This window comes from Mugil cephalus, chromosome 15, assembly GCF_022458985.1.
Source record: "Mugil cephalus isolate CIBA_MC_2020 chromosome 15, CIBA_Mcephalus_1.1, whole genome shotgun sequence".
Taxonomy (NCBI): Eukaryota; Metazoa; Chordata; class Actinopteri; order Mugiliformes; family Mugilidae; genus Mugil; species Mugil cephalus.
Window position 1 is genome coordinate 12,919,467 of NC_061784.1, and position 126,760 is coordinate 13,046,226.

The 126,760-nt window shown below is 40.5% G+C and overlaps 16 protein-coding genes and 1 pseudogene across 16 annotated transcripts; 6 read left to right on the top strand and 11 right to left on the bottom strand.

Annotated features, from left to right (window-relative positions):
• Window positions 1-2,365: 2,365 nt before the first annotated feature.
• On the top strand, window positions 2,366-5,552 carry LOC125021614 (olfactory receptor 2AT4-like). Its single transcript, XM_047607736.1, has 2 exons — window positions 2,366-3,332; window positions 5,317-5,552. The coding sequence occupies exons 1-2, from the start codon at window positions 2,366-2,368 to the stop codon at window positions 5,550-5,552; spliced, it is 1,203 nt and encodes a 400-aa protein (XP_047463692.1).
• Window positions 5,553-6,882: 1,330 nt separating this feature from the next.
• Window positions 6,883-7,845, top strand: LOC125021615 (olfactory receptor 5B2-like). The gene has a single exon (XM_047607737.1). It carries the CDS (start codon window positions 6,883-6,885, stop codon window positions 7,843-7,845), a length of 963 nt encoding a protein of 320 aa, XP_047463693.1.
• Window positions 7,846-13,125: 5,280 nt separating this feature from the next.
• On the top strand, window positions 13,126-14,100 carry LOC125021617 (olfactory receptor 2AT4-like). Its single transcript, XM_047607738.1, has one exon. The coding sequence runs from the start codon at window positions 13,126-13,128 to the stop codon at window positions 14,098-14,100; it is 975 nt and encodes a 324-aa protein (XP_047463694.1).
• A 5,290-nt stretch (window positions 14,101-19,390) lies between these two features.
• On the top strand, window positions 19,391-20,903 carry LOC125021330 (olfactory receptor 2AT4-like). Its single transcript, XM_047607347.1, has one exon. The coding sequence runs from the start codon at window positions 19,598-19,600 to the stop codon at window positions 20,615-20,617; it is 1,020 nt and encodes a 339-aa protein (XP_047463303.1). The 5' UTR covers window positions 19,391-19,597; the 3' UTR covers window positions 20,618-20,903.
• A 3,850-nt stretch (window positions 20,904-24,753) lies between these two features.
• On the top strand, window positions 24,754-25,773 carry LOC125021618 (olfactory receptor 2AT4-like). The gene has a single exon (XM_047607739.1). The coding sequence runs from the start codon at window positions 24,754-24,756 to the stop codon at window positions 25,771-25,773; it is 1,020 nt and encodes a 339-aa protein (XP_047463695.1).
• A 3,897-nt stretch (window positions 25,774-29,670) lies between these two features.
• LOC125021619 (olfactory receptor 1-like) lies at window positions 29,671-32,794 on the bottom strand. The gene is made up of 2 exons (XM_047607740.1): window positions 32,675-32,794; window positions 29,671-30,666 (listed from the first exon to the last, which is right to left on the bottom strand). The coding sequence occupies exons 1-2, from the start codon at window positions 32,792-32,794 to the stop codon at window positions 29,671-29,673; spliced, it is 1,116 nt and encodes a 371-aa protein (XP_047463696.1).
• A 1,253-nt stretch (window positions 32,795-34,047) lies between these two features.
• Window positions 34,048-35,315, bottom strand: LOC125021663 (olfactory receptor 1-like). Its single transcript, XM_047607787.1, has one exon. It carries the CDS (start codon window positions 35,172-35,174, stop codon window positions 34,197-34,199), a length of 978 nt encoding a protein of 325 aa, XP_047463743.1. The 5' UTR covers window positions 35,175-35,315; the 3' UTR covers window positions 34,048-34,196.
• A 2,431-nt stretch (window positions 35,316-37,746) lies between these two features.
• LOC125021665 (olfactory receptor 51F2-like) lies at window positions 37,747-38,937 on the bottom strand. Its single transcript, XM_047607789.1, has 2 exons — window positions 38,421-38,937; window positions 37,747-38,377 (listed from the first exon to the last, which is right to left on the bottom strand). The coding sequence occupies exons 1-2, from the start codon at window positions 38,842-38,844 to the stop codon at window positions 37,857-37,859; spliced, it is 945 nt and encodes a 314-aa protein (XP_047463745.1). The 5' UTR covers window positions 38,845-38,937; the 3' UTR covers window positions 37,747-37,856.
• A 2,598-nt stretch (window positions 38,938-41,535) lies between these two features.
• or80a8 (odorant receptor, family 80, subfamily A, member 8) lies at window positions 41,536-42,507 on the bottom strand. The gene has a single exon (XM_047607742.1). The coding sequence runs from the start codon at window positions 42,505-42,507 to the stop codon at window positions 41,536-41,538; it is 972 nt and encodes a 323-aa protein (XP_047463698.1).
• A 5,233-nt stretch (window positions 42,508-47,740) lies between these two features.
• LOC125021621 (olfactory receptor 6B2-like) lies at window positions 47,741-48,803 on the bottom strand. The gene has a single exon (XM_047607743.1). The coding sequence runs from the start codon at window positions 48,710-48,712 to the stop codon at window positions 47,741-47,743; it is 972 nt and encodes a 323-aa protein (XP_047463699.1). The 5' UTR covers window positions 48,713-48,803.
• A 1,037-nt stretch (window positions 48,804-49,840) lies between these two features.
• On the bottom strand, window positions 49,841-51,619 carry LOC125021664 (olfactory receptor 6B2-like). The gene has a single exon (XM_047607788.1). The coding sequence runs from the start codon at window positions 51,481-51,483 to the stop codon at window positions 50,512-50,514; it is 972 nt and encodes a 323-aa protein (XP_047463744.1). The 5' UTR covers window positions 51,484-51,619; the 3' UTR covers window positions 49,841-50,511.
• A 2,136-nt stretch (window positions 51,620-53,755) lies between these two features.
• LOC125021622 (olfactory receptor 6C4-like) lies at window positions 53,756-54,727 on the bottom strand. Its single transcript, XM_047607744.1, has one exon. It carries the CDS (start codon window positions 54,725-54,727, stop codon window positions 53,756-53,758), a length of 972 nt encoding a protein of 323 aa, XP_047463700.1.
• A 1,472-nt stretch (window positions 54,728-56,199) lies between these two features.
• LOC125021623 lies at window positions 56,200-57,170 on the bottom strand (annotated as a pseudogene).
• A 3,263-nt stretch (window positions 57,171-60,433) lies between these two features.
• LOC125021624 (olfactory receptor 1-like) lies at window positions 60,434-61,405 on the bottom strand. Its single transcript, XM_047607745.1, has one exon. The coding sequence runs from the start codon at window positions 61,403-61,405 to the stop codon at window positions 60,434-60,436; it is 972 nt and encodes a 323-aa protein (XP_047463701.1).
• A 2,245-nt stretch (window positions 61,406-63,650) lies between these two features.
• LOC125021661 (olfactory receptor 2AT4-like) lies at window positions 63,651-65,142 on the bottom strand. Its single transcript, XM_047607786.1, has one exon. It carries the CDS (start codon window positions 64,887-64,889, stop codon window positions 63,906-63,908), a length of 984 nt encoding a protein of 327 aa, XP_047463742.1. The 5' UTR covers window positions 64,890-65,142; the 3' UTR covers window positions 63,651-63,905.
• Window positions 65,143-73,504: 8,362 nt separating this feature from the next.
• or30bu1 (odorant receptor, family 30, subfamily BU, member 1) lies at window positions 73,505-75,396 on the top strand. Its single transcript, XM_047607785.1, has 5 exons — window positions 73,505-73,598; window positions 73,667-73,890; window positions 74,288-74,465; window positions 74,563-74,866; window positions 74,952-75,396. The coding sequence occupies exons 2-5, from the start codon at window positions 73,668-73,670 to the stop codon at window positions 75,237-75,239; spliced, it is 993 nt and encodes a 330-aa protein (XP_047463741.1). The 5' UTR covers window positions 73,505-73,598; window position 73,667; the 3' UTR covers window positions 75,240-75,396.
• Window positions 75,397-78,742: 3,346 nt separating this feature from the next.
• Window positions 78,743-109,865, bottom strand: ubl3a (ubiquitin-like 3a). Its single transcript, XM_047606302.1, has 5 exons — window positions 109,106-109,865; window positions 85,622-85,730; window positions 83,066-83,152; window positions 81,823-81,900; window positions 78,743-80,580 (listed from the first exon to the last, which is right to left on the bottom strand). Exons 1-5 carry the CDS (start codon window positions 109,130-109,132, stop codon window positions 80,528-80,530), a joined length of 354 nt encoding a protein of 117 aa, XP_047462258.1. The 5' UTR covers window positions 109,133-109,865; the 3' UTR covers window positions 78,743-80,527.
• Window positions 109,866-126,760: the final 16,895 nt, after the last annotated feature.

The window sequence follows — 126,760 nt, forward strand, 5'->3', positions numbered from 1 at the left end:
ATCCAACAAGCTTATCTAGCCCTATGACGCATTGTGGTCACTGCAGTGGACAGCTATTTAAAAGACATTTTTTCCTAAATTGGTTTCATTGTAAGTACATTTTCTCTTAGTCCATCACGTCATCCAGACAGCCAAGGTTGTTGACCACTGATGGTATATCCTCTAAATCCCTCCATTCCAAAAGAATTCTGGAGGTAAAAATTTCAGATAAATAGTATATTGCATTAAAACATGTTTATGACATCATGCATCACCAAGTATATTTTCAACACAGTTCATGTAATTGCTTCACCTTTTCTTGCAACTGTTGAATTTTAATCAGTGTATATTTACTATATTTATTGACTAGTCATCTAAAAACATACACTTTGAACAGATTAACTGTAGTTTTTGTGAGTAACAATTATTAATTTGCCATATTTTGTAGTCCGCAAGCTCAGCAAAGAACAGGGAAATTCCCTCCGACTCCAAGGGCTGGTATTGATGTAGGCATGATCAAGTCCTCAATCCACTGCAGAGGCAATCGGGGAAGGGAATCAGGGACAGCCAATATCGCCAAGCCACAGCCAAGGTCATTCACTTTGTCAAGGAAGGACAAAGGCCAGAAGAAACGCAGACAAGCCGTGCTGGTGGTTTGCTCTCCATGACTGGGTGATGTCAGTTGACCTACAGAGGCAACTGAAGATTTCACCACAAATCACTCAGTCCACACTGAGACCTAACATTATCTTGGTCTCCGAGGCCACAAGACAACGTTCTTGCTTGAGCAAATTGTGCCCTGGGAGGAGAGGATGGAGGAGACTCAAAAGAGAAAGAGGGAGAAATACCAGGAGCTGGTGGAGCAGTGTCAGAAGAATGGGTGGAGGACCAGGTGTATGGTGTATGGCCTACGGTATACTGGGCACAAGAGGTGCCAGCTGAAGAAGAGCCATAAGCAACAACACTGAGGCAGCTGAAACACCCTGTGTCCATGATGTGTCCAAGGTTGCACATCAGAAGATGTTTCTGTAACTGATATACTCTGGGAGCACCAGTGACAACCTGGAGTATTCTGGGTGACAACCACGAAGAGTGTGGTGACAGCTTGAGAGACAGAGGACAGCTGGAGAAACAGCAACATCGGGTGGAGACGGTTGGTCTTCCGAGAGGAAGACCCCAAAGCAATCTCCAAAGATACCCTCAGGGACCCAAGAACGATGACACAGAACATCAGAACAATGACTATGACAGTACAGTGCATCTGCGGCAAGAGCTGTAAGAACGAAAAGGGCTTAAGAATCCGTCAAGGCAAGATGCAATGCTTGAAAGCAGTAGCGATGACAGCACATCACACAGATGTGGTAAGACGCAGGATGAGCCAGGCCCGGATGCAAACCACAGTGCCCAGAGCCTCCTAGTGTCGTCAACACTCACCATCTGTGCTTCTTCAGCCCAACCCAGGATCCAGTGGTCCCAATCCACAAAGAGAGCTGAGTGGCAACAGTTCGATGAGTTCAATGTAAACCAGAACCTGGAAATTACAGCGAAGGGAGACATGGACCATTGACTGATAACGATGACCTCCTCAAAGTGAACGTCACAGCAGAGTGATTTGTAACTGAGATACCCAAGCCCACTTCATCGGCATGTACACCAAGCCACAGAGTACAGAAAATCCAAAAGCTCAGGGAAGAACTCCAGCAGCTAAAGAGGGAGTACAAGGCAGCAGGGGAAGTGGAGAGAGCTGACCTAGAAGACCTGAGAGCAATCCTGAGGAAGCAACTCTTGACCCTTCGTGGGGCAGAGTACCACAATCGTGGCGATTAATATGTGTGGAGATTGAGGTTTGCTGCTCTCTCCATGTCTGAAAGGCACAACAATGCTTAATATAAATACTGAAACTATCTTTGCAGTTTCACGATCACTGAAGGCCACCAATATTTGAAAAACTCAAAAGTTTATCAAGTCTGAGGTTTGTGAAACCACATCTGACTCAACTGTCTCTCCTACTGCATGTTGCTTTGTTTTTGTTGGATTGCATAAGATTCTAAAGAATAATTACATGTTTGTTTTGAAGACAAGAGAAGTTTATTCAGACTCTCTGTGGATCTAATAAGGCGTAAGGTTTATCTCATGAGATCAACAAGTAACGTATATCATCCAGTGAACACAGGCCAGCCCTGCAGCCGTCAGGTTGCTGATTTTTGGATGTATCGTCAAACAGAGCTGCTTCGGTGTGACCCACTCATTTTCAACACATGCATTCATGTTTGAAATGTATGTGCTGAACTGACATGAACAATGCATCTGTATTTTACAGCTTGTGTGGAGAACAATATTATATGATTATTTTTGTTCTTTGGACGGAGGACTGTGGAGATCAACTATGTCTTTTTTCAGGACTCTTTTAAATGACTCTGTCCTCATTCGTCCTCCAGGCTTCTATATCATCGGATTTGAGACTTTTCCTTTCATCAGCGTCTACTTCATATTTCTAGCTTTTGTTTATGTGATCACAGTGCTGTCCAACAGTTTGGTGATCTACATAATTGTCGTCAATCATTGTTTGCACACTTCTAAATTTATTGCAGTTGTCAACCTCGCAGTGATTGACCTAGTGCTTACTACATGCCTTATTCCCAGCATGATAAATGTATTTCTCATTAAGGATAACTTCATTCCATTTAGACTGTGTTTTGTACAAATGTTTGTGTACTACACGTTTGTATCGTTGGAGTCATATGCACTGGCTATACTTGCCTATGATCGGTTGGTTGCAATACATTTCCCTTTGCGACAAAACTCAATCAACACAGTGCAGAGCATGTGTTGTATTGTCGGTGTGACCTGGTGGTTTGCATTTGCAGTGACTGCATTTTCAACAGGGATAATGGCACGATTGTCTTTCTGCGGGTCTGTGAGAGTGTTCAGTTATTTCTGTGACTACGCACCTGTGTTTAGACTCGCCTGTAATGATTACACAATGCAATGGTGGGCGGCGTCTGTGCTTACTATCTTGATTCTTGTAGTACCCTTTACTTTCATCCTTCTATCTTATGTCAGCATCCTGGTGGCCGTGTTCAGGATGAAAAATTTGGACAGTCGAGTGAAAGCTTTGGCCACTTGTGTTGAGCATCTGATTCTTGTTGCTGTGTTTTACTTTCCCCTCATCATCATTTTTACTATTGGCTTTTATCTGCGACTCATTGATCCAGACCGGCGTGTCCTGAGCCTGTCGTTGGCCTCTTGCCTCCCACCCTGCATCAACCCTATTGTCTATTCTTTAAAAACCAAAGAGATTAAAATCAGAATGCAGGCATTGTTTAGAAAAAATAATGTTGGTGTAGACCAAAGTAAGAGCAAACTTTGGACAGCTTTTAAAACGAAGGGAACGATGAGTCCCTAAAGGTTTCTGTCACAGCCATTTGTGTACTTTAACAAACAGCTACATGAAGGCAGTATGAATGTACTGTATACCAGCACTTATTCCCTACTTTTAATTTTTTTCATTTTAGCACCTGAGACCGAGATTAATTAAGGTTTGGTTTAGACAGTAAAAGGTTTGTTTGCTAAAGTCATTACCCACCACCTGTTGGTGGCTGTACCAGATACTGGACACATTGGACTGATGATATTTTGTTTATGTTTTCTGTTGTTGTTTTTTGTTTGTTTGTTTGTTTGTTTTTTTCAACTTTCAATGAGCAATTTCTTATATAGCACCTCATAAAAGTCTCACAGAAAACATTTATCTTCTTTAAGCTGGGCTAACCTTATGCAAAAATAATGTACAGTTTTTTCTCTCTCTGTCATGTGTCCCCATAGTTTGTCTTTTTCTTCTGTGTTTTGGATGAACTGTGAGTAGTTTTTGTTTAAAACGTTGTTATCCATGTAATCAAAAGAATCACATAAATACATACACTTCCTTTAGTTATCTCTCATGGGGAAATTCTTTCTTTGCATTTGACCCACTCATTCATTCACACAGTATACTCAAAAAAATAACTTGCTCGCGGAACGCAATAAAATTATGGAAATAATTTCCACCTAAATAAAATGCTTTAATTTGGCAAGAAACTATTTAGTTGAGTGACCTAAACATAAATATGTTGGATCAACATGATGTACTTGCATTATTGTTACTTAATTACTGGGATTATGTCCAACTAGATTTGTTAGGGTAAATGTAACATACTAACATAATTTTGTTGTTAGTTACTTAATATAATAGAGTATTTGCCACTGTGTCCTCATTGTGCCTTTTCCTGACTTCTAAAAGCAAGGTCTCTGCTTTTGCAGAATCTGCAAATTCACCATTCATTTTAGTCTTTAAATGAAATTGTATTGGATTGTGTGTGATAGAGGACCAACAACATAGAACAAGTTAACACATACTACACATTTTGTGCTTGATAGCTGAATGGTTATGGTTGAATATCATTAACTGTTTAAGAGAAAGCATGTGCACCAGCTTAGAAGATATGGGGAACTGAACATTTGGATAATGAAAAATAAGTTTATAGCTGTACATTTTGACACTTTGGTGTATGAAACTAAATGTGTACAACTCAACTTAAAATGATTTAGTACAAAACATTAGGTTGGAGTGTAGCAAATCATAATGTAATAACATCTCACAATGTAATAAAATCATGAGCGCATAACGTAATAACGGCTTTGCGCATAATGTATTAATGTAATAACTTATCACATCATGAGTTACTGGTGCCGCTCATGATGTAATAACAGCTCATAATGTATTAATGGCTAATATTGTGAGAAAAGTGTCGCATTATCATAATGCATCAGTTTTATACAGTGCTTTATCAAAGACACTCAAAGTCGCTTTACATTGGATTCTTTATTCATTCTCTCACCCTGGTCCATGAAGGTTATGAACAGAACCAGTGTCAAAGGGCAGCCCTGGTGGAGATCAACTCTCACCGGAACAGGTCTGACTTACAGCTAGCTACGAACAAAACTTTCATACAGGGACTGAATGGCCCTTAGCAAGGGGCCATCCACCCCATACTCCTTGAACTCCCTCAGGATGCATCTGGGGCCACAGTCATAAGCCTTCTCCAAAACTATAAAACACATGTGAACCAGTTGGGCAAACCCCCCCCAGCACCCTAACGACGATAAAGAGCTGGTTCATGGTTCAATGTCTGGGACAAAATATGTATTGTTCTCGATCCGAGGTTCAAAGGGTATAAAGCCATTCCTTCCACTGCCTGACAATTTCCCCAGTTAATGGCAGCAGCTCCCTGTCCCCACAGAAAACTGTGGGGACGGTTTGCCAGAATCTTTTCAGTGCCCACCAATAGTCTCCTTCCAAAGCCTCACCAAACTCCTCCCACACCAAAGTTTTTGCCTTAGCGACTGCCCTGGCTACGGTAAACATGCCTTCTGGAGACCCACAGACCAACCATGCCCTGCAGGCCTCCTTCTTCAGCCTGACAGTTTCCCACTGCAACCAGCAACCTTACGGTCACAACTCAGCCACCTCGACAATGGCAGAGCAGAACGTGGTAAATTTGGACTCAATTCCCCCACCGCCCTTGGAACGTGGTTGAAACTCTGTCAGAGGTGGGAGTTCCACCAGGCGTTCCCAGCAGACCCTCACTATTCATTTGGGCCTACCAGGTCTGCCATCTAATTCAACTCACCATCAGTTAGTGATCCTCTCTTCTTCCGAGTGTCCAGCACATATGGTCCCAAGTCAGATGATATGATTATAAAGTGTGACTCGCAAAGAAGTCCAATAACTGAACACCACTTGGGTTCAGATCAGACCTCCGTTCTTCCCTCCAGGTCAAGCAGTCATTGCCCGCGTGAGCGTTTAAGTCCCCCAGCAGGACAATGGAGTCCCAAGTCAGGGAGCAGTCCAACATCTGTACTGGGGACAGCTTCCATAACCCAGGATCAGACCACCAAGAACCCCTTTGGTGCAAAACCAGGAATTTGTTGGTAAAAACAAAGTTAGTTATACTCTTGAGATGTCACAAAAGTCTTCCAAACAAAGCTCTGTTATTGATCAAATCATTTACACGTGCACAGACAGCTTCTGAATAGAAAAAATGTCGACTCCAAATAATTTTCAACGCATTGCTTCGACGCCCACTTCATGCACCGCATATAGTGCATTCCCACTTATTGCGCCACTGGACCTGGTCTCCAAATTTACTAGATCCCAAACTGATTGATTATCTGTGGGATGATCCACAGAGACCTCTCCCCTCAAGCCATAGGACCCAAAGACCCCCTCGGACAACATTATGTTGGGGCCTGAGATTTTTGATGTAGCTTACTGCACTGCCTTCTTTCACTCATCAACTACAGGTGTTTTAATACACTGGTTAATCTCACAAAAAAAAAACAAGTTTTCAAACTAATGAAATAACAACTATGTCTACAAAGAGTATGAGGCTGGACTCAAGGAAGGATAATTAGATGTTTGTTTTGTGTGAAAAATAAGTTGGAAAACAGCACTATACTCTCCATGGAGGGAAAGAAATCCTGCAACAGGCTACAGCTCATTACTGTATTAATCTTAGATGTTCTTCTTAATTAGAAGATTGCATATTTATCTCTGGAGATTGGGGAAGAAAGTATATGTTCTACTGTGCACGGGTTCGATGTGCAGACAGTCCATGGCTGCTGTTAAGGTCAGCGAACAACTGACATCATCAGGGAGGCAAACGTTTGCTGTATTCTTTGGTATGTTTTAGTATGTTACCCATGACTCTGAATATGTTTTCAGTGACTTCAATGCTTTAAATGTGTGTGGTTGTGTGAAGTAAGTGATAGTAAAATGCAGCGTGATAACCAAGTGTATGTGTTGTTTTCCTCTTTTTCAGACTAAAGGCATTGTACACTCCACCGAAGAGCCTGTGGAGATCGACTATGTCTACTCTCAAGACTGTTGCAAACAGCTCTGTCCTCATTCACCCTCCTGGCTTCTATATTATCGGATTTGAGACTTTTTCAAACGTCAGCGTCTACATGATATTCCTGGCGTTTGTCTATGTGGTTACGCTTGTGTTCAACAGTTTACTGATGTACATAATTGCGCGTAACCAGTGCTTGCACACTCCGAAATATCTGGCCATTGTCAACCTGGCAGTAGTTGACATCCTCTTAAACACAAGCATCATTCCCAGCATGATTAAGACCTTTCTCTTTAAGGACAACTTCATCTCTTTCAACTTGTGCCTGGTTCAGATGTATTCCTACTACACTCTTGCGGCCATGGAGTCGTATTCGCTCGCTATCCTTGCCTATGACCGCTTGATTGTGATATGTTTACCTCTGCATCAGAACTTATTCAACACATTGACAATAATGTCTAGTATTGTTGGAATCACGTGGGTTTACAGTGCAGGAAGAATGGCATACAACGTAGCAATGATAGCGGAGCTGTCCTATTGTAATTCTGTGAGGGTGATGAGTTATTTCTGTGACTATGCACCTGTGTTTAGACTCGCCTGTGATGACAACTCTGCGCAGTGGGCCATAGCTTCAACTTCTAGTTTGGTGAACCTCTTACTCCCCTTTACTTTCATCCTTCTGTCTTACAGCACCATTCTGGTGACTGTGTTCAGGATGAAATCAGTGACCAACAGGGTGAAAGCTCTTGGAACTTGCGTTGAGCACGTTGTTCTTGTTGGTATATTTTACATTCCTTTATTAAGTATCTTCCTCTATGGGCTTTATTTTGGAGCCATGGATCCAGACGTGCGTGTGCTGAGCCTGTCGCTGGCATCTTGCCTCCCACCTTGCATCAATCCTATTTTGTATTCTCTAAAAACCAAAGAGATTAAAACAAGAGTTGTGGCACTAGTCCGTAGGATGAAAACAAGCCCTTGATATCTTTATTTTCCATTGAAAAGTATCTCAGGAAACTGTTAAGATTGTGTGTTTGTGTGTGTAACTGAAACATAAATTTCTTAAAATAGTCACATTGTGGGCCTTAATGCCAGGTCTCAGGCAGATAAAGGTTACGGTTATGGTAAGCCTCCACAAAAATGAATGAAATGATGTAATGTTATTGCAAATCATGGTAACACATCTGGTTATATTATACTCTTCTCAGACTGTGAAGGATAAAAAGCAAACAATGATTTGTCTCATTAATCCACATTTTAAAATGGTAGTCTGGAGACACTCTGATAGCTGCAGATAAACACTGAATCTTCACGCCACACCCGTTTAGCCCACACTATAATTGTTTTTGTCGCTAATAGGCGCAACTGAGATTAATTAGACTGAAGTTTGTACAGTAAAAGGTTTGTTGACTGAAATACAGTTGTGGTAGCAGCACAAATTGGGCTCATTGGAATCATTTTGTCTTGACTCATTATGGCTTATAATAACTTTTCAGATTCTCTTAAGCTATTACTATGCACCAGTGTTTAAAGTAGCAATGCAGTCGTACACGGCCCTTTTCACTTACTTTCATCCTCTTTGTAGTTTCCTTTACTTCGATGTATTATCCTTGTGTCATTAACTGAAACGTGATGTCTGCAAAAATCTTGTTCTTTATTCATTGAAAAGCAAAGAGACAGAAATGATAACTATTGCACTGATAAAAGTAAGAGAGAAATTATATATTTGAAATAGTCATTTTTGTTTTGTCTAACATGGTTGGAAGTTAGGTTTTTTATTAATTGTGTCCTGGCATGATTTATGTGTGAAATAGCTGGTCTGCATAATAAACAATATAGGCTAACTATACAATCACCTATTTCTTTCTTCTGGTTTATTCACCAGGAGTCCAATTCTGAGTGAAACATATACAATATACAGGCCATTGGTGTTATCTCAGATTTTATAGCCTATATTTGTTTGAGAGAGAAATCCAGCAAGCCTCTCTAGCACACACACACGCACACACACATATGACTAATATTATCTTATTTTAGAAAATTTATTTCAGATAAGTAGTATATTACGATAAACCATATTCATGACGTCACGCATCACCATTTCTTGTGGATGTATGTGTTATGTATATGTACTATATTTATTGGCTATTCATCTAAAAATATACACTTTTGAACAGATTAGCTGTTTGTCTGAGTAACAATCCCTGTGAAACTGTGAAAATGTATTAAAATATTTTGTTAAACATAAAAACAAATAAGTGGATTTATATTGACTGCTTAGGTGCATGCAGCTCACTGGAATGGACGTGTCTGTAATTCTCTGGGGGGAAAAAAAACTCTCAAACTCTAAAGAACAAAACCTTGATTCAGGCTTTCGTAATTCATGCATCAAAATGCCTCAGTCTTCATTGGGGAGTGCGTATTGAATATTTATCAATATATTCTATACTGTATACCTAATTAAACCGTAAACAAAATCATTCTTAACTCGTGGTAGTGAATTATTAGCGTTGTCATTACATTCTTTAATAGGTAGCGGAACTAACGTCTGCATCGACGGAACTGTTTTACGGTGACACGCTCGTCCTTCGCTCAAATGTGTCCGCCGCCTGTAGTCTGTGCGGTCGGTTACGAAAAGGCACGTAGGTTGTGAAGACTGAGTTTCAGTGCCTCGACGGAGATAATTCACAAACCAAACACAACAAGCAGGTAAGATGAAAAATGATGATAAATGAGAGAATAAAGTCAAACGCTCTGTTAATATTGTCTCAGTCTGGATCAAGATAAACGGGACTAAGATTAGATAACGTGTAAAAACAAAAGCACCATAGTATATTGTAAAGTTAGTTCAGCTAAAAGACCATGGTAGGACAGTGACACTTATAAACATTAACGTTGCTGTACTAATAAAACAGAGATACACGTGAATGAGCCTTGGAAGGTCTGCCAGGTGTACACAAAGTGGAGTTAAAACTGCCAGATGTTAAATATCTCACTGTGAAAGATCCACTCATTGAAAGTGCAACATTTATATATTTTCACGTTCAGTTTTCATTATTATTGATCTGGAAGTATGTAGGCACTTATATTAGAGAAAAGGCCATGGTGGAACTCATTTGCTCACATTTCATCATAATATTTAATAAGATTGTTTGTTGTATTAGTATATGTTAGTATATATCAATTAACTACATACAGTTATATGAGTACCAGAATGGAAATACTCTTCAGCAGTGGTGATTTTGCCTTGGAAATTCTGGTGAGGCCATGCCGGAAAATTTTATAATACAATCCAGAAATATCACAATCAATACCCTCACAATAAAAACACAGTAGCAAGTGAGAGAGGGGACCACAGCTCCTGACAACAAAGAGGTGACGACAAAATTGCACCTGACAAATGTAGCTGAATAATGCCATCACACAAACAATCTGACGATATTGACATATCAGTAGCACCACCAAACAGCAGTGTTCAAGATCTCACTAGATCAAATACTCAAGATGGAAACTATAATGTGACGACAATAAAAACTCAACGCACCACTCATGGCGTAAACGGCACACACCCAATACACAGCAATCAATACACAAATTCACCACACATATAAACCACAGCCAAACAGCCATTTCAGCTCCACAGCTACCCATTACGCAAATTACATTATAATTCAAACAATATGTAAGCTACATTATCAATTCTGTTTAGATTAAAAACAAACTACTTACCAAGCGCCTTTTTGATGAGCTCCTGGTTAAGTTTTCTCTTAAACTACTCCTGGTTGAATTACCTAATATTGTCTTTTTCTTCTTGAGAAATGATTAAATCCTCTGATCGATGTGGTCCCAAACCTTTTTTCTCCAGCTTCTGCTAAAGTGGTAAAGTCAATGAGTCATGAGTCAATCAGTCAATGAGAATCCTCTGGGGACCTGTACTTCAGGCCCCACTGCCCAAACTGAAGTGTGCACTGTACATGCGTATGCCATCTCAACTCCCCACCAAGCGGAAACAGAGACGCTGCATCAGGCACAACGAACTATACACACACAACCTCACTATAAAAATTGTCTACAGAGGAACTTGCGTTCATCAAATGTGGACATTTCATTGGGGACAAAGTTGATTACAAAACCACATTTTTGAAACAAGAAAATGTATAAAAGCTGATAATCCTTGTCTGCACAGCAGCACCCTCTAGAGGGGCCGTGCAATGCAAAGACGCCACTGCTCTTCAGATATGTCACTGCTGACTTATAACAACAACTATATTATCACTTGATCATTAATTTCAGCCTGTGTTTCTCTCAGCAGACTGATTCATAGCAGTGTATTGAAACAAGATGGCATCCCCTTCACCCCATGATCGCAGCCGGAAGGACGATGAGGACGACCCCGTTGACCAGATGATAAACCGCACGGGTTGTGCTGAGCTACACTATGCTGTGCAGGAGTGCATGGCTGAGCACCAGGACTGGCGAGCGTGCCAGAGACAGGTCCAGACTTTCAAAGACTGCATGATGAATTTCCAAAACGCTCGGAAAGAACAGCTCAGGAAGCAGCAGCTATCATCCAAAGAGTCTGCGCCCAGCTGAAATCACAAAACCACCCACACGCAGTGAGATGTGTTCAGGACTGGACTGGCACTCTCAACTTGAAAAGACTATGTCTTAATTTTAGCAGTTGTAATGATAATGAGGTGTGAGCCACAACATTAAATCCTGATGTGAACTTTCAAGTGTTTGGTTAAGGAGTGATTGGGTTGTTGTGTCAGCTGCAAACTTTAAGTAAAGAAAAACACTGGAGGTAATTTATTAAAGAACGTGTTATTATGTGATTTGTCCATCAGAAATAACTGGGAAGTTTCACATTCAACAATAAAATGCTGCAGCTGATTTGTATGTTGGTCTCTACTGTATTCTTTTCAAAACAACCAGAAAGGACTTTTTTTTTCTCTTTTGTATCTTATACATCTTTGACCAAAACAGGAAACATATCTCAGGAATATTAGTTTGTTTCTGGTTTTATGAAGGGTACATGTTGTCTGGGAAACATACAAATAACTTATTAGTTATAACAATGTTTCTGTCTTTCACTATTAAAATGAGAAAGGTGGTGCAAAAGCTGAAAGCACTACTATGAACATACAGCACATACACTGATGCTGCAAAGAGCATTTCCTTCAAAGCATTTTTAGAAACAAAAAAACAAAACAAAGACATATGAAGACATTTCACCAGTCATCCAAGTAGCTTCTTTGGTTCTCAATGATTGATGATACAACCGTAGGCTATAAATGAAATATGACAATTATAAGATTATAAGACTTAAAAAGCTAAACAATACTTAACTCAGTAGACTCCCGACATTAAAGTGGAGTCTTTGCAGCAAATCACAGGTCTGAAGAGAGTTTAACTTTTAAATGTTAAAAAAGAGACATAATAAGCCAGTCTGATGTCTGTATCTGGCCAGCTCTGATAATGACTAGAAACCGGGCCTATTAGAATCACAATGAATTAACCTTTATGAAGGACAATGGTGTTTGCTCACATTGTTCAAACATCACATTGATCAATTCCTACTCTCTCTGCTCTAACAACACGGCCCATTACAAACACAGAAAGTTTTCATCGACCTGACATTACACTGTGTTGTTGTGTGCGTTAGCCGAGTGCTTGTGTGGAGAATGAGGTTTGATACTCTCTCCATGTCTGAAAGGCACAACAATACTTAATATAAATACTAAATAAACAGATATCTTTGCAGTTCCACAATCACTGACCACTAATCTTGGGAAGGCCCCCAATATTTGAAAATCTCCAAAGTTTACCGCTCAACTGTGTCTCCTACTGCATATTGCTTTGTTTTTGTTGGATTTCACAAGACTCAAAAGAATAATTTCATGTTTGTTTTGAAGACAAGAGAAGTTTATTCAGAGTAAAGTTTAATCAGACTCTCTGTGGATCTAATAAAGAGTCTCCACCAATTGGAAGGTTTATCTCATGAGATCGATAAGTACCATATATCATCCAGTGAACACAGGCCAGCCCTGCAGCTGCCAGGTTCTTGATTTTTGGATGCGTCATCAAACAGAGCTGCTTCGGTGTGACCCACTCATTTTCAAAGCACGCATTTTAATTTTATGCGCTGAACTGACATGAATATTGCACCTGCACTGTACAACTTCTGTGGGGAACAATATGATATGATTATTTTTGTTCTTTGGACGGAGGACTCCTCCAACACAGACTGTGGAGATCAACTATGTCTTTTTTCAGGACTCTTTTAAATGACTCTGTCCTCATTCATCCTCCAGGCTTCTATATCATCGGATTTGAGACTTTTCCTTTCATCAGCGTCTACTTCATATTTCTAGCTTTTGTTTATGTGATCACAGTGCTGTCCAACAGTTTGGTGATCTACATAATTGTCGTCAATCATTGTTTGCACACTTCTAAATTTATTGCAGTTGTCAACCTCGCAGTGATTGACCTAGTGCTTACTACATGCCTTATTCCCAGCATGATAAATGTATTTCTCATTAAGGATAACTTCATTCCATTTAAATTGTGTTTTCTACAAATGTTTGTGTACTACACATTTGCATCGTTGGAGTCATATGCACTGGCTATACTTGCCTATGATCGGTTGATTGCAATACATTTCCCTTTGCGTCAAAACTCAATCAACACAAAGTGGAGGATGTGTTGTATTGTCGGTGTGACCTGGTGGTTTGCATTTGCAGTGACTGCGTTTTCAACAGGGATAATGGCACGATTGTCTTTCTGCAGGTCTGTGAGAGTTTTCAGTTATTTCTGTGACTATGCACCTGTGTTTAGACTCGCCTGTAATGATTACACAATGCAATGGTGGGTGTCGTCTTTGTCTGCTATTCTGCTTCTTGTACTGCCCTTTACTTTCATCCTTCTATCTTATGTCAGCATCCTGGTGGCCGTGTTCAGGATGAAAAATTTGGACAGTCGAGTGAAAGCTTTGGCCACTTGTGTTGAGCATCTGATTCTTGTTGCTGTATTTTACATTCCCCTCCTCATCATTTTTACTATTGGCTTTTATCTGCGGCTCATTGATCCAGACCGGCGTGTCCTGAGCCTGTCGTTGGCCTCTTGCCTCCCACCCTGCATCAACCCTATTGTCTATTCTTTAAAAACCAAAGAGATTAAAGTCAGAGCGCAGGCACTGATTAGAAAAAATAATGTTGGTCAACAAAATCTCAAGTAATTCTCGGAGTATGTATATGTATAGAGCCTGAAATATGTGTTACCAGTTTACTTTAACCATTAGAGTGCCAGAGTCGAGGCAGCTAAGAACTGTCTGTAATCTGCGCAATATCTGGGGAATAACTGAATGTGGGTGAATCTTAGGTTGTGACTGTGTGACTGTGCAATTAAGAGATCCTCATTTACGAGATATAACCATGGACTCACTTTTCTGATTCTGGTCTTGGATGGTTTCTATTAGATTCATTTTCCATGATGGACTGCCGTGCTGAGCGTTCGAGTGCTTTGTGTTTGTTGTGACTTTTAAATATACATATATGCTGTGAATTTTAAATATACATTCAGAAATGCAAATAACTTATACTTCACAATTCCAGCTAACTGTTTATCCTGTGAAATTCAACACCTTCAACTTCTTCAAATATGCCAAACATATTCAACACTGTGCCAAGAGTCACAGGAGTTGAGAACTGTCAAGAGTGTGGCTAATGTTTTTTTCTCTTAATGCCTCTGGAAAATCTGAATGCTTTGAATAAACAGACACCTTCACTCTCATTTGTTTTCCATCTCACTTTTACCCTTTATTGGTCGAGGGTGCACATGGGTAAAGGATGGTTTGTTAAATTCAAGGTCATTAACAAAAATTCTCTGGTGAGTTCACAACAAATTAGGTCCTTAAGAACCATTTTTGTTTTGGTTTTCCGTGTCATGTTTAATGCTAAATACATCTTCAGGGAACATTTAGCAACAGACAAGTCTTTGTTTTGCACTAATTACTTGCACTGCATACTTGGTAAAGTAACAGGTCAAAACAAATTTGTAAAAGTCATGAATGTGTTGGAAAAGAACGCGGGTATTCTTCTACATAATAGAGTGAATGTGTGAATATGTGAATTTCTCATTGAGATGAATGAAGTATCTATTCCAAAAAAGCGTTGAATAAGGTCAGCTGGACTTGTAGAATTTCTTGAAGACGTTTCGCCACTCATCCGAGTAGCTTCTTCAGTTCTGATAAACTAGTGGGAAATTGAGGTTTAAATAGGAAAAACTCTGTGGGTAAAACCCACCAGAAACTTGCTTGACCAGAAACTGGGGTCACTAATTACCATAATGGCTGATACTTACCTGTCCTTGAATGGGGGGAACTGTGTGCCTAGGCTAACTTACCCTATGAATAGAGCTCTAACGAGGCTATTGTCCATGGGAACCTGGAGGCTCAATGTGTGAATGTTGTTGAAACTTCTTGGGGACAGAAGTCAAAACTGAATTATAAATAGTTGGTAAATTAAATCTCAGTCCACCTCCTCTGTTTAGAGAGGGTTTGAGAACAACAAACTGACCAACACAGAAGCCGAACAACTCAGACTGGAAATAACATCAGCCCTCGCCAGTGCAAAAACACCACCATCGAACATCACCCCCCAGGAAAGGAAGGCGCTAGTATCAGCTGACCTTATTCAACGCTTTTTTGTATTACCATGACCTGGATGACTGAGAACCTTCACAGACAATAAAGTATCTATCTATCTATCTATCTATCTATCTATCTATCTCTCTATCTATCTATCTATCTCTCTATCTCTCTCTCTCTCTCTCTCTCTCTCTCTCTCTCTCTCTCTCTCTCTCTCTCTCTCTCTCTCTCTCTCTCGAGATGTACGTAAATATCAGTACTTTTGGGTATCCAATATTACATTAATTCAAGGAAAATAGGTTAATTCCTTTTCTCAGATTGTACAAGTCGGGTAATAATGTTGGGTGTAACGGGGATTAAGATGGTAATGAAAATATAGTTCCAACTGTTCTAATCCGTCTATATTCAGATTTTATGCACATGGTGGTGTGTTTTCCTAAAATTAGATGTTTAAAAAATGGCAATACTTCACCCAGCATTTAATATCTCACTTTATCTTATTATACTGCACTGTAAACTCTATATTGTGATGCTTTGCATATGACCAAATTATAGACCAACTAAATAGGCAATCTTTTTACACAACATTCCAGCCTTTTTGTAGAAAAACGCCTGTTTAGGACATACCCAAAGTAAATTGAATGCTATTCATGAACAGGTTGGAGCTCAAACACTGTTTTGGTCTCTTTTGAAAGCCAAGACTCTGAAGTTTCTATCACAAAAGTTAGAATCACTCTAAGTGGTATTGTTCTTGAGGAGTCAAAGTTGGCACACAGTTAAAAATAAGAAGTGGTTTTGGTTCGCCTGATCTCATCTTATCTGGATAACACAAGATTATCATAGCATAAACTCCTACCCACTTCCAGTTCAAATTGCATATAAAAGTGACCAAAACTGAGTTTCTTTTACCATTTTTTCTAAGGGTATAACCAGGCTGTGCCATTTGGACACTTTGATTATAAAGGCCATAACCTGTCAACGCTTCAATGTACAGTCGTAATCTTGGACTCCACTGAAATGTGACACTCAGAGGAATCATATTTTATAACCATATTCACTATTAGAGTAACGGATACAGAGTTAGTGAAGTAAAATCACATTTTTTGCATTGTTTCTCACTTGAAAATTACACACAAACATCCAGCTTCAATACGCACTGGTCTATAGGCGAGGAATCCAAAATTTTCTGGGCAAGTAGCATGTCACTGTTTCGCGCAGGTCATTGGCTAGACAAAAGGCCAATCATCCACCAGTTTGCTGCAGGACAGGACAAAGTAGCTCTGAAATGGTTCAATGAAGTGTCAGTCAGATCAATCAATCAAAGGTCAGAGTTCAGCAGCCATTTTAACATTAAACACTGGCTAAATTTCCATGTATTTTTTTATAAAACAGCTCTTTGTGGATTTTTATTGAATTAAGAGTAGTATTGGGACTGAAAATACGACTGAAATAGACAGTTTGGACCGTTTTCAATTCAAAAGGGGTGTTTTGACCCGGATAATATTGATTGTTGGATTGTTGGTTTTTATTGCTTTGAACAAAATGTGTTGGTTGTGTTGACTGTGTTGGTTGAATCCTATAATGGCTTATATCAATGAAATGAATGAGCAGCATTTACTCAAACACAACTTGTGTTATGAGCTCCAATTTGTCCAAAAAACTACTGTCGTCCCATATACTATCCAGCGACCCAATCTCAAATGTATCATGAAATATTTGTGGAAAAATCTTTTTTGTGTTTCAAAAAGTGTAGCCACATTATACATACACAAACAAATACAAATTATATTTATTTTGTTTATTGTTAACAAGAAAAACTAAACTAAATTCTTGAGAGTTTCAATATATCAATTCTCAACATTGTCATTATCAAAGTCAACAAATAATAGAGAATGTGTTCAAAATTGAACAAACAATGAATAAACCATCACAATGGTGATCCTGTCCCATTCTTCTAGAATTACTACTTTTAATTCTTCTAAATTCTTTGGATTGCACTTTGAAACAGACCTTTTGATAATCCACCACAGATTTTCAAGATGGCTCAAGTCCACGGACTGAGCTAGCCACTCTAAGATCTGGATACTGTGCTCCTGCAGCCAAGTTCTACTGGCCCTAGATGTGTGGCAAAGGGCATTATCTTGTTGAAACATCGAGTTTCGATCTCGATGGAACAGTGCACGTGCAGAAGGGGGCAAGTGGGTTCCGGGAATGGCACAATATTTGGCAGAGTTCAATGTGCCATCACAGACAGTAAGATGACCAACAACAGCAGCACTTATGCATCTCCAAACCATGAAACTGCCTCCACCATTTTTGACAGTAGAGACCAGAGAATCTTCTTATTCCTGACTGTCCAGTACTTGTGTGCTTGGGCCCAACAATGTCAGGCCAACCTCTGTCTCTTATTGATCAGGGGCTTCTTGGCAGCCTTGTAGGCCCTTGAGTCATGATCTAAAAGTCGACAGCATACAGTGTGGGTGGAACACTGGATACCAGTTTGGTTTGACCACTGCTGTTGGAGCTACTATGATGTCATCATGCACATGCGGATCAAGATGAGGTAATTTCTTGCTGAAGAAACCCTTGGATGCCCAGATCTTGGTTTGTCTTCCAAGCTGTTGGTTTGGTTTCGTCTGTATTTCTGCAGAGTGGATCCAACTGCTGAAGGACTGCATCTGCACTTACTGGCCATCTAATGGCAGCTGTACCCTTTCTGGCTGAGGATCTATATCTTAAAGCATGTTTCCTGCATGAGGTTCCTTGTTTTAGCCACTTTTATCTCGGAAGAACTTCCAAATGTACTACTTTAAATCGACACGAAGCACAGCAAGAGAAAAATGTGTGTTTAAACAAAAAGCACAGCCTTCATTAGTGGTCATTGGTACCAAAATGATTCAAAATTCTCCTGCGTGTCGTTCCCCCCTCTCTGCATCCCCATTTCCTGTCTTTCTATACTCTCACTTTCAATAAAAGGCTTAAAAGCCCCCAAATATATATGTATATATATATATATATATATATAAAATAAATATAAATATATTAAAAAAAAATCAAATAACCGACAGGAACATGACCTCGTCCTCCACACTAGGTAGCGATATTTGTCTGTTAATACGGTCCCCTTTCCATCGTTCATGCGGCAGACCAGCATTTCAACTACAACCAGATGGATAATATTACAGCTTTTTTAATCAATAATTAATCAATAATGCAATGTACATGCTACTTATGGACATTCTATTTACGGACTACTTATGGATTAAGGCAATAATTATTTTTTTCAGATGCATGTAAACCTACTGTGTTACTGTACTAAAAGACCATCTGTGAATCATCCCACAGTCTGCAAACAAGTGAGTTTGGATTCCACCTCAGCTGTTTTTAATGTATTTTGATTTGTTCCTAAACTGTTTTTTGTGTGTCTGTGTCAAGCTGCATCCTGCTGGGGATGGCTGCTGCAATCAAGGGGTGTCATTGCCATGGGGTGGTGGTGCCTAGTCTGGTCTAGGAGGGTGGTAAAAGTCTAAGTAACATCCACACGAATATCAGGTCAAAACGTTTCCCAGCCGAACATTGTATCTCCTGTCAGTGGTCATAATGTTGTGGGAGACTGGTGTACAGTGTTGGATAAAAACTCAAAACTCAACTAAAAAATTAGCTAACTCTCACAGCAACAATATATCATGACCTTTTTCTTATTAGGATAAGATGAGATGATCAGAGTGGGGACAGGTTACAATCTTGCTCTCTACAGACCAAATTAAAAGGCTTTTACTTGAAAGTAGCAGAAGAACGTATCACCTCTGGAGATCCATGAAGCATACATATATACCGTCGTCTGTCAGATGTGTAGTCATTCTGTTGGTGGAGACAACATCATACACAGCAGAAGCAGGTAATGAGATTAGCTTGAATGATGCTCGTTTGAACTTGGAGAGAATATATTTTGAACACTGTCTGGTTTGAATGTAATGGTTATAATGGCATGAATGTGATTGTGTAATATGATGTGATTTCCTTCTGTGTCAGACTACAGATCTATTATGCAGAGGTCATCCCCAAACACAGACTGTGGAGACCAACTATGTCTTTTCTCAGGACTGTTTTAAATGACTCTGTCCTCATTCGTCCTCCAGGCTTCTATATCATTGGATTTGAGACTTTTCCTTTCATAAGTGTCTATTTCATATTTCTAGCCTTTGTTTATGTAGTTACAGTGTTGTTTAACGGTTTGGTGATCTACATAATTGTTTTTAATCACCGTTTGCACACTCCTAAATTTTTTGCTGTTCTCAACCTTGCAGTGATTGATGTAATACTAAATACTTGTACTATTCCCAGCATGATCAAGGTATTTCTCATGAAGGACAGCTTTATTCCATTTAACCTATGTTTGGTACAAATGTTTGTCTATTATGCTTTTGGGACTTTGGAGTCATATGCACTGGCTATACTTGCCTATGACCGGTTGATTGCAATATGTTTCCCTTTGCGTCAAAACTCAATCAACACAGTGCAGAGTATGTGTTGTATTGTTGGAGTGTCATGGGGGTTTGGTCTGGGAATAATTGCTTTTTCAGTAGGTATAATGACTCAATTGTCTTTCTGCGGGTCTGTGAGAGTGTTCAGTTATTTCTGTGACTACGCACCTGTGTTTAGACTTGCCTGTAACGATTACACAATGCATTGGTGGGCGGCGTCTTTGCTTACTTTCTTGCTTCTTGTACTGCCCTTTACTTTCATCCTTCTATCTTACGTCAGCATCCTGGTGACAGTGTTCAGGATGAAATCTTTGGACAGTCGAGTGAAAGCTTTGGCCACTTGTGTTGAGCATCTGATTCTTGTTGCTGTGTTTTACATTCCCCTCATCATCATTTTTACCATTGGCTTTTATCTGCAGCTCATTGATCCAGACCAGCGTGTCCTGAGCCTGTCGTTGGCCTCTTGCCTCCCACCCTGCATCAACCCTATTGTCTATTCTTTAAAAACCAAAGAGATTAAAATCAGAGTGCAGGCACTGATTAGAAAAAATAATGTTGGTGTAGACCAAAGTAAGAACAAACCTTGGAGAGTTTTTAAAAGGAAGGGAAACATGAGTCCATAAAGGTTTCTGTCACAGCCATTGGTGTACTTTAAGAAACAGCTACACAAAGCCACTATGAATGTATTGTATACCAGCACTTTTTCCCTACTTTTAATTGTTTTCATTTTAGTAACTGAGACTGAGATTTGGTTTACACAGTAAAAGGCTTGTTTGTTAAAGTCATTATCCACCACTCCCTGGTACCAGATATTGGACACATTGTACTGATGAGATTTTGTTTCTGTTTTTTGTCTTTGTCCACTTTGAATAAGAAAACACAGATCTTCTTTAAGCAAGGTCAACATTATGCAATATTAATGTACATTTTCTCTCTCTCTCTCTCTCTCTCTTTCATGTGACCCAATAGTCTCTCTTTTTCTTCTGTGTTTTGTGTGAATTGTGAGTAATGCTTGTTTAACATGGTTTTAAACATTGTTATCCATGTAATCATTAGAATAACATGCATAAATAAAATTAATTTAGTTGCACTGTACTCCACTGCGTGCACTCACATGCATTGCATCTCAGCCATGGACACAACTTGTGATCCTTCAGGTCCAAAGCTGCTTCTCTACCCACTGTCTCACAGCTCCCCAAGAAGTCACTGAGGTCAAGACTGGGATAGAACTGGGTTATGTTTTATGTAGTACTGCTGACTCTGACCTGGCAAGGCTGGTAAAAGCTCTTAAGTGTCAAACTCAATGGTCAAATGCTAAATTTGAAGTCCATGCCGACTGAGGTGGATTGTTTGTGTGCAGGGCAGGTGGATGTTGTAGACAGGACTCAGACAGTAAATACATGACTACAAGTGACCAAACTATAGAGAATAATATGCTGCTATGTACACTCATTTGCAATGTCTGTAACCGTACACTGTGTGTGTGCTCATTTTAATAAATCTCGTACTTTAATGAACCTGATCTCTGTCAATTCCTGTATTACAACAATGTCATTCTCTTACATAGTAAGACACACACAGTTGTGAGAGTAAGTCACTGCAGCTCATATATGTGCTTGTTTGAAAGAGAAATAGGATGTTCAACATTTTGTTTATGCAAAATTGTGTCAGTATAAAATACAACCTTGTTCTTCATTTATCAAACAACTTTTAATATTTGGGAAGATGACATCCACAGTTCTAGGAATTAGATATATTTCTTTATTTATTTTTTATTTATTGACAGAAAATAATTGAGACCCACTGGTATAATGCAATGACCACACAGCCAGCAGCTGCAGAAATTTGTTTCCAGTACATGATTACATTATCAGGTACCAACATCAAATGCAAGTGCACATACATGTGATAGAGGACCAGCAGCATAGAACAATTTAACACATACTGCACATTTTCTGTATTGATAGCTGAATGGTTATGGTTGAATATCTTTTACTGTTCAAGAGAAAGCATGTGCACCAGCTTAAAAGATAAGTGGAGCTGAACATTTGGATAATGAAAAATAAGTTTAAAGTTGTACATTTTGACACTTTAGTGTATGAAACTAAACATGTACAACTCAAATTAAAATGATTTAGTACAAAACATTAGGTTGGAGTGTAGCAAATCTTAATGTAATAATGACTCATAATGTAATAACATCTCACAATGTAATAAAATCATGAGCGCATAACGTAATAACAACTTTGCGCATAATGTATTAATGTAATAACTTAACGCATTATGAGTCTTACTGGTGCCGCTCATGATGTAATAAAAGCTCATAATGTATTAATGGCTAATATTGTGAGAAAAGTGTTGCATTATCATAATGTAATAATGACTCATAATGTAATAACGGCAAAGCCCTCCAGCACCCTAGCGAGGGTAAAGAGCTGGCCCATGGTTCCATATCTGGGACAAAAACCGCATTGTTCCTCCTCGATCTGAGGTTCAAAGGTTATAAAGCCATTCCTTCCACCAGCCAACAATAGCCCCAGTTACTGTCAGCAGCTCCCTGTCCCCACGGTAAAAGGTGGGAGTGAGTTGCCGCCTGCGGCCCTTGAGACGCCAAATGGTTTGCCAGGATCTTATCGGAGCCGACCAATATTCTTCTCTCATAGCCTCACCGAACTCCTCCCATGCCCCAGTTTTTGTCTCAGCAAATGCCTTGACCCAATGTACACTTAGCCATCCGGTAACCGTCAGCTGCTTATGGAGACCCACAGTCCTACCATGCCCTGTGTGTCTCCTTCTTCTTCCCTGGGATATGGTTGAAACTCAGTTGGAGGTGGGAGTTGAAAAGCATCTTGGCAGGTTCTTCCACCAGGCATTACCAGCAGACCCTCACTATTCGTTTGGGCCTACCAGGTCTACCATTCGTTTGGGCCTACCTGGTCTACCATCTGATCCAATTCACCACCAGGTGGTGATCCTCTCTTCATCCAAGTGTCCAACACATATGGTCCCAGGTTAGAAGATATGACTATAAAGTCGACCCTTGACCTACAAACTAGGCCATCATGGTGTCAAGAGCACAGATGAACAACCTTACGTTTGAATATTAGTTATGGACAGACTGTGACTTGCACAAAAGTCCAACAAATGAACACCGCTCAGGTTTAGATGAGGCAGATTATTCCTCCCTCCAGCTCACGCTGTCATTGCCCCAGCAGGGCAATGGAGTCGCCTGTCAGGGCTCAGTCCTGTGTCCATCCTAGGTCCGGCTTCCATAACCCAGGATCAGAGCGCCAAGGTCCACGCCTTGGTCTGCTGCCCGATCCACAATGCACTGCACTCCTAATGCTACTCATGCAGGTGGTGGGCTCAAAGAGAGGTGAGCCCATGCACTCAGTTCGGGCTTGGCCTGGCCGAATGCCATGGGCGAAGGCCCAGCCACCAGGCACTCACCCACAAGCCCCAGCCCCAGGCCTGCCTCCAGGGAGGGGCCCTGGTAACCCCCCGGGCCGGGTACACAGACCCTTGTTCTTCATTCAGGGTCTTCTAAACTGTTCTTTATCTAACAGCTCGGGGTAAGGGGCAAAATGTCCCAGACAGCATAGCCCCTGGGGTTCACCGTGGTAAGATGATGGTTCAAAGAGGAGAAAAGTCTTATCATCTACATTCTATAACCACTTATCCTCAATAGGGTTGCACAGGTTGCTGGAGCCTATCCCAACTGTTATTGGGCGAGAGGCAGGGATTAAGATGGTATTGGAAATGTAATTCCAGCTGTTCTAAGCCGTATTTACTCAGATGTTATGCATATTGTGGTGGTGTGTTATTTGTATTGTGGCAGTTTTCCTAACATTATCTGTTTAAAAATAGCAATACTTCACTCAGCATTCAATATCTCAGTTTGTCTTATTATACTGAACTGTAAACTCTTTATCATGATGCTTTTCATATGGCCAAATTATAAACCAACTAAATAGGCAAATAGGCAACCTGTTAACAGAAGATTAACAAGAAAAATCTTCTGGTCTGGACTACATACACCCATCAAGTACAACATTAAAGCCACCTTCCTAATATTTTGCCTCCAGAAACAGTTCTGAGTCATCAGAGAGTGGACATGGGCCTTCTGAGGGTGTCCTGTGTTGTCTGGGAACAGGATGTTTTTAGTGAGGGCCTTTAGGTCCTATGGGTTGATGATAGGGGCCTCTGTGGATTATCCTACAGATCCTTGATCAGTTTGGGATCTAGTGAGTTTGGGGCCCAGGTCAACACCTTGTGCTGTTTTCCTTCTCTTTCTGAGTTGGTCATAAACCATTTGTGTGTGTGTGTGTGTGTATGTGTGTGTGTGTCAAGCTACACCCTGCTGACGCATGACCTTTTTCGTATTAGGATAAGATGAGATGATCAGAGTGGGGACAGGTTACAACCTTCCTCTCCACAGACCAAATTAAAAGGCTGATACATGAAAGTATCAGAAGAACATATTATCTCTAGAGATCCATGAAGTATTCATATTGTCGACATTGTCGATGTTGGCGTAGTCATTCTGTTGACGGAGACAACATCACACACAGTAGCAGGTAATGAGATAAGCTTGAGCGATTCTTGTTTGAACTTGGAGATTGTTTTTGCATTTGTATTTTGAACACTCTCCGGTTTGAATTTAATGGTTATTGTGTAATATGATGTGATTTCCTTCTGTGTCAGACTACAAATCTATTATGCAGAGGTCATTCTCCAACACAGACTGTTGAGACCAGCTATGTCTTTTCTCAGGACTGTTTTAAATGACTCTGTCCTCATTCGTCCTCCAGGCTTCTATATCATTGGATTTGAGACTTTTCCTTCCATCAGTGTCTACTTCATATTTCTAGCCTTTGTTTATGTAGTTACAGTGTTGTTTAACGGTTTGGTGATCTACACAATTGTTTTTAATCACTGTTTGCACACTCCTAAATTTTTTGCTGTTCTCAACCTTGCAGTGATTGATGTAATACTAAATACTTGTACTATTCCCAGTATGATCAAGGTATTTCTCATAAAGGACAACTTTATTCCATTTAACCTATGTATAGTGCAAATGTATGTCTATTATGCTTTTGCGACTTTGGAGTCATATGCACTGGCTATACTTTCCTATGACCGGTTGATTGCAATATGTTTCCCTTTGCGTCAAAACTCAATCAACACAAAGCAGAGGATGTGTTGTATTGTTGGAGTGTCATGGGGGTTTGGTCTGGGAGTAATTATTTTTTCGACAAGTTTAATGGCACGACTGTCTTTCTGTGGGTCTGTGAGAGTTTTCAGTTATTTCTGTGACTACGCACCTGTGTTTAGACTTGCCTGTAATGATTACACACTGCAATGGTGGGTGTCGTCTTTGCTTACCATCTTGTTTCTTGTACTGCCCTTTACTTTCATCCTTCTTTCTTACGTCAGCATCCTGGTGACAGTGTTCAGGATGAAAAATTTGGACAGTCGAGTGAAAGCTTTGGCCACTTGTGTTGAGCATCTGATTCTTGTTGCTGTGTTTTACTTTCCCCTCCTCATTATTTTCACTATTGGCTTTTATCTGCGACTCATTGATCCAGACCAGCGTGTCCTGAGCCTGTCGTTGGCCTCTTGCCTCCCACCCTGCATCAACCCTATTGTCTATTCTTTAAAGACCAAAGAGATTAAAATCAGAATGCAGGCATGGTTTAGAAAAAATAATGTTGATGTAGACCAAAGTAAGAGCAAACCTTGGAGAGTTTTTAAACGGAAGGGACGCATGAGTCCCTAAAGGTTTCTGTCAGCCATTGGTGTACTTCAACAAACAGCTACACAAATGCACTATGATTCATTGTATACCAGCACTTATTCCCTACTTTTAATTGTTTTAATTTTAGTAATTGCAACTGGGATCAATTAAGATTTGGCTTAGACAGTAAAAAGTTTGTTTGCTAAAGTCATTACCCACCACTCATTGGTGGCTGTACCCCATAGTGAACACACTGGACTGATGAGATTTTGTTTTTGTTTTTTTTGTCCTTTTTCTACTTTCAATGAGCAAATTCTTATGTATTTCACAGAAACGTGACCCCATAGTCTGTCTTTTTCTTCAGTGTTTTGTGTGAATTTTGAGTAATCCTTGTTTGTTTTTAAACATTGTTATCTATGTAATCATAAGAATAAGATACATACATAAATTCCTTTAGTTATCTCTCATAGCTCACAGCAAGATTGAGACAGAACTGAGTTATGTTTTATGCAGCACCGCTGACTCTGACCTGGCAAGGCTGGTAAAAGCTCTTAAGTGTCAAACCCAAAGGTCAAATGCTAAATTTGAAGTCCATGTTGACTAAGGTTGATTGTTTGTGTGCAGGGCAGGTGGATGTTGTAGACAGGACTCAGACAGTAAATACATGACTACAAGTGACCAAACTATAGAGAATCATATGCTGCTATGTACACTCATTTGCTGTGTCTGTGACCGTACACTGTATGTGTGCTCATTTTAATAAATCTTGTACTTTAATGAACCTGATCTCTGTCTATTCCTTTATTACAACAATGTTATTCTTTTACATAGTAAGACACACACAGTTGTGAGAGTAAGTCACTGCAGCATAACCAACCTGTTCATTATATAAAATACAATATGTATTAAACAGGTTTCCCATACTATTTATTTTAGGAGCTCATATATGTGCTTGTTTGAAAGAGAAATATGATGTTCAACATTTTGTTTGTACTCCCACTTCACACTTCTTAAAACCTTAAGAGATCACCAATGGAGCCTAGGCATTAGTCATTAAAAATAAAACCTATAAAACCTATATTACATGGAGAAATGTAGTGATAAGAGCAAAATGTAAGACTTAAAGGTTTGCAGTTCTGGGCTGATTTTTAGGGCTTTTAACATAATTTGTCATTACATGTGTCATGTTAGCCCATATTTTTATTAAATGTGTATCTATACAGTATTAAAATAAAAATATATGCTCTATAAGTATGGAAAAGTGAATACATTTGCATATATGCTTACAAGAAAGGCAGAACAGCCTAATGTATTTGCAAAGTGTTATTGTATGTTATTCAGCAAGTAATGTGAGTGCATTTTCCCAAACGATGGTAAAAAATTAATGAGTGCCTGCCATCTAGTGGGTTTTTGAGTGCAGTGCAAGCTTTTCAATGAATAATTTCCACTGCATACAAATGCCTCGAAATTTCAAGAACCGCATGTCTACATGAACAGACACTTTCTCCTGAATTATGAATAGTATCAATTCTTAAAATTTGTTTGCTTGTTGGACAAAATCAGGAGACTACATTCGCCCCAGGAAAAAAGAGGAGACAAATAGCAGAGAGAGGTGGCTTTGCAACTATCATCTGTTTTTTGACACCCGATAAAGAAGTGAAAGGCTACACTACCCTGCAATCTTCTGATAACCTTTAGCCGTCTACACAAGACTAAACACAAGCAGACGCGTATTAGACAAGGTGGCACCATGTTTAGCTGGTTATTTGTAACCCTGTAAAGAAAAGCTTCACCACTAGATGGTGCCAAGCTAACATTAATTACTGTTTCCAGTTTCCTATTCCAGGTTTCAGCAGCACCTTCAAGAATACCTCTTCTCCATTAATATCAAATACTGTTATCAGTTATAAATTAACCCGTGGTGCTACTTTTCCCACAGCTTGTCATTAATTGTAATAATGAAATGTACTATAATAGATCTTGTTTCAATGGTTGGTTGGTTGGTTGTTGGCCTCCGTATGTAAGAGTGGATACTGTCCAGGCAGTACCACACCTCTCCTTCAGTTCTGCATCTCCCCCTCAACTCGATAAGGATGAGCTAATACAGAATCAAATATGACTTGTCCCATGACACCACACAAGACATAAAACACACAATAAGTGTAGGTAAGAACAAGGGTAGCTGATCCTGTATAAAGATACATACAATATATGTAGATAAACACACCAGACAGTATTAAGAATTAACATCTCTTCTAAATGTGTGCGAGCATCACAAAGGCCCTGCAAGTAGTATGTAATAATATTGGTTGTGTACTGCACTGTGTCCATTTTTCTTTCAGTCTTGGTTTCATTCAGTACAGTGGTGGACACCCTTAAAAAAATCACATATCTCAAATATTATCATGAAATACTTGTGGACGAATCTTTTTTTGTGTTTCAAAAGGTGTGGCTGCATTAGACAGACACACACATTTTTTTTTTTTATTGACAGGTTCAATATGTCAGTTCTCAACATTGTATCATAGTCAACAAATAACATGTGAATGTGTTCAAAACTGAACAAAAAATAAATAAACCATCACATCATCAAATTAATATTTAGTACTCCTGCCATTAGCAGCAGTAGAGCTCTAATCCTGGCTGGCATGTTCCCCACAGGGGTAATCCTGTAATCTTAATTCTTCTAAATTCTTTGGCTTGCACCACACAGAATGTGGTCTGCACCTGTGGATCACGATGCAGTCACTTCTTGTTGAAGAAACCTTTGGACGTTTGTCTTCCAAGCTGTTTGTTCGTCTGTATTTCTGCAACAAGGGCTGCATCTGCACTTTTAACCACTTTTGTCTGGCAAGAACTTTCAAATATACTGGCTTTATATAGACACGAATCACAGCAATTGAAAAAATGGCTGTTTTAACAAAAAGCAGGGACTTCATTAGTGGATCACTGGTACCAAAATGTCGTATTTTGAATGTGACACTAAAAGAAATTGCAATTGAAGATGTAGGACTGATTCTTAATGCAATATTTCACAAATGCATGGGGCGTCGGAAAACCTTTTCCCCCTGTATGTTATTCATCACACCTTGGATCATATAACATGAGACAAACCTCATTACTTCACATCTCTCTCCACTTTTAAGAATCAAATAAATATTTAAAAGTCACAAAACATATAAATACGACCCTGGCTGTTTGTGGTGAACAGTAACATTTTGCAAAAATTGATGATGAGGTGTGATTAACACAATGTTTGTTTGAGATAACTTTTAGATAGAGTATGAGGACTCCAAGATTGAAAATCAGTGAAAACGTAATGTCAGTATATATACTATACATGTATATTGCAATGTAAAATACAGAATTAATTGAGATCATTTAATAGTGTTGCAGCCGCTCAGTTGTACAATTACAAAATAGACAAGACAGATGGTTAAATGAATTTCCATATTTAAATTATTTTTAAGCAATGCAACAAAATATGATGACATTTAGAGAGAATTACTACAGAAGCCCTAAGTGCATATTCACACATACTACCAGTGACAACGAGTTCATTTCCTCTGTTTTCTTGGGATCTAGAGTCATTTATTTCATTATCTCTGGAAAACAAAGTTGTGTTTTCTCGAGATCTTGATATATTTAATTTGAGAGAGTTCCATCACGCTTGACCTGCTGACCAATTAATGCCCTGAACACTAATGTAAGAAATGTTGTAAGTAATGTTGTAATAACAATAATAATAGGCTAATGTAAGAGGTCTACTGTAAGGGGAGCCGCTTGTTTTGTGCTTTAATGTTTGCTAGATATCAATTGTGGAGATCTTGAGAAAACAGAGGAAATTAACTCGTTATCACAGGAAAATGGAGGAGATAATACGTGTGACTGTACGACCGCTTAGGGCTTCTGTAGACAACGTGATAGCAGTGATAGAGTTCACAATTTTGTGGTTGTGTTAGTAAGTCTATTCCTTTTGCAAAGCTTCTTGATAGCACTCAGCACTTCTTCTGTCTTCAGAGAGTATACAATAGGATTAAGAAAAGAAGGTATGGTGCGTGTCAACGAGGAGTTTATGATCCTAGCGTTTGGATGGATGTTAGAGGCTAATGAAGCTATCTTGTTGCCCACAATTGGTAGGAAAACCACAGCAACAAGTATCAGGTGAGAACTACAAGTTTTCAGCGCTCTGAGTCTTTCTTCTCCCGACGCAGTCCTGTTCAGAGCGATGGAGATGCAAACATATGTGATAGCTATTAAAATAAGAGGAATGAAGACAATTATAGTGACAATAAGAAATGATACTGTGTAACTTAAGGACTTATCGTTACAAGCCAGACTATATACCGGGCCATAATCACAGAAAAAGCTTTTTATCACCAAAGATCCACAGAACGACAGGCGATCAATAATTCCAACCAGGAATGATACTGCACCCAACAAGAAAATCCACGTAAACAGCAGCATTGCAGCAACCACTCTAGTAGTCACAAAACTGTGATACCTTAAAGGGAAGCAAATGGCTATAAATCTGTCATATGCCATAGCCACAAGAGTCCACGACTGCACACCACCAAAGAACACAACAAAGAACGTATAACTCAAACAAGCCTCGTAGACGATGTATCTCCTGTCAAACAAAAATGTGTCCAAGAGTTTCGGGATGAGAGCAGTGCTCCCACACAGATCTGTCAAAGCCAGGTTGAACGCAATCATGTACTTTGGGGTATGAAGAGTCTTCACCAGGTAAATAACTGAGAGGAGGAGGCCGTTCCCGATAACAGTCACGATGTAGACAAAACACAGGAAGACGTAGTAATACTTTACATGAGGAATGTTGGAAAACCCACTCAGATAGAACTTTGCAGGACGAACAAATGTGGTGTTAGATACGGCCATTGCTTTCCCTTCTAAACTCGTCACAAATATGTTTCCCTTGATGTAAAAAGAGAAAATAACTCATTTAAATAAAGCAATAAAACACAATGAAGTTGCTTCATAGGAATAATTGTTGACACTATGAAGTACACTAATGTGTATTAAGGTGTACTATGAGAGGTCTGCCATTTATATTTTACCTCTGTGGGGCAGAAACACTGCAGGTAGCTGTCACATGGTCCTAAATGGGTTATTAATACACTTCAACATGTAACTGCCCCACACTTTGTGTCATCTATGAGCTGATGCAACTGTTAATTATTGTCACTGGAACACAAAATCATTAAGGCATTAAAAATTAATGCAACGCAGAAACCTTATACTGCAAATCACTGAGTAGACTGTCATGATGATTAGATAAATTCAGTCAATATGAAGGTTACTGAGATTCCACACAAAACTGATGTGATGCATTTAAGGGGAAAAAAATATAAAAGAACAAACCTAAAATAACCTAACTGCACAAGTACCTATAAACTGAGTGTCAGTCATCACCAAATGGAAAAATATGGCACAACAGTGACATCATAAAAACGAAAAAGAGGCTGGAAACAACTTTACAGGAGATGCAGGCCTTTCTGCTAAGTTCTGGTTGCTCCCTTGGTTGCTGTGACAACTAACTCCCTACTCTTCATCTGTCCGACCTCTGGGGCAGGCTGGCAACATGCACGCACACCCAGGCATGTTAGTTTGAGGCTGCTTTTCTTCTGATGAAACTGGGGCTTCTGTGACAGTCGTGCAAAGCTCAAGTACTACTGAATTTTGAAAGAACCTTTGAGGATCTTCTAGAAAGCTCAAGAGAATTTTCACTCTTTGGCATCAATGAAGCATGTTTCAGCAGTGTCCAAGCTTAAGCTGCTTTACTACATTATCCTCCACTGTGGTTCCACTTACTTCTTCTAATATCTTTGTTGGAAAGGCTTCAATTGATAAAGACAGCCCCTCTGTGTTCAAACTGACAAAAGTCATCTTTCAAATTCTCCTACTGTAAATCTTGCACATATCTATTCAAGACATTGTTATAGGTATCTAATGATGTTTATGCCTTCAACTTTTATGTAGCTGCTGGGTTTCTCAATTAGGTCCATGTAAATGTCTGCCTATTGCATGGTGGGCAGTCCTGTTAACAAATTATGTTAAATTAATCATTATCTGGGGGATTTTTGTTACACGTTAATGCTAATGCTAACCGCTAACTAACGCAATGTTAGTTATAAGTTTCAGGGATCTCCAAGCAGAAATTGCATTTACTACGTTACCCTCCATAGTGGTTCCACTTATTTCTTGTAATATCTTTGATGGAAAGGCTTCACTTGATAAAGACTGACCAGACTTTGTCCCCTCTGTGTCCTCCTTTGGTCAAATCGTCCATCCAGTGAGTGAGAGTGGAGGTCCGTGAATGTAGTCCCATCAGAGTCAACTTTTTGAAATAATACTCATGGTCTTGGTGTGTGAGTGTATTAGTATATTCTCTAAAATATGTGTTTCCCTCGTCGATTCTTGCCAAAACCAAGTCCAAGTCCATTGAAATATGCTAACTGCCGTTTACAAGGATGTACTGTAGACGTCATGAATGGACGTGCAGTAGACATCAAAAAAAGAGGTCGTCTGGAGTAACAGTCTGCACCTTCAGGTGACCCGAATTAGAGGTGCAACAAAGACTTGGAAAAGATGTTGTTCAGACGTCTCTGCGCAGTGGGAAGGACGTACTGTAGACGTCATGAATGAATGTGCAGTAGACGTCAAAAAAAAGTTGTCGTCTGGAGTAACAGTCTGCACCTTCATGTGACCTGAATTAGACGGAAAAAATGACTTGGAAAAGACGTCGTTTAGACGTCTCTTTGTGCAATGGGATAGTGTTAGAGATGAGTTGCCTTCAGTTAAGCCCCTCGACTCAAGAAATGTGACATTGCTTACACACCGTGAAGGAGTCTGCTCAAGCCCCTGGTCAAAGCCCCCAACGTTTTATAGTAGGGGCAAAACAACGACAACGAGGTCCGTTCACCTCTTTCACTGACCACACCGTGTAGCCGTTCCTGCAGTAGTAGAGGCAGCAGCGGTGGGAAAGTAACCTATGAGCATAACCTTTGCTCTGCCAAGAAGAAGAGTGCTCTGTCCTCCTCATTCAATCAGCATGTTGACATGCACGTGAAAAAAAACTAATTATTGCCTTAATCGGAATATTACTGGACAAAGCGCGTGTAAGTATGTTACTCCAGCTAACATCGGAGTTGTCCTTATCTGATTAAGACACCCAGATAATGCGACCAGAAATCAATTTTCACCCGCATGCATACGCCTTAATTGGAGTTAAACTAGACAGCAACCGCTGTGCTGGCGTATGACCCCAAAAAAGTAAACTCCAAGAAAGCCAGTCACAGAAGAAGGTTAACAGCAACAAAGATCTCCACTGCATGTAAACTGGGACAAGGATCGCATTCCGAAAGCACGGCTGCATGATTAATCGAATTTTGATCGCGATTTTGATTTTGGCTTCTCACGATCATAAAACACTGTAATCGAAGAAAAACGATTAATATGCCGTACGACGTGTATGCAAGTTCCTGCGCTGTAAAAGCACCGTGAACGCACCTCTGTCTTGTGCATTTAAAGTTCTGCCATAAACTGGTCTATGACAAAGTATTGAAGGAGCAAAAGACCCAAAAAAAAACGCAGTAACTTCAGCCACCTCCACCACAACACAGTCCTCCATTGAGGACACTCTTTACAATGCAACTCCATATCCCAACAGCACGATCATGTAGGAGGATGCTGTTGTTGTTTATGGTGCTGTGAAACTGGCTTGAATTAAACACTGTGTTTTTGATATTTAGCCTAGCCCACTGACTAAAATGTTGTTGTCAATATAATAGAAAAAAAAAACTTCAAAACTATTGAATATATTTAGCTATTTAAATTGCGTTGTGTTTTGTCCAAATTAACATATTTCAGTAAGAACTGAATCTACAACTACCTGCTAACAGTCTTCATGACAATAGTGGAAATTTAGTAACGCAAAAGTCAGAGTGACTTATTATTATTGTGATCACACAATGATGATTTAGAGAAAGCAGTTTCCTTAATTTCATCCACGTTTCCCTCACTTTAGTTTTGTTCTTGCATCCACTCACTCCCACACTCAAGACATGAGCTGAGATTTAAAGAATATGAAAAGACTTAGACGATTTAAAATATAACATAATTTTTCATAAATAATTAAAATAACAATACATGGTATTCTAATATCCATGCAATCAAACCCTAAGCTCCATCCTATGAATACCAAAATCTTACAATATAGGTAAACCATATTGCTGATGATTTTGAAAGGTGTCATATTGTAAACAAAGTATACTGACATCGGTGATTTCATTTTGTAATAGTGAGCTTTATGTCATCTAGCTAGTACAATATAATTAAACTATTTTATTTGGTCTTGTGATACAGTACAGGAAAGGCAAAAATAACAGTGTAACAATTTCAACTTAAACACTTCATACATCATTATAGTCTAGTGATAAATTTCACTATTTCGTGGTTTTGTTAGTAAGTCCATTTCTTTTGCAAAGCTTCTTGATAGCCCTCAGTACTTCTTCTGTCTTCAGAGAGTAAACAATAGGATTAAGAAACGGAGGGATGGTGTGCGTCAAAGAGGAGTTTATGATCCTAGCGTTTGGATGGACAGTAGAGGTCACTGCAGCCACGTTGGTGCCCACCAGTGGTAGGAAGAAAACAGCAACAAGAATCAGGTGAGAACTACAAGTTTTCAGAGCTTTCATACGTTCTTCTCCTGACGCGATCCTGCTCAGAGCGATGGTAATGCTAACATAAGTGAGCCCTATTAATATAAGAGGAATACATAAGACAGAAATAAAAGCAACATATGCCACGATGTTGTTTAAAGATGTATCGTTACAGGCCAGAAGATATACTGGTGCATGGTCACAGTAAAAGCTTTTTATCACCAAAGATCCACAGAACGACAGGCGATCAATGAGCCCCACAGCAAATGCCACTAGACTCAACAAGAAAATCCACGCAAACAGCAGCATTGCAGCAACCACTCTAGTAGTCACAAAACTGTGATACCTTAAAGGGAAGCAAATGGCTATAAATCTGTCATATGCCATAGTCAGAAGTGTCCACGACTGCACACCACCAAAGAACAAAACAAAGAACATATAACTCAAACAAGCCTCGTAGACGATGTATCTCCTGTCAAACAAAAATGTTTCCAAGAGTTTTGGGATGAGAGCAGTGCTCCCACACAGATCTGTCAAAGCCAGGTTGAACACAATCATGTACTTTGGGGTATGAAGAGTCTTCACCAGGTAAATAACTGAGAGGAGGAAAACATTCCCGATAACAGTCACGATGTAGACAAAACACAGGAAGACGTAGTAATACTTTACATGAGGAATGTTGGAAAACCCACTCAGATAGAACTTTGCAGGACGAACAAATGTGGAGTTCGATACGGCCATGGCTTTCTCTTCTGAGCCCATTGTGAATATGCGTTTCCCTTGATGTAAAAAGAGAAACTAACAAGACAGATAATAAAGAAAGATACAGTTATTTGATACAAATGTCTGAAACTAAATGCACAGTGCACAAAAGTGAACAGCACTGTGAGAGACCTGCTATTTATATCTTCATTTCTCAGTAAGGAACCACAGGTTGCTGTGTTACGTGGCCACTGAGTTATTGGTGAAATGATGTAACTGACTCTGTTAATTATGACCACTGGATGCTCAATCAGTAATGTCACAAAAAGTAAATCAGGTAAAAAAAAAAATAAAAAACAGGACACTATTCCACTCAACACTTTAAACAATTCGTTATAGTTAGTGAATTAAATCGTGTTGTGTTTTGATCAGACAACTGAAATATCTTTCTCAATGGATAGTGGGGGTTTTGAATTTGAGTTGTCCTCTTAAATCATATGTGTTGCCACTTGTTTTCAAAAAAATCTTTAATGTTTTTGGTAAGAGGTCATTCCAAGCTTTAAATATAATGTGAGCTGTTCTAAAATGTACTAGGTCCCGAAATTTCAGGGTGCCAGACTTCAAAAACAAGTGATTTGTTTGCTCCCAGTACTGAGAGTTATGTTCTAATCCTGCAGTGCTTTTATAAGTATTTTCCCAAACTTCTACACAGTATGACAGGAAGGGGACAATAAGTGTGCAGCAAAAAGTGTATTAAAAAGTGTATTTTTCTGATCTAAGATATGTCTGGTTTTCCCATTGTTCCAACAGTGCAGGAGATCTTTGAACATATCTATATATATCTTATGTGGGGTCTCCAGCACAGTTTGCGGTCAATAAAAATGTCAAGGAAGTTGATTTCATAAACTATTTCAATTTCTCTGAAATCAATTTTCATATAAACCTTAGTATTTTCAAAAATCATACAGTTTGTTTTGCTCAAGTTTAATCATAGCTTATTTAAATTAAACCAACATTTTACTTTCAACATTTCACAACGTACAACATCTACCACCCGCTGCAAATCCTCTCCACAACAAAAGATATTCATACTGTACCATCCGCAAAAACAATCAATGTCAGCACAATTTCAGCAGATGTAACACAAGTCCGTGGATCCTTAAAGTTGCTTAGTTGAAGTTTTCTGTATTACAACAATATTATGACCCCTTCCTTTATGCCAGCTGTGGCTCACCTTGCAAAAAAAGATCTTTGTGCATATTTCTTTTCTCCCTCTGGGCTAAGCCACGGATCTCTCACAATCTTAGATCCGCCCTGGCCAAGACTTTAATACTACAGAAAATTTGAATCCTATAGAAAATGTTGAAATGACGTAAGAATGGGGGCGATTCAACAGCATGATCGTGTAGGAGGATGCTGTTGTTGTTTATGGTGCTGTGAAACTGGCTTGAATTAAACACTGTGTTTTTGATATTTAGCCTAGCCCACTGACTAAAATGTTGTTGTCAATACAATAGAAAAAAAACTTCAAAACTATTGGATATATTTAGCTATTTAAATTGCGTTGTGTTTTGTCCAAATACACATATTTCAGTAAGAACTGAATCTACAACTACCTGCTGACAGTCTTCATGACAATAGTGGAAATTTAGTAATGCAAAAGTCAGAGTGACTTATGTCACACCGTGTTGAGGGTGTCTTGTCTTGGGTTTGTTTTGTCCTGTCATTTCCTCTTTTATTTTGAAAAGTAATTCTCCTCTCGTTTCAGGTCACTTGCCCTTCCTCATGTGTCTCAGTCTGATTGTCCTAAGTGTTTCCACCTGTCCCCTATTTCCCTCCATGTGTTTAAGTAGTCTGTGTTCCCCTTGTCTTGTGCCAGAGTGTCATTGTCCTTGTCCTGCACCAGAGCCTTGTTCCATGTCCACAGCCATAGTAGTTGCCCAAGTAAGCCATTTACACCTCTCGAAGAGTGATTTTTTGTTTAATTCTTTCCATAGTTTAGATTCATAGTCCTTCTTTTTTCCTCCATTCTGAGCGTTTTGTGTTTCTCGATTTGTTTCTTTTGATTAGAGTTTTTTCCTCCTCCTGGAGAGTTTTTTGTTTCTCATTATTCAGAGTTAGTGTCCAGGTTTTTATAGCCATTTGTTTGTCACTCTGTCTGAGTTCTCCGGTGAATTCAATAAAAGCCTTTTTGTTATTTAATATCTCTGGATCTGAGTACTGCTTCGAGTCTCGGCCTGACAACTTATTATTATTGTGATCACACAATGATGATTTAGAGAAAGCAGTTTCCTTAATTTCATCCACGTTTCCCTCACTTTAGTTTTGATCTTGCGTCTCACTCACTCCCACACTCAAGACATGAGCTGAGATTTAAAGAATATGAAAAGACTTAGACGATTTAAAATATAACATAATTTTTCATAAATAATTAAAATAACAATACCTGGGATTCTAATATCCATGCAATCAAACCCTAAGCTCCATCCTATGAATACCAAAATCTTACAATATAGGTAAACCATATTCCTGATGATTTTGAAAGGTGTCATATTGTAAACAAAGTATAATGACATCGGTGATTTCATTTTGTAATAGTGAGCTTTATGTCATCTAGCTAGTACAATATAATTAAACTATTTTATTTGGTCTTGTGATACAGTACAGGAAAGGCAAAAATAACAGTGTAACAATTTCAACTTAAACACTTCATACATCATTATAGTCTAGTGATAAATTTCACTATTTCGTGGTTTTGTTAGTAAGTCCATTTCTTTTGCAAAGCTTCTTGATAGCCCTCAGTACTTCTTCTGTCTTCAGAGAGTAAACAATAGGATTAAGAAACGGAGGGATGGTGTGCGTCAAAGAGGAGTTTATGATCCTAGCGTTTGGATGGACAGTAGAGGTCACTGCAGCCACGTTGGTGCCCACCAGTGGTAGGAAGAAAACAGCAACAAGAATCAGGTGAGAACTACAAGTTTTCAGAGCTTTCATACGTTCTTCTCCTGACGCGATCCTGCTCAGAGCGATGGTAATGCTAACATAAGTGAGCCCTATTAATATAAGAGGAATACATAAGACAGAAATAAAAACAACATATGCCACGATTTTGTTTAAAGATGTATCGTTACAGGCCAGAAGAAATACTGGTGCATGGTCACAGTAAAAGCTTTTTATCACCAAAGATCCACAGAACGACAGGCGATCAATGAGACCAAGCGTAGACTCAACAAGAATACAAACAGCAGCATTGCCAGCAAAATCTTCAGTCACAAAACACTGAGATACACCTTGTAGTCACAAAACTGTGATACCTTAAAGGGAAGCAAATGGCTATAAATCTGTCATATGCCATAGTCAGAAGTGTCCACGACTGCACACCACCAAAGAACACAACAAAGAACATATAACTCAAACAAGCCTCGTAGACGATGTATCTCCTGTCAAACAAAAATGAGTCCAAGAGTTTTGGGATGAGAGCAGTGCTCCCACACAGATCTGTCAAAGCCAGGTTGAACACAATCATGTACTTTGGGGTATGAAGAGTCTTCACCAGGTAAATAACTGAGAGGAGGAAAACATTCCCGATAACAGTCACAATGTAGACAAAACACAGGAAGACGTAGTAATACTTTACATGAGGAATGTTGGAAAACCCACTCAGATAGAACTTTGCAGGACGAACAAATGTGGTGTTCAATACGGCCATGGCTTTCTCTTCTGAGCCCATTGTGAATAGGCGTTTCCCTTGATGTAAAAAGAGAAACTAACAAGACAGATAATAAAGAAAGATACAGTTATTTGATACAAATGTCTGAAACCAAACTCACACCTAAATGCACAGTGCACAAAAGTGAACAGCACTGTGAGAGACCTGCTATTTATATCTTCATTTCTCAGTAAGGAACCACAGGTTGCTGTGTTACGTGGCCACTGAGTTATTGGTGAAATGATGTAACTGACTCTGTTAATTATGACCACTGGATGCTCAATCGCTAATGACACAAAAAGTAAATCAGATAAAAAACAGGACACTATTCCACTCAACACTTTAAACAATTCATTATAGTTAGTGAATTAAATCGTGTTGTGTTTTGATCAGACAACTGAAATATCTTTCTCAATGGATAGTGGGGGTTTTGAATTTGAGTTGCCCTCTTAAAACATATGCGTTGCCACTTGTTTTCAAAAAAATCTTTAATGTTTTTGGTAAGAGGTCATTCCAAGCTTTAAATATAATGTGAGCTGTTCTAGAAAGTACTAGGTCCCGAAATTTCAGGGTGCCAGACTTCAAAAACAAGTGATTTGTTTGCTCCCAGTACTGAGAGTTATGTTCTATCCCCATTGATCTTTTTTCGTAGGGCGCTAATCCTGCAGTGCTTTTATAAGTATTTTCCCAAACTTCTACACAGTATGACAGAAAGGGGACAATAAGTGTGCAGCAAAAAGTGTATTAAGTTTTCTGATCTAAGATTTGTCTAGTTTTTCCCATTTTTCCAACTGTTCTGGAGATCTTTGAACATATCTATATATATCTTATGTGGGGTCTCCAGCACAGTTTGCGGTCAATACAAATGTCAAGGAAGTTGATTTCATAAACTATTTCAATTTCTCTGAAATCAATTTTCATATAAACCTTAGTATTTTCAAAAATCATACACTTTGTTTTGCTTAGGTTTAATGATATTTGAATTAAATCAACATTTTATTTTCAACATTTCACAACTTATAACATCTAAGACCTGCTGCAAATCCTCTCCGCGACAAAAGATATTCGTACCATTGTCAAAAACCATCAATGTCAGTGCATTAGAGACTTGCATAATGTTATATATATATACACATACAATAAACAATTTTGGTCCCGAGATTGACCCTTGTGGGACACCAGAGGTAATGTCTGAACATGCTGATCTGAGATTGCCCAACACCTACTGCTTCCTATTCCAGATATATCTTTGTAACTAATTTTCACTTTCTATAACCCCTTGTCCTTTAGAGCCTATAGCAGCTGTCACTAGGGCAGAGGCAGGGTAAACCCTGGACAGGTCATGACTCTAATGCAGGGCTAACACAGAGACAGAAACAGAAACAGAAACCACACTCACACCTACGGCCAACTTAGAATCACCAATTAGTACCCATACAAGTACCCGGAGAGAACCCACGCAAACACAGGGAGAACATGCAAACTCAGCACAGAAAGGCCCCAGTCGGCTGGTGGATTTGGACCAGGTCTAGGTGGGTGAGTGACACAGTCTTAGTAAAGCCAGGTCCAAGTATTTCCCAGCACACATTGCATTGTTACAAGACGGTCAATGTTATTTATGTTATTTACTCATCCTTCTAGTGTAATTAATGTTGAGGCCGATCAGGGCGGCTGTGGCTCAGTAGAGCAGGCTGTCCATGAACCAGATGGTTGTCCGAGTTGCTCCAAGTGCGTGGCACTGGTGGGTGTGAATGGTGGGTGTGCTTGCATGAGCGAATGAGTAGATGTGTCAGTGACTGTCAAGTAAATTTGAGTACCAATATGTAGAAAGGAGCTATTAAAAAAGCGAGACCATTGATAATCGAACACATCAAATACTTTTCTCCGTATAATATTAACATTTTATCTTCTCTACAGCAGTACCTTCATAGTGATATGCATGTTCAATTGAACTATTAAGCTAAACAAAGCTGCTCTCCTCATATGTGAGAATACATTTTAAATGTATTTGTAGAGGTTACAGGGTTACTCCAACATAGTACAAATACTATAAACATTAAACATGAAGAGTTTATTCAGTGATTTTAGAGTTTAGTTATATACCTACTTGGCTGTTACAAGTATAATAAATGGTCACATTTAGATTGGAACATAGCATCGTACAATGAATTGCATTCATGAAACTAAGTTCTCCCTCTAGGTAATTATTAAATATCACCAATTTCAGCACAACAGCAATTTAAAAACAAATTTCATTTGTTGTGTTGTCTGTTCTTAATATTTTGTCAAATTTGTAAAAGGAAAAATAATAATTTTTTGTGTTAATTATGCATGATATATAAAGGCCGACATTTCTACGCATTAAGACAGCTATATGTGAAGTACGCAGAGTATAGGTACTGACAAAATATATATGATAATCTCACATTATCATTTATTTCATAACACCTGCATAGTCAGAGAAAAACATAGTTAAAAAATATCGTGTATTTTGTAGAACAGCTGAATAATTTGAACTGTAAGTGTTTTTAAAGGCAAAAATACATATACATAATACATTTAATAAATTTTAACCAGACAAAAGTAAAATACAAGAAAAATATTGATAATATTGTGTCTGTCTGTTAATGTGTCTGATGCAACATTTTAAAATGACTGCTGACATAACTTTAATCATTTTTTGTGTTTTTTTATGGAACAGAAAAACATGCTCTAATTTTCGGTTGCAACTGTAAATTGTCGTTTGACTTTCAACAACTTCTTCAAAGAGTCTTTGATTTCTTGAGTCTGTAAAACATAAATGATTGGGTTTAACACAGGAGGGATGACAGCAGTCAACGACAGGTTTATGATCCTGGCATTTGGATGTATTGTGCTCCAAAAGTTATAAACAATTGTAATAGGGAGGAAATAGATTGTCACTAATGAAAGATGACCTGTGCACGTTTTAAAAGCTTTCAATCTTTCTCGACCTGTAGAAATTTTTGCCAAGGTATATGCAATACAACAGTAACTTGCCAAGATAAAAGCCAGAGGAAGCCAAAGAATAAGAATTGGTGCCAAATTAGCTATTGCAAGACTGGGCGTAATATCATTGCAGCCAAGCCGGAACATAGGGCCATGGTCACAGAAATAGCTGTTAATAACCACAGACTTACAGAAGGAAAGTCTTGTGAGAAGCCCAGTCGCAATGAGTGTAATAGCAATGACATAGATCCAGAAAAACGCAATCAAATACAGCATGAGCCTGTGGGTCACCTTCACATGATAATGCAGTGGAAAGAGGATAGCTACCAGTCTGTCAAAGGCGAGTGTAACCAGATTTAAAGACTGCATTGAAAGTAAAGCAAAGCAAAAAAACATGAATGCCAAACAGTCATTATAGGCAACATAGAGATGATTGAACAGAAAGATGTCAATAACTTTTGGCACCAGAGCCGAGCTACTTAACACGTCTGTCAATGCCAGGCTAAAAACTGCCATATATTTAGGACTTCTCAAAGTATGATCTAATATTATTACAGTAATCACTGTGCCGTTTCCGATCACTGACAGAATGTAAATAAAAAAGAGAAAGACAAAGTAATACTTAATATTAGGTATGCCAATAAAACCACTTATGATGAAATACGGAGGCCGCACAAAGGTAATGTTTTTCCCAAGAGCTGAGTTGAAAAATTCCATTTGAAGATTAGTTAGCTTTTTGTTAATCTTAGAACTTATATCGAGTGCTTTCTTCACCAAGCCCTGTTTAGCGAAGAGTGGCTAGAGAAATAAGCAGTACTGCAGTACAGTGCTGTCATTTATAGAAGCTGTCTGTTCCCTTGTGTTAACTCTACAGCAGCTTGAGGCCCAGTTAGATATGTCAGTGGGCATGCAAATGTACTATAAGCACATCCTGATGGACCTGATTTACCTGGATTTGTTTTTCTTGCTCGGACATTAAATATGTATTTACGTAAATGTATCTTTGTCTGTATGTGAACAATCTATGGTCCCCTCCAAAAGTATTGGAACAGCAAGGCAAATTCCCTTGTTTTTGTTGTTCACTGAAGACATTTGGGTTTAAAATCAAAAGATGAGTATGAGACAAAAGTTCAGAATGTCAGCTTTTATTTCCTGGTATTTACAACCAGGTTTTAGACTGGCCAAGTCAATCACCTGACCTTGACCCAATTGAACATGCATTTCACCTCCTGAAGACGAGACTGAAGGGAGAAACTCCCCGAAACAAACAAGAACTGAAAGAAGCTGTGGTGAAAGCCTTGAATAGTATAACAAAAGAAGAATGCAACAGTTTGGTGATGTCGATGGGTCGCAAGTTTGAGGCAGTCATTGCAAGCAAGGGTTATGCCACCAAATATTAAATGTTATTTAATTTAAGATTATTTGTTCCATTACTTTTGCTCACCTAAATATGCTGTGGTGTAATACAAACTGTGATGTATCCTACACTGTAAAAAAAAAAAGTAATATAACAGAATTCTACTGTCTATTTTTACAGATTATTTCTGTATTTTAAAAATACAGAAACAATCTGGACAATCAACGGAAAAGACTGCAATTTTACATGTAAGATGTAAAATAACATGAAATCACCGTAACTGTGAACATAGGTGTGAAAATGTGATATTTCTGTTCATTCACAAAGAAACACATTAGAAATACAGATATTTATTGTTAAAATATGTTCACAAATGTATTGTAATTTTACAAATATTTGTATGTTATTTAATGGAATAAACTGTAAAATTCAACAAAACTTAAAACTTAAAAAAATCATTTAAAATTACTGAGAAATTAATAGTAAAATAACCATTTAACACTGTAGGCTATTGTGTGTGTATAAATATGCAATCCAATGTAAATCACAACGTCTTGAATTATTTCACAGCATGTCTGAACAAAACACGTGTAATCAGGAGACATTTTACTGCTGCAACGTCTCCCTGCAAAAACACAAAAGACAAAAACGTGAACGTGACATGTCATTGGAGTGCGTGCTTTGAAAAGCGCAGATCCCGTTTGGATTGGTCGACAGAAACGGTTGGAGAAGAAGAAGAACAACAAGACATGCCATTGGCTGTTGGGACACTGAACATCCGTCTTTGACGTTACGCTTAACAAGGTCAACAACGACCAGGCGGCTGTTCCCGTTTGGTCACAGAAACTTGGAGCAAACAGCAGCTAATGTTGAGGCTGGAGGAAGGACGAAGGCAGAAGGCAAGTATCAAACTGAAGCTTAGTGGCATTAGCTTTATTTACCATCATGCGTCTGACTTTACTCAGTCGACAAAACCAATCCGCTAGCATGTCGTCAATTGAAATGTTAGCTAACTATGATGACAAAAGTATGGCCGGCGGCGGCGTCTTCACGTGGCGTCTGCCAGTGTTAGTCATAGATATATATCTATGAGTGTTATTAGTCAGCCAGACCAACTACTTTTTATTTTATTTACGCTAACGTTGGCTTAGCACTTAACAGTGAGTCATTACGTTTACTTTCGTGAACTGACTCACACGGGCGGAGAGAAAGAGGAACAGCATTTGTTTAGAGCTGCAACAATGAACAATAATCGATTATTAACCCTCTTCTACATTTTCACAAATTTTTTGGCCATAACTTTTACTGCGTGTCTTGAAATGGCATGATTTCTGGCTAGGATAGGAAGCTGGATTTTATGGAACATGTCAAAATGTCAAAGTCTTCTTTCCACGCAGACTGCTCCTACTCCTACTCCTCCACATGCAGGTGTCGCTAATAAGCCATTTTAAGTGGATTTTCTTCCAAAGAAGAGAGAACAAATGTTTTATAAATGATACTGAGATTTGGTAATGGTTTATTTCATCCAGTTACTCTTTCTTAAAACTAATATTTTCATCTTCCTCTTGCCTCTCACAAATATAGGAGTGACCTACTCTGCCTTTTTCAAGGTTTTTTCAAATTTTAATTTTGGTGCAACACTAGTCAGTGGTCAACATGAAATTCAAAACAATATGTAAAGGATAAGCTAACGATCATCTTCTAGTTTATTGAGGGGAGATCTGCTAACACAGTTTAGGTCGACTTTTTCACAACCAATAGCATTTATTTTGATTTTGGCAAATTTCATGATTCATCATTTTTTTTTCTTTCTCTCTGCAGATAAGTGGTGGGAGTTGTTGCGGCTCTTTCGTTCCTCTGTTGCAGCTCTCTGCAGCAAGCAGTGCGAAGCAAGGATGCTGATCAAAGCCGTTCACTTTTTCACGCTAACTAACTGCCTCAGAATAGCGGCAACTAGTCACTCATCAATGAACGAGCGAGAGTTACACAGCAACTGAATGACACTGAATACCACACCACACTCATGGTTGTAACATCAACCAAAAAACACTGAACTAACAGTGCATTGCAGTTCATTTACAAGTTGCTGTCGAGTATTTAATTCAAATGTATTTTTATTTTAGTGCATTAGTTTTTTAAATATAATTCTAAATTTGAATTGATGGTGACCTTTTAACATTAAAATAAAATGTATTTCATTTTTTGTATCACAAAATATACGCCACAACTGCTGACGTGCGACACCCGCCGGTAGGTCCAGCCCGCTATTTATTGAACTTTTCGACCCCAGGTAAGCCAACCATGGATAAATCCCCGTTATGTATGCATAATGGAATTTCGTTCTCTCTGTAGCAGTTATTTCATTTCATAAATGCAACACACTTTGGGCCTAGCATAGAGGTGAAAACGATATATGCAGTGTTATCTTCATTTTAGATGTCAAAGGGGTTTTGTGGTTCCCAGTGTTTTCTTTACAAATGGCTCTTTGAGTGTGAGGGTTGCCGACCCCTGGTATAGAGTATGGATTCATTTCCAGTGACGTTTCACCAAGTTTCTAATCATTATTGTGGATATATGGTGACTTGTATGTAAATTGGTAACTCAACTTTTTTTCTTTTTCTTTTTTTTAAACTTTTTTTTTTCATTACCAGTTCAGTTGAATTTTGTTTTGTTTTTGTTTTTGTTTCAGAACCAGTCATTTTAATTGAATAGATTTTTGAATATTGCTGTAATAATGGTTACCTGCTACAGTTAAATAAAAATACGGAGAATGGGCAATTGTAGCTGTTCTTGTTCAGCTTGGTCTCATTTTTTCTCATGTTTTGAAAAGATCAAATTATTGTTGTATACTGTTATATTACATCTAATCTAATATAGCCTACAGCCTTATTAAATAAAATAATGCCATTAAAACAACTAATAAGAGCACATTTCTGTAACTTTAAGCATTATTATTCATATTACAATGTTAATTTGCCGTCATTATGGGTAATTTCATTATTTTAAAATGTAAAGTGTTTGTAATTAAACGTTAAAACTATGTAAAACAATTAAATATCCATTTGATGTTTTCTAAAATTAACAGTGAATTCTGGCAACCTAACCAAATATCTAGTTTTGCAACAGTTTTTTGACGTGTTTTGAAAGATTAATCACATTATTTTGTGTCATATACTGTTGTATGACATCAAATATAAATTATTATACAATCTTTTCCCATAAAATAATGTCATTAAAACCGATTAATAACAGCACATTTCTGTAAATTTAAGCATTATTGTTCGTAATACAACATTTATTTACCATATTTCTAGGTGATTTAATTGTTTTAAAATGTGAAAATGTTTCTAATAAAACAACAACCTGAAAATACAGCAACATCTTGTCAAAATTACAAGTACAAACTGTATTTTGATTATGGAAAATAGCTGTATTTTTACTAGAAAGTAATTTTTCGTTATTTTACGGTATTTTTATGGCGCCCTGCTGCCAGAAATTTACTGTTTATTTACGTTTTTTTTTGTTTTTTGTTTTTTTTTTACAGTGTAAGTTGTTTAACACATCTAGATGTAAATACCAGGAAATAAAAGCTGACATTCTGAACTCTTGTCTCATACTCATCTTTTGATCTTAAATCCAAACGTCTTCAGTGAACAATGAAAACAAGGGAATTTGCCTTGCTGTTGGTAAAGACAGGTTTTCCCAGAAGACATTGCATTGTTACAAGATGGTCAATGTTATTTAAGTTATTTACTTGTCGTGTCAGTGTATTTGATGTTGAGGCCGATCGAGCCACCTGTGGCTCAGTAGTAGAGCGGACTGTCCACTAACTAGTTCAATCGAACTATTAAGCTAAACAAAGCTGTGAGAATACGTTTTAAATTGATTTGTAGAGGTTACAGGGTTACTCCAACAGAGTACAAATACTAAAAACATTAAACATGAAGAGTTTATTCAGTGATTTTAGAGTTTAATTATATGCCTACTTGGCTGTTACAAGTATAATAAAAGGTCACATTTAGATTTGAACATAGCATCGTACAATAAATTGCATTCATGAAACTAAGTTCTCCCTCTAGGTAATTATTAAATATCACCAATTTCAGCTCAACAGCAATTTAAAAACAAATATTTCATTTGTTGTGTTGTCTGTTCTTAATATTTTGACAAAAATTTGTAAAAGTAAAAATAATAATTTCGTGTGTTAATTATGCATGATATATAAAGGCCGACATCTCTACGCATTAAGACAGCTATATGTGAAGTACACAGAGTATACTTACAAAATATATATGATAATCTCACATTATCATTTACTTCATAACACCTGCATAGAGTCAGAGAAAAACATAGTTACAGATTTTTGTGTGTGTTGTAGAACAGCTGAATAATTTGAACTGTAAGTGTTTTTAAAGGTAAAAATACATATACATAATACATCTAATAAATTTTAACCAGACAAAATAAAATACAAAGAAAAATATTGATAATATTGTGTCTGTCTGTTAATGTGTCTGATGCAACATTTTAAAATGACTGTTGACATAACTTTAATCATTTTTTGTGATATTTTATGGAACAGAAAAACATGCTCTAATTTTCGGTTGCAACTGTGAATTGTCGTTTGATTTTCAACAACTTCTTCAAAGAGTCTTTGATTTCTTGAGTCTGTAAAACATAAATGATTGGGTTTAACACAGGAGGGATGACAGCAGTCAACGACAGGTTTATGATCCTGGCATTTGGATGTATTGTGTTCCAAGAGTTATAAACAATTGTAATAGGGAGGAAATAGATTGTCACTAATGAAAGATGACCTGTGCACGTTTTAAAAGCCTTCAATCTTTCTCGACCTGTAGAAATTTTTGCCAAGGTATATGCAATACAACAGTAACTTGCCAAGATAAAAGCCAGAGGAAGCCAAAGGATAAGAAATGGTGCAAAATCAGATACTGCAAGACTGGGAGTAATATCATTGCAGCCAAGCCGGAACATAGGGCCATGGTCACAGAAATAGCTGTTAATAACCACAGACTTACAGAAAGAAATTCTTGTGAGAAGCCCAGCTGCAATGAGTGTAAGACCAATGGCATAGATCCAGAAAAACGCAATCAAATACAGCATGAGCCTGTGGGTCACCTTCACATGATAATGCAGTGGAAAGAGGATAGCTACCAGTCTGTCAAAGGCGAGTGTAACCAGATTTAAAGACTGCATTGAAAGTAAAGCAAAGCAAAAAAACATGAATGCCAAACAGTCATTATAGGCAACATAGAGATGATTGAACAGAAAGATGTCAATAACTTTTGGCACCAGAGCCGAGCTACTTAACACGTCTGTCAATGCCAGGCTAAAAACTGCCATATATTTAGGACTTCTCAAAGTATGATCTAATATTATTACAGTAATCACTGTGCCGTTTCCGATCACTGACAGAATGTAAATAAAAAAGAGAAAGACAAAGTAATACTTAATATTAGGTATGCCAATAAAACCACTTATTATGAAATACGGAGGCCGCACAAAGGTAATGTTTTTCCCAAGAGCTGAGTTGAAAAATTCCATTTGAAGATTTTTTGTTAATCTTACAACTTATATCTAGTGCTTTCTTCACCAAGCCCTGTTTAGCGAAGAGTGGCTAGAGAAATTAGCAGTACTGCAGTACAGTGCTGTCATTTATAGAAGCTGTCTGTTCCCTTGTGTTAACTCTACAGCAGCTTGAGGCCCAGTTAGATATGTCAGTGGGCATGCAAATGTACTATAAACGGATCCTAATGGACCTGATTTACCTGGATTTGTTTTTCTTGCTCAGACATTAAATATGTATTTACGTAAATGTATCTTTGTCTGTATGTGAACAATCTACAGTCCCCTCCAAAAGTATTGGAACAGCAAGGCAAATTCCCTTGTTTTTGTTGTTCACTGAAGACATTTGGGTTTAAGATCAAAAGATGAGTATGAGACAAAAGTTCAGAATGTCAGCTTTTATTTCCTGGTATTTACATCTAGGTTTTAGACTGACCAAGTCGATCACCTGACCTTAACCCAGTTGAACATGCATTTCACCTCCTGAAGACGAGACTGAAGGGAGAAAACCCCGAAACAAACAAGAACTGAAAGAAGCTGTGGTGAAAGCCTTGAATAGTATCACAAAAGAAGAATGCAAAAGTTTGGTGATGTCGATGGGTCGCAAGCTTGAGGCAGTCATTGCAAGCAAGGGTTATGCCACCAAACATTAAATGTTATTTACTTTAAGATTATTTGTTCCATCACTTTTGCTCACCTAAATATGCTGTGGTGTAATACAAATGTTGATATATCCTGATTGGTTTAACACATCTAGATGTAAATACCAGGAAATAAAAGCTGACATTCTGAACTCTCGTCTCATACTCATCTTTTGATCTTAAATCCAAAAGTCTTCAGTGAACAATGAAAACAAGGGAATTTGCCTTGCTGTTGGTAAAGACAGGTTTTCCCAGCAGACATTGCATTGTTACAAGATGGTCAATGTTATTTAAGTTATTTACTTGTCGTGTCAGTGTATTTGATGTTGAGGCCGATCGAGCCACCTGTGGCTCAGTAGTAGAGCGGACTGTCCACTAACTAGTTCAATCAAACTATTAAGCTAAACAAAGCTGCTGTTCTCATATGTGAGAATACATTTTAAATGTATTTGTAGAGGTTACATGGTTACTCCAACAGAGTACAAATACTAAAAACATTAAACATGAAGAGTTTATTCAGTGATTTTAGAGTTTAGTTATATACCTACTTGGCTGTTACAAGTATAATAAAAGGTCACATTTAGATTTGAACATAGCATCGTACAATGAATTGCATTCATGAAACTAAGTTCTCCCTCTAGGTAATTATTAAATATCACCAATTTCAGCACAACAGCAATTTAAAAACAAATATTTCATTTGTTGTGTTGTCTGTTCTTAATATTTTGTCAAAATTTGTAAAAGGAAAAATAATAATTTCGTGTGTTAATTATGCATGATATATAAAGGCCGACATCTCTACGCATTAAGACAGCTATATGTGAAGTACACAGAGTATACTTACAAAATATATATGATAATCTCACATTATCATTTACTTCATAACACCTGCATAGGGTCAGAGAAAAACATAGTTACAGATTATTGTGTTTTTTGTAGAACAGCTGAATAATTTGAAATGTAAGTGTTTTTAGAGGCAAAAATACATAATACATTTAATAAATTTTAACCACACAAAAGCAAAATACAAAGACAAATATTGATATTATTGTGTCTGTCTGATGCAACATTTTAAAATGACTGTTGACATAACTTTAATAATTTTTTGTGATATTTTATAGAACAGAAAAACATGCTCTAATTTTCGGTTGCAACTGTGAGTTTTCGCTTGATTTTCAACAACTTCTTCAAAGAGTCTTTGATTTCTTGAGTCTGTAAAACATAAATGATTGGGTTTAACACAGAAGGGATGACAGCAGTCAACGACAGGTTTATGATCCTGGCATTTGGATGTAATTTACTCCAAAGGGTATAAACAATTGAAACAGGGAGGAAATAGATTGTCACTAGTGAAAGATGACCTGTGCAAGTTTTAAAAGCTTTCAATCTTTCTCGACCTGTAGAAATTTTTGCCAAGTTAAATGTAATGCAACAGTAACTTGCCAAGATAAACGCCAGAGGAAGCCAAAGAATAAGAATTGGTGCCAAATTAGCGATTACACGGCTGGGAGTAATATCATTGCAGCCAAGCCGGAACATAGGGCCATGGTCACAGAAATAGCTGTTAATAACCACAGACTTACAGAAGGAAAGTCTTGTGAGAAGCCCAGCTGCAATGAGTGTAATAGCAATGACATAGATCCAGAAAAACGCAATCAAATACAGCATGAGCCTGTGGGTCACCTTCACATGATAATGCAGTGGAAAGAGGATAGCTACCAGTCTGTCAAAGGCGAGTGTAACCAGGTTTAAAGACTGCATCGAAAGTAAAGTAAAGCAAAAAAACATGAATGCCAAACAGTCATTATAGGCAACATAGAGATGATTGAACAGAAAGATGTCAATAACTTTTGGCACCAGAGCCGAGACACTTAACACGTCTGTCAATGCCAGGCTAAAAACTGCCATATATTTAGGACTTCTCAAAGTATGATCTAATATTATTACAGTAATCACTGTGCCGTTTCCGATCACTGACAGAATGTAAATAAAAAAGAGAAAGACAAAGTAATACTTAATATTAGGTATGCCAATAAAACCACTTATGATGAAATACGGAGGCCGCACAAAGGTAATGTTTTTCCCAAGAGCTGAGTTGAAAAATTCCATTTGAAGATTTTTTGTTAATCTTACAACTTATATCTAGTGCTTTCTTCACCAAGCCCTGTTTAGCGAAGAGTGGCTAGAGAAATTAGCAGTACTGCAGTACAGTGCTGTCATTTATAGAAGCTGTCTGTTCCCTTGTGTTAACTCTACAGCAGCTTGAGGCCCAGTTAGATATGTCAGTGGGCATGCAAATGTATTATAAACAGATCCTAATGAACCTCAGTTACCTGGATTTGTTTTTCTTGTTTGGACAATGCTGTTTGGAGTTGTTCTAACCGTTTAGGTATCCAAACCAAATCGATTGTAATTACCTTTCACATGTAAGTCTTACTATTTACTTTAGTCTGCTCATGGTATTATATCTAAAAATCAAATATAATGTATAGTTAATAACAACTAGGGTTGCCACCCGTCCTGTAAAATACGGAATCGTCCTTTATTTTGCAATTGAATGTTGTGTCCCGTATTGAACCGATACAGGACGCGATTTGTGCCGTATTTTCATAAATGTCCAATACATGTGTCTGTCTCACACATATACACTAAATCTAACAATAATGAGCAAAATAAAACGGGAAATACTACGATGTGGTAGTACTTTGTTGTGCGTGTGGCGCTGTCATGATTGCCTAGTGACAGACGCTGCTAAAAAAATAAATAAAATAAAATACGCACCTTTTAAAATATCCACTGCACCCGGGACTCCACCGTGTCCTCAAAAGCGAGTAAGAAGAAGTACACTTGGAAAAAGAAGTGAGGGAAATCTGTTGACTGTTTACATCTGGTCTACTCCACGGACAAGAGAAACACAACAGTTTCTGATGAACCCAGGACTGTTGAGGGAAGGAGTTATGTTTTGCACTTTCTTGTTTTCTCTATTCTTGAATAAGCAGACATATGTTTACAAGTGTTTTTGTTGTTTTTTTGTTTTCAATTTATTTAGTTTATATTTTCAAAGTTCAAATTAAGGCTTTATGTAGGCTAATTAACAGCACATTGTATGCAACAATGTTGTACAATAAAGAATGTGTTCAGCATTTCAAGCTTTAAGATAAATAGATAGATGCTTTATTCATCCCAAACTGGGAAATATGAGTAATTGCTTTCTCCCTCGGGCCCGTGGTGGTCATGGCCCCAAGGAGCCGTGGTGGGTGTCCCTTATAACATTTAGTGTTATTCATATATTATTAAAGTGTAACATATACAGTTTTTTGCACTACTTTACAGCTGATGAGACATGAATTACTGATGTGTGGGATCAATAAAGTTATTGTACTAAACTAAGAAGTTTTAATACTTAGTTTTTGGTACCCGTTTGCCATTAACTTTAGTGTGTGTGTGTGTGTGTGTGTGTGTGTGTGTGTGTGTGTGTGTGTGTGTGTGTGTGTGAATTAAATAAGCTGAGGCATTAACGTAAAATTCACCGTTAAAATGTGCTTTGAAATAGTATTTGTATCACTTCACAGCGCAGCTTTGACTCCTCCAATATGGCGGACATGCAGTTACATCACATCAGCGGGCCAACCCAGTCAACGAGGCGTCTATGTATTGATGTCTATGGTTTGACCTGCTAAGAAAAAATTCTAATTATTAGACATATTTAAACTTAAAAAAAAAAAGAAGAGTAACGCAATAGTTACTTTCCCTGGTAACTAGTTACTTTTATAATGGAGTAATTCAGTTACTAACTCAGTTAATTTTTGGGAGAAGTACCTAGTAACTATAACTAATTACTTTTTAAAAGTAACATGCCCAACACTGGTAATGACATACCCATCAGTCCTGGATTTTTTTTCTTGCTTATTATCAAATGGTGAACAGGGTAAACATTTTACATATTATAAACATTAGGACTGACATTTATCTTTCACTGAAGTTGGACTCAGGACCAGTGTTGTTCCTGAGTATAGCCTCACAGCATCAATATCTAACGAGCCTCTACAATTTTTAGCTGGTTTCATGAAAAGAAGTGAACATGAAAAAAAAACAACACAAAATTATGCTATGCCTTCTTAGCTCCTATTGGGAAAAAAAAGGTTACTTTCTGCTTTGACTGCCATTACAAAAACACACAAAAAAAATTAAGAAACTTACATGTACTACCATTACATTAGAAACCTTCACAAAGGACACAGATAATTCGGGGAATTATTTTGACAACAACTGATATATTTTACCAGTAGCTTTTCTTTCCTGTTACTTGTTCTTGGGTGCAGATTTAAGTAGACAGTCTCACCTCAGTGGGTTATAATAATGTGCTCATTTCTGAACATGCTTAATTCTGCACTGTTATTTTCGACTTACATTTTATTTTTAATAACTTTTTTACTGAATCTTTGATTTCTTGCGTCTGCAGAACATATACAATTGGGTTCAACATGGGAGGGAACACGGAGGTCAGAGACAGGTTGATGATCCTGGCGTTTGGATGTATTTTTTCCATTAAGGTAAATGTAATTAACAGTGGGAAAAAATAAATTGCTACTAGCGAAAGATGACCTGTGCAAGTTTTAAAAGCCTTCAATCTTTCTTGACATGTAGAAATTTTTGCCAAGTTAAATGCAATGCAACAGTAACTTGCCAAGATAAACGCCAGAGGAAGCCAAAGAATAAGAATTGGTGACAAATTAGCGATTACACGGCTGGGAGTAATATCATTGCAGCCAAGCCGGAACATAGGGCCATGGTCACAGAAATAGCTGTTAATAACCACAGACTTACAGAAGGAAAGTCTTGTGAGAAGCCCAGCTGCAATGAGTGTAAGACCAATGGCATAGATCCAGAAAAACGCAATCAAATACAGCATGAGCCTGTGGGTCACCTTCACATGATAATGCAGTGGAAAGAGGATAGCTACCAGTCTGTCAAAGGCGAGTGTAACCAGATTTAAAGACTGCATCGAAAGTAAAGTAAAGCAAAAAAACATGAATGCCAAACAGTCATTATAGGCAACATAGAGATGATTGAACAGAAAGATGTCAATAACTTTTGGCACCAAAGCCGAGACACTTAACACGTCTGTCAATGCCAGGCTAAAAACTGCCATATATTTAGGACTTCTCAAAGTATGATCTAATATTATTACAGTAATCACTGTGCCGTTTCCGATCACTGACAGAATGTAAATAAAAAAGAGAAAGACAAAGTAATACTTAATATTAGGTATGCCAATAAAACCACTTATCATGAAATACGGAGGCCGCACAAAGGTAATGTTTTTCCCAAGAGCTGAGTTGAAAAGTTCCATTTGAAGATTTTTTGTTAATCTTACAACTTATATCGAGTGCTTTCTTCACCACGAAATAAGCAGTACTGCAGTACAGTGCTGTCATTTATAGCAGTTGTCTGTTCCCTTGTGTTAACAGCAGCTTGAGGCCCAGTTAGTAATGTCAGTGAGCATGCAAATGTACTATAAACAGATCCTAATGAACCTCAGTTACCTGGATTTGTTTTTCTTGTTTGGACATTAAATATATATTTACATAAATGCATCTTTGTATGTGATCAATCTAAGTCTCCCTTTACAGTATGTTCTTCAAAAAGTACAAAAAGACTTTTTGAAGAGGCATGTAAGTGAAGCTGAACTCTCAAAGCAGGACTCATTAGTCATTCCTTTTAATCCTTTACCAACTAGTAAAACTGCATTTAAAGGAGACATGAAACACAACATAGTCTTGATCATCTAAAGGTCTTTCATACTAAAAAGGTTATATACGTTTTAACATTGATGGCAAAAGGAATGTCAAAATCTTGCCATTTAAGTTTCCCAGTCAAAACACAGGGCGGCGGCTTTGCTGTTGAGACGCCAGACGTGAAAACTGAGGTTCTCCTGACTTTATGTCTAGTGCCACTATTGGGTCAAATTATTTAGGTTCATTAGCTGAGGAGATCAAATTCTTATCTGAATGCGAATCCGGTAACATGCCATTCAGATTTCATTATGGGACGTGTTTCCACTGATACAGAGGAGAAAGAAAACTCCAGTCTTGTTGTAAACAATTTCCAAAGTCCATGTGATAGATAGATTCATGAGATGTGATACTCTTCTGTCCATCTTCTGCATAAAGTCCACCTAATGATTTGATTGGCCCTTGACTGGAGCATAATCAGTTCCCAACAAAGCATTGTGTACGTAGGGAAGTTGGCCTAGCTTCCAGGCTACAACAAAAGTAATGACATACCCATCAGTCCCAGATTTATTTTCTTGCTTGCAAATGGTGAACAGGGTAAACATTATGTATATTACAAACATTAGGACTGACATTTATCTTTCACTCAAGTTGGACTCAGGACCAGTGTTGTTCCTGAGTATAGCCTCACAGCATCAATATCTAACGAGCCTCTACAATTTTCAGTTGGTTTCATGAAAAGAAGTGAATATGAAACAAAACAACAACACAGAATTATGCTATGCCTTCTTACTCTGTAGCTCCTATTAGAAAAAAATATATATATATATTTTTTGACTGCCATCACAAAACAGAACAAAAGTAAGAGAAGAAGATATTTAAGAAACTTACATACCTTCTACTACCATTACATTAGAAAACTTCACAAAGGACACAGATAATTCGGGGATTTATTCTGACAACAACTGATATATTTTACCAGTAGCTTTTCTTTGCTGTAACTTGTTCTTGGGTGCAGATTTAAGTAGACAGTCTCACCTCAGTGGGTTATAATAATGTGCTCATTTCTGAATTCTGAAAAGAGACATGCTTAATTCTGCACTATTATTTTCAACTTACATTTTATTTTCAATAACTTTTTTACTGAATCTTTGATTTCTTGCGTCTGCAGAACATATACAATTGGGTTCAACATGGGAGGGAACACAGAGGTCAGAGACAGGTTGATGATCCTGGCGTTTGGATGTATTTTTTCCATCAAGGTAAACGTAATTAACAGTGGGAAAAAATAAATTGCTACTAGCGAAAGATGACCTACACACGTTTTAAAAGCCTTCAGTCCTTCTTTAACTGTGGCTACTTTAACTAGAGTATAACAAATATACAGATAACTTATCAAGATAAAACCTAGTGGAAGCCAAAACATAATTATTGGGTACAAGAAACTAATGAAGTAGCTGGGAAAATAGTCATTGCACGCAAGCCGGTATATCTGGCCATGGTCACAGAAATAGCTGTTAATTACCACAGACTTACAGAAGGAAAGTCTCGTAAGAAGACCGACTGAAATGAGCACAGTAATTATAACAAAGACCCAGAAGAAGATAATCATTGAAAACATGAACCTGTGGGTCACCTTCACTTGATAGTGCAGCGGGAAGATGATAGCTATCATCTGTCATAAGAGAGCGCGACCAGGTTGAGAGACTGCATACAAAGGCAGGTGTAGCAGAAATAAAGGAAAGTCAAGCAGTCGTTGTAGGAGATGAATGGGTGATTAAACAGAAAGATGTCGAGAACCTTCGGCACCAGAACAGTGTTACCCAACAGGTCCACAAATGCTAGGTTAAAAACCGCAATATATTTAGGAGTTCTCAGATTATGATCCAAGAATATCACAGCCATCACAACAGTGTTTCCCAGCACTGAAACGACATAGACAAAAAATAAAAAGACGTAGTACTGCTGTATATTTGGGATTCCAGAAAAACCACTTATAATGAAAAATGCAGGATGCACATAGGTGATATTTCTTCCAAGAGCTGAGTTGAATAACTTCATTGTGAAACTATCCACAGCGCAGCAGTTTCTGTGGACAAGTGTCGTCCCCTTTGAAACAGCGAGATGTTTGGTCTTGTACGGATGGTAGAAAGCTTGTCTCTGTTTGTGAGACAGGGCTCTGTCAAGCTTTAACTGCTCTAACAGAAGCTACGACATAAAGACTTCCTCTGCATATGTGACACGTAACGTATTCCCTTGTGTCTACTGAATGTGCTGTCAGTCACTAATTGCCATTTTTACTTCAATCCATCTCTCTGGGTAGGACCTACAGTGCACTACTTAATATTTAATACTGCCTTTGTGTGTGATACCATCCAATCAGCACTTTGTTTGATATGACTAGTGTATGTTATAATGACAGTGCACAGGAGGAAAATTTGAATGAACTGCACCACTGTGAAAAAGAGTCACTCGAAATGGTGAACATTTCCACCCGAACCTTTTTACCAAGAATTAACTTGTCAGCCTTAACTTTTCATCCTGTTTGTTGGCCCTATCAGTGTATAATTCTCATTGCCCATTATTTTATATGTCTTTTAAATATTTTATGTATACATATATATATATGAACTCTGCCCCTGTTCAATATCACACACAAGACAAAGTGCCACCTTTATTTATTTATTTAGCCTTGATTTAACCAGGTTAGTCCCATTGAGATCGGGAATCTTACAGCATTAAAAGACAGAAACAAAGAACAAATAAATGAGCACATAGAAGATGTGATAGCTCAAAGGTCGAAACTGACTTGAGCCATCTATTCCTTCAGCCCTCAGCATTAATGACTTCATGAGCTTCTTCACTGATAAAATTGTTGGCATTAGAGATAAAATTCATAGCATAATAATGATCACCTGGTTTCGTTGGATGGCATTACCGTGGCCTCAAGCACTACTGTGAAAAACCTTGGTGTTATATTTGACCAGGGTATGTTCATTAATTCTCACATAAAGCAAGTGACCAGGACTGCTTTCTTTCACCTTCGTAATATCGTCAAAATTAGGAGCATCCTTTCTGAGAGTGATGCGGAAAAACTAGTTCATGCATTTGTGTCTTCCAGGCTGGATTATTGTAACTCATTACTGTCTTGGTGTCCAAATAGCTCTTTAAAAAGCCTCCAATTGATTCAAAACGCTGCAGCAAGAGCACTGACAGGAATTAGAAAGAAAGATCATATTACTCCAGTTTAAGCTTCTCTTCATTGGCCCCCTTTAAAATCTAGAATTGAATTTAAAATCCTCCCCCATACATACAAGGCCTTGAAAGGCCTAGCTCCATCATATCTGAAAGGCCTCATAAATCTGAAATTGTGTGATAATACCAGCAACAGCAAAAACTTTCGCTGGTTACGTTTTGGTTGTAATTATAGAGTACAGTGAACCCTCGTTTATCGCGGGGGTTACGTTCCAAAAAGAACCCGCGATAGGCGAAATCCGTGAAGTAGAAACCTTTATTTTTTTACAGTTATTATACAATGAAATACTCCATAAAACATTGAAAGCAAGGAACAAAACCTTTTTACAGGCCCAAGCATTTGTTTAACAAATAAAAGTACTGTACAAACGTTTGTTGTTGTTTTTTTTTTTTTTTTTTTTTTTTTACAAATAACTACTGTACTGTACTGTACGTACATTCATATCCAGCGTGATGTTTTTTTTTCTGCAGTCATTAATCCACAAAGCTAAACCAGACTCCATCCTTACCACGGTCTTGTTGCGGACAGTTGCAACCCTTTTTGCATCCTTATTAAAACTTATTGCTGCTGTCGTCCTTATGTTATTTTCCTCCTTCTTTATGGAACGAACGGAAGATTCATTAATTCCGTAATGGCGACCTACAGCCGCATAGCTTCTACCTTCCTTTAGCATGTCCAGAAGTTTAACTTTTTCTGCGATAGTTAGCATCTTCCTCTGCCTTTTGGGCCCGACCGCAAGTGCCTTTGTCGGTGCAGAACGTTTTGTCGACATTATGGGTTTTAGAGAAACTTGAAATTGCAAGAGAATTAGCAAACCTCATTTTGGCAAGCGGTTTTACGTACGTGTACATATTAAACCATAACGTTATTGACACACAGGTAGAAAAGACGCGGAGAGACTGTTTAGCCAATCAGAACGCAGAACACAATGCATGATGCAAATCCGTGAAGCAGCGAGACCGTGAAAAGTGAACCGTGTTATAGCGAGGGTTCACTGTATATTCAAATTCTAAAACGTTTTTCAGTGAATCTTTGATTTCTTGTGTCACCATAACATGGTGGTAACACCGGTAACAGGTAATTGCATTCAGTGTGGGCAGAAAAACACAGACTAGTTTATGATCCTGGCTTTGGGATGTATATTGCCAAGATAAAAATCAGAGGAAGCCAAAGAATAAGAATTGGTGACAAATTAGCGATTACACGGCTGGGAGTAATATCATTGCAGCCAAGCCGGAACATAGGGCCATGGTCACAGAAATAGCTGTTAATAACCACAGACTTACAGAAGGAAAGTCTTGTGAGAAGCCCAGCTGCAATGAGTGTAATAGCAATGACATAGATCCAGAAAAACGCAATCAAATACAGCATGAGCCTGTGGGTCACCTTCACATGATAATGCAGTGGAAAGAGGATAGCTACCAGTCTGTCAAAGGCGAGTGTAACCAGGTTTAAAGACTGCATCGAAAGTAAAGTAAAGCAAAAAAACATGAATGCCAAACAGTCATTATAGGCAACATAGATGGGTACTGCAGTACTGCAGAACCCATCAGTCCCGGATTTTTTTTCTTGCTTATTGTCAAATGGTGAACAGGGTAAACATTATGCATATTATAAACATTAGGACTGACATTTATCCTTCACTCAAGTTGGACTCAGGACCAGTTGTTCCTGAGTATAGCCTCACAGCATCAATACCTAACGAGCCTCTACAATGTTCAGCTGGTTTCATGAAAAGAAGTGAATGAAAAAAAAACACAAAATTATGCTATGCCTTCTTACTCTGTAGCTCCTATTGGAAAAAAACAAAACAAAAAACTTTGACTGCCATCACAAAACACACAGAACAAATGTAAGAGAAGAAGATTTTTAGGAAACTTACATACCTTCTACTACCATTACATTAGAAAACTTCACAAAGGACACAGATAATTCGGGGATTTATTCTGACAACAACTGATATATTTTACCAGTAGCTTTTCTTTGCTGTAACTTGTTCTTGGGTGCAGATTTAAGTAGACAGTCTCACCTCAGTGGGTTATAATAATGTGCTCATTTCTGAACATGCTTAATTCTGCACTGTTATTTTCGACTTACATTTTATTTTTAATAACTTTTTTACTGAATCTTTGATTTCTTGCGTCTGCAGAACATATACAATTGGGTTCAACATGGGAGGGAACACAGAGGTCAGAGACAGGTTGATGATCCTGGCGTTTGGATGTATTTTTTCCATCAAGGTAAATGTAATTAACAGTGGGAAAAAATAAATTGCTACTAGCGAAAGATGACCTACGCACGTTTTAAAAGCCTTCAATCCTTCTTTAACTGTGGCTACTTTAACTAGAGTATAACAAATACACAGATAACTTATCAAGATAAAACCTAGTGGAAGCCAAAGAATAATAATCGGGTACAAGAAACTAATGAAGTAGCTGGGAAAATAGTCATTGCACGCAAGCCGGTATATCTGGCCATGGTCACAGAAATAGCTGTTAATTACCACAGAATTACAGAAGGAAAGTCTCGTAAGAAGACCGACTGAAATGAGCACAGTAATTATAACAAAGACCCAGAAGAAGATAATCATTGAAAACATGAACCTGTGGGTCACCTTCACTTGATAGTGCAGCGGGAAGATGATAGCTATCAATCTGTCATAAGAGAGCGCGACCAGGTTGAGAGACTGCATACAAAGGCAGGTGTAGCAGAAAAAAAAGAAAGTCAAGCAGTCGTTGTAGGAGATGAATGGGTGATTAAACAGAAAGATGTCGAGAACCTTCGGCACCAGAACAGTGTTACCCAACAGGTCCACAAATGCTAGGTTAAAAACCGCAATATATTTGGGAGTTCTCAGATTATGATCCAAGAATATCACAGCCATCACAACAGTGTTTCCCAGCACTGAAACGACATAGACAAAAAATAAAAAGACATAGTACTGCTGTATATTTGGGATTCCAGAAAAACCACTTATAATGAAAAATGCAGGATGCACATAGGTGATATTTCTTCCAAGAGCTGAGTTGAATAACTTCATTGTGAAACTTCTTTGAAACAGTCAGATGTTTGGTCTTGTACGGATGGTAGAAAGCTTGTCTCTGTTTGTGGGACAGGGCTCTGTCAAGCTTTAGCTGCTCTAACAGAAGCTACGACATAAAGACTTCCTCTGCATATGTGACATGTAACGTATTCCCTTGTGTCTACTGAATGTGCTGTCAGTCACTAATTGCCATTTTTACTTAAATCCATCTCTCTGGGTAGAACCTACAGTGCACTACTTAATATTTAATACTGCCTTTGTGTGTGATACCATCCAATCAGCACTTTGTTTGATATGACTAGTGTATGTTATAATGACAGTGCACAGGAGGAAAATCTGAATGAACTGCACCACTGTGAGACCAAGAATTAACTTGTCAACCTTAACTTTTCATCCTGTTTGTTGGCCCTATCAGTGTATAATTCTCATTGCCCATTATTTTTTATATCTTTTAAATGTTTTATGTATATATATATATGAACTCTGCCCCTGTTCAATATCACACACAAGACAAAGTGCCACCTTTATTTATTTATTTAGCCTTGATTTAACCAGGTTAGTCCCATTGAGATCAGGGATCTCACAGCATTACATACAAGGCCTTGAAAGGCCTAGCTCCATCTGAAAGAGCTCATAGAACCATATTGTCCCAACAGATCACTACGATCTCTAAGTGCAGGTCTACTTGTGGTTCCTAGAGTTTCTAAAAGTAGAATGGGAGGTAGAGCCTTCAGCTAACAGGTTCCTCACCTGTGGAACCAGCTCCCAGTTTGGATTTGGGAGGCAGACACTTTTAAGGTCAGGCTCAAGACTTTCCTTTTTGAAAAAGCTTATAATTAGGGCTGGACTTAACCATCCCTTAGTTATGCTGCTAAGGGCCTAGGCTGCAGGGGGACAATGCACTGAGGACATGTCCTCTCCTCTCTCTTCTCTGGCTCCTGTCCTCTAATATAATTTATTTTATGTCTCTTATAATGTATTTTCTATTACCAACAGCTGTGTCTCACTATGTATTATGTTATTAGATTCTACGTGTTTCCTTCAGCTTGATATATGTATCTATGACAGAAGTTTGTTTATCTTGTTTCTCCTGTTGTTCTTTTTTCTCTATATTCCCCGTTTGCACTCGGCTGGCCTTCAGCAGATGGTTCCTCCATATGAGCTGGGTTCTGCTCAAGGTCTCTTCCTGTTAAAAGGGAGTTTTTCCTTGCCACTGTCGCCCTCAGCCTTGCTCTGGAGGTTGCAGGCGGGTTTTTGCAAAGCGTCTTGAGACAATCTGTATTGTTATTGGCGCTATATAAATAAAAATTACTTGAACTGAATTGACTTATATGAAAAAAAAATAATGAAAAAGGTTGCATGTATAAATACACGTGTATTGTGTAAATCATTGTTAATATTCATTGTGAGGATTCACTAACACGAAGGTGAGCAGACAGCCTTGGCACACCACACACATACACTATTATCACTATTACTATTACTGAAGGTGAACTGTGGAAAAATGTGACACAAACATGCTGCAGTTCCATGACAAAACAAATGCAACCACATATTTGTGTTAAATCGGAAATTGTGTGATAATACCAGCAACAGCAAAAATCTTTGCTAGTTACATTTTGGTTGTAATTATAGAGTATATTCAAATTCTAAAACTTTTTCCAGTGAAACTTTGATTTCTTGGGTCACCGTAACATGGTGGTAACACAGGTAACAGGTAATTGCTTTCAGCGTGGGCAGAAAAACACAGACTAGTTTATGATCCTGGCTTTGGGATGTGTATTGGCACTCTTAATAAAAGGGATTCCTATTGGGATGAAGTAGATTTCCACTGATGAAAGACACATTGTGCTGTGTTTTAAGGGCCTTGACTCTTTACATAAATGATGATTGCAAAACGAAGCCAAAGAATGAGAGGTTGACACAAATAACACAAATAACAAATGACAATAACAATGTCACTAGAGCAGAAATACTCAACAAAAAGAAAGATTTCTGGCCCATTGAACAATAACAGACGATGCTATGCAACTTTCCATTTTGGTCAACAAAAAGAACAACTGAGAATTATTACTATTACTTCTGAGTTAACCTGAACATTTAAGGTCTCAGTTAAGTGAGACCTCACATTAGGTCTCTTAATTTTTGATGGTAAATCTTATCAAAACGAGGCCACTAAAACACTGATTAGCAGTATACTTAGAAAACAACCCCTTCTGTAAATTACAACAAAGATTTTTTTGTTTTAATATGTGCTCTTTATTAATGACTACAACAACTACAGTTAAAAAAAAAACAGCAAAGAAAGCTGTAATTACATGCAAAAAAGTTACAAGATTTTGCATTTGTCTGGACTTAAAGTGGGGTTTGATTATAACAACCTCATTTAGGATAATTATGTCAGAACAGTTGTGATGTTTTGTTTCGCTCATCAACAAAATATTCAAATTCACTTATCGAGTCCACTCAGACTCCTAAACAAGACATTCACAGCTGGTCACATTATTATTACTTTCTTTGCCATAACTTTAGTTTGCATCCTGGTTTTTAATATTTTTCTCAGTGAAACTTTGATTTCTTGCGTCTGCAGAACGTAAATAATTGGGTTTAACATGGGAGGAAAGATAGAGGTCAGAGACAGGTTTATGATCCTGGCATTTGGATGTATGTTTGCACTCATAGTAAAAGTGATGACTATCGGGATGAAATAGATTGCCACTAATGAAAGATGAGCTGTGCAGGTCTTAAAGGCCTTCACTCTTTCATGAAATGTGGCTATTTTAGATAAGGTGTAGACAATATACGAATAACTTAAAAAGATGAATACCATTGGAAGCCAAAGAATGAGAAATATCAAGAAGCGACCAAAGACTAAGTTGGGTGTATTGTCATTGCACGCAAGCCGGTATATCTGGCCGTGGTCACAGAAATAACTGTTAATTACCACAGACTTACAGAAGGAAAGTCTTGTAAGAAGACCAGCTATAATCAGATTAACAGTAACGACAAAGGCCCAGAAAGAGGCAATCAAAGTCAACATGGACCGGTGGGTCACCTTCACTTGATAGTGCAGCGGGAAGATGATAGCTATCAGTCTGTCATAAGAGAGCGCGACCAAGTTGAGAGACTGCATACAAAGGCAGGTGTAGCAGAAAAAAAGGAAAGTCAAGCAGTCGTTGTAGGAGATGAATGGGTGATTAAACAGAAAGATGTCGAGAACCTTCGGCACCAGAACAGTGTTACCCAACAGGTCCACAAATGCTAGGTTAAAAACCGCAATATATTTAGGAGTTCTCAGATTATGATCCAAGAATATTAGGGCCATGACAGCTCCATTTCCCAGCACTGACACAAAATAGACAAAAAACAGAAAGATGTAGTAATACTTCATATTAGGTATCCCAACAAATCCTGTTATTATGAAATATTCAGGACGCACAAAAGTGATATTTTTCCCAAGCGCAGAGTTAAAAAAGTCCATTGTAATATTTTTACCAAGCCTGTACAGTCCAAGCGGTGCTGATGCAGAATGAAGGACTGCACGTCAGCGCTGATTTGTGCTTAGTACGCTAAGATCTCTTGTTATGAGCTTTAGGTGTTTAGCAGACCTCATTAGTGTTTCTCCATTCCCGAGTGTATTCATCATATAACCATCATATTTAAAAAAAAAAAAAAAAAAACACACAGGATTCCCCAGTAAAGTTTTGATTTGGAATCACTTAAACTCCTGCACCTGCCAGTCATATCCACGCTATTGCTTTAACTCCAGTTTGAATTTTAACATGTGGACAGTCGGCCTTGCTCTTCACATTAGGACATTTATTTTCAGCAAAGACAATCCCGTCTCTCCTTGAGCACAGGGATGGACTAAAAAGAAACATGGGTTGACCCTGTTGATATGGCAGCATTCGTAAATGGCATTTACATACATTTAAAGGCCACTTTTCACTGCTGCTGTCTGTAAGATTTTTTTTTTTAAAAAAGATACTATAACGGCACCATTGCTGACACGAATGGTAATACCCAGACAGAAAAGCAATGCAGATTTCGTGCTTCATTTAGGTGCCATCACTGGACCCAGCGTTACTGTTTCTCCTGCATGGAGGGAAGTGAACCTTCAAAATGCCAAAGGCGAAACGGTCAAAAGTTTGGCTGTACTTCACCTCAAAAGATGTGTAGACTCAGCAACCTGCAACAAGTGCTCAAAAGTGTGCAAGGGAGGCAACATCTCAAATTTCCGTAAACATCTGATGATGCACAGCATGACCCCATGCCCCTGTTTTTATTATGATAATTATGACAGTTTGAAGTGACTTTAATTTTAAATTGGTTAATTTATTTCTTAGTCTATTTAAATTAATATTCTGTTGCAACCTGACAAAATTCCTTAAACATGAAATAGGCACTGTTTTCCATTCTTTAAGCACCGGCACTGTTTCAGAAGTACCGGTTTGGTACCAGTTTTGAATACAATCTAAATGATAACCATCTCTAGTGCCAACAAGAAGCCATAAAATGAAAAAAACAAAAACAAAGGTCCAATGCAAAGTGGGCAGGTACAAAGCTGAACTTATCTCAACTTTGAAACAACTCAGTTGAGGTGACGACCAATAGGAACGACTGATACAGTTGATTGACATATGACCCAACCACGGTAGTTCCAAAAAGGGTTAACACAGGTTTAAGGATTGTCTGTGTGCGTGTGTGTGCAATGAGGTTGAATTCTTCCCAGAACAGAACTTGTGACCATGTAAAGACTGAAATAACATGGTGTAATGTAAATAAGTGAATAACATATGTCTATTTAGTTTGTTACATAAAAGAACAAGGTATAAACCTGTCCTATAGGAAAAGTAACCTTAAATGACTTCCGTTGTGATCTGGCACTGGATAGAAAATAAAATGAATTTGACCTTTGAAGGGGAGCGGGATCAAATTCACCTTGCTGATAGTATGGAGGTGAAACGTTTGGGGTAGAAAATATACAGGTTTGTCACAAATACAGTAGCGACAAACTGTCTAATACAAAGCGATGGGCAACGAGCGAACCATTTTATATGTAGACCGAGCTCAACTAGGTAAGCCTAGGTCTCATTAGCAAAATACTGAACAATAAAGCTGGTACAGTACAGGTTTTTTTATTGTCAATAAATCCAAAAAGTCGTCCTTACTGCTGATATTTGGTGGGGCTTCATTTTTGCTAGTGATGGTGTGCATTTGACTCAAACAACTGTCTGCACGCTAATAACAGAAGCTAATAAGTCAGTGTAATTTTGTGTGCCAGTAATGCATTTTCATCTTTATTATTATTATTATTATTATTATTATTATTATTATTATTATTATTTTATCTGGACTGTCTTTGCTGCAGTTTCTCTTTGTGGTTTTCATTGTACTGTGCAGTGTGAGGTAAGTACTTGAATCGTGAAATATTGGGTTTCCTGTTACAAACTCAAGGGTCTCAAAATCTATGTGATATGATATGTATGAGTTTAAGAAACAAATACATGGTACATCTATCCACGACTTTTTTAAAAGTCAGAATGAACTAACTTCAGTTCACAACTGTTGTGTTCCTTACTCCCTTGTTGAAAGCTGGAAGAACTCTGCCTAATGAGGTCCTTAATGAGGTGTTTGTTGTCACTGCTCTTTCTGGATGATGACACATCCTGAACAGTTATGTAAACACTCTGTCCCTAACTACAGGGGGGCAGTCAACGGAGAAAAGGAAGTTGTGTGAGGATGTAATTCAGAAACAATACTCGTGAAGTTATAAACTTTTCATGACCTGGACAATGTCTACAAGAATGTATATCTCGTCTTAACAATGTGGGTCAGAGGGTGTTGTGTTCTACACAGATAGTAAAGGTCCTTTGAGCGAATGTGTTTTTGATTTAACGAGAAAAAAAAGAATTGTGTTTTCTGTTCATCTATTCTTAACCATGTAATTTAAGCAAAGTTTATGAAGGAGTATCAAAATTCATCAGTTTTTCTCTACTGGCGTAGTATCACAACTAAAACTAATTCTAGCCATGGATTTCCAGCCTGGGAAACCTTGCAGACCAAGACAAAGGAATGTGACTTTAAAAAACATGATGCACTGCAACGATAAACCAAGGCATTTTTTAACCTTGGGATAGAACCAGTAACACGCTGTTACAAGCCTTTATGCTAGTATAACAGAAAATTATAATCTAAATTAAATGTTATTATATTTTATCAACCTTCCAACTGAATCACAAAGTCAACAAAGCGCTTCTACATCTGAAGTAGTAATGAGAAACCTTTAAAATAAACTAGTTCAGCCTTTTAAGGACAAAAAGGTACTATCAGCTGACTATTAGATAATACACTCACATGCCAGTTCATTAGGTACACTGACGAAAACAAATGCATTCTAATTTAACATTCCTTGGGTTAGAGTTTCTGTATTTCTTGAATTTCATTGAGTGTTGCAATGACACCTTATGCGTTTAAGTCAATCCAGTTTAACAGAACCACCAACTATGTCCTCCCTTCAACATATACTCAACATTTATGATAAGATTCTAATGTATGTACCTAATGTTTTGGTGAGAGTGTATATTGCATTAGTACGGTGCTATTGATAGCCTTATTTTGTAGCCACTGCTTTAGTCAAACCTGTTTTAACACACACAAATGACACCAGCATTTTAACATGCAGCCCGAGGTAGATTTATGGAGGACCAGCACCAACAGAATTATTTGATAAATTATCAATAATCTTAATCCTGCTGGCCATCTGCATATGTGATTACCTTGACAAAAAGGTTTACTGTGGAGAGCAAGCATAAGATAAGGTTACACCACTTCCTGGATACTGACTGTATGTGTTGCCCAGCCCTGCAACACCCAGCTACACATAGTTTTTTTCCAAACCAGCAGAAAAACACAACAACAATTCAGCACAGAAACTGAAAAAAACTGGTGGCAAACTTAGAACACCAAGAAAAGTAGTGCCACTCTCAAAAAAAACTTTTTCGTAGTTCTTGTCGTCATTGTTTACTGGATTCTAACTATTTTTTATCCACTTTTGGTTTAATTTTATTGTTGAAGTCTGTAGAAACAAATGTAATCCCAATAAAACAATGGTTCAGGTCTTCGTGCTCATGAGTCTTTAAAGGACATTTCAGATTTATTGAATCCTAGTATATTTCCCATTAATGCGGCTATAATGGCTCTAAATATCATGCACTCAGTCAATATTTCAAGAAAAATAGTTTTTCTAAACCTAAAGCTGAAGAAGCACATTGTGAATTCCCACATTCATAATTCTTATTACCCCCGCGTCTTGCCCAACGACAGCTGTGATAGGCTCCAGCTCCCCGGTGACCCTCTCAAGGACAGTGGGTTATGGAAAATGAATAAATGAACAATTTTTATTAATTCCACGTGGCATGGTGAGCTCTGTCTAAATCAATATCAGACCTTACACAAGAGACTATTAAGGCTCCAGGGCCTCTACACTCATCTCGTCTCAAACTAGGGATTTACTATTAAGCTATTGTTGCCAAATAAATGAAATTAGCTCCTTGGGTATATTACAGGTGTTTAGATTCCACAGAGGTAGATGGCCTCTAAAAATAAAGAACAAAATGACGGGATGAAATCCTTGCCTTAGGCCAACCAGGAGCAGTTTATCACACTACTTTGCAGCATGGGATGGAAATCGACTGTATGAATTAAAAAACACAGTGTTTCTATCAAATACAGTAAAGCTAATGATTATTCAGCTAATTAGTTTTCTTCCGTGAATAAATTAATCATCCTTTAATTTCTTCACTTGGGTTCAACAAACCTCTGCTTTACATGTTAGTAGTTGCAGCTACAGTATCGGTACTAGCTGAAGATTCGTTGTATGTGTTAGCCGTGGTAATCATCCTAACAGGAAATGTAAAGTGTTTTCAGTTTTATTGTTGGCAGTGTTTGCAGAGATAGTTAAAGTAAAAGTAGTAGTGGCCTTGCTTGAATACGTCAAAATGGGCATGAATAAGACAAATAAAATTTTAAAAAATGCTAACAAATAAAAAACTGAAACAATCAACATAACCTCCAGAGTTAACTTAAGAGTTACTCTTACTTTTCTCCATTACAAACAGGTCTGTGAACTCTGGGGAATCCCTGCACAACACAACTGCACATTTTCACTTGCCCCCTGGAGAGACCACGTTGTTTTTCTCTTGCTGCTAAGCTGTTTCCCAGAGGACAACAGTCATGCTCGAACCTGTTGTGACCAAACTGACTAATTGATCCAGAGAGGATCACACACTCCGCTGACTTCCCATAAAGACAAACACTGGCACAAATATTTATCACACAGATGTAGTAACTTATTATTGTTAAGGAACTTTTGTTTTTCTAGGCCTCATAACCTAATGTCAGCTGTGACATTCCTGGTCATTTATTCAGCTGTAAATATTATTTTGTTATATGTTATGTTATGTTTGTTATTTTGTTGTTGTGTTGTCCTTCTTTACAAGGGAATATTTAAGTATCTCATGTAAGCATTTAAATGTAGGTCCTGGACTCTTGGCACAGGAATCACAACACTTTGCAGCTAAATATGTCAAGTTCAATAATAAAATGTAAGTGTTAAAATTAAGTTGAATTGCTCTGTGATGCCCCTTCACCTGTTTGTCTGTTTGTTTTATTGTTAAAAAAGGTTCTATAAACCTCATAAACCCACACTATAACAACAGGAAAAAAGTTTTTTACTTTTGTTTTTAAATTCACCCATACGTTGTGCCTCTCAAGTTGAGGTTTGTTAATTATATTTTCTTTGCCTCTATGACCCTCAGTATGACCCTGTGTATCTTCCTTGCTATACATCATAAACAGATGAGCTCCAAGCTCCAAGCACACAGTAGGTCTCATTCTGAGGGCAAACATGGGACCTTCGTCCAGTTTCACAATTCCAATAACAAATTATTCAAAATAGATGACTCCACCCTCAGAAAAAAAAGGGGAAAAGTATGTTGGTCTTCTAATTATTTTTAACACTCTGAGCAATGAATCAATCTGAAACCGGGTGAAATTATCACAGTTGTATAATTAGTCAGTGAGTGGAACAATTCATTTTTTTTTTTTTTTTTTTTTTTAATGTGGAGCAAATAATTTATCCAGTTTAATTAATTATAAATTTAGGCAACCAAACCTTTGTTTCATGCATTAATACCCTACATAGTGACAAAGCGTAGAGGAAAGGGACATTTCCAAAGACATAACTTTGTACTCACAGCCCATATCTGCTTCAGATGAGGGTCTTTCATCACCGTCATCAGTCCACTTCTTGACTGTGTTCCCGCAGACATTGCGCTCCAACATGGCCACTATAAGAACAGGAGACAAAAACAAAACACTAGTCTTTTGTTAAAGCCTAAAAATCTAATATATGAACATACTCCAGAGACAAGCGGAATTTTTAGTCCAACATCACGTTGGTGGCTCTGGACCCAACGCCATAACCTGACATGCACCTCCCCAGAAATGTAACTACGTGTTGCGTCCGACTCAGCGGCCAGACGAGCACAAAAAGTTCTCCTTTGTCCAGCTTCATACGCACCATCTACTCATCTACTCACTGTGCAACAGCGAAAGTTACTGTGAATCCACATTTACTGTCTTCAACGTGACACAGGACCATAAAGTACACTTAAGGTTCACCGTGAGTCAAACCCATGTTGTTAAAACTTGCTCACAAGGGGTCAAAAGTATACCATAACGAGCTGAGAGAGGCATAGACATCAGCCTATATAGCTGTGTCTCATATGTTACAGAGCAGTTGGTGAAATCTGTTAATTCTTTAACGGTTTTGGAGCTGTATAGTGCAGCAGTCATGCCACCTGTCAACTACAGCTGTTGATCAACAGCCACATGGCAAACAAGCCTTCAAATAATGTCTGTGTTTGTATCTGTGTGTCTATATTCTCAGTCATCCAGGTCATGGTATGTCCTAAAAGCAAGGTAACTGGACTTTCTGAGTTTCCTTTATGGGATTTCACCACAAGCAAAAGCAAGCCAACTATGTAAAACTCAAGGACCCATCTTTGGCCTGAGAAATCAACTTTCAGCCTCTTACAACATAATGTCTATCCCCATGTCTATGTGATTGACCCACTCACAACTTCAGTGGGGAGTTCCTGGCCATTGATGGCTCATTAGAGTACCACTAATCGTGGAAACCCGTGTTAATCTGAACATCATCCTCTAAATGCTGGTGAGTATTGGTGCCAGTAGTGTGCACCACACACAGATACTCTTAATTAAAAACCCAAACTCACCACCAAACTGATGACGTCACTGGGATGGGGAATGTAGTCCAGTTTCCAATTTTCAGATCTATATCATTTATAATATAATTTAAATAAAACCTTTCCAAAAATGACCATCAGCACACAGATATTAGCATGTGAGACCCAATTACATGTTGGGAAAATTCCTGACTTATTTCACTTAAAGACGTTTACACGATTGTTCAACTGCAGAATGCCAAGGCTCATCTCGTCTTTGGTATTGCACCTCGAAGTAATTAAAAAATATGTTACTGAAACTCGAAAGGCTGATGGAAGAGAATGGTTCTGCAACAAAGTGTGGTAATTTGTACTTTACATGAAAAACACAGGCATCCTATTGTGACAATCCTGTCAATAAAAAGACATGTGATCACTGATATATTTTTTCCTGATAGTTAGAACTAGTAAAATGATTATCGCTTTTCATGCTACAAGATTGTTGAGCCACTTGCCAGTTATGTTTCTGTTGATTAAGACGTGAAAGTCCAGAAAATATGCAAAATCAATGGATTAAGTACGAATAAAACAATAATCTATCAGACCTGGTACTGTTTTATTTTTTTCCCTCGAAATTTAGACTTTTTTCTCAAAGTGCATGTTACAAAGTGCAAATCTACCTCCTCTCATTTTTATTTATTTATTTTTTTTTGTCATGGGTGGCCCTCATACTCTCCCGACCGTAGACTGGAGTAGTATAAGACCATAATATCTTCTTTTTCCTTTTCTTTTTTACGTAGTATCTGGTAAATAATGAGCCTGGTGGGTAATCAATCTGTAAACGTAACCAAACACAACACGTGGCTAGTAGGTTAACTTGGGCGAAATATAGCGTATTTAGTTCGCCAAATAAAAAGGTGTGTACTCGCCTAGCCAGTCCTCCATTAGCTACCGGCCAGGTTAAGGCTAAGGTTGCCATAGCAACAGCTAGCAGTGTTAGCCCATATTTAGCAACAAAGTGGGCTAAAAGTGTAGAAGCGCAGAGTTGAACGTAATACTGTTTAAAAATACTTCATGTTGAACAAACATCTCACCTTTATGGCTTGTTTATTTTGAACATATCCCGACTCTTTGAAGTTTTCTTTTATCCGACTATCATTTTTTGGCTAACTGTTAGCTATCCTGTTAGCTTCACTAACTACTCCGCGACAAATAAATAAATAAATAAATAAATAAATAAATAAATAAATAAATAAAAAACTACTCCACGACGCTATTCAACAGCTAACACACAGCAGAGCGACTTCCACTTGCGGTGTCATTTACCCTGGTAATAAAATTAAAAAAACTCCCGTAAGTAAGAAAAAACGTTTTAGAAAGAAGAAGAAGTGTACCTCAACTCTCGCCGTTTCATTGCATTTTTTTCTGTGTAATTTGTGCACTAGGTGTGTATTGATGGGACCACAGGGAAAATAATTAAGGCCCCTGTAAATAAATAAATAAATAAATAAATGACTAAAAATAGAGAGGGACAGAGACCATCAAAGGTTTCTTAGAAATGAAATTTAAAATAAATAAATAAATAAAAATTATAAAAGTCTCAAAATCTAGTAAAGGGACATTTCCCCTCAGAGGCTTCAGCTCTTCTCAATGAGGACGTAACCAAAGTTTGTTTGTGTCATTTTTAATTTTGGCAGTGTAATATGTTTTTTATTCAACTCCTAAATATTATTTAAGCAGTTCTTTAGTAGTTGCTGTACTGATGCTCTATCTATCCATCTATCCATCTGTCTGTCTAGGCCTTGTTTCCTAGACAACCTGAGGCGCTTTATGTTTCCAGAAAGTTGTTGCAGCAAACTTTTCACTTCCCCCCACAAACTCTTTATAAAACCGATAGGAGGCTGCTTGTCGTCGTCACACTCTGAAGGCCGTCCAGTGAGGTGAGCTCCAATATTACCAACCATTCCTCTTACTGCTTGTTGGATTATCTATTTCTTTCTGCTTTCAGTATGTTTCAGGCAGATGAAAACTACACGCGCGTGTCTGAGTTTGTGATTGTGGGCTTCCCGAGCCTCCAGCCGGAGTATTTTCACTTAGTGGCATGGTTCTTCTTCTTCCTCTATGTGACCACAGTGGCGGGCAACCTCCTGCTGGTGGTGGTGTTTACTCTGGAGCGCAGTCTCCAGAAACCCATGTACATCGTCATGGTCAGCCTGGCCCTCTCAGACACTGGTAAATATGTCGTGCCGCCTGCCGTGTCTCTCTCCTGTATTTGGCATCCAAAATATTAGGTTTTACACTGATTGCTCGGCTACTTGGAGCTGATAAATACACATTGACCCTTGATTTCTTTAGAAATCTGTCAGGAACAATGGAGAGGATGAGCCAGAATGAACTACTGATGTGAAAAATCCACAAATCATTAATTTCAGACTCTATGAATCCTTCAGTCATTTAGTTCATTTGTGCATTTAAGTAAGAAATTATACATTTAAAATGAATGTGATCCTGAAATTGCCTGTATGTTTCCCTTTTTCTTTTTCGTCATGAAATAATTTAAGAAATTCTGTCGTATATTGCCACACGTAATCTACTTCGCCTTAATATTTTCTCTTTATACTTCCTCTAGGCTTCACCACTGTGGCTTTACCCAAACTAATTGCCCGCTACTGGTGGAACGATGAGAGAATCGGCTTTCACACGTGTCTCTTCCAAGAACACATGATCCACTATTTCGGCTCCTTGAACTCCCTGATATTACTGATTATGGCCCTGGATCGATATCTGGCCATCTGTTTACCTCTCAGGTGGAAAAAAAAAAGATTTATCTTGCCTCTGAGCAGGGACTCACTTAAGTTCAAACTAATTCTCTTCGTTCCCTTCTCTTCGCTCTTCTCTGCTCAGATACCCGATGGTGATGACGAACCAAACCATGGCAGGCATGACTCTCGTGTGCTGGGTGCTGGCGCACATCTTTCCCGGCATCAGCACCGTCAACCTGATCCTGTTGCCATTTTGTGGGCCCGACAGAATCATAAACGCCTTCTGCGAAACCATTTCCCTTTCGGCTCTGGTGTGTCAGAACCCCGGCCGCGTGCTGAACGCCGCCTTCGCCGCAGCGATGTTTATCCTCTATGTTCCTTTGTCCTTAATTGTCATCTCATACGTTTGCATCATCGCCTCAGTCATGCGCATGGCCAGTGCACAGGTGAGTTTAACGCCTTTTTAAGGTGTTGGCCATTTGTCACATTAAACCAAGTATTGCTTTAATCGTAAGCCGCTGTCGTCCCCAGGGCAGAATGAAGACCTTCTCGACCTGCGCCACCCAGGGCTGTATCATTTCTATCTACTACATACCGCGTTTCTTCGTCTACCTTACGCCTTTCTTTCCCAACCTGAAGATGACGCCCGACAAGCGAATAGCCACCACCCTCTTCTACAGTCTTTTCCCGCCACTGATCAACCCGTTCATCTACTGTCTGAGAACCAAGGAGATCCAGCATATATTCAGACGGTGGATCCAGAGACGAAGGGCCATCAAGCCCATGAAGCATGGCCAGATCGTTGCTGTGACCAAGTGACGGTTGTTAACAAGCCTTTTGGTTAATAAACGCTGGCATGGCAGTTTAACACTCTTTATGGTAATATACATGAGAAAGATGGAGACTAATTGACTGTTTTAACAGAAATATTAAAACACAATTTGCCCAGATGTCACCTTGTTTGAGAGAAAGAGATTCTGCCTTTTATAACGTCTGTTTCACGTGATTAAAATGTGAATATGCCGTAACAAAAATAACCTGTGTTCTGGTAAATTTGAGTAAAGGAGTTTGCAGGATGATATAGATGTTTTTTAAAATAATTATAATAATTTATACCGTATTGATCCCAAATGGAGTATTTATTTTCCTGCATTTGACACAAGCTTTCGTTCACACAGTAATAAGTACATTTGTAACATTCGGAGCAGTGAGCTGCTGCCGCTTGCTCAACGCCCCTCAGTCATGGACGTGGGGGCATCCTCTTGCAGAGTTGTAGACACATCAGATAGGGCTTGTCAAACCCAAACAGAAATTAGATGGGTGAATATATAGCGAAGGTCTTTGTCAAGCAAATGTGTACATTATCATGCGGTATAATAATTTGTGCAGAATACAACTAATCCACTCTAGTGATGTTCAGCGTTAAAACCTTAAATATTTTATCTTTTTCTATCCTTTCTATCCTCCACGGTGACAGAACCACTGTTTTGGGTGAAGGAATAGAAAATAAATTAAACATCGACCGACCACATCAATCGTGTGTGTTGAATTTCATCCCAACAGAGACTAAAAACTAAAAGTGGCGAAGGATTTTATGTCTCAGCGCATTTTCACCTTTGCAGTTTACCCAGTTGCCATGAAGCTGTTTTGCCAGAAGATGGCGCCACCATCAATCTTTTGTTTGGCTTGAAACGTAGTCGCACAGAGCAAAGGAAAGCGTGCCTTGCCATCCTGTTTGGCTAACGTTTGGTGGATGTTACCTTCTAATTATGTTTCACTCGTGTAATCCATCCAAACATGAGGAATGAATGCGTGAGAGCAGCCTTGTGAAAGGGTGTCACCCATCCACTCCTGCTGATCCTAAACCACAGTGTTGTAGTGTAGTGTGTAGTGAGTGACGCACACATCCCGCCTGTTTTATTAATATTATTCATAATTAAATGTAATTTGAAAGCAGCCTCGCACAAGCTTAAAAACAGTCATTCGTATGAAGAGGCTGCTGCCTTGTTCAGAGGCCTGACTGGTTTAATGGCACACAAACAGAGTGGTACCTTTGACTGGCGCTGCCGCGACCACAATCCTCTCTGTCTGCACCCAGACTATTTCTGGGAAGAAAGAATAGTGGCATTCATGTTGAATATCTGGCCCACGTTACTGTGTAGTGGACACAGCATGATTGGAGGGAGGGAAAACAGGGAGGGGGAGGAGGAAAAAAGACACACAGGACTTTTCTGAGGGCAAGCACAGTCATCATCTTTGATAAAATGACTCTTTCAGGGCTGGCGCTGTGCTGCCATGTCACAAACAGATGCTTTTATTCCTTAAAGCTGCCCCCGAGGCAACGAAACATATCTTGTTTGTTCAGCGCGTCGTTGGCCAAGCGCATGAGGCGCTGACACGTTTCCAAAAATTGCTCTCGGGACGGTGGGCTGGACTGGACTCGGTGTTCCACACTGTTCATCCTGCTGCACTTTGGTCGACTCACTGTTGTGCAAACCGGACAAGTGACTAAACAGCATCACATGGCAGTCATGAAAAATTATGCAATTGGACTCTCCCCGCATTAATAATTTATCAGAGTGTGGAAAGTGGGTGATCTTTTTTTTTTTTTGTCTGCTGCAGACCACCTTTCATGTACGTTGACGTTTGACGAGATTTAAAGGAGTTACATATTAAAGTGTGACTGTGAGGGACATCACAAGACTTTAACAAATGAGAAGCACATTCTGGCACATAATACTGGAACGTTAGCCACTTATTAAAGCAATTTATTACGAGCAACAGTTATGACATTTGTTTCTCTTACTCAAAATAGAGCAAAGTCGTAAGCAGTGTACACTTTACACCAACATTTATTCAGAACACAAACATATATATATATAACCCTAACACATTTAAAAACAACCCAAAATGTTTGACACAGGAAGTGTGGCTACACAAGTATCATCAGCGTAAAGTGCTTTAAAATATGAAAAATAAAGGTGCTCGTTTTGGAGGAAAACCACCATTTAAATGATGTGACTGTATCACAAAGGATCGTTCTGCAGGTGACTGTGAAGTATTATACATTTTAATAGACATGTGATCTGTTCACATGTTGTTTCTATCCCTCCTCCTACATCAATTCTGTCCATTTCTGATGATCCAATCCACTTTTAACACACTGTCAAAATCAGCTCATTCTCAGTTTCAACATCACCACCTCTTGTCCAAAGATTTGTTAAAGATTTGAAATAAGCCTATACTGTGTGTTCCACCACTAGCAGTCTAGGCTCCCAGAGGCCCTGCCCCGACCTGTTACCTCCGTCTGGGGCGCTGCTCTGTGACAATGTGGCTTCTCACGGCCAAAATATTGTCAAGGTACTTCAATGAATTTCACACTTTTAAATAATCTCTCTTCATTGGACAGTAGTTGAGGACCTCTTCAACAGTGGGGCCGTGACCCCTGGTGGCTCCACAGAGGTACTGCAGGGGGGCTTGCAAAATCTTTGGTTGATTAGACATTTTTATATATTTTTGAAAAATCTCCCCTACGAATTTAAATTTCTTTAAATACACATTAACATGAATCCAACGTATTTTAATAAAGGGATAAGGGATAGCTTAATACTGAATTCAAAAAGATAATAATAATGTATATTTATTAATAGCACTAGGCTGAGTTTAATATAGCACACATATAGTAGGTAGGGGGTCCCTACTTCATCTCTCCATCAGTGTGGGGGTCCTTGGCCTGAAAAACGTTAAGACCTCTGCTCTAATCCTTAGCCTTCACTGCATTTCAATGAGAAATATTCTTATACATTTTACTCCATAATTAAGGCACACGTTTATTCAGAATCCTACAGACAGGAAGTAAAAATGTTTTCTGTAAGTATTGTCTCAGTAATTCAGTTTAAAAAAGCTAAAACAAACGCAACTGGGTTCATTTCACGACTCTGGAGATTTATAAAGGACGATCTGTACGTGGTGCACATATGAAACTCTAGTGACTAGTGTCTGTCAACAACCAAAAACTGCTATAATCACAAGCTGTGTCACCTAATGTGCATCGAAATACCAAAAAAAATAAAGTGTGATGCATTTTTATGAACAGCCGTGGGTATATTTAGCTGTAAAAAGGCTAACATGCTCAGATTTCAACACAAATACTTCACAATCCTAGAGTCGAACACTTGCTGGTTTCGCTCAAAACACCTCGTTTTAGCATTTTCTGTAAATTCGCGACCGTCTGAATCTCGACTGATCGGCTGCTGGACTTCTCTCCTACTCGAATGATGTGCTCTAGAAAGAGGCGAGAAACAAGTCACAATGGAAGCAAATCGCACTTCAATAACCTTTATTTAGTTTACAGATGTATTCCATTTTGAAGTTTGAAGGAGGGGAGGGGGTGTGTGTGTGTGTAGGGGGGGTTACAGGGAGCATTAGTGCTATTTACAATTGGTTTGAAAACTTTTTTTTTTCTTAATCTCTGTACAGATTTGAACCCTGATCAATATAAACAATATATTTTAAGACCTAGTGCTGTTACAAAGCGATCTTTTAAAGCAAAAAACAAACAAAAAAAAAACACAAAGAAAAAAAAAGGATTACATTAAATTATAAACAAATGGAAAATATATATATATTTATATATATATAATAAAAGAGCACAGAAGAAAGCAAATGAAATCCATCAGTCCATTGATGATTAGGGAGGATCTGCTGCTGTTAAGCACAAGACATTGTCAGCGAGAGAGACTGTGAAGTGGCTAGAAGCTAACCATATACACAATCAATAGACTAAACACCAATATAATGTATATCACCAAGATCTAAAGTCATCATGTTCTATATAAGATTCATATTAAATATACTCTACACATGTTACCTTAGTTTGGAACTTTACTTCCATTGGAAAAATATAAAATAAAACAATAAAACCTTTTATACATTTTTTATTAATCTGATGAAGGAGCACATGCTTCGGTTGTGCAAAACGGACTTAATTAATTAATGCAGAATTAAGAAGCAAATTAAGACAAATAAAGGGGCTTTTTTTTTTTCAGTTCATTTCCCCACAACTGTCTGAGAGATCCTTCACACAACACTGTTATAAAAGAGGAGCGCGATGAGACGGGAGAGGTGTGTGTCTGCGGGGGCCGGGGGGGAAACCTCTGATTCATCACAACACTGGTCGGTCAGCAATATGAATGGACTGTCAAAACACAGTCACAGAAGTCATGGACAAACAAATATCCAAAACCAAGACCACCAGCGCTGCCTGTTTGTCTATTTGTTTGCTTGTGAGGCTCTGTTTGGCGACAACGCGACGGGCCGAAAGAGCAGGATGTGTTCGCTCTGCAGTCAGAAAGGGCCCAAGCAGAGGAGGGCAGTAAGAAGGACACCGGTGTTTGTGTTTGTGTGTGTGTGTGTGTGTGTGTGTGTGTGTGTGTTTATGTGTGAGTGTGTCCCGGTTTGAGTTCTCTGATCAGGCACGTCTGCGCTTCATCTGCCGCACTGAGGGACATCGCACAAACGCATATGGTCGGAACGAGCGTGTCGGGCGCGAGTCATTAGTGGTTACAAAACTCTCAGCGGTCTGTATGAGAAAAACAAGGCCACACACACAAACTTGGGCACTGCGTCGCGGCGACAACCCGGCCAGAGGGCGAGGCGCCGCTTTCATACTTTTGGACAAGGTGTGTACGTCAGCTCCGCCTGCACGCGCGTGTACGGCGGAAGGCTTAAAGAGGTGTGCATTAAGAAAAGAATGAAAGAAAGAAAATAAAAACACATGCAAATCCAGTTCCTTCCTCTAATTTTTCAGTTATGACAACAAATCAAGTACGACAAAAAAGGAATCAGCTCTATCAGTTAATCAATTTCTTGCTCCCCAAGCTCTGTCCTGGATCAGCCTCCTGTCTTCCTGTATATGTGAGTGCAAGAGAGAGGGGGGGGCAGGAGAAAAAAAAAGGACAAAAGAGAGAGAGATAAAGTGTTTGTCTGTATGCATATCCACACTTTAGACAGGCTCCAGGACGGAGGACAAGCTCATCAGGTCCAGGACATTGAGGAGGGTAAAAACGGATGGAGGAGGATGGAGGGCTGGCGGCGGAGGTGTGTATTTACAGAATGACACAGCAGTTACTCTCCCCGGTCTTCTCTCTGTTCCTCTGACCTGAACACACACACAAGCATCATCGTCATCATCATCATCATCAGGAGGACAAAGAAGTGACCCAGCTCAGTTCTAATTTCAAAGCATTTTTAAATTTGATCTGGTTCCAAAAGACAAAAAAAACAAAAACATAAACCCACAGCAGAACTTTTGTCTCCCCCTACTGGAGGTGAGAGCCACTACACAAACATTGTCATGGCTGTGTATGACGTAAGCCTACAGGTGAAGTGCCTCGTTTGCCCTCTGCTTCTAAGAATGGTCTCTTTATCTTGCTCCATGTGCAAATAAGTGCATGAGGAAGGAAAAAAAAAGTCCTGAGATGAGATCATTTACCCAAAAAAAAAAAAAAATAGTTCTTATAAACAGACAGATTGTTGTCTAACAACTGCCAGGATAACGGATGAAAACAGCTGGGTAATCATTTGTCAAGCCGTTGATCGCTTCTTTTTTTAGACTCTAATCCTTTGCCCTGAACGCGGAGTTTCTTTTTCGCCTGAACCTCTCCTGGACGCTTCCTTTGTTTTGCTGAGACTCTCCAAGCTGCCGTATCTCACCGCCACATCTTTGCGATCGGTGAAAGGAATCGGTGACGATTACAGGCGCGTGAGCGGAGATATGCCACTGCAGACGGCACATCTAAAATTCAACCGCACACCGTTTATCTCTGACTGTGATTGTGTGAAGTCGCTCTGTGCCTCAGACGAGCCTTAAATAACAATCACTGAGCGGTGTTTTGGCATTTCGTGAACCGACAAACTCCTGAATCTGTTACTCAGACTGAAACCGACCAGATTGTTCTATGAGTTTCAATCGGCATTTGAATCAACGCCCACTCGTTTTTTCAGTCTGCGCTCAGGTAGTTTGGGGTTCAGACCGGCGAGCCTCTTTTATAACCATCTGCTGTTCACTCGTAAGCGTTCTGGCGCAAATCTGAACCCGTTCAAATGAAACACGGTCGATAACTGCATTCGAACTCTTGTGCGTTAGCCCCGATCCGCCGCAGAAATCCAAACCTACGAAGGAAAACCTGTCATTTGCTATGATTTATATGAGCTGTATATTCCGCACACTGCGCTGTATCTTGGGGATACACTAAAAAGAGCCAATTATTTGCACAAGTGACTGTTCCTACAACAGAAGCCATGTGTAGAAATAAATAATGGCTGGGAGCAGAACATTTAAAGCTGTTCAGCGTGTGAAAGGCCTCCTGAAAGGAAAGAAGGGAGACGGGGAGCTGGTTACCTTGGGAATTTGGCTCAGGCAAAGTCTCTCTGGCAACTAGATGCATCACTGTGGTCTTCCCCAAGGGCAGTTTGAGAGCTGGCGGGGGAGAAGGGAGACAGTTAGAGAGAGGATATTCAGAGAGCAACAGTGTGTTTGTGTAACGTCTTCAGGTGCAACTCAGAGGACAGAACAGAGAGGCTGAAAGAGTCAAACGCGTGTCAGCGAGGTCATTTTGCTGCAGGGCCTTCATGCACGCCGACTCTTTGAGCGAGTCTCCGTTATTAATTGGCTTGTTTGGTGTCCTTGAACTGCTCCGCTCACTAATAAAAACACTCTGTAAACGCTAGAAACGTTCAGTGCCGTTTAGATTCATTGATATCCCGAAGGAAATTAATTTGCGTCAGATGACATCAACAGAAACACCATAAAAGCAATAAAAAAAAAAAACCTAGCCCGAAAAGTTAAGTCTATCTGTGGAGACAGGGATGAAAGAGACCCTCGCACGCCTCGTCCTTGCCTTTGGCATCGTGCAGCGGGAGCCGGGAGGGAGGAGGTCGAACTCCTTCTAAAGTGGATGGTGGCGGCGAATGAATTCAAGTTCAATAACTGTGGCGAACGTCGGTATGGGTTTATGTTAAATAAATGATCATTCAAATCAAATTTGTTTATTTTATGAGGGAGGAAGAGTTTGAAATCATGCGACGTACGTATTTCAACCACGTCACCACACAGGAATAACCTAACTCTGTGTCAGCATTCAAATTAGTTAAACCGACGACAGGGGATTATATCAGGTAGATGGCGGTAATGGGATAACCCCATTAACAACAAAAACACCAGCAAAATCAAAATCGGGTTAGGTAGATAAAAAAAAAAAAAAAAAGCTTAAAAGCCAGGGAGAACACACAAAAGAAGACATCCTCTTTCTTCCCCTCACTTATTCATTTTCATGCCCGCCCGCCCTTTCTGTCTCCTCTTTGTCCTGCCCGAGGTCTCCTCTAATGCCAGTCTTGCCTCTTTCCTGACCAGCCTCTTTCCTCCTCTCTTTTTCTGTGTTTCCTCTCTCCCTCCCTCCCTCTCCGTCTGTCAAAAGCGGGCTTGTCCGGAGCACTGAGGTACCTCTGTTCTGCGGCTCGGAGGAAAAAGGCGAGAGCAGCAGAAGGGGTTTCCAAGCGGCACGCTGCTGTGATTTCGCGCGCACGCCTGCGAGCGAGCGAGCGAGCGCGCGACTTAGGGTGGTGTACCTTCTGTGTTTTCTCACCTCCTAGTGTTACGTTGCCGTGTAGAAAGCGTCCCTGGTAGATCAGCCTCAGGATGTTGGGACTGCTGACCTGCTCCTCCTCCCAGTCTGGAAAGAGAGAGAGAAAAGGACAAAAAATAAGATAAAGATTGATATATTTCCCATTTTTGCTCATCTTTGGGTTCATGCTACCTGCTACCTGAAACTGAATTTTTTTCAAACTCCTGATGGCTAGCGCAGCCCTGATCTGTGTCAATATGAGACCGTGTACAGAGTGAAAGGACATCAGTCACAGCACGGGCGACAAAAACGACCACAGGCGTCCGCACTGGAGGTATTTTTAAGACACTTGGGGCCTTTATTTTAGACCATTACACACACGATCCACGATATTCGGGCTCTGCGGGGAAAACCCCGCGGAACGTGAGAAAGAGCCGAGGCGAAGGAAGAGCACGCGGCGGCGGCGGCTTGGGAAGCGCCAAAGACAAAAAAGTGAAGGCATTAAATGAGAGAGAGAGGGGAAAACAGTTGGGAGTTGGGGGGAGGTGGGGAGCGGCCGCACGGCAGCGGAGTCTGGCCACCAGATGTTTGTCTCCGGCTTAGCGGAGGGTGTTGTTGCTGACTGAGTGCCTGCTCTGGGTCTCGTAGGGTTCAGGTCTGTTGTCTGGGAGGAACGCGGGCCGCTTCCAACGCTGACAGCGCCGGGCGGGAGACTCCCGTTGTCGAGGAGAATCCGAGGCGCAGTTGGTATAATTTGTAGTTTTCGGTGCGCTGTGGGCTCCTCTTAAGCCCGGCTTCATTCACAGCACCGTGGGAAAGGCCTGCAGTTTTGAAGGTGGTGTGAGGTCGGCGGTATCAAATGAATTCTAACCCCGGTGCGGCAGCAGTTAGGGAGTGGGTGTATTACAGAGAGGAGGTGGCTGCGCTGCGATCCCACATTCCTGTATGCAATGATAATCAGGCTGAGAGGAGTTCACTCTAATTACCCTACGCCAAATGATCTGCACATTCCCACACTGCTATATGGTCCTACATGTAAGTGATTAGCAATGACTTTGAAAGGGATCCCTTCCCTGCGTAGCTCCTCCATGTTACATTATGTTGGAGAAACGCGGCCAAGATCAGTCCGATCATCTGGTTCCCATGTGCATCGGCGGCTCGATTGATAGCAACGACTGTTTGTGTAGACGTGCCGCAGCTGTGCTGATGCAACGTTGTGTGCGGAATGTACAAAGAGTACACCAAAGGTCACGAGCAAAAACACGACGGATACGAAGCAAACGTGTTGAGCGAGATTTATGCTTCCTCGTCGTCTCCCCGCTGCACCGTAGCCTGATGTGCGCCTCCCCAGACATTAATTACGCATCACACGCATTTCCTCATCCGCGGCTCTCGGTGGACAGGAGGAGCACAGAAAATTCAGTTTCCGTCCGACTCGCCGTGTAACGGCAACTCCGACATGATCTGCTGCGTCGCTCCGCCATAATTTGAGCCTGAGAGCAGCCGGAATGACCTGCAAATCAACTCCTCATACGTAAAGAAGCCTAACTCTATAAAGCAGTAAGATATGAACTCAGACAGGTGTCAGCTTCTTTCATCTACTGCGGATGCTGAAACATATAGATGTCATGGAAACATCTGACAGGAAGCTTAGACTGTATAAAGACAGATGGCTAAACTGCTCCTCAAAAGTTAAGTCAAAGCTAGTAGAGCTCCCCCTGGTGTCTGGCTGCAGTATAGGTCATTAGCTCCACCTCCTCCATGTTTAGGTAGTTAATATAACGGCGATTTTGGGGATAAGTCTCGTTTTAGTTATAGAAACAGGACGTGAGATAATGCCGACCTCCAGTTGCCATGCCAACTGCTCCATAAAGCACAGAGGTCTCGGGGAACCGTGAAGTTTGGCCAATGCATGGAAGTGGCACCGGGTTGTGCACATTTGCAGCTTTTTGCCGTTAACTTAAACTTGAACTTGTGCTGAATGAATCATGCTTGGCAGCTGCAGGGAAGCAAAACAGGCCCGAGCGGCTCCAAGATGCTCCACCTGCCTGCTGCAGCCAAGAGTGAAGCCATCAGTTCAGAGAGACTGAACTCAAACAGCGGACAAGTTGGAGGCCAGATGTTTTAGAACAACGAGCAGTCAAGTGCAGATTCAGGATCAACTGAGGTTTTCTCATTGACACACTACATGTTGGATGCATTGTTGTTACTGAAACATATTTATGCTGCTCTAAAGTCGCTATATACTACAATCAAATTAGTTTGGGCTGAATTGGGATGAAAGCAGTGGTTTCCAAGCCGACGGGGTGCCCCCCAGTGGACCCTTCATCACCCTTATACACCAGTAAACAATATAAAATAAATGCAACTGCAAATAAGTTGTAAAGAAAAGTCACTATATTATAAGGCTGCACTTAAATAATAAAAACATATAACTTATTTTTTTATGCTGAAAAGAAATTCATAGCCCACTCCTGTTCCTATAACATCTAAGAGGAGTTTCAGGGAATAAAAGGGTGATTGCGTTGATGACTTTTCAGTAAGACTCAGCAGATTTATCCACACGTAGCTACTCACCCATTGGCCAGTTGTCATACACGTGTTTGGCGATGTCTGCTGCCGAGTCGTTGGGAGAGAAGAGGAACTCTTTCGTCTTGCCGCTGACCAGAATGAGCCGCAGGTTTATCTGCAACACGGATCAAATACACACATCAGCGCTGCACGTGCGAGAGCGGCAACGTGCAGAAAACACACGAAGGACGTCATAACGCAGACACGTCCCCTATTTCACATTGAACAGTTCACGGTCAGGAAGCACGCAGGTTCAAGTAATTTAATAGGAAACAGGAGAAGGATGTGAGGACCCCGAGGAGCATCCTTCCGCTGGATCAACTCCCATCTGTCTCTCCAACTTCCTCCTCTCTCATCCCTCTAACTGTATTTCTTTGTTTCTGGTTCCCACTTCTATTACTTACTGGCAGGTGGCCACCTCATTCACTGGTGGTCCTGCTCGTCCGTACTTCTTCTTTATATCATATGATATTTTTCATATGAGGAAAAAAAAAAAAAGAGAGAGAATTGGAAGCGTTGCGCTCATATTTTGTCTGGAGGTTGTTTTTGAATTAAATTTCCATTGCCATTTCATTTTGCATTTTCTTCACGGTTCATTTCCTGGATTGGAGTACAGTACTGAAACCTGCAGGCACGCGGAGGCATTAAACGATTCGTAGTATTTATGCATGAAATCGTGAGCACTCTTGTAATAGAAACAAATCAAATTCGGCTCTTACTGCTCATCATTTAGTCGCTTATTCCAGGAGGCCGGGTGGGAACTCACTCTAGAGTTCAAATATCAGATTCAGGTGCTGAGGAGCACCATTGAGATTAACATCTGCACTATTAATTCTGTTCACATATATTTAAATCAGAGTGAAAGAGGAAATAAATGTACTTGTCATTGTTTACTTTGGTTGGTGTGACCTTACTAAAAATAACTACACAAACACTGGGAGGCACTTATGAGCGTGACGCCAGCACACGGTGAGTAAACACACACTGTGGTTCACGGTTCACACTCTGAACCACACGTTTCCAATATCAATTAAATTAACAAGCTTCGTGGTGCTGATCAGAAGTCGCCCCCCTCCCCTGCCCTCCCAATGTGTGGCACAGTGCGCCTTTAAGAGCCACACCGAAAGTCTGGTGCGTGTTTGTGTTGGCGTACTGTATTTGTGTGACTGGCCCGCGGTGCGCGCATGGCACCAGCACGTGTGACACTGTTCCCAGTGTGTTTCCATGTGCCGAGCGTCTGTTGGCCCTCTACGCCACACGGCTGCACCCAGACAAACCCAGACACACACACACACACACACACACACACACATATATGTATATACTCAAAGGCAGAGCCGGCTGCAGTGATGTAACGGAGCTAACACCGAGGGATTGAAATGGAGATCTTTGTAAGCACGTTACCAAATCAGCTTACAGGTTTAAGCACAGAAGAGCCATACATGCAGCGTATAAACAAAACAACACATGCGGCGATCACCAGGAAACGGCGCCCTTAATGCCGCCCGCACAAACATACAGCACACAAACATAAGTAAACCCATTTGAGCTTTAATCTGTTTTTGTTTTTTCGCTCATCCAGGCAAACGGCCAGAGCTGCTCAGACACACACCGACAAATGTGTGAATTTCCTAAAAAAAATAAATAAATGAACGCAACAAATCCTCTGCTGCGATACACATTTGAATGATAAGGATGAACAAGAAACACAAAGAGGAAGTCCCTTTCCGTGCGGACGGTCTTGCTCTTCCCCGGCTGAACACCTGGCCGTTGCCATGGTGTCACCATGGCGACGGCCGGTGGTGGGTGGCTTAACCTCATAACACCTACGAGATGGCTTCATCCGCCCTCTGCCCACTCTCCCGCGGCGTCACACTTCGTCGCCACGCTTCACCCCCCCCCCCCCCGCCGCCGCCGCCCACTCCCTTTCACTCCTTCACTCGTCGTCTCCCAGTGTCCCAGAAATGTACAGACAAGCTAAGCCTTTCCTCTCACGTCACCTCACACCACCTTCAGTCTCTCCGTGGATCTGAAGTCACTCCCTCTTCAATTTTCTTTCAGGAGATAAATTGGCAAACTATAAACGGGAGGGATGCACGGAGGGCGCAGTGGTTATCGAGTGGTTTGATGAGTGCTCGTGTATTATGCAAAGTCGTTCGCCGAGACATGCGTAGCCACATCGAAACACAAAATGAGGAAATGTGTTTTTGAAATAACGGCCAGCAGACTTCACGAGAATCTGTGCCGGTCTACTGTCTTGACTTCTAATGGACTCCCATACCGGCAGGTTTAACGTGTTGAAGTGGTGTCAGAGGCTACAGGTGAGAGAGTTTAAAGAGGGACGTGAGTCCAGTAAACAAGCTGTCAAGAGGGCACACACAGAGCTCTTTACTGCAGCTCGTCCTCCTTTTACCCCAGACCACTGAGGCTTTCTGGTGTGATTTCATCTCACGTCGCCCGGATGCTAACTGTCCACTGGCTCTATCACCATAGGTCTTCAACAGGGGATCCGCGACCCCTAGGGGGTCTGTGGAGGTACTGCAGGGGCGTTGCAAAATCTTTGGTTGATTAGACATTTTTCATATATATTTTGTGTATATATATATATTTACTTCTTTAAACATACATTAACATGAATCCAACATATTTTAGTAAAGGGATAAGCGATAGCTTCAAACTGAATGCAAAATGATAATAATCATGTATATTTATAAATAGCACCAGGTCGAGTTTAATATAGAACACATATAGTAGGTGGGGGGTCCCTATTTAATCTCTCATCAGTTTGGGGTCCTTGCCCTGAAAAACGTCGAAGACCTCTGCTCTGTACGTTGTGTTCGAGTGAATCTTTTATATCCAGACACAGGAGACGAGTCACAGTCGGGCCACTGCACCTCTAGTTTTTTCGGTTTGGACGTTTCCCACATGTTTGCCTTTTACCTTCAGCGACATCTGCATCTCTGCTTTCTTTCCCTCACCTCGTCCTCTGCTGCGATTCTGATTGGAACACAATCGATACCTCTCTCTTTCCCTCCTTTATCTCTCCTTCCACCTCTCTCCCTGTAGGTCACTCCTCCCTGGATTCTCCTCCGTGATGCGGCTGGTAATGAGGTTTCACAGCCGGCTCAGGGAAGTACTGTATATTCATTTACACTCTATTCTCTCTCAAAAAAAAGAAAAATAATAATAATAATAATAAAAAAATACAACAGCTCCAGGTATTTTGTGTGTGTGTGTGTGTGGAGGGGGGGTTGCTGCACTTCATATGAATGTACTGTTTATGCATGCATTCATGCATAAACAGTACATTCACATATCTGCAGGCGAGCTGCCAGTTACTCATGCATACAAACTACACGTCCTCGCCCACCACCAGCCTCACTCTGAACTCATGATATCAGAAATCGGTTCAGCTCCCAGAGACGTATTATCCTGCTGCTTCAGCTCCTTTTTTTTTTTTTTTTTTGCTCCCCGGCTTCTGCAATAAGTCGCGCAAGCTAACCGGTGGCGCAGCTGTCTCAGGCGTTCACACACACACTACAATAACGCGGCCCTGCTGCCAACTGGTGCCGCGACGTAAACATGTAACGCAAGAAACCCCTCTTGGCTAAATACTGTTTGCACGCGGAGCAGTGCAGGAAATTCAATGCCATCTATAATTATTCCTCCCCGAGTACCGCTCTCGAATCTTTCTCCAGGCAGTAGCGTTAGCATGTGTATGTGTGTGTGTGTGTGTGTGTGTGTGTTCCTGCATGCTTATGTGTGTTTACAAGTGCATTAAAGAATATTGCTGCTCTTTAGACCCTCTGCAGCAGTCAACAAATTACAGAGTGGGAAGCCTTCCTGTGGGAATATATTAGAGCGGCTTTATGTATGTAGTCTGTGCAATAAGGTCAGTCGCCCCCGTCGGTGCGGATTCCTGAACGTTATGAATGAATTTAAGAGAGGAGGCGGGTGATTAGCCCGACTGTGGTCTCTTTAAAGCAAAGCAGCTGGATCCAGCAGCCAGCCTGCTTTGACTCGCACATAAAATTTGGAGAAAATTTTGGAGAAAAAAACGGGAACGCAAGAATGCAGACGCAACAGCGCTCGACACACGAATTATACGTTGCTGATTTTGTTGATGATTACGGGGGGACGTCAAAGGGACGTCTTTTTTTTTTTTTCTGGCTTGCGAACACTTTAAGTAAATATTAACGGTTTACAAAACCGAGACGCAATAGAGGTTACCGTTTGCCTAACAAGCCGTAACCTCTAACAAACTGAGCCGAGAGCAAGGTTAAAAAAAAAAAAAAAAAAAGGCAGCGCGAAAAGAGCCCTTTTTTAATGAGCGAAAAAACTGAGTATGTAAACAAGTGTGCGGGCTCTTTGTGATTTTGAAAATGCGTAAACCGCTACTGCAACCGTTAGCGCGCATTAGTGTACAAAGTTTATGGAGGAAGCTGTTTTTTATTTAACTATAAACACACGGAGCAAAGCGTTTCTAGAGAATCGTTGCACATAAAGAGCAGCTTCGCTTCCTCAGATGTCAAAACTGAGGGCACGCTCACGGCAACGTTCGAGCTGTCAAACGGAAAACTTAAGGCGATATTATAAATAGCTTATTTATTGTTCGCGAGTTTCTTTGTGCGATTACGCAACCGTGGCTCACTGATAATAGTGCGGTGCAGGAAATTAAGCCCGAGGCCCGCATTCGTTATCTCAGAGTAGGTTGTCTTCATCAAGCTTATTGTTGTTACTTTTACTTTCCTGCCTAGATTGTGATCTCTTTAATATTTATTTTGAGACCGAAGAAGGCACGCGTTCAGAGGACGACGCTGGCGTCACGAAGCAGCTTCATCAGCGGGACCCCGCAAAGACGAAACACTTCACAGCACGTCTGCGAGAGACAGTCGAGTATCACTGGAGAGAAAACCCCCACTATTCAAAACTGTTTTTATCTTAGCACATTTATTTATTTTTTTTTTTTTAAAAACAGCGATTCCTGTGTACATACCAGTAATATATATTAAATTCTTCATCTCTATTTTTGTACATTTGTTTATATATAAATTCTGCACATTTTTTAACTTACTAGATCTTTGCTTATATTGTATTTTATTTTTTATTATTATTATATTTATTTATTTAAACTATTCATCTACTTTTCTTTTTCCTTGTGGTTGTCAAATTTTTTTATTTTTTTATTTTTTTTTTATACCGTGACCAACTCATTTCCCTTGTATAGGAATAAAGTCTGTCTAAGCAGAAGTTTTAATAAACACAGTAAGATTAATTTCTATGACACTTACAGGAATAATATCCACTCGGGCTAAATTTGATCCAAATACAACATCCGTCTTATTACGGCGTAGCCGGCTGAAGGGACTAAACGAACATTTCCACTGTGGCTAAGGTACAGAAAGACCTTGACCCAGACCCAGCTTGTTTATTATTGACTATACCGTGTTTTTAGGACACGTGTATCTGTATGATGGCCAGTGTGTCATGGTTTATTTTGACCTACTTCACCAACTACTTTGACCCACTTTGTAACACGCAGCGTAAGCGGTCGTTACCAAGAAACGTGGAGAGGAGAGAAGATATGAAGATAAATATTAATGAAAGGCCGTAAAATAGACTGAGACAAGACGCGAGGACTCGCCGCCGTTATCGGATCTCGATGAACAAGCTGGGAAAGCAGAGAGGGTTTTCCAACAGGTGCGTCCTGATCTCCGTACATGTTTTCCTGAGTCAAGCCGTCTGCGACTGGTCAACTTTCATTCTGACTCTGCGCTGGTTGCCGTGCCAACGCGCGTGGTAACCGGGAAGCTTGTTAGTCATCGGAGGCATTTTGTCCTGTTTTTCTGCATGTGCGCCATGTGGACAACCACCCACCGAGACCAGACCAGACCAGACCAGATCCCATAGCAATGACACTCCTTGACACAGCCACATGTGGTTTAAGAACAACTAAAAAAGAAAATAAAAAAACCCCATGAAGAAAAGCACAAGATGTTGACCTGGCCTCCAAATTCACTAGATCCCAAACTGATCAAGTATCCCTCAACCCATAGGCCCCAACTAATAACACGTTGCCACACACCACAGGACAGGAGGCCCACATCCATTCTCTGATGACTCTTTCGGAGGCACGTGAGAGGCCGACACAGTGTGCGAACATAATGTTATGGCTGATCGGTGGTAAATCAGGTACGGCCTGCTGTGTATAAAACAAAGAAACAACTGGGTCACCCTGCAAAAGCTTTGGTACACTCAGTAACCGTCAGCCTGGCGTGTCAGGGTCATTTATTGGCTTATTTATTGGACAGTTTAAAGTACGATAACACAGTCGTATCTCTTCAGAGCATTTCGTTCAGAAGCAGACAGACTTTGCGGCATGAGCGATACCATATCGCTCATCTTCCCACCCCTCTGTGAGCGGGGAGCACGAACGGGGCCGTGACACAGAGCTTTTGTGGTTACGTCTGCTGCTGCTGCTGAAGCCACACATGTGACCCTGCTGGCCCGGGATCAAACCCCCAGCAGGGTTTTCTTTCCCTCGTCTCCGTGTTCCCGAACAATCTGAGCAGCCTGTTCGCTGACCATAAAACACTGACCTTCTTCCTGTTGGACTCTATTAGGGCCATTAATCATTTAGGAGAGTATCCACTGTAAAGGGAGACTGCAACACCGCAGGCCTTTATCCGATGCACTTTCTTGTGGAGCTCGCTAACTTCCTGTGGCATGGGCAGCTAATGGCTACATTACAGCGTTGTTAAATTAGGCTTCTTTCTTTCACAGCGGCCCCTAACATTATATGGCAGTTTAATTGCACAAAGTACAGAGACCCTCCACTTAGAGTTCCTCGAAGACGGGTTTTTAAAATGACTACAGTGTATGCCGGCAGGGACACTTTGAAGATTTATATTATTTTTTTTTTGCCTCAAAGCTTCAGCCTTGCATCATTATTCCTCTAACTTCTGAATCCCAGAGAAAGCCAGAGACTCCCTTCTCCTTTCAGCCGCTCTCACCGCCATCAGTCACACGTCTCGATATTCAATCGGCCCATCACGCCTCGCGTCTTCCTCCGAGACCCCGTCCCTTTGTACTGTCATCCAGAAAGACCCCTTCCTTTGATATGATGACATCCTCCGCTCCCCTTTTTTTTCTCTTCGCCTCTCCCTCTCCTTCCTGTCACGGGCGTCGTCAGCTGTTTCCTGCGCTTCAGGCGGCGCCGGGCCTGACAGCCCCTCCGCATCATTCCCGTCTTCCCGTTTTACGTGCGGATGAAGCTTTAATCCGTCAACCGCCTCTCCTCTCCTCTCTCCAGAAGCAGGTGCTGCTTCCTTTCATGCTGTCATCTCGCTCCTCCCTCGCTCCTTCGTACCTCTCGACAACTCGGCCTTGCTTAACTCGCCCGGGGCTCCTACCTTCCTCCTCTCGACAGACACCCGATAGGTGTCTTTGATCACGCCTCCGTCCCGTCGCCTGCTCTAAGGTGATCGGGGGCTGTCACCGGGAGGAGCTGAGTCCTTGATCCAAAATGGTGACGCAACGCCCGAGGGCCGAACGTGAGCCATTATTAAAGCCGGACCGTAAGACACACGCCGACGGGACTCTGAGGGTGCGGAGGACATCAAAGACGCGTTAATGTGCCATTTGAAGACGACGGCGCAGGAGCAGATGGTCGCAATGACAGAAGCCACTCTGATACTAGTGACAGTTGTCGCCCTAGATCGGGAGACGGGGCGTAATACGGTAATTAATGAGCGTTAGAGGTACTGAAACTGAAACGTGGGTAGTTTTTACAGCTTCGTACTGCGCTTGCAGCTTCCTTTTCTCGGCCTGCTCTGCAAGGCCGATCGTCGCCGCCGCGCTTCCCCTTTTTCTCCTCGGTGAGAAGGCCATTGGACAGAATTCACACAGGTTTTAACATCTCGAACGTTCAATTTACAGCGCAGAGCGAGCAGCGAAATAGGTTACCAATCCCCCCCTGCACTGAGCAGGCGTACGAGATAAGCATCTGGTTCTATTCTGCGCTCCGACATCTGAGGAGACCACAAGTTCCTCAAAGCGATGCATCAGCTAATGCTCGGGCGCGTGTTTTATTACTTTCAGGATGCACGGGGCAATAAAAGGGGAGAAAGTAGAGATTCCGAATTGATGGTGCACGTTCAGCGTTTTATGTTTCTGTTTCAGAACATTTACACCTAATCACATCTAAACTTTATACGGGCATCGCAATTATTTGAATTATTCAGTCCTTAAAACTTTTGCTTCTCTGTAATGACGCAGGATCAATACTTTTTTTTTGTTTTTTTTGTCTTGTGGGATCCTTAACGTCTGCACACCACTCATCTCAAATCTAATGGACATTACCGATGCCAGGAGAAGCTCACACGTGAATGCTGTCATCATAACCAGGCTGCACGACGGCATCAGCTCGAGGCTGATGTGCTGAAACCTTGGTAACGTTACCGAACACGTACCTATGAGGTTTAACACATCCCGTTTACTACTTTACAGCGACCAAAGGTACAGCCAGTTAAAAAATAACCACGCGTGGGAGGCCACGTTCCACGTCTGACCAGCCACTTTTTTTTTATTTCAGAGTCCAACTCTGCTGCTGCTGCTGCTGAATGAAATAAACTCTCAGAATAATAACAAAACTGCACCCAAGACTTTAATAGGCACAGTATACATCTCAAAGCGGCAGCAGGACTCTTCTCTTCGTCCGAGCAGCTTCCACATCTCTGCAGAGTAAACACGAGGAGCAGGGAGTGTTTGTTTCACTGGAATATTTCCATTGTTTCTTCAAGTGACACTTCCCTCCGCCTGTGAGCATGTGCAACCGTTTAGGAGGCTCCTTCTCTTTCCAAAGGCCCTTGCAGCGGGAGAGGAGAGAAACGAAACTTAAAGGAGAAGTGAGACGCGAAGAACAAGTGGAAAAGAAAGCGAAATAGAAATTTAAGAGCCGGAGAAGAGGGGGAAAAAAAGACAGCAGAGGCTGGCATCCCACAGGAGCGCTGAAGAGGCGGCGAGGTGCGATGCTGCAGGAGGCTGCGGAGGAAACGCTGACACTTCTGGAGGAGAGCTTGAGGGACGGATAACGGGTAATGAGAGAGCCCGTGAGACGGAGACACACCAAAAAAAATAAAAAAGGAACAACAAAGGTCACACAGAGAGAAAGAGACAGCGAGAAGAGGATGTGTGAAGGTGACCAGGGCGATAAAATCCACTTAGGTTCTTTCGTCATCCACTCGCTACTTTGTGCTATACATTTTCGCACACGCACTCTTGTGGGGGGAACCGCTGAGGGCGAGACGTGAAATTGCTCTTGCACGCTTCAATCGATTCTCATACCTCTGTCTGTGTCTAGACCGTGTGTCCCTACACCCCCACCCCCACCGGCTAAATTCAAGGCAAGAGATGCGACAGAGAATGAAATATCAACCCGGGGAGCTGAAGCTAAAATTTATCCGCGTGTCATCTCGGGCTGAGCAAAACCGCACGTGACGCGAACCAGGTCGTGAAACTTTCCCCGGGTTGACCTGGAAGTCGAGGCACATCTGGAAGCGATGAGGATTCCAGCAAGATGGATGTTTGCCTGCACGGAGATTTAAAGCCCACGCCCTTCAGTTCATCGGCCGATGACGTCACACTCCGTATCGAGACGCGGGCGTTGCGCTCCGGAGTGGTGCTTCACCTCGTCTGCAGACAGTCGAACAGCTTCAGGGGCCGGCGTCGGTGTCACATTCAGGGCCCGGCTTCTTCACAAAGCTAGCAGCCTTTTTTTTGTCTGGGAAAATCTATGAATGGGAAAATGTGCACACAAGCAACAATGCAGCTTCCCTTTAGATCGGCTGTCTTTTTTTTTTTTTTGGCTTGTTGGCTTGGAGCGTGGCCACCTGGAACCACTACAAACGCTTGTGCCTTCTCACGAGGTGGGTCGGGCTGCTCCTTCGTTTGCAGCATTTCACAAAATGAATGCTGCCGTCAAACGAACGATGCGCTGATTCACGATGTACCCCGGACACCTGTACGCATCTCAGACTGAGGCGGCAGACAAAGCACGGAGAGCACAACGGCTACGTTAAACGGAAACTAGTGTTACACCCATTAAGAATGAAAAAAAGGGTTTCACTTGGAAGAGACATGGCTGGAGAGAATCGGATAGAAAGGGGTGGTAAAATAACATGAAAAAGCTTTTTTTTTTTCAGTGTTGTCAATAAAGTTGGGTAAAAAGCTTCTTTTTTCTATTGTTTTATGCCCCACAACTGGCCACTTTAAAAAAAACATAAATCTTATCCCATAGGTCTTCAACAGGGAGGTCGCAAAATCTTTGGTTGATTAGACATTTTTTGTATATATTTCTTTTTAATTTCCCCCACAAATTTAAATTTAAATACACATTAACCTAAATTCAACATATTTCAGTAATATTGAATGCAAAATGATAATAATAAAGTATCTTTACATTAGTTTAATATAGGACACATATAGTAGGTCCCTACTTAGTCTCTCCTTCAGTTTGGGATCCTTGTTTGTTAAATTGGATTCTGTAATCACTCCCACCCCCGACCCAAACAAATGTTTGTTAGAAGCAGTTTTAAACATTTTGTGAGAGGTATCGGTTTAACAAATCCAGGCTGTTGGTGAGCGTTATGTTTTTAACCTCGCTCAGTCACTGTGAAAACCAAAAAAAAAGGCCGACGAGCCACATGTCGGCACGCCGCTGGTTTGAAGGGACCACACAGAGGGTTGATGATCGCTCACGATAACAGTGGAAAGAAACAAAAAGGAAACAAAAACAACCCTCCTGTCCTTTACGTCTCCTGTTCTACCATTTGCTCTGCGGCGGTCCGGCCCGCTCGCCCCTCCTCCCCTCGCTCCCCTTCACTTCCATCCCAGGGTGTCTCACCAATGTGACTTCCTACCCCCGTGTTTTCCTCCCCGCCCCCCACCCCCCCGCTATGTGAAAACCCTGGAGTCATGTAAAGCATCCCCCTGTTGGTTTCCCCTCCCTTCCACCCTCCTTCACCGGGTGAACTCCATACTCTGCTGTGACCTCTGCCCACCCCCCCCATCCTCTTTCCTAGGTGGTCTTCCCAGCGGTGCCTTGTAGTCAGGATTAGCTTCATTTGTAACCTTTCAGCTCGTCCTTTTCATGCACAAGCTTTTCCCCGTGCGTCCGTCAGCCTTTTTTTTTTTTTTTTTTTTTTTTTTATTACTCACAGGTAAATTGATTTTACACGGGAGCTCATTTACAAAGCAAAGCTGCCTATCGCTCTCAAAAATGCTCATCCCAACTTGTGAGAATTTGGAGAATTAAAACGAGTAAAACAAAATGTACTGAAAGAGATTCTTCCCTCGTCACATGAGTCTTTTCTGTCGGGATCCCTCCGGCGACAGACGGTTAAAAATAGCATTTTCATGCCAAAATCAAGAGTGCGCGTCGCTACTAAAGTACCGGCGGCTAATTTAAAGGGCGAGCGCTGATGTCACGCGTGAGAGACATCAGAGCGGAGAGGGGAGTCGGCTGCGAGACGGCAGTTATGTCCACAACGCCGCATTTTCTTTTCTCCTTCAGAAACGAGCTCTGCCCCGCAGTCACAACTCACGTGATGCCGAGTGTGTGTGTGTGTGTGTGTGTGTGTGTGTGTGTGTGTGTGCGTCGGGAGAGGAAATGTGAGTGTACATGTGTATGTCTGCGAGGGAAATGGGCAAATACAGATAGCTGGCGAGCTCGAATGCCCTCTGCGCCGGAGTTTACCAGATGGCACTGGACGGGGGCCAGGAGTGCTGCGTACGCGCTGCGTTTTCTCGGCACGGAAACGAATGCAAATAGTAGGCGTAGAAAGCATTGTGATTTCGCAAACGAAACTCACAGCGAAAACAATAAACTGAGGCCGGGCCTTGTTCTGCTGGCGCGCAGCAGGCCGCTGCAAAAGGTTCCTGCAAAGAGGCGGCTCATTAGAGATTACAGAGGGGACGGAGGCATTACCATGCAGCCCCGTATAATTTAATGTTATCTAATGAAACAGCCCTGCAGTAAAGGAAGCTGCAGTGAATGTTATCTGCGCGGGCGCCTGCAGTGCCGCTGGAATGTGCACGTCCACGATCACTTGTGGCGTCGTTGCGTTGGATCCGCCGTTGCGTCCAATTATTTCATTTACATCATGATGCGTCCGTTTTGCGACACAAAACTACGGCTGGAGCGGTTTCACAAGCCAATGCTGCATTTCTCCAAAGAAATTAGGCAACGCAGCGACATATAATAAGTGTTGCATCCTTTCGTTTTTTTTTTTTTTTTTCACAGACGTCTTCTTAGAGCCTCCAGCCGGTGGCAACGCTCCTGTCGTGCACAACAGGAAAAAGGGCTTCAACGGCGAAGACGTACAGTTACACAAGAGGCAACAACAGGAAGGAACAGGGCAGTGGCGACGGCGGTGGGGGGAGGGTTGCAATCAAGATCCTCGACAAACATTGTTTCACTGAGAACGGATGACGGCAGAGGAGCGCCGTTTGGGGGGGGGGGTGTAGCTGTGCTCCGTTACGTGATCAAAAATGAAGATGCCTGTTTGCGCGTACCCTCCCTCCCCACACCCCCGAGGTTACACATTCATGAGTGAGGCCGATTGAGAACGGAGCGCACCGCGGCTCCGCTGTTTATACAGCGCCGTGACCTTTAGATTAAAAATTAAACACGATTGTTGCCCCTCTGAGCCTCCGCGGTCGTTGCGAGCTCCGAAACCGCGCTGCGCTCCGAACTGTAACTGTACTGAGATCAGCTGACGCAGGAGCCCGTGCCAAGCTAAATGGAAGCCGGCTAAACTTAGCCAAAATGTGCCAGCTTCGCTCACCCGCAAGCCTTCGAGCATTCAAAAAAGCCACTAGCCTAGAGTACTGATTTAAGAGCTGGCGAACGCCGCCGTAACCGTATATTTAGCCAAATGATCTCTGGCACCGAGGAGCCACTTCACAGAAATGTGTAATTAAACTCAACTACAGCCCGATTTTCTGATGTCCCCTGTGTGAGTCAAAGTTCTGCTGCTTCCCCTCAGATAAAACCATTGTTCCTCATTACCAGAAACCGAGAGACGGAGAAAAAATAGTTGAAAAGCCCTCGATCATTCCCGTCCAAGGTCCATTGCTTCATTACTGCTCGCTCACTCAGAAAACAACACGCGCACACGCACACACAGACGCGCAACCCCTGCCGGGATCATTAGAGATATTCATAGTCAGAGTCCTCCATAGCATTCAACATGCAATGACAAATTTGTGCAGGACAGCGTGAAGGCCAAATATACCCTCTCTCCATGCTCTCTGTGTTCACCGAGAGACACAAAACCCTCCTCTGTGAGCTCTGGCTTTAACCCTTGCGCGACCTGCTGCTGCTCAGCATCGTGTCTCGTGTGTGTGTGTGTGTGTGTGTGTGTGTGTGTGTGTGTGTGCGTGTGTGTGTGTGTGTGTGTGTGTGTGTGTGTGTGTGTGTGTGTGTGTGCAGGCATCCTAAAATCAAAAGAAGACGCGAAAAGAGGCGGATCGCGTTCCCGTTCCATCTCTCACCGTGACAGCCGTTGCAGGTCACGAATATACCGTTACATCCTGTCCAACGTGAGCCGGCGGCGGAGGCGGCGGCGCTCCGATCGTTACCCGCTGTAGGATTAATAAACAGGAGGCGTGTTCGACGCGAAGGCAGGAGAAAGAAACGGCGGTGAAGTTGCGCGGAGGGATTTAAAAAGAGCGAGACGTGAAAAATGAGCAGGATTACCGGTGCGACCGTTGCAAAGACAAACTCGGATTAGGCCGAACGTCACGCCCTGCCGTAGGAGTTTTGTTTGCAATTAATCTCAAAATGTAAAAGATGAACCGATTACGGGGAACGTCACCGCCTTTGAAGACAGACAAAGCTCCTGAGCCAGTTTTGGTTTCGCGCGTAAGCTCTCGCCGGGAGTATTTACGCTGGGGAAACACGAAAAGGGAATTCTCTGACTGACATCTGAGTAAAAGTCGCCGTTGAAGGCCTGCGTGTGAGGATCCTGGCGGAACAACCGGCGCGCGAGGCTTGACCTTTGGATGACTGCCGCGCGGCTCACGTCTACCACGTCTGGGACCCGAACAGACTCAACACTGACCCTCTAATTCCCCCCCCAGCACAAAGCATTGTCTGTCTGACTGGCTGCCCCGGCACACGCCGTTCAGACATCAGGACAGATTTAAGCGCTGATCTAGAAACGGAGGCCTGTCCCCGAAAAAAGGTATCAAGAGACAGGGGACGCCCTCGCGCAGCCGGAGCTGGCGAGGCAGAGCTTTAATATAAATGTCCCCTCAGCTGGAAATTGTTTCCAGTGCAGCTGAAAGGCTCCTTTTATTGAGCTAGTCAAACACCACCCTCCCCATTCACTCTTTCTCCTACACACAGGCATGCGCTCACTCATCGCCGCTCTCTTCCTATTCAGCGTCCAGACACACAGGGAAACGCAGGGTGTGTTTCTCCGTGTCGCTGCTTTTGTTTTACATTTATTTAAATCGTAAGCAGGGAAAGCAGACTTCCACACCTTCGCGTAAAGTCCCCAAACCGCCCTAAACTCTATTAGGACCTTTGAGCTTCTCCACGCATGCATACCTGCGCGTGATTGAATTTCCATTAGAAGCAAATGATTTTAAGGGAGTCAAAAAGCTTCAGAGTGACTCGTGTCTGCTCCGAGAAATTACACAGGAGGACGAAACTTCATGTTTTTTTTTGTTTAAACAGGACTTTCTAATTATAATGAAGTTTTGCGTGGCTGCTCCTCTTCCTTTTTCGGCATTACTCTGTCACCCTTTTTTCTAAGCCCAAGTTTCTCTTCCCCCTTCTCACTTTGAACCCGCTGAGATCGTCAATTTAATTTCCGTTGCTTGTTTAGACCATTTTGTGCCATTTAGAAACAAAGGTGGAAGGAACCAGGTTCCTGTCATTGCATCAGGGTTTCTGGGAGGATTTGATGACTCGTAGAGGAGTTCACGTTCATGCGTGTGTGTCTCTTCGCCAGAACGGTGTTTGTGGCGTCTTGGTGGAAAATAAAAAAAAAGCAGTATTACACAGACACTGCCAAGAGAAGATGGACAACAACGCTACGTGCAAACAGTGGCTTTTAGACGGAGCTCACAGCCAGTTTAGACTTCCATGTTAATGGTGTGTTCCGTTTTCCTCGGAAGTCAGAGCTGTTATCTGCCTTCCAGTCACTGAAGTCAGAAGACCGGGCAGAAATTTATAAAAAAAAAAAAAAATATTCAAAAGTTTTAACTGTTTAATTTAAATATAGAAAAAAAAAATACACCATGAATCACAGTTTGCCACAATGATGTGTCGCACTGTTTTGGTTTTTCCAGGCTATTATTTTTAGTTATCATTATCTCGACATGGGTTTGTAGTTCCCACTTAACACATGACAAACTTAAATTACACTGTAACAGCATTTCAGCATATGCATGTCAAAAAATACTGTCTGTGCGACCGATTAAATGCAACAAAAACTAATCAGAAGCGCTAATAAACGGAAAATTACAGGAGCTTCTAATTACTGTTACACACGGGGGCGGCCATCTTGGTAACCCAACTCGGGGGGGTAGAGAGGATTCTACGACTTTCTGAGCAGAAGATCCAACTTCAGGTTGAAAAGTACGACTCCGAACTCGCACCATAAGTACAGAACCAACACAGACCCTAGCGCCATGCAGCGTATTAGCTTCAGACCACAAAAGCTGTGATTGGTCCGCTTGGTGTTTCCGGCTGCTTCTCCAGCTCCGCAATTTTCAAATCAATTGTTTTGGCTCGTTAAAGAATCGGTACGGTTAACTGAGGAGGTTTGGAGACACAGACACTTATGTCTTATGACTTGCCAAGAGTTTCAGTCGTCATTGTTGAAAGTGAAGCAGGAAGTTGAAACAGAAATTAACCCGGGCGGCAGAAAAGGCCCAGCGACCACTAGCATTAGGGTAGGGTAGGTTTTTACGGAGTGTTAAAGTGTGTACAAGTATAAATGTCTCGCGCCGGCGTAGGCTAAGTGCGTCTAAGTCCCGGCAGCACATTAAAAGAGCTCTCAGGGACGCGGAGCGAAAAGTGAACCGGCGTGGGTGTGCGACAGCAAGTCACACTTAACAGGAAAAACAGGTTGTGCCCAGTTTCTCTATGTAAATGTGCACATCACATAAACTGATGGACAAAAAAAACACACACACACTCTTAAGAAATGGCTGCAGGCGTTCTTTGTCGTGTTATTCACACTCACACCTACTCGTTTATGTCATGCTCCCACTGTAACATTTGGCATAAAAGCTTCACTCTGCTTCTGTCCTGAGGCGTTCAGTGTCCAGCGCGAACGGCCGTAGGCGTTTTGCCAGATTCTTACGCATCGCTAATGAGCACCATGAGGACAAGGTGCATTCTGTCACTAGAACGACGCAGACATTAAAGGCAAAAAAAAAGCTGCTGATGCACAGACCAGAAGTTTCCCCTTTAAGCCGGTGCTCCCCGAAAAACGTCGAAGTAGTTCGGCGCATTCCTCAGCCCAGAGCTAAAGCCATACCTGCCAACGCCGACCGCTGAAAAGAGGGGGATTTTCTATCCGAATAAGTCCTTAGCCCAACGCGCACACACACTGACTTTTTTTCTTTCCTTCGAAATCCTCTGGGTCATTCGCCGAACTATTCAGTCTTTTTGGCCGGGCTGATCAGAAATGCAAACCCACAACAAAAGACGTGGAGTTTCTCTTTCAAGGCAGAGCGGCGAGTGAAGAAACCCAATCCAAGGTTTCATCTGGACGGTTATTAAAGGTTTTTACTTTCAGGAATCCGTACTTGGCTTGAATTATCGCGGGCAAAACAAAACTCAAACCATAACTTGATTATCTGCGACAAGAATCAAAATTAACGTAAAAGTTTTAATTTTAAAAAATAGACGTCTACATGTGGATGAGATAGCATCTGGACGACAAGGACAAAACTATTCTGCAAAACAAGTGACCGTCATCTTCCACTGTTGGTGTTTTGGCTTTGTGGAACCAGTATGTTGAGGAGTGAGTGTTTACTGTAATGCGTCAGCTGTAGTCTGCTGTAGCCAGACGCTTATCTTATCTAAATATGAGTCTGGGAAGTCACTATTTGGGTTTCATTATGGGGCACGTTTCAACCAAAGCAGAGAACAAATACCTCCGTCCCACAACCGATTAATTATGTGACCTACAGCATTTCACCATCAACACCTTTAACAACGGACACAATAGTGGAATCTAAACATGTCCTTTCTCCGTGTTGTTGCAAACAAACTGCATGACTATGTGGACGACGTCGACTCCCCCCCAACAGCTGCTACCAGTGCCACTCATCCTTCAACCACTCACCTTTGTTAGCTTAAACTATTCAGGTTACATATACGTCGTAGCTTGCGCGTAATTATGCACTGCATGCGTGCGTCTTCCCGAAATGAAAACAGCCCCAAGGAGAGTCTATACAGGGTCGACAGGTACGCGACGGCAAACGCGTCGGCGGCGCAGCTCTCCTCGTAAAGGACGACACATAGGACGCACGTGCGCGGACACATGCCACAACGAAGACAAACACAAGCACCAAAACCGTTACATAAGCGATCGATGGACGAGCGGTCCTCGACAGAACGTCCTGTTGGCGTTGCATCAATACGATTGAATTAACTTTACACAATCCCGGATCCCTGCCGGACATATACATTGACGTAAAGCTCCGCCGACACCAGTAACTGTGAGTGAAAAAATTAAAAAAAAGGCAATCACAGACAAACAATAAAAAAATAAATGGTAACAAAGGGACAGAATGTGGCTTTAATGTCTACGAAGGTACCGGTGAGCAGATCAGATATTTCAGCTGCTGTACTCTCCGCTCCGTCAGCGTCTTTTCCCGACGCGCTTGAAACTGATACGAACGGATCACGGCTCGTGCACCTTCAGAGCTGCCGTCGCAACTTTCCATGGCTCCGCGAGGCCTCCATGTGACAGTGTCAGAGTCAATACATCAACTGCTGCGCCGGGGCCGGATGATGTAATCCCGATCTGTGACTCAGACCGGCAGCACATGGCATCGGTAGCGCACACATTCGCTTCATCAGACCAGAGGGCCCCGTCGGGACTCGTGGCGTCCTCCCCGAACGCGTCAATCAAATCACCGTCTCAGGGCGGAGGCGGCCCGTCGTCCCCTCTCCGTCTCCGGCGCGTCCGTGCCGTGCGCGCTGAGCTCTGCTAGATCAGGGGACACGGGGAGCGTCCGGATTCCTCGCCCATTGTCCCTTCATCCGCGACCACACACCTGACCTCTGACCCCTAACCTTTAACTTCCTGCTGTGTGTGTGTTTCTGCGTAGCCCCGGGGAGGGGGGGGGGGGGTCAAAGTAGGAGTGAACTATGAACTCCTTTCTAAGCCACACACAAAGTTGAGCTGATTTTAGCCACAAACACTGATACAGTCGACAAAAAAAAAAAAAAAAAAATCCACAGATGTAAAAATTTGCTAAAACGCGCAACTAAAGAAAAAGAATTACACATTAACCTGAAAGATTTTTGTCGATTAATCAATAACACAAAATTACAATTGCTTTAAATAATGGTTTATTTAATTTTTTCCATCTAGTTTCCCGCCTTCGCCGGTGGCCTTTTTACAACAGCGATCGGCCAAGACATTATCTTTAGCCCCAGGAATTTCCAAATAACATTTTACAGACTGAATGATTAATCAGTGAGCCAAGTGAATTACTGACGGATTAATCAGTAATCCAAATGTCAATTTTTTTTTTCTTGTTTCCAAATAACAAAGTACAAAGTCCAGATATTTATGGCAACTAATAAACAGCCGCTTTTATTACCAACGTTTATATTCTCGGACGACGTCAGATGGAAAAATCTGAACCGTGCCAAGCTGGCGTCCGAGGGGTTAAAAACGGCTCCGTCGTCCCTCCCGGTCCGCTTGACTCAGGCGTGCGATTGCCACCTCCGACACAAATTAGCATGTTCTCGCCGCAGCGCAAATGACGGGGTGTCTGAATGCTACCCACCGAGTGTGTGTGTGTGAGTGTGTGTGTGAGTGAGTGTGTGTGTGAGTGAGTATGTGTGCTAGCAGCCTTTATTTTCTTCCACACAATCTCCTATCTGGGTTACATTTGTTTCTGTTAGCGAAAACCAAATCGGGCCGGGAGGAGAAGCCGCGCGGCTAGGTTAATTAAAAAAAGCTAAACAAGCAGCTCGTGGGGGCCTGGAGGAGCCGGTAATTTAATGTTTGTCGTGTTGCGTACAGTTGTTGATCTTAACCCAAAGCTGTGATTGGTTTTCGAGCTAGAGCTGCAACTGAGGATCCTTTTTAAACTGATTGAAGGTTAATCTCATTGAAAAATTACTAAAGTTTGGTCAAAATATTCAGTTTAATGTGAATAAAACTGCAAATAGTGACGTTCTTCATGTGGGATCACTTAATTTCCTTTATTTTTTGATTTTCCTTGATGCTCTGTCTGACAGAGAGAAACAGCCTTTCCCTCTTCATGCGCTTGTCTGCTATGTTGGGACATATTGAAGGCGGCGATGTTTGAAATTTCCTCCTTGCTCCGTGGGACTCTGTCTCGTCTGCCGTGTACTCATCCATCAGGGCTTATCTGAACCGAGGCACTTCATTCTCCTCCTCCTCCTCCTCCTGCTCGTCTCTTGTTGTTACAACACACATACCTGCACATACCCCGCCGCTAACCCACACGGGCATCCAGACCTAAAACCAGATCCAAGCGTCCCACTGTTGCCATGGGGACCGTTTCGACCCCGTCAGCACTTTTGAGGTCCACCCGGAGCGAGGTAATTTGCCCCCGCTCTCCGTCCTTCACAGTCCTTTTATCATTCCTGCCCCTCCTCCTTTTTCTCCATTGGAAGATGGGGGGGGAAAAAAAGAATCCCATCCTCCATTCTCAAGAGGCACGACTATTCCTTCTCCTGTTCTTTCCCTCTGATTCATTCACCCACAGTGTTTGGCACCAGCAACCTCCTCTCCTCCCACTCCCACACCCACTCTATACAGCCTTTATAAGTATGTGTGTGTACACTTGCTTCTTCCATAGGCTGAAAAAAGAGAGCTGGGGAGGGGTGGGGGGGGTGGGGGGGGGCAAAAGGGAGTATGTGCATCTGCTGCCGATTTCAGCCACACGGGATCCGTTAAACGCTGATAGCTGATATTTCCCCGAAATTTCCTCTGGGAGTGCAAGGAGCCAATTTGATGTATGGATTGAGCTCCGCCACAAAAGGGAAGCAATTGTTCTGAAGATTAGAAAACCTGAGACGTCTTAGTGATGTGCAGAATTTGACCTTTATGTTTCCGCTGCAGGCATGTTAACAACGTGAGCCCGGGGGCCGACCGCCCTGGAATGAATAAAACCCATTTAAAAACGAGGTCCGAACACAGGCCGCTGAAAAACATATTACAAAGACATGAACCTGGTGCCCAACCCTTCCGATAAACGGTGCAATAATAATGCGATACTTCCCTCATTGGGAATTTCTTGGAGCACAAGTCAAGACTCTGCTAGAAACCGGTTGGCAGGGATGCAGTTTGTTGCTCAAAGAAACTTCTGCAGACGGCCTGCGATTGTACTCACTTTTCAACTAATCGGGTAAAAAAAAAAACACGCAAAGCTCTGAGGCCTTGTTAGCCTACATCAATAGATATGAAACCAGCTCCTTCAGAAGTCCGGTTGAGCCTGAAAGCTACTGGAGCATCATAACGCATGCCATGGCATGCTGGAAGCTGAAATGAGATATAAAAGCTGCGGTTTGCCAAGTTAGTGAACAATAGTCTTTTTTTTTAACAAAAAGCAGCCACACCGACAATTTGGACCAAAAAGTGTCAAATAAGTTAAGAGTTGTGAAGTTTGGGGTCTGATTGTGGTCTGGCCTTCCCAATACTGAAAACCATGGGTTGCTCCTTTTAGTGCTTTTATAATTTTAAAAGTAATGCCAGCAATTGTCTAACAAATTACAATATGGCTGGAAAAAAACCATATTGGCCAACCAAGAGATGACTCACAAAGCTATGACATACAGTAGAACCATAACACAAGACCTTTTATGAATGTTCTCAAGTTTCTGGTCATTACAGGCCATAAAATGAAAAGCTGACCTCATGACTACATCCGTAATCCGCTGGAATTCCTTGCGATGTGCTTTATTTAGACGCTTTGGCTCCAGCGTAGCACAATCTAACTTCCTCACGGCATTATCCCTACATCCTGACGACACAGCGGACCTGCTGCTCAGGGGATCAGCTGAACTTGGACGGGCAGGAGCACAGGCACAGCTGGGACAGCTGATCTCTACGTGGAGGGGAGGACATTACGTGGTTTATCCTCTCTATACATAGACCTGGAGGTATTCTTAGAGCTACGGTGAAACTAGCAGCAAAGCATAGACGTAAAGCAGCCAGACGGAGGGGGAAATATTACGAGCTTGAGCAAACCCAACTAAATGCACTTCATACACCTTTTAATTTGCGGAATTGCTTAGCCACGAGGGGCTGACGTAAATCTTTACAATGAGAGCTCATCATAAACACCACATCACCGAGCTTGTGTAAAACAATTCTACATGTGTTACGAGGGCCGTGATTGAAAGGGTACTGACATTCCTGTTGAGTCAGGTGATGATGACCGCAGAGTGGAGGTCATAGTTTGCTTCAGTTTAAAGAACAACAACATCAGTGGGTATTAGGGACGTCCAGATCGGCATCGCGGGCCGATCCAGGCATTTTTAAAATGATCAGATCGGCTCAGCATCGGGCTTCGGCCAAGACCTGTCTCTTGCAGTTAATCACTTTAGGTCTGCCGTAAACCAAAACCGTGTCCCTGTTGTGTCTCATTCCTCTTTATTGCCTAGCGACAAAGCTGCCAAAAAACACAAGGAGAAGACAACTTGATCAGGACTTCCCTAGTAGGTATGACGTACGGGGGGTTGCAGCAGAGTTGAGGCAATTCGCAATTACTTCACTTACTTGAGACGTCAGTGACAGGATGGAACACTGATTTAATAGACGCATGACTGAAACACTTCAGAGGAAAGCTAGTGTTGAGTGAGTCGAGAGTATGATCAACCTGGAAATTCCAGTTTGATTTCAATCCATAAAGTTTAACCAAAACAATAATTATGTACATCTGTTCCCTAAGAACCACACTGCTGACTTGTCAGCTCATATATAACCACAAATCAGAGTTAATCATTACATCATTACAGTGTATTTCACAAATGTTTAGGTATTCTGACTACCAATTTGTCATTGCCCTCCATTAATTAACAATATCTATTAAGGGACAGTCAAAACCTTCTTTCATGAAGTAATTCACTTTGTCTATAATGCAACTGTCTCCCAATCATTTCCCCCCAGTATAAAAACAGTTCCAACTCTTGAAACTTGCTTGAGACTAATTAATATTAAGTAATATTTTTTACGTCTTACATGGCTCAAAATGTTTAGAGCACTAAAGGAGTTTTATACTAATGGAAGGCAGTCCTAATGGGCTTTAACACTGATGGAAGTCAATGGCTTCCTAAAGAGTAACATGTACTTTAAAATAGTCCCAACCCCAAATTAAAGACATTTTATGGTTATTTTTCAGTCTTTCTGGGATTTAAAATGTTGACAGTTCACTAATGGAGTTTCATTCTTAGAGGGGGTCAATGGCTTCATGAAACAGCAATGTGAAAAAAAGTAAAACAATAAAACGTTGATTAAATGTGAATATATGTGTGAATATATTCATTAAGTTAAAATACTTTGGTTCTCTAGTCCTGGAAACCCACAAACCCAAATTTGTTAATTGCTAAATTACTTTACAGTACCATAAAGTTTCAAGAGTGCAGTAATAGGCAATTTTGATGGAAGTCAATGGCTGCCTAAAACTGTTCTTTACATTATTAGTTAACAAAACACAAATTAAAGCTTTTGTTATGTTATATCTTATTTTTCAATATGGTTTAAAATGCTGAGAGCTCACTAATGGAGTTTCATACTAATGGGAGTCGATGGGTACATGAAACTGTAAAGAGTACAGTAAAAACCTAGGGCACAGATTCTCTTCTGCCTCATTTCCTGCGCAGAAACCACTCATACTGTTAATGGCAGCAGGTTTGCCATTGCCCACATTCTGCTGCTTTTGCCTAACCACCTTTGTGTATTTCTTTCTTGCTCTTTTAATGTGTCACCCTTTGCCCCCCTAATTGCCCCTTGGGGATTGATAAAGTTATTTCTAATTGTTATTCTAAAAACGGACGGGTAATTTCAATTACTTTTTTTGGTCCTGGAGATCCACAAACCTATATCAGCTCAACATGTATAGGTATTTTTCTGTCATAGAAAAAATGATTAGACCAGCTGTATCAGCCTTAGATCCTCAATTGTCGCCCTTTTTCCAAGTTAGTCAAACATGTGAGGAAAGGAATGGATGTGAATGGTAATAGAGGTTTTCTCTCACCATGTCCGCTGGGGTGCTGCCCGTCATGGTGAAGGTTTTCCAGGTGATCGCAGGGGTTCACACTCACATACAAACGCTGTCACAGACACAACGCGGACCCAGATATTCCCTGATTTCCGTGCCCACGCAAAAAAAAAAGCTCCCGCAGGCTGTGTTTATACAAAATAGATTTTTTTTTTACAAAAAAGAAAATAAAAAACACGTCCTTGCCGTAGAGCCTGAGACAGAAATGTATTTATCCCCGGTGATTGCTCTCTATCTTTCTCCACAGCCACAACACTGAGGTAGTCGAGACGTGTTACAATGCCTCTCTTCCTCTATTGCACAATCATTTCGTTGATAATTTCCCTCGAAGCGGTAATTTCAGGAAGTGCAGGTTATGTTAGTGGGGTTAAGCTGTGGACCCGAGGGCCTCCGTCGACCCTCCAAACATCAACAGTGTCCTGCTTTAGAAAAGGTGCCTACGCCATGCGAAAAAAAAAAACAACCCAACACTGCTGGCACATCCGGACACGGATCTTTTTCTCTACTGGTGGGAAAAAGAACCAAAAAATACAATAATATCCGCAGGGCTGAAGGTTACCGTCCTGAGAGAAACTCAAAGGCGGACGGCGGGTCGGTGGAGAAAAGGCGTCTCGCGGTGAAATGCGTCGGCCCGTCTCTTTAAAACGCGCGTATGACTGTTCTTAATGTTACGGACTGCACCGCCGCTGCTGCTGTACCTTCACGACCCGTTCAGCTGTCATCCTGCCTCCAAACCCACGTCAAGACACAAACGGACGAACACACGGAACATCCGGCCATGCCCTTCAAAATAAAACCCCCCTTTAAAATCAATAAGGTGTGAAAATTTAGATTTTCAATAATAATAATAGTATTTTTTTTATCAATTTAAAAACAAAATATTCTATTATTATGGGTACACTTATGGTATAAACAATGCTAATTTAATAAATTTGAAATTAAATTTACAACTGCATAAATCTCTTGTGTTGGGACTGGGACTGAATACTGTCTCAAGTTGGTGCATATTTATCTTTCAAATAATGACTATGACTAACGAAAGTGTATATCAAACAGTTAATGTCTAGATTCCTTAGGATTTAAATGAAATTATTACTGCATGGAGGTAGCAGCATCATGCGCTGTTTCTTTGTCTTTGGTTTACATGAAATGAAAACACACAGAAAATATAATGAAATTATCTATATGTCTTTAGTATTATATTACTACCAGCTACGACTGTTTACTAAATCAATTGTAGCTGGACAGTCAGAAGGCGCATCCAAGAGTTTTTTGTTGTTATTGTTGTTTTGTTTTTATAGTATAATGTGCTAAAATGGTTCTGGAAAGTAATCAAATGCACAAATATAATTTATTTAGTTGTGCTTAATTTTGGTCAACTCAGTTATTGATTGTAACTGTTTCATAAACATATTTAATAACGTTCAGTCATCATAAATGTTATTATTCACTGTAAATATATCTCCATTTCAAATTGCTTGTAGTACCAATGAAATAGTTTTGGAATGTTTTGTGTACTAAAAACTAGTAGGTCAGTGGTAATCTCATTTGTATTTAATGTTTCACCTAAGTTTCACATGTAAATGATAATTTTATTTATCATACACTGTTTTGATACAAAGAAGATACCACTAAAGTTGAGAAGTTGGAATAATTTGATAAATTAAAGGCTCGTTATAAGAAGTATGATATGGAAAAGCTATATGAATGTATAATTTGATAGATATCTAACCACTTTGACGACCGAGACTTTCCCTCACGTTCACGTTTTATTTTGAAGTCAAAATTACTCTATATCCGGCTTCAATATTTCTCTCTTTGTTACTTGATTCAGCTCCATTTAATAACATGGCGGCAGTCCCCAGGTTGTTGGGTGGAACAGGGAAGTGAGTGTTGAAAGTAGTGGGAACATGACAGGAAAAGAGCAGAGCAGGGAGTGGAGGGGTGGGGGAGTGGAGAAAATGGTGTGGATAATCAATGGGAGCTTTCTCAGGGAATAAAATTAAATTAATCTCATGCCATCTTTCACAAACTGCTGGTAATTATTTTGACACCGCACCCTGTTAAAGCAAAAGTCTTTATTTTGCTACTATTCCATGCTTATTTGTTTATTTATTTATTTATTTCTAAAAGCACAAACTAAGACTATGATGCTGCATTGATTGGTAAAGCGGACACTCTTTGCCTATAGAAAGGTCTAAGGTTGGGATGTGCTGCATAATAGACAGTGACATTTAGTCCATTAGTGAGCAGTGACTTAAAGGATGAGACAAGGCAACAAGGACGCTCATCCTCCTGTAAATGGTTAATCAATAAGTTAGCAAATCAGTATCCTGCAGTGCATGTGCTGTTATGGAGAGTGAAAACCTCTTACAGACACTGTAACAGCCCTTATTTTGTGTGAAACTCTTATATTTTACAGATATAACCAACGTGAAAGATATGACGTGTGGTCTGTAACAGGTTTCATAACATAGACATGGAAAAAAGACATTGACATTTCTATAATGTTAGTTCAATATAAGGTTATTTATAGCATGCGTCAAATACATACAGTATGTAATACAATACGCTGTCCCTGCTGAGGTGGTCTGCCTCGCATGTGTGTGTGTGTATGTGTGCGTGGTCGTGCTTCGTCAAAGGTCGAGATGTGTATCAGTCTGCAGGTCTGTCCTCTCTCTAGTGGACTGAGTGAAATCCATTGTGGCATCAGGAGAGGCTTTTTCTCTGAGATCTACTGGATTAACCACCTAATCTCCCCCACGATAAAGGGAGAGTGGAGAGGGGGGTAGTGAGTCTGTCTCACACACACACACACACACACACACACACACACACACACACGCTAAAGTGCGAGCGTTCCTGCACAAACACAGTGAGGTGTGAAAGTGATGCTGTTGTCTGGGTTTTCAAAATTAAGGTCAGTGGTTAATGTTCACGTCGTGAGAGAAGTAGGGCAGCGACTCGGGCTTTTCATTAACTTCTAATCGATTGATAACTGTGTGATATACATACAATAAAGTGATTAAAGGAAGATTGCACATTATTAGTTCCAATGGCTCGAGCTGATGGCTTCAAATTGGTCGGGCCAACAATCTGAAACGACGTCAAACATTGAAATTAAGGGCACTGAGAAGCTTAATAAACTACAACTTCAAGCAAAGCACTTACAAGTAATAAAGTGTAATAAAAACATTATGTAAGCCTCAGTGTCCTAGTTGTCAGTCCGGCTCTTTCTGTAGAAACGTAACCAATTTCCTCTTTAAGGTTCTAATGATAAAAAACACAAAGAAGACAGTAACTGATTATAGCATGGCGGTAACAGCATCATCTATCTATCTATCTATCTATCTCAAAATAAAACATGCTATCAATAAGCTTCCTTTCCTCATGTGACCACAGTGAATATTTGTGCTTCTGCCCAGAGTGAGTGACATTCAGGAGTCAGGGTGAGTCTGACACAGGGTGATCAGCTCAACCATAACTGGATTGTAGAGCCAGCAAATAACTTTTGGGAAGCGGAGTTTGACTATCTACTTACCTGCCTTATTTTATCACTTTTTATCGAAAATCATCTCTCTTAAAATAGTAAAATGTGAACAAAAATTAAACCTTTAAATATACAGTTCAGCTTTTCCCGTGAGCAGATGTCCAGTTTATTTAAAAAATGACACAAACCTTTAGTTTAAAGGGGCACATCTTCAGCTTTTCTACCTGACACATCACATTTACCCATAAATGTACTGTGTCATTATGCAACCTGCTGGATCTCTCATATTTTCCAGCTACAATGTGTCTGGAGGAAATAAATACAAGTGTGCGCATGGGTTCAGAGTCTGTGTGCGTCTCTGTGTGTCTGTGTGTGTTTTGCTCCTCAGAACTTGTCTGGACTTGTTTGACAGCTCAGGTCTGTGTAATATAAATCCCCGGGTCACCTTTACAGTCCCTCAGCTGCTCTCTTTCAGGTCTGCTGATCAAATATAAATGTTACATTTAGTGACAATATACTTCTGTAGCTCCCTAAGCTTCAAGGCTGTGTCCTTACTCAGGGTTTCACCTGTTGTTTCACTCAGGCCACACACAAAGCCGCGACACTTGAACAAGAAGTGGCTTTAACTATGTTTTGTTTCCTCTCAGGGTCAAAAGAGGCACGATTAGACTACATCTCTTTAGTACTGTTTGTTTTTGACTTTGAAGGGTGGCACACACACACACACACACACACACACACACACACACACGTCACACTTGGTCGTCATCGCTGCACCGCTTTTAAACTCTGAGCATAACAGATATTCATCTACAAGCTTCTGCGGCCAGGCCATGTTTCCCACAGATTATTAACACACACCGTGTGTCATCGGCTACTCTTGGACCCTGAGGTAGACTTTGAAATGGGGCTGTGGCTCGAAAAAGATTTTATTTATTTTTATCTTTTTTTTTTTTGCTGGGAGCCGCCAACATAACACAACACCCAGTGTGACGCTTGACACCCTCACACCGAGAGGACAATCCAGTTTGGCTCTCCCAGAGGATTTGCGGGTGATTATTTCCCCACCGTAACCAGACCGTGGCGTTTTGTGTCGGCTTCCTGCTCGTCTACAGTCTCCTTCATTCCCGACATTCCCTGACTGACAAAGATCGGCCGCAAGATTGTTGGTTAGCTAGTTCTGAAAGGATCCATTCTGACAAAGATAATAAACAAACCCAACCAATGGAACAGAAGTCGAATTAATTGCGTTTGTGGCATTTATTTTCTCTAACCATGATATTAGGAACAGATATCCACAGAGTCTAGATGATAGATAGATATAGCCACATACATAAGTCACTGGATTTGTATTTCACCTGCATTTGAGAGGCTCTCTCGTGAGCCGATTCTCTCTTTGACTGACAGCTCTGGTACAATTTCCCCAATCCTCAAAGAGCTGCCTTTATTACGCAGGATCAGGCCTCTCTCAAAAGCGATAGTCCAAACCTGAGTTGGATTTGGCTCAGACCTACCAGGAGACACTCTAAGCCTGGGCTTATCTACAGCTAACTGTTGTTGTGGGGGGGTCTGAAGGAGGAGGAGGAGGAGGAGGAGGAGGAGGAGGAGGTGGGTGCTCTGCTAATCTGTCCACCTGTCTAACACACTCAGAGGCAAATCTACACAGGGATTTGTCCCAAGATCCCTCTCACATACCTTTTGCTTGGGGCTAAATCTAAGATACAAGTTATGCCTGTGATTTTGTGTCAAGTGCACAAGTGCAGTTGGTGTTCTTTTTTTTTGGGGGGGGGGGGGGGGGGGGATACACAAGGAGAGAAGCAGCACTCATCAAAACCTCCCCCATTTGGCTGTGAAATCATTTGTCATTTGTCTTCCATTTTTTTGCCATCTGTCTGCCGCAGAAGGGGAATAAAGTATGAGCCCGGTGCTCGCGTTTGGCTGCCGCTGGGAGTGTAGATTCTTGCCTGTTCTCTTTCTGTTTACCTGTGAGTGGGAGTTACTCGCCGTTTAATGTGCCTCTCTATTTGTTTGAGAGTGATACCTCCCAGAGAGGCTCTCGTCAGTCTACACCAACTGGATTTTTACTCTTTACTTGTTCTCTGTTTAACCTGTTCAGCTGACAAGCCCGCACACGGGCCTCAGCAGTGGATGTAGGCAACATCCGACACAACACAACGAGCAAAGGCTGCGGCCCTCTGTATGTAGAGGCATGTCAGGTATTCCCTGATGGAATTTTGTTTAGCCTGTTTCATCATCATACAGGCTAACCCTGGGGCAAGTCATGCCAAGATATCACACTACGCAGATGACACCCAATTGTTCATCCATTAAAGCCTGACAACACAGATGCTTCTTGTATTGTGTCCCACCTTGTTAAACTGGAATCCAAATAATTTCCTGCAGCTAAATGAATCCAAAATAGCAGTAATTATATATGCATCGCTAATGGAAAACAAACCTTGTGCAGCTCAGGAAACTCCCTGTTTGAGAATATCAAGCAAACAAATGCATTGTCTTGAAAATCTTTTCTTCAGACTTGAGTTTATCTTGTGGTGCAGCTGATATCTGATGTAGCTATTTGAATTATATTTAATTGTCTTGGATTTTGTTTTAGATCTTTTTTTTTAAAAAAAAAAAGAAGTCAAAGCACTATTTTTATTGTAAAGCACTTTGTAGCTGTACAGGCACACCTACTTTCATTTTGGAGAAAAACAAAACTGCATAACATGAGTTATACAACAGTTTTGTATCAAGAATTATTTAAAGTTATCATCACTTGGATGCCAGCATTTTCAGTTAGCAAGTAAAGTAATACATTATAATAACTCCTGTTAAATTAGATATTCGTGGTCCCCAGATGATATATCATTATGATTTTTTTATGTCTTATTTATCTCCGAGATGAGGCTATTTTGGTTGATCCAAAAATCTCAAAATAACATTCATGTTCATGCTTGAATCAGGTTATCATAGACCTTTAAACTGTCACCACCCTCTGGTGGTTCATATACTTCTTTTTTTCTTCTTCACAGTGCAGATTTATTTATTTATTTTGTTACAACATAGTAACATTTTGTTACTAACAGTGATTTTCTAATCGTCTTCACTCCAGGCTGCCTCCACGCTAAAAAGTGTGGCACATTTTCTGCAGGAAGGTCATATAGAAGAGAAAATCCTTGTGTAGATGACAAACAGACAACAACAACAACAAAAAAAAAAACTTCATTACTGACATACCTGAACATATCACGTGATGTTTATGTATGGTGTGCATGCATTTGCCAGTTTAAATAGGAAACAAAGGGGTGGGTGCAGAAAATATTACAGAGGATGAACAGCACCGGAAAACAATAAAATGAGACATTTTTTTTTATTTTTGGGTTGGGTTGGACCAACACTAAAGTGGAACTGTGAAAACAATTGTTTTTCAATCTGCAGCATGCATAGTAACCATTTCCTTGGCTACCATGGTGATCTCCAGTTCTGGGCGGACTTCATCTAAATGCATTCCATCACATTTTGACCACTACTGTTATTACTTCTGCTGCTTGTGGATATCTTGATTCTGAGTCTTTGCAAAGTGAATACATACAGCGGCGTATTTTAGTGGGCATACATCATCAGAGGAAACCTTGGTACTGGGTGAGGAGTATATGGACACAAAGGATGAAATCAGGCGTGTTTTCTTACAATGGGTGCCTTTGTGACTGTCAGCAGCATTTAAAAAAATCTCCAAATCCTAGGGGAGTGGTAAACGTGGCAAAAGTTACGCTTTTTAAAATAAAAGCACATCAGTGCGGAAGAAGTCACAGTCAGACAGTGTTGGGGCACACACACACACACATACACAGCCTGGGTGTGGCCACCCTGCTGCGGTCTCAATGCACACCGCAGACTGTGCCAAACAACGCGTACCTGAGTCAGCCTCAGCTTCCTCCCTCACCCCGCCCTCGGTGGCTCTTCCTCTTTCTATTCCTCTCCTGCATCATAATGACTAGGCAGGTGTAAAGCAGAGGGCGGGGTGCAGCTATCGGCGGCACTTCGATGCCATTATGTCTGGCACGTGAAATTGTTATGGCACAAAATAGCTGTGATTAGATGAGCTGTGGTCGTCCCGGCGTAGCTCCAACCAAAAGCAGCCGTGAGACTTCACTTCACTTCCACGGCCCCTTAACATTAGGACACAACAAGGGCCGCGTCATCTGCTTTCATTCGGTCGTGTAGCAAGAAAATAACAGGATTGAATGTTATTATTAAGTGCTTAAGTGGCAATTGTTTTTAAGGTGATTGTTTGCTCCGGGACGCTGCGCTGAGTCAGTTGAGACGAGCTCTCTGTGTTGTTTTTATTTATTTATTTATTTATTTGTTTACTTTTCATCACAGATTGAACGTGACAAATTAATCAACACAGTGTGTTAGCACAGATTTAAAAGAAAAACTCGGAGAAAGAGAGACAATTTCTCAAATGACTCACCAACGGTGACAAGAACAAAATCTGAGGAGGATTATACAGAGAGTTTCAGCTTTTGGTTCAATTCAACGTTTCACACATCAAAAAAAACGTCAGGCAGCGTGGGAAACGCACACGCTAGCCCATGATCCCTTGATTTAGGGTGTGGCTTTTGACATTTAACACATATATTTCCCATCTTCCCACCACCCATATACTGAACTACACAATGAAACCATGAAACAATGAAACCAGGACCATAAAAGCGCACTTAAATACATGAATACTGGCGTTATGCTTATGGTAAAGTGAGCTAAATAATCCTCTCCAATGAGACAGTCGGCGCTCTGTCCGGAGGGGTTGGGTGTCCTTTCTCTGCTGTTGTTGGCGCCTCACTTCCTGCTTTGGTTTCCATCAGCTGAAATTCATTGGCATTAAGTCAAGGGAGGATGTATGTGTCTGTGTCCCCACACACACACACACACACACACACACACAGACAAAGTAGATCATGGACAAATGGCCTCCAATTAGGCGAGTGATTTAGGTTTTCTTCTACAAGAGGATCCATATTGTGTTTTAAGCTGATGTAATGCAATTACTGCTGTTGAGAGTCGGCCTTAAATTAAATGATTGTTTCCTCATGATAAAAAGAATGATCAAGGGGCGGCTGCTGAAAACACGAACCGGGATTAGTGCTCCAAAAGTCGTGCGTGCTCGTCTCGATGTCTCGCATCAAAGTCGACGCCTTATTTCACGCAACGAGAGGAGGCTCAGCGCACATTTGCTCCAAGTTAATGACGGTTGCAATGGGTGGATTTGATTATTCATCCTCACAGTGAAGCTGCATTGCTGTAATAATATTGGCTTTTTTTTTATTAACGTCCAATCACGCGGTTAATTTTATGAATGGGCCAAATCAGCGTCCTAATCCTACCCAGAAGACATTCATTTGGTCTGATAACGTGACCCACTGACACACATTTACTCTCAGTAATCATTTCAAAGTACACTCTTTTTGTGAGAGCGCCCAAATCCTCGGCCTTCCTCCCAACTAACTAGATTGGCCCTCAGCCTGGGAGATTAAAAGACATGCAGGCCACAAACCGTCCCTAAAGATTATTATTATTTTTATTGTAGAGCTGTCCTTTTATGGAAAGCTCTTATCATGTTTGCATAAGATCCATAACTTGGTCATTTATAGTAAACACAGTATCTCATGAAAACAGGGTCTGTGATTTTTAAATCCTCTTTTAGGTTTTCAGATTTGACATGATGAGTGGGATCCACAAAACTAGAGGTCACAAAGTAACAAAAAACACTGCACGATTGTTTAAAATACCACGAGACGGGAATTTACAACTCTGCAGCTATAAATATCCAGCTTACATCTCACAGTTAACTCTAAGGAATGCCTTCATGCACATATTTGAGTGGTAAATTTACCATCTTTCCTGGTATTGAGTCGTGGTAGAGTCAGATTCTTGTTGTGTTTCTCTGTTGCGCCCTTCTACAACAATAGAGAGGTGCCATTGAAATAGAAGAAGAAATGATGTTTCTTCTTCAGGGCTAAAGTCAGTCTGAACAAAGAGTTTCAGGGGCACTTTTCTAGGCCTTATCTCAAATACTTCATACTTCATCTAAACACATCCTTAAGCCAGCATTTATGCTTTGGGTCTATTTTCTTTTGTTTAACATCTGTAACAGTGATTACGAATTAGCTGCCAAAACACAGGTGACCTACTTTCAGCAGCACTGTGCCTAAAGTGGTATCTGCATGGACGCAGGTTTGGACAGAGGGAGGATCAAAGCCTCTGCTGTCGCTCTGTTATCATGCATACAAATGTACTGTACATGTATCACACAATCTTTATTTAAAGCTGCAGGCGTTGCATTTTGTCCACCAGGGGGTAGAAAAACACCACAAACCACAGTCACATATTAAAGTCTGGCCAACTAGGGAATGGACCATCTGATCTATCCCTCTATGCTGATTGGTTCTGAGCTGATCACGTGTTTCATGGGCGCCATGTTAGATACACATAACCAATATTCATCCATGGAGTAGTGGCAATAACAGAAAATAAAATTGGATTAAAAGTTAAAATATGCTACAGTGTTCAGGCTATGGCTCCAGCACGGGATCAGGAAAACACGGAGGAAACTCCACCGTTTCCGCAGTGAACAAAAACGGAGAAAGTTATGGGAACAGAAGATTAAAAGGAAGAACTGGATGTCAACTGATTTCACCCTATTATGTGAGGTATGTCTCTCTTTGACGCTGGCACCAAGGTGGCAGCTACTCTTCTCAGGGTCCATGTACCACAAAGTTTTACAAAAGCATGATGTATTACATAGGTATCTGAACCAAGAAGTCAAATTAAAAAAATTTTCATGCACAAATCCAATAAACCTCATTAGTATCACATTCCATCATAGTTGGTCTCATAACTTTCTTAAAACCAGCCTCGCTATGGTGGCATCTGGTGGCCTGCCTAGCAGTGTAACTATGTAGACCTTGCACAGTTTGTGTTTGTCAGCATGTTAGCCATAACAACAAGACAAGGATGCAAAATATCTGATGTGATTAATGTGATGTGATTAGACTAAAGGCTTAGATGTAATTTTGTCTCGGCAACTGTGAAGTTACCATGACTAGCGTGCTAATGTTATATTGATAATACTTATGATAATACTAAATTACAGTAAGACTAGCTTAATTTTCACTATTTATGAGTATTATATAAGATCTTCCTGAGTAATTTGAAACTTTTAACTGCAATCGATGAACGAGGGAGACTGAGGAGAAGGTAAACACAGCTCCATGACTGATGAGGCTGTTGGGCTACAAAGCATTTTACAGGCTCATTTAAGATATTTAAAGTAAGTAGACGCTGGGATATTTAAGTGAGGGTCTTTTACATATTGTCAGACATTGGCCGTAACATTTATAGGCACATTAATGGTGAAAATAAGACATTTATTTCAACATAGCACATCCACCCCATAGGGTTACACTGTAGAATCTTCCCTCCGATGTAGCAAACATGGCGCCCATGATTTGAGTTGGCCAGACTCTCGCCAATATACGGTGTGTCACTGGCTTACAACAGCTTACAGGAGTCAAAGCACAAGCTTCTGGTATTGTTCACGCGGCTCATTGTCACACTTAACGCTGACGCTAGACGATCATTAATCATCATAATAACAACTAGACAACTAGAACATAGCTGAGTCATGTTAACTCTTCAAACAGGACAGACTGGCTCGACTGGAAGGAATTGTCATTCAGAATGAGAGAGGAGGTGTGACCTGTAGATAATCCCTTAGATTAAGTTATATAAGTTATATGTATATGCTTATATAAATTAGGTTCAGAAACAAGTCCATGCCTGAAGCATCCTCGCCTGTTTGACTCAATTCTCAAACCCACCATCCCTCTCTGTTCTTTCTTCTCTTTTACAATCTCATTTCAGGAAAGAGGGGTTCCTCCATCCGAACATAAGGGAACCATCATCTTCCTTCCTACATCTTCCTTTATCCCACCCCATCCATTCTCTTATCTCTTTTCTGTCTCTACACGGCCGGTTTTAGGCAGATGGGTCTCTCCATATGAGCCGCTCAAGATTTCTTCCTGTTAAAAGGGAGTTTTTCCTTTCCACCATCGGCTTCATATATGCTCAGGCCGGGTTTCAGGCTGGATTTCATAAAGCATGTCGAGACTATTTGTATTGATATTGACGCTTTATAAATAAAACTGAATTGAATTGAATCCCCTTGACCTCCTCATCCCATCTACAATACTACCTCCCCCTCCTCTTAACCTGGTTGTGTTTACCGAGGCGTGGTCTTGTTATGTAATATAAGGGCCCAACAATGGTGTAAACACTTGATCTGATTGTTTCTGTTCTGTTCTGTTCTGTTCTGAACACGCAAACATCCGGTGAAGTGACGAATTTCCAACAGTGGTTCGTTGTAAACACGAGTAGGTGTCGGCCATCTTTTTCCATTGACTGATTTCGGTGTTATCAATAAAGCTCCGAAATAAACACTTGATATAAAGAAGCCGTATTGTTTATGTTATAAGCAAGACTAACAACCTTCCTACTTGAACAAATTAACGCAATTGTAGTGTAGGGAAACTGAATCCGTGGCCTGCAAAACCAAAAAAAGAACCAAAAGAGGCTTAAAGGCTGCATATTACAGTTCTAATATATGAAGTATCTGAGTGAGCAGAAAGGAGCTGTTTCCTTATTTACCAAGAGGTTTTACACTCTGCTGGGCGTCAATCCTGGCAAAAATACAACAGAAGATGATGTTTGTTTCCAACCTTATTGATAACATTGAATTCACTTAACAGAAAAACACTGACTCACGTTCATGCCGCCCACGTTGATTCCATCCCTGTTCATGTTTGCAGGCCACTCTTGTTTTGCCGTCTCCCATGTTTTTGTCTCCCAGAAACTTCTCACTTCACCTGATGTTTTCTGGATAATTCAATACAAATTCGATGAAATATTTAAAGTTTCTCATGTGTAATGATTCTGTTCTGTGTACTGCACAGTGCACGGTTTGACCTCCTGGTCCTAAACGTACATTTCCTTTTATTAATAGAAATGGTTTTGATATTCGAAGGTCGCCGAAAGATTAAAACAATGCTTCCCATGATGACTTCTTTATTTAGCCTTTCAAATGTAGAAAGCCACTGTGGTCACTAGTGTAATTAGAGTGTGCGCAGCGCTCGCCTGATCTGCAATTCCCATTGGGGAAATATTTTTATATTAGCACCGTGCTTACAATATGATCAGTGTAAATCAAAGCTACGACCTGCTGATGCAAGGCCTGATTAGCTTATTCATTCTTTTCTGGGGCAGCAGCGCACCACTGCTTTTATTAGATTTTTTTTTTTTTACACTTATTCACAGCCCTCATCAACTCTTTTTTTCCCTCCTTATTGTCTCCTGGTCTTAAATGAAAGACAATACGCAGAGACATTGCAGCTTCATCTCGGTCTTGATTTGTTTACGCCAATAAAAAAGTGGCGACACAAAAGCATCAGCCAGTCATATGACTCATGTAAAAAAAAAAGAGAGAGAGAACTGACAATTAAATGTTCTGATTCATCAACTTTACGGTCTTATCGTGATTGCGGTGACATTTAGAAGGATGATGAGAGCTAGATTTGCAGATTTTGGAGCCGCTCTCATCCATCATTATGAAAAGAGAAAATCTTTCTGCCTTCTCTCCATCTGCCGTGACTCCAGAAGACGCTCCCTGTTTGTTTTTCTGTTTTCCTCAGCACAAAACACCATCCTCTCTCCTCCTCCTCCTCCTCCTCCTCATCTCTGCTGGCTATAAGGAAATATACAGTTGGTACACATTTTTTTTCACAGTCACATTTCACTCATATTCACTGCCAAAATAAATATTGTCCCATACGAAATGATGGCAGGAGAGACGCGTGAGATGATTCACGCGATACAACCATGAGTACAGGATGACAAATAGGGTTTCACAAGAACACAACATTTGTGTCACCGCCTACTCAGCTGTTTTCTGAAAGTTTTCTAGCTCTGCAAAGCTGAGCACGTACCGACACAAAAGCGGTTGTTTACTTTCGCCATAATGCTGCAGACTTAATAACAATATTAATTTGTTCTCATTTTTAATCGGCATCGTGTTCTCCTGAATCATAAAAACAAATCAAGTTAAGTAAAGACTTTATCTAATAGGATTTTAAAAAATAATAATAATAATAATCTTCTTTCGAGAGACAAAAAATATTTTGCACAAAATATTGGTTTGACTTCTCGCCATCTGTCCTCTTCCTGACATGGCCCAGCTGTAATTTCTTTCCTCCATATTGCCAGTTTATATCAGATCATATTAGATGAACTACAGGGGACAATAACGATTAGGGAGAGCTCGCTGACTGCTCTTTGTCGAGGCCGGGATTAAATCTGGCTGATTTTTGTGGCTGACACATCAGCAGGCGTAATATTTTCCTGCTGCTTCCCTGAGGAGGAAGAAGAAAAAAAACATACACACGGTTGAGAGTCAAGTATTCCAGTGACACCTTTTTATTCCTGTGAACAAAAAGGAGTTGTGATTTGGATTATTTAACCCAGTGTAGCCATGTCCTTTGCAATAGCACCATCTCGTGGTGGCGCAAGTTTATAACTGGATAGAGTTTTAAAAGCTCATACTTCCTAAAGTGGAATAAAGTACAAATTTGAGGTACATGTCCTTGACTTAATATTTTTTTCCACTTTGTGCAGCTTGATGCAAGTATTGTATTTTTTATTCCTTTTCATGGGTCTGACATCTTTAATAGCTTCTCAGATTATAATCTGTGAGCGCCTGTCAGTGTGTGGACCTCTAGTAATAGTAGTAGTAATAGATAAGATTCAACTCTATTGTCATTGCATAGAGTACAGATACATAAACATGTGATGCAGTTTGGATTAATGGTGTCCTCAATGCTGAGAAATACAGGCAGTTAATTGTCCATCATGCAACATCAGGGACGCGTATGATTGGCCTCAAATTTATTCTGAGGCAGGACAAAGGCCCCAAACACGCAGCCAACGTCATTAAGATCTATCTTTAGCGTAAAGAAGAACAAGAAGTCCTGGGAGTGACGGCATGACCCCCACAGAGCCCTGATCTCAACATGAAGAGACAGAAAGATCTGAGGAAGCCTACGTCCACAGAAGATTCTCCAAGATGTTTGGAACAACCTACCAGCCGAGTTCCTTCAAAACCTAGAAGAATTGATGCCGTCTTGGGTGGTCACACATAAATATTCATTTGATTTAGATTTCTCTTCTCTTTACATTCACTGCATTTTGTTAATTGATGAACATATCGTTACATATCGTTAGCCTAATAGCATAATTGTAACATAAGTAATTTCTTGACTGCTTGTTCTGGTTCTGGAGACTCTGGAGACCAGAAACTCTCCAGACCAGAACCAACACTATCACATGAAATCACATGAAATGCTAATTTTCCACTAAAAATATACCACTCAACATTTACTAGGAGACAGGTCTAACATGGAAGAGACAGAATATTTTGAAATAGAACTGACTCATAATCCTCTGGGATGACTCTCTTATCCAGAAGAAGAAGAAGAAAAAAGCAATCAGTCAAACTATTCTGCCTGCAGAGCCTTGATGTGCACACTGCAGTGAGCACAAGCTCGATTGGTGCATGCACGGCTCTGATGTGACGCCTCGCGTTCGCTGCAGGCTTTTGGTTCAAAGTGCCTTTTAAGAACAGATTTGCTGTTTTGGGGGGAAATGATGTTCATCAGGTCTGCATCTACATCAAGAGCTGACTGACATTTCTCAGCCTTGGGATCACAGGTGATATAAAGCACGGTGAAATTCAACCAGGGGTACTTTCATTCCAGGGATTACATCTGCAGTTTCCAAGAGGTTCTGTGCATGGAACGACTGGCTTGGCTAGCGTTAATAAACATCAAAAACCAAAACCAGAAAGCAGGCAGTAATGAATAATGGTGGACCTGGAGTGAGTATATTAAATGTGAAATGGTTTCAACAGTCATTGGTAAGAGGTAAAAGAAACTGAAATAGTTAACTCAAATCATGAATGAATGCATAGTTGAAGTTTTGTTTTTTTAATTAGAGCATCATCAACGAAAAAATTATTAACCTGTTCAGTCTTTCCTAGAAGAATAACGATAATATAAACATACTCTAAAAGGTTTTAAAAATTAGATTCTTCTTTAAATACTTGGTTTACATTCATGCTGAGTTCCTACAATGACGGATCTCACCGCAAATGTATAGAGGATAAGGGAAACAATCACCACATCACGACAGAGCAAAAACATAAAAAAAAAAAAGAACAAGGACAAAGAACAAAAGATGAAAGCAGATTACTTGGCGCGGTGAGGTTTTTTTTCAGTTGAGCGCTGAAGACATAAGACAAAGCAGGAGACTTTATATGTGTCTTTAAACTGTTCCTGAGAGGCTGGTCTGAATATTTCATGGTGTATTGGAACTGAGATTTACGGCAGTAACACCCACAGCCTCAGTGATCCTGAGCATAAAAATGTGAAACTTTTCAATAGTTAATGAATTATTCTGAGCATGTCAGTCGTGTGGATTTAACCTGGTTACACTCACAAGACCTTTTTATTGTACGGCGGGATTAGTTAAGGTAATAGGACCCTAACAATGTTATAATTCCCAGTACATATTTGGATTAATTAAAGTAGTAGTAGTAGAGAGAAAGGATAACACATGTGGCTCTAGCTAGTCGCATGATTTTCTTGGGTATTTTATTCATGAAACACAAATGTACAACAACTACAAACACCTACATCAGGCAATGCCTGATGTCTGTTGTGGATAGAAATTATAGTTCAAACACAATGTATTTTTATTTTTTTCTTTAATCGCGATGCCAGTAAAAAGTCGTGTAAATGAGTTGTGAGGAGAACATAATGTCAGGAGTTCTAATCCATAGTATGATGGAGTATAGCAAAATTCACTGTTGATGAATACAAAACACAATGGTAAATGTTTATATCAGTTTTTCGAGTTTAATTGTGTGGCAAAAAAAAAAAAAAAAAAAAAAAAAAAAGATGTGGCAGAGTTGTAGAACCAACTCTATAAAAATGTCAACACAAAACAGGGGGTCCGTGACCCCTAGGGGATCCGCGGAGGTACTGCAGGGGCGTTGCAAAACCTTTGGTTGCTTAGACATTTTATATATCTATATATCTATCTATTATTTTTTTTAAATTTTCCCTTCACAAATTTAAATTTCTTTAAATGCACATTAACATGAATCCAACATATTTTAGTAAAGGGATAAATGGATCTATCAGTCACACATTCAGTGATAAAGGAGTTGTCTGAACATCGCTTCACACTAGACCTGTAAATCTAAGCCTCCTATATAACGTAGGCCCCGCCCCTATCGCTTCTGAGCCAATCACACACACATAGATAGATAGATAGATAGATAGATAGATAGATAGATAGATAGATAGATAGATAGATAGATATGTTTATGGCAGTTGCACGAGCCACTGTTGCATTTGTATGAAATAAAATAATAATAATAAAATGAATATGAATATTTGAACCTGTGGATGAAAGAAATTTAGAATCCTTTATATGACTGAAAAAATCATTACGGTAGAAGGATCCTTTAAATGTATGACACAAATTTAATATAAAATTACCTATTTTCAACCATAGCTGGGATAAATAAAGCCTTTTTATGGACTGAAACGTTTACGTTTATGGATGTATGACCCCTAAGTCAATGAATCTCCGCTGATAAATGCTACAAAACATAACCATGAAATCTAGTCTAACGTTTAAGTTAAATTTTAAAGGTGCACAGGTTTTGGAAACTGATTTAATTTGCCCGGTGTGGGTGCAGGCGCGGGGTCAGACCGCTAGGTGTCGCCCGGAGACCGCTGATGGGGCTCGGTTTGGTACGGTGGACACCAGGTGGCCGGGATTAACGGGCTTTGGAGCCAGCAGTGGCGCTGTGCTGCTAATGCCTGCTCTACTGTATGCGCACTTCTGGCCTGGAAAGGCCCACACAGGAGCTGATCAACAGCTGAGCGCAGCCACGAGGCGCTGCAACTGTTTCAGCATAGTTTCCCCTTCCTGCAACATGCTCCGCTGCCATATGAAAAAAA

Coding starts and splice junctions, on each gene's coding strand:
- LOC125021614 (XM_047607736.1), top strand. CDS start 2,366: ATGTCTTTTTTCAGGACTCTTTTAAATGACTCTGTCCTCATTCGTCCT. Junction 3,333..5,316: donor TAATGTTGGTGTAGACCAAA/GTAAGAGCAAAC, acceptor CTCCTTCCAAAG/CCTCACCAAACTCCTCCCAC.
- LOC125021615 (XM_047607737.1), top strand. CDS start 6,883: ATGTCTACTCTCAAGACTGTTGCAAACAGCTCTGTCCTCATTCACCCT.
- LOC125021617 (XM_047607738.1), top strand. CDS start 13,126: ATGTCTTTTTTCAGGACTCTTTTAAATGACTCTGTCCTCATTCATCCT.
- LOC125021330 (XM_047607347.1), top strand. CDS start 19,598: ATGTCTTTTCTCAGGACTGTTTTAAATGACTCTGTCCTCATTCGTCCT.
- LOC125021618 (XM_047607739.1), top strand. CDS start 24,754: ATGTCTTTTCTCAGGACTGTTTTAAATGACTCTGTCCTCATTCGTCCT.
- LOC125021619 (XM_047607740.1), bottom strand. CDS start 32,794: ATGAGGAGGACAGAGCACTCTTCTTCTTGGCAGAGCAAAGGTTATGCT. Junction 30,667..32,674: donor CGGTGTGGTCAGTGAAAGAG/GTGAACGGACCT, acceptor TTTTACATCAAG/GGAAACATATTTGTGACGAG.
- LOC125021663 (XM_047607787.1), bottom strand. CDS start 35,174: ATGGGCTCAGAAGAGAAAGCCATGGCCGTATCGAACTCCACATTTGTT.
- LOC125021665 (XM_047607789.1), bottom strand. CDS start 38,844: ATGGGCTCAGAAGAGAAAGCCATGGCCGTATTGAACACCACATTTGTT. Junction 38,378..38,420: donor CTTCCCTTTAAGGTATCACA/GTTTTGTGACTA, acceptor TTGTGACTGAAG/ATTTTGCTGGCAATGCTGCT.
- or80a8 (XM_047607742.1), bottom strand. CDS start 42,507: ATGGAATTTTTCAACTCAGCTCTTGGGAAAAACATTACCTTTGTGCGG.
- LOC125021621 (XM_047607743.1), bottom strand. CDS start 48,712: ATGGAATTTTTCAACTCAGCTCTTGGGAAAAACATTACCTTTGTGCGG.
- LOC125021664 (XM_047607788.1), bottom strand. CDS start 51,483: ATGGAATTTTTCAACTCAGCTCTTGGGAAAAACATTACCTTTGTGCGG.
- LOC125021622 (XM_047607744.1), bottom strand. CDS start 54,727: ATGGAACTTTTCAACTCAGCTCTTGGGAAAAACATTACCTTTGTGCGG.
- LOC125021624 (XM_047607745.1), bottom strand. CDS start 61,405: ATGAAGTTATTCAACTCAGCTCTTGGAAGAAATATCACCTATGTGCAT.
- LOC125021661 (XM_047607786.1), bottom strand. CDS start 64,889: ATGGACTTTTTTAACTCTGCGCTTGGGAAAAATATCACTTTTGTGCGT.
- or30bu1 (XM_047607785.1), top strand. CDS start 73,668: ATGTTTCAGGCAGATGAAAACTACACGCGCGTGTCTGAGTTTGTGATT. Junction 73,891..74,287: donor CCTGGCCCTCTCAGACACTG/GTAAATATGTCG, acceptor TACTTCCTCTAG/GCTTCACCACTGTGGCTTTA. Junction 74,466..74,562: donor GCCATCTGTTTACCTCTCAG/GTGGAAAAAAAA, acceptor TTCTCTGCTCAG/ATACCCGATGGTGATGACGA.
- ubl3a (XM_047606302.1), bottom strand. CDS start 109,132: ATGACGGGCAGCACCCCAGCGGACATG. Junction 85,731..109,105: donor GCAGCACCCCAGCGGACATG/GTGAGAGAAAAC, acceptor TCCGTGTTGCAG/ATAAACCTGCGGCTCATTCT. Junction 81,901..83,065: donor CGGCAACGTAACACTAGGAG/GTGAGAAAACAC, acceptor CTCCCCCGCCAG/CTCTCAAACTGCCCTTGGGG.